Source organism: Alligator mississippiensis, chromosome 1, assembly GCF_030867095.1.
Source record: "Alligator mississippiensis isolate rAllMis1 chromosome 1, rAllMis1, whole genome shotgun sequence".
Classification (NCBI taxonomy): domain Eukaryota; kingdom Metazoa; phylum Chordata; order Crocodylia; family Alligatoridae; genus Alligator; species Alligator mississippiensis.
Window position 1 is genome coordinate 486,428,956 of NC_081824.1, and position 142,865 is coordinate 486,571,820.

The 142,865-nt window shown below is 50.9% G+C and overlaps 3 protein-coding genes and 1 long non-coding RNA gene across 9 annotated transcripts; 3 read left to right on the forward strand and 1 right to left on the reverse strand.

Moving 5' to 3' along the window:
- Window positions 1-13,108: 13,108 nt before the first annotated feature.
- LOC102566313 (zinc finger protein 189) lies at window positions 13,109-23,532 on the reverse strand. 2 transcript variants are annotated; one of them, XM_019478694.2, is made up of 7 exons: window positions 23,260-23,532; window positions 21,672-22,365; window positions 21,365-21,572; window positions 20,173-20,345; window positions 16,766-16,892; window positions 16,042-16,161; window positions 13,109-15,478 (listed from the first exon to the last, which is right to left on the reverse strand). In XM_019478694.2, the coding sequence occupies exons 2-7, from the start codon at window positions 22,032-22,034 to the stop codon at window positions 13,986-13,988; spliced, it is 2,484 nt and encodes an 827-aa protein (XP_019334239.1). In that variant the 5' UTR covers window positions 22,035-22,365; window positions 23,260-23,532; the 3' UTR covers window positions 13,109-13,985. The 2 variants fall into 2 exon arrangements, with proteins under 2 accessions (XP_019334239.1, XP_019334241.1); XM_019478696.2 differs by having other exon boundaries at window positions 16,042-16,158; window positions 23,260-23,530.
- On the forward strand, window positions 19,506-60,571 carry LOC106738779 (zinc finger protein 420). Of its 2 annotated transcripts, XM_059725452.1 has the most exons (9): window positions 19,506-19,905; window positions 35,146-35,253; window positions 36,461-36,628; window positions 38,565-45,476; window positions 46,133-46,286; window positions 46,774-46,900; window positions 50,692-50,808; window positions 51,598-51,618; window positions 57,050-60,571. In XM_059725452.1, exons 5-9 carry the CDS (start codon window positions 46,281-46,283, stop codon window positions 59,878-59,880), a joined length of 3,102 nt encoding a protein of 1,033 aa, XP_059581435.1. In that variant the 5' UTR covers window positions 19,506-19,905; window positions 35,146-35,253; window positions 36,461-36,628; window positions 38,565-45,476; window positions 46,133-46,280; the 3' UTR covers window positions 59,881-60,571. The 2 variants fall into 2 exon arrangements, with proteins under 2 accessions (XP_059581435.1, XP_059581436.1); XM_059725453.1 differs by lacking the exons at window positions 19,506-19,905; window positions 51,598-51,618 and having other exon boundaries at window positions 33,066-35,253.
- A 3,250-nt stretch (window positions 60,572-63,821) lies between these two features.
- On the forward strand, window positions 63,822-111,633 carry LOC132249807 (zinc finger protein 93-like). The gene is made up of 13 exons (XM_059725478.1): window positions 63,822-64,081; window positions 64,692-64,864; window positions 65,356-65,482; window positions 76,634-76,750; window positions 76,841-79,076; window positions 93,104-101,808; window positions 101,884-102,011; window positions 102,149-103,068; window positions 103,434-103,530; window positions 104,091-104,528; window positions 106,746-106,940; window positions 107,600-110,066; window positions 110,424-111,633. The coding sequence occupies exons 1-5, from the start codon at window positions 63,937-63,939 to the stop codon at window positions 78,811-78,813; spliced, it is 2,535 nt and encodes an 844-aa protein (XP_059581461.1). The 5' UTR covers window positions 63,822-63,936; the 3' UTR covers window positions 78,814-79,076; window positions 93,104-101,808; window positions 101,884-102,011; window positions 102,149-103,068; window positions 103,434-103,530; window positions 104,091-104,528; window positions 106,746-106,940; window positions 107,600-110,066; window positions 110,424-111,633.
- Window positions 111,634-125,348: 13,715 nt separating this feature from the next.
- Window positions 125,349-141,386, forward strand: LOC132249901 (uncharacterized). 4 transcript variants are annotated; one of them, XR_009461388.1, is made up of 5 exons: window positions 125,349-128,661; window positions 128,776-128,830; window positions 128,939-130,085; window positions 140,021-140,197; window positions 140,312-141,386. It is a non-coding gene; the product is annotated as an uncharacterized LOC132249901 (long non-coding RNA). The 4 variants fall into 4 exon arrangements; XR_009461386.1 differs by having other exon boundaries at window positions 125,349-128,830; XR_009461382.1 differs by having other exon boundaries at window positions 128,776-130,085.
- Window positions 141,387-142,865: the final 1,479 nt, after the last annotated feature.

Genomic DNA, 142,865 nt, shown 5'->3' on the forward strand with positions numbered 1-142,865 from the left:
GGAGTCTGCTGTTGATGGTCAGCTTCCTCCAGGGCAATGTCATCTCCAGAAGGGGGTCGCCTGCTCGTCCTTCTGTCTCGGTGGGTTGGGTGCTGGATGTGGGCGCCCCTAAGGGTCATGCTTCACTGCCTTTTATCCCTCTCTGGCAGACTTGTGCAATCCCCCAGCTTCGTCTTGGAAGCCCAACCTGGAGGTAGCTGTCCCACATGGGTCTTGAGTAGTGCATGACAGCAGTTAGTCACAGTCCACGGGAGTTTTGCCCAATGGTGCAGTTTTGGGAATCCACCGTTGACGTGATTGATTCAATGGCTGGAGGCTTCAGGCAGCTTGATTGGCTTAAAATGGCTTGTAGAGTAGAGTTTCATGATGGTAAGTTCCTCCGGTTAGGTTATTGTCAATTAACAGCCAGAGGCTCTTGCTTTCTCATGCAATTATCTATTGACTCCTACTCACATTCACTCAAGGGACCAGCCCAATATAGCAGCTTTTATCACTTTACAATTACAATTTCAATGCAGTTTTTAACAATGGTCCAGGGTACAACTTCACTACAGGGTGTACATTCCTTAAGGGTTTAAAAGCATAAAATCTAAAAGACAAAATGCCATGGCAAAGATGAAATATAAAAATGCACTGTGAGAAATATATAGAAGTGCAATGTGAGGTCATGAGGATCAAAGGCTGCTGGGGACAGCAAGTGAGTTAGGTTAGCACCAGGGTATATTTACAGTCTTTGAAGTGTATATTTTAGTTCTTTTCTTTTCTTTAGTGACATTTGCTCAATCCATATGTAGATGTAGTTTCTAGGTTTCTCCAAAAGAAAGCCACTTCAGCTTTCTGGCTTGCTCGCACACCCATGCAACGAGTGTGCTAGATCTCTGCCGATACTCAGAAGGAAAAAGAAATGCACAAAATGGGGGGTGCAGGCAAGAAGGGGCTTCTTGTTACATGCCCTCCTGTCCTAGTCCTGGATGCAGCTCCCAGCCTGTGCTTGGCCCCATCCCATGCACCCAGCCATTCGTCCTGCCCAGGAGGGACCCACTCCTGGTGGTGGGTGCACAGTTGACGGCCTGGGTCCAGCAGTCCAAAGGAACTGCTTTTGCTGCAGCTGCTGGGAAACAGAGTCAGGAGCCCCCTGAGTGCCTGGGACCAGCTGTACATGCTGCAGCCTGGGCTTCCCCTTGCTCCTTGGCTGAGCGGGGCCACCTGGCAGGTGGGTGTCTCTACACATGCTCCAGGGTGGGGTGGGAGTTTGAATTAGAGTAGCTCCTGGACAACTGCTCTAATTAAAACACTGCAGCATCATTTATTAAGTGTCTCGCATTTCAAAATGGCAGTGGGGGCACTTTATGCATGTGATTATTTTTTTTCTTTGAAAAAATATATTTCTCTCTCTCTCTCTCTCTCTCTATATATATATATAGTTATATATATATATATATATATATATATATATATATATATATATATATATACACACACATCCTTTATCAAAAACTTTCCATCGCACCCTCAAACCGCATTAACAAAACCCATGCTCCTGCTACAATAAATGCCTGCCATCACCTGTGCCCCCCCCACACACACACACCTACCCACTACCCTCCCCTACCCCAATCACAGTCCCTTAGTCCAAGCCCCGACTTGGGGTTCTCATTCTCAGTTCATTCATGGTCCTCGTTTTTGTCCTTGTCGCTGTCACTTCTGCTGCTTTGATGTTTTTGATGTTGTCGTCCTCGCTATCTCTGGGTCCAGTTGTGTTGCTGTCCCCTTCCTTCTCCCTGTCCACTTCCCCTCCCAGGGGGTCTTTGAACAGCTAGTGCCACATGTCCCTTCTCCAGGTGGAGTTGACTGCATCCTCTCCCACCACTTTCCTGGAGTTGGACTGGAGTTTGCTCAGAAACATTTTGACACAGTCTGTTTCCTCAAGCTCCATGTGTCTGAACACCAGCAGGCTCCTGCATTGCCACAGGGTGCTCCTGTCGCAAGACACAGACTGATCAAAGTGGGTTGTCTGGGATCCCTGAGGTTCATTCATAGGTTCATAGATGTCAGGGCCTGGAAAGGACCTCGGAAGACCATCGGGTCCAGCCCCCTGCACTAGGCAGGAAAGACAACTGGGGTCAGGTGAGCCCAGCAAGGTGACCGTCCTGTCTCCTCTTGACGATGTCCAGGGTACAAGACTGCACCACGTTTGCAGGGAGCTTATTCCACAGTCTGGGCACCCTGGTTGTGAAGAAGTTCTTCCTAATGGTGAACCCAAAACGGTTTTCCAGGCGTTTGTGGCCATTACTTCTGCTTTTTCCCTTGGGTGTCCTGGTGAGCGGTTGTTCACCGAGCTCTTGATGTATGTCTCTGATGTAGTGGTAAGTTGCTACCACGTCCTCTCAGCCTCTTCTTCTTTAGGCTGAAGAGTCCCAGGTCCCCCAGCCTCTCCTCAGATGGTCTCTCATCATACAGGTGGCCCTTCTCTGGACCCTCTCCAGGTTTTTCACATCTTTGTTGAAGAGCAGTGCCCAGAACTGGACACGGTACTCCAGCTGCTTCTCACCTACGGTGGAAGGATCACTTCCCTGGTTTGACATGAGATGCATCGGTCGATGCATGCCAGAGCGCGGTTTGCCCCGCTGGCTACAGCATCGATCGCACTGTAGTCAGGTGTGGCAGGCTCACCAGAAGCCGCCCAGCTTAGAATCACAGAACTGTAGAACCAGGAAGGACCTGGGAGATCATCCAGTCTGGTTCCCTGCCCAGGCCAGGAACTTATTGGGCTCGGACAAGCTCAACATGCCTCCTCCTGAACACCCCCAGGGATGGCGACAGCACCACATCTGCTGGGAGAGCATTCTCAATGCTGGCGACCCATACAGAGAAAAGTTTGTCCTTGTATCTAGGCTGAATTTGCCCTCTATAAGCTCATGTCCGCTGGTCCATTTCCTGCCTTGAGGTGCCTTCCTGAAGAGTTGCTCCCCAGATCTTTGTGTTCTTGCCTGACGTACTTGTCGGTGGCCATCCAGTCACCTCTCAGCCTTCTCTTACCTAAACTGAACAGGCCCAGCTCCCCAAGTCTCTCCTCATGGGGCCTGTCCTCCATGCCCTTGGCCATGAGGGTGGCCCTTCTTTGTGCGCTCTGGAGCTTATCCACATCTTTCTGGAAGGTGGTGCCAGAACTGGACGCGACACTCCAGCAGGCCGGCTCCGAGGGGCTTCAAGCGACTGGGGGGCATTCCCACAACCAGGCACTGGCAGGGGAGAGCATCTCATCCATACGTCCAAAGATGGCTGTTGGGCAGGGATCCTGGCTTTCTCTGATAACAAATCCAAATGAAGCACCATGATGAATATATTAGTGATGTTTCATTTTGATCCCAGAAAAATGTGGATTTTGGGTTACTTTTTTTAATCCCAAAATGGGGAATTTTCTTTTAGCAGAGAAAACCACTACAAGAGGATGTGCAGAAGTTGGGGGATGTCCATAGGAAGGAGTAAAATAATTGCACCTGAACCAACATGCGTGGCCTTGGACAACCCCCTCCTGCCCAGTGGCAATGGGGGGGGGGGGGGGCGTGGACCCTTGACTAGTTTCCAGATGACTCCCGTTAACTCATGGCAGGAATTATTGACATTGTGCTCACTCCAGACCCCAGGGGCGGGGATCCCACCCTGTCTGGGGAAGGCCTCTCTCTTTGTGGAAAGAATTGTGTACCCTTTCCTACCTCTGGGACTGAGCCCCTCAGGCAAAAAACATCCTTCAGCATCAGCCCCCTCTAAATCATTCATATAAGGCAGGAGGTAAATGGATTTTTTTCTCTCCAAAAATGGTAAAACAGCCTCTGCTCGAGCTTCTACGGCAATAATCACATCTGAGCAGAGACCAGGGACTGGAAACCAGGTCCCTGATGCTGCAGCTCAGACCCGGGACGCGGGTGTGCAGACCATGGTCCCTGCTGCCCTCTGCAGGCTGGAACATGCATGTGCACCGACACGCGTGTGTGCTAGGTCGTGCTGTCCCATGGCAGGGAATAAGCACCAGGGTGTTGCTAGTCCCCGTGGGGAACCCTGTGCTGCCAGGCTGCAAGGCCCCTACCTCATCCCCGCTGTCACAGGATGGGCTGCTGCACCCACACCTCCGTGCACCGCAAGGCTGAGTGCCCCATGGCATTCCCGTGCTCCACGACACAGCTGCCCGTCTCTCCACGGCCAAGTGTCACAACCACATCCGCATCCTGGACTTTGCCAGCGAGAGCCATTGCTTCGTGTGCAGCATGTACGCCTTCGACTCCCAGTGTAGCTTCATTGTGAGTGACCCGAGCCTCCCTCCAGTGGCCCCCACCCCACACCCGGGCTGGAAGGCACTGCAGGGCAGCAGCCGGGGAAGGCCCCTGGCTGGCAACCTGGCAACAGAAAGGAAAGAGCAGAGGAGAAAATCCCCTGGGTCCCGGTATTGAGCAGGCGAGGGCAGAGCTGAGTGCCACCCTGCTGCTGCTGGGGGAAGACGGGGACAGGAGACAGGGGGGGACCAGGGGCTGAGACTCCTCTGCCTTCCCCGCAGAACGCGGCCAGTTTCAGCGGTGTGGAGCAGCAGGACAGCAGCTGGGGCAAGTGCCCCTTCAAGCCCACGCAGTGCACGGCAGCCACCATAGCTGGTACTTCCTCAGTGCTGCGGCTGTCGGGGTGGGGGTCTGAGCCGGGGGCCTGGCCTGGTATGTAGGCGGGGAGCAGGTTGGGCAGCAGCGGGGAGCGAGCCATGCCAGGGCAGGGCTGGAGATGGGACATGTCACACCCTTGCCTTGCTGAGCAGCGAAGTCAGACTGACCAATTTATAATTGGCAGGGTCGTCCTTCTTTCATGGGGCTCTGAAGAAGCTTATTTGCACAGCCTCACAATCATGATTTTTTTTTTTCCTTTCTTCTAAACAAGGTAAACCCTGCAACTAAACGTGCTTGTTTCTGTTGCCTGCATACAAATTGTTGAAGCTGCTTATCCCACTTCCTAGCTGCATTTTAGTCTTCAATCAAGACATCCAGCTTCACAAAAAAAACCAAGCTCCACTGAAATGAATGAACACCACATTGTGCAGAGAACTGTGGACTAGATGGACTTGTAGTTTGCCACAGTGATTATTTTATTCATTGAACAGGAAATTCCCCCTCAGCAAGGAGCACAAAAGCAGCACAAATTTTGACTAAATTAATCCTAAACTAGGTTTGGTCTTGACATTAAGAAGCAGAAATGGGAAGCATATGCATGGCAATAGTAATATTTTTACTGCTGCTGCCTCCATCGTATTTGATATAGGTAAGAAACTGACACATTAAGAGAAAAATAAGATAGTTCATGCTATGATCTAAACACTTTTGCTTTGGACAGCTACAACTAAAAAGGAATCACGTCTCATCTCATTCTTAACTTAAGTTGTAGTTCTGACCATCTGCAGCAGAGCTGTCAGGAAAGAGGACAGTATTACAAGTCACTTCCTGCTCCCTCCTTTGTTTAGGCTAATTTTCATACTCACAGAGCACCTTTTATACAAATGACCTTTCCCACCCAGGAACACCATACCATCTTTCAATTCTCCTGTGCAATATGAAGTTACATTTCTACCTGGGAGAAATTTTACAATCTTTGAATTCTCCTTCGCCTGAAGAAGAGCGTTTGGGCCCAAAAGCTTGCAAATATATTTTCTTTGCAACTATCTAGTTGGCCTAATAAAAAATATTGCCTTTACCCCAAGAGTTTTGTCTGCCTATGCCTTTAGTAGAGGTGCACTGATACATCGGTCCAATATCAGATTGACACTGTTATTGCAGGGCCCTTGGCATGACTTTATGAGTGCTTGTGGTGCTCGGGCCAAGTGCCAGATGATTGGAAGATAGCCAATGTGGTCCCCATCTTTAAAAAAGGGAGGAGGGAGGACCCAGGCAACTATAGGGCCATCAGTCTTACCTCAATCCTGGGGAAACTCTTTGAGAAGATCATCAAGGAGCACATCTGTGATGGGCCAGCATCGGGGATGATGCTCAAGGGCAACCAGCATGGTTTCATTAAGTGCAGGCCATGTCAGACCAACCTGATTGCCTTTTACGATCAGGTCACAAAAGCATTGGATGCAGGTGTCGCCATGGATGTAGTCTTTCTGGACTTCAGCAAGGCCTTTGACACTGTTGACCACCCCATCCTCATTAAAAAACTAGGCGACTGTGACATTGATGCCTACACAGTCAGATGGATTGCAAATTGGCTGAAGGGTCGTACTCAGAGGGTGGTGGTGGATGGGTCATATTCGACCTGGGGGGAAGTGGGCAGCGCAATCCCCAGGGCTCGGTCCTTGGGCCCGCGCTGTTCAATTTCATTATCAGCTATTTGGACAATGGGGTGAAAAGCAACCTGTTCAAATTTGCTGATGATACCAAAATTTGGGGAGAGGTGGGCACATTAGCAGGGAGGGAGAGACTGCAGAGAGACCTGGATAGGTTCCAGGGGTGGGCTAACAAAAACAGGATGCATTTCAATACTGACAAGTGTAGGGTGCTGCACTTGTGCAGTAGTAACCAGCAGCACACTTATAAGATGGGAAACTCCCTTCTTGAGAGCATGGAGGCAGAAAGGGATCTTGGAGTCATCATTGACTCCAAGATGTACATGGGCCGACAATGCAAGGTCGTGGTCGACAGGGCCAACTGGACCTGATTGTGCAACCACAGGTGCATCTCAAGTAGGTCCAAGGAGGTGATCCTCCCCCTCTACGTGACACTGGTCAGGCCGCAGCTGGAGTACTGTGTCCAGTTCTGGGCACCCCACTTCAAGAGGGATGTGGACAACATTGAGAGGGTCCAGAGGAGGGCCACCCGCATGATCCGGGAACAGCAGGGCAGACCCTACAGTGAGAGGTTATGGGACCTGAACCTGTTCAGCCTTCACAAGAGAAGGCTGAGGGAGGACCTGGTGACCATCTATAAACTCACTTGGGGGGACCGGAAGGGTTTGGGGGAGACCTTGTTTCCCCTAGCGCCCCCCGGGATAACAAGGAATAACGGCCACAAGTTGTTGGATAGCAGGTTTAGATTAGACACGCATAGGAACTACTTCACTGTCAGGGCGGCTAGGATCTGGAACCAACTTCCAAGGGAAGTGGTGCTGGCTTCTACCCTGGGGGTCTTTAAGAAGTGATTCGATGCCTACCTGGCTGGGGTCATTTGAGCTCAGTTTTCTTCCTGCCCAGGCAGGGGGGTCGGACCTGAAGAACTACAAGGTCCCTTCCGACCCTACTTCTATGATTCTATGAAAAGCGCAGCACAGGTGGTGAGGAGCACAGCCCCGCAGCTTGGAGAGCTGCCTCTAGCTGGTAAGTCTAGTGTGGTGAAAGTGAAGGGGAGGAGGAAGGGGAGGGGCATGTGGGGGCAGAGCAAGGCCCCCGTGGTGAGGAAGGGTGCAGGGCTGGGGCAGGGACAGGGTCCGGGGCAAGCACTGCTCAGCCACCGTGAGCGTGGCACAGAGCCGTGGCTTGTCCGGGGGGTGCAGGCAGGGAGGCAATTCCCACCACTGTGCACTGCTCAGCCAGGAGCCGCAGGTTCACCACTCACCCGCTCAGCCAGCGGCTCCTGACACTCATCCAGGAGGGCATGGAGCTGGGGGTGTGCAGGGCGGCCTGGGGATCTGCCAAGTTTTTCCTGGCAGGGTGGGGCTGCTCTGGGAAGGGGCTATGGCAAATTTGTGGCTGCAGCCCCACCCCATAGTCCCTTCCCAGCGCAGCCCTGCCCTGCCGGGAAGAGCTTGGTGTAGCCTCAGCCCCAGCCTGCCTTGTGCAGATGCAGGGCACGCGCCCCTTCTGCCCTCCAAGACAAGCGAAGGGAGCTGCAGGATGAGCAAGCGAGCACCAGACGAGCAGTGTGCAGCGGCAGGAGCTGCTCCCCCTAGACGAGCCGCAGCTCCGTGCTTCACCTGCCCCACCCCTGCCAGGCAGCGCTTGCCCAAGCCCCTGCCCCAGCACCACACCCTCCCTCACCATGGGGGCCTTCACCTGCCCCCACAGCCCCTTCCCTTCCCACTCCCCTTCCACCACACCAGACTTACCAGCTGGAGGCAACTGTCCACGCTGCTGGACTGGGTATTGGAAACCGGATCGGTATCAGCCAATATGCCTCCTTAAAAACTGGCTATCGGTATCAGCCACAGAAATCTCTATCGGTGCACCCCTAGCGTTTAGATCAACATGGCTACAACCAATATCCTTAAAACTGCACACCGCATTCTGTTAAACTAAATATTTACACATATACTTACCACATGTAGTAGTAGCAATGTCAGCCACTTTCTGAAAGGCATCCAAGAACGCAGCAGCTGCTACTATTGTAGTCCTAAACGTACACAGATAAAACATTAGCAGTGTCTCATTGCTGCCTATTTAATTGTTGCCAAAAAACATTCAGATGTATTAAAAAAAAAAAAGCTAGTGTGAATTTGCAGAGATAAAAGTATAACAAAAAGACCCTCTGTTTTATGTTTGATTTTAGCCCACTCCTTCCATGAATTCTTAATCTCTTCCTTGCTCTGGGCTGGCACTATGGACCATGCTCCAACAATGCTAATGCTGTGCTGGAATTGCACAAAGCAGGTGCTACTTCAAAAGGATGCAGCCAGCCCCTTTCAGCTTATTTCATCTGATGAACTTTTTAAGCAGTCAAACATGAAAAAGAATCTAAACAAATTACACTACGCTAATTAAACTGCAAATTAAGAGAGACTGCTATTTCCAGGAGACACTTGAATGTTTTTAGGATAAATGCCCAGATTAAAGCACAATAATCTCTTTGCAATCCCAGCCCAATGCCCTCTGGAAACAGGTCATTTCTGAGTTCTCATTTGCAGAGCATCAGAGCATCTGCTTCTCCTGCAAAAGGAAGGGATTTCTTCCAAGATTTCTCTTCACGCCATCTGGCAGTCTGGGGACTAATGAGAAACGACTCTGACTTCCTCTGTGAATCCCTAGCCAGGGCCAACTGTTTTGTCTTTTTCCCCGCTTATAGGCAGGCCAGCACTGAATCAGATTTGGCAGTCTTGAGTATCAAGCTAACTGGATATATCCCCATCTTTATCCTCAAAGTGCAAGCTGTCTTAATAGCCACATGTGAGTATGCGTGCACACACATATATTCTGGTACAGCAACCAAGCAGCACCTACTGAAGAAAGCACAGGTGTCTGTATAGCTGGAAAAGGGACCCAGAAAGCCAATTACAAATAAAAATCTGCCTGGTACTGATGACAGTAACAGCACAAGTAAGTTCAACATATCTTCCCCAAGAGACAAGGTGATGAAGGTGTATGAGCCAATGGTAGCAAATCCTAGCAAAACTAACCAAATCTCCTCTCGTGTAAAAAGACCAGGATGAGGAGGGCTCACTAGCTGTTACCAGCCTCTGAGGATACCTGTGCCAAGAGGCAGTAGTGCAAGGACATTTCCACAGCACCCGTGAGATGGGAGCTTTGCTCCTTAGCTGCAGAGCTGCTCCCTTGTTTTGGCCAGGAAAAGAACTCAAGCGGGTTCTCTGCTGCACAGGACAAAGCATGCTTCAAAACCGAGGATTATCTCCATGTAGCTAGAAAACCTTACAGCCTATGGTCCCTGGACTCTTACCCTCAATGAAAAGATGTATGGATTCTGATTTCTAAGTTCAGTTGCTCTAAATAAGCAGTTCTTAAGACTTACACACCCTATGTTTGTGCCAAAGCTTTCCTCCTGATTTAGAGTCTGGGTATCCTGATTTAAATGAAACTAGGACAAGACTTGAGGGATAAAATAGGAACTGGGACACAGCAGTACTTCATCCTGGTGGATTATCCCTATATCTTATGTTGCTCCAGTGCACTACGGTCTCTAGGTGTTCTGGGGAGGCAGGAAATAAAAACAAGCCCCAAACAGCCAAAGGCCCGTAAAGAGGAAAAGCATCCATTGCATTTCCCCCCTCAATAGTCTCCTTGCTCATTCCAGCCTAAGGTTGAAAGTCCTCCTAACCCCGCAAAAGCAAAATGCATTAGCAGAGAGCTGCAGGGAACTCAGCCACAGTCCACAAGGCCCATAAGTGCTGAGAAAGGAGGAGCTTTCCAGAAGAAGATAAAAATGTGCAAGCAGGTCAGATTTTCCTGAAGGTCTAGTCCTGGCCTATCCTCAAATGATGCTGTACATAAAATAGTCATATACAGTGGGACTACAATGTTTTGGGCTCTCTCCTGGCTTCTCCACCTTCTCAAAGATGGTTTAAGAGAAGCGATGACCTCAAAGGGACTGGACGGGGACTCTGAGTCCTGCTACTTACAGGTCACGCCGAGACCGGCTGAGGAGAAGAACAAGAAAGGAACCAGAGTTTCCTTTAGCTAACGGCTAACACTCACCCATGGGGTCGGATCCTCTTTTCATATCCAGACTGTCCCAGTGATGTTGCATTGTCAGATTACTTCAAATTGATGGGTTCAATTTTTCATCTTCTCCAGCTTGTTCCTAAGGAGATGCCACCTCTCCTGACAGGAAAGAAAGTACCCGAGCCCCTTCCCTCACCTGAGATGATACACGCTCTCCGCTATCAAAGGTAGGGGCAGGAAATGAAATGAAGACATAAGACGAATGTTTCCCACAAGAAAACAGGAGATCCTTAGATGCTAAAGTGTCTGTGGACAGACGGCCAAGACACGCAGGCCAGAAGTTGTCTGTGAGGCATGGGTTTACACTTATGCTCCCTATTGCTCTAGGCAATGCCAACCTGACTGGGAGGGGGCTAGAGACCCTGCCAGTCTACCCAGCAACCAGTGATGCATTTCAAATTGATTGGCTGCCAGCCAACAGTTGCTGGTCTCCATTGGACCAGGTAAATGAGATCATACGGTCTATATAAGTTAAGAACTGCCCAGGAGGAGGAGCATGATGTCCCGTGATGAAAACTCAGGGACAGAAGAGCTGGACCGTCTGAAACTTACTCTCTCTCTTGAAACTCATGACCAAGGAACTGCCTGCCTCCAGAGGGAATCTCCACCTGCTTCTGGATGATACTTGTGGGTAAGCTACCTGAGATCTGACGAGATATATAGGCTGCAATAACTCAGATGCTTGATCAAAGGCTACCCAGCCATGCCAGTTTGCTCTATGGGATTTACCTGACATTGCTTTACCCTGGACCCTATACCAACCCTAGTCCTTGTAACCAATAAAGTTCTCCTTTGTACCTAGTGTGGGAGACTTATTGGGAGTGGGTTTAGATTATGCTGTGGGGTCCCCTTGGTTCGGCTAAGGGAGACCACTACTTGTGCTTCACACTGAGGAAAGCACCCCAGGTTCTTGAAGTGGGTTGAGTACCCTCAAGGGCTACTAGGCCTCTGTTTCCCAGGGGCACAAGGCCAGCATCAGTCCAGACCTGGGTGGTGGCAGCATTACCCCCAGGCTAGGGGATGTGCTACAGGAAGAGGGTTGGCCACACGTAAGGCACACCTCCAGGGAGGCACTTGGAGCCTGGAAGGTGGTTGGGCACAATGAGGTGGGTGGCTCAGCACAGGAGGACCCCATACTGCCCCCCCCACCTTCACACCACCCAGCTGAGCTCCCTGCTGCCGATGCCCCCCTGGGGTGCAGACTCTGCATTGCCACCAGTCCCAGCCCCATGCTCTGCAGTCCTGCTCAGCTGCAGCCCCTGCCACTTCCCTACCTGCTTCCCAAAGACAGCAGACCAGGAAGCAGAGCAGGTGCCTGGGGCCCCACCTGGAACCTGTTCCAGCAGGGCCAGGCCCTTCCAGCCCCAAGGGTGGGAGCGAGGCTCAATAGGAGATGTTTGGGCCGTGTCTACATGTGGGCACCTTGTTCTCGCCTTCATGGGTGGAAGGTCTGGGCAGGGCATGTGTACCACTGACAGGTTGTCTGCATACCACTGCTGGTATGCGTATCAAGGCACTGAAACCACTGCCATAGAGATGATGTCCCAGAGTACAGAAGGGATCATGAAGGACTTAAGCAGGGAGAGCACAGAGCAGAAAACCTCCAGAACGTACCTCCGAGAAGGGACTTGCAATCCATGGGGTGAAGGAGGGGAGGGCTTCCCTTAGTCACTGCACCACCCCTCTTGCCAACCAGTCTCCCTGTGACCTACAACCTATAGCACCCTTCTCTCTCCATCCAGGGGAGATGGTAAGGGCATTCATGGGCAGCGGCAGCAACACCAGGCCCTTGAGCAGCCTCCCCATGCCCCACCCCACCCCCTCTGCCAAACGCTTTGCTCCCCACTAGTGCCTTTGCTCGTGGCTAGGGCCAGCTCAGACATCTCGTGTCCTGCTCCTGTTCCAGGGGAACAGAGTCCTGCAGCTGCCTGTGGTGCAAAAGCTGTGCTATGTGGGCTCTTGTCTCTGACCTCTGCCTCCAGCATCTGGGGCTGGGGTTTCTGGCTCATGCCCACCTTGCTTGCTGCCTGACTTGGGGGCAGCCACTGGCACCTATCTCAGCAGGAGCCCCAGAGTGCAGCCCAGCTACCTCTGTTTGAATGTCCTCCCCTGGCTTCTGCACACAGGAACAGCTCAGGGACTCCCAGGGAGGGAGGTCTCCCTCCCTGCAATCCTCCCTCCCTGGGGGGAACAGGGGTCAGTCCCCTGGGGGTTGCAGGGGTCCCTCCAGTAGCTGTGCAGCAGTATACGTCCTGAGGATCATCATGCAGTCAAATGGCTGTGGCACTTTCAGGAAGGCCTCAGTATTCTGAGTGAGAGATTACAATGTGCTGCATTTCACCAGGGGAATATTTTTATACTTTCCCCACCCTTCCACAAGGGAGGTAGGACCTGCCACCAGCTGCACCTCCTTCACCCCTCCTACCCCACTGCACTCACGTAAGGGACTCTACTGCCTCCTGTCCATGGTTCACTCAAGAGGGCAGGGTCCTGGCTGCGCAGCAGGACAGGAGAGTGAAGCCCTGAGTGGGACCAACTCCTGCTCCTAAGGGTTATCAACAAGCTCTGCAAAACTGAATTCTCTGAAAGAGAAGGTCTGGGAAGTCATGGAGAGATCTGTCCTGAATGTGGTTGGGGGTTCCCACTGCACAGCTCTGGAGAGGACACAGACAGCAACCACAAGTTACCATGTTCTGTTCAGGGGCTTTACTAGCAGGGAATGCATGAGAGAATGCAACGAAGGGAGGGAGGGGAGGGAAGAGCAGGTGCCCAGTGCTGCACAGTTCCGCAGAGGCTGGAAAGCAAAACAAGCCAAAAAGGCTCCGGGGCTGGCAGCAGCAGCTCCTTGCAGACATCACTAGGCATCGGCAGGTCTAGGAGAGGGGTGATGTGGTGGTGAGGAAAGGCAACATCATGAAGGAGGGTAGGGAATACTTCCGTAGCTGTAAATGCATTCGTCCTTGTAATTCAGGGGCTCATATACCAGAAACCCCTGGACCAGGAGGAAGGAGAAAGCTGGGAGGCAGCCAAGGAAAGCCCCTGGGTGTCATCTGAAGCCAGCTGTCTTGGGGAGGGCACCCTACCATGAAGGCACTTCTTCCCCTAGGATTACCATCTGCTTTTAGAGAATGATGGGAAATGCAAAGGCTGATGCAAACATCATCTCCTCCTCATCTCCTTCCCCTGCATTGGGCAGACCTCTGCCTGAGGTGTTTCCTGTTAGCCCCTCCCCACAATCAAACCTTGTGGGCCAGCCTCTGGGCTCTGGAATCCCACTGTACCCTAGAAGGGACAAAGCCTGGGGGAACTCTTTCTCCAGGCCACCAGCATCAGGGTGCCTGTCTGAATGCAGCCACTGGTGGGTGCTGAGCAGGCAGACAGCTCCAAGGCCTTCCTGCACTGCTGGCAGAATTAGGAATGCTTCCGGGTGTGGACCTGCTGATTCCAGGATGGGTGGGAGAGATGGGTTAAGCTTTTCCAATACTCAGAGCACCCATGTTGCTTCTCCCCTGTGTAGATGCACTGGTGTTCAGCACAGGCTGCAGGAATAGGTGAAGTTCTTCCTACACTAAGAGCACTGATGTGGCTTCTCTCCTTTGTGGATGTGCTGATGCTGGGCCAGGCTGGAGGATTGCGTGAAGCTCTTCCCACACTCAGAGCACTGATGTGGCTTCTCTCCTGTGTGGATGAGGTGGTGCCGGGCCAGGTGGGAGGATTGAGTGAAGCTCTTCCCACACACAGAGCAGTGATGTGGCTTCTCCCCCGTGTGGATGCGCTGGTGTTCAGCCAGACGGGAAGAGTAGGCAAAACTCTTCCCACACTCAGAGCACTGATATGGCTTCTCCCCTGTGTGGACTCGCTGGTGTTGGGCCAGCCTGTAGGATTGAGGGAAGCTTTTCCCACATTCAGAGCACTGATGTGGCTTCTCCCCAGTGTGGATCATCTGATGCCGGGCCAGGCTGAAGGAACGGGTGAAGTTCTTCCCACACACAGAGCAGTGATGTAGCTTCTCCCCTGTGTGGATGCGCTGGTGCTCGGTCAGGTAGGAGGACTGGGTGAAGCTCTTCCCACACACAGAGCACTGATGTGGCTTCTCTCCTGTGTGGACATGCTGGTGCCGGACCAGGCTGGAGGAGCGGGTGAAGCTCTTCCCACACACAGAACAATGATGTGACTCCTCCCTTGTGTGCATACACCTGTGCTTGGCCAGGCTGGAGGGCTGCCTGAAGCTCTTCCCACACTTTGTGCAGCAGTGTGGCTGCTGCCTCCTCTGCACACACCGGTGCTGGGACAGGCCTTGCCAGCTGATGAAATTCTTCCTGCACTTGGTGCAGCGGTGCATCTTCCTCCCCAAGTGCATGCACTGGTGCTGAACCACAGAGAAGAAATGGGTGAAGGTCTTACCAGATGTGACACAGTGGTACTGACACTTCTTACTGTGCACATGTTGGGTTTTGAGCAGCTCCAAGCAGCGCACAAAGGTCTTCCCCCTTTTGGTGAAGCGGTGGGGGAGCTGTCCAGAATGGATCTGTTGGTGAGCAGCCAGGGTTGAGAGGCAGGTGAAGCTCTTCCCATACGTGACGCATACATGGGGCTTCTCCCCAGCATGCCTTATCTTGTGCAGAGCCAGGACTGAGGGACAGCTAAAACTTTTCCTGCACTGATGGCTGGGGTGGGCTCTCCCCCTGGGCTTGGCAGTGAGCTCCTGCTTCCCTCTGAGGCCCCCCACACTGCCTTGGTTTGCATGCAGTCTCTCTCTCCAGCGGACCTTTGCTTTCTGCCTCTTCAGGTGTCTCATCATGACATATTCGTCCCTGTACCTTGGGGATTTTCTGGTTTCTTTACCTTCTACACTCCAATGCCCAACTAGAGATGGGACCTCGTTCACTTCTACATTCTCCTGCTTTTGGGGCATCCCCTGACCCTTGTGCCGTTGGTCCTTCGCTGGGCTCAGGGAATCCACCTCACCCATACTCCCCGGGGAAGCCCATGGTGGCTTCAGCTTTCCAGGCCCTTCCTCAGGAGCCTGCTCCTCAGTTCTGCTCAGCAACCAGGCATGTCCTGCATGGGAGGAAGAAACACCAAATTAGTCCCTGCCTTGCTGCCAATGGGCAGGCACTGCTATTCCTTCTGCCGAGATCGACTTCAGAGCAGGACTGGACCTTGGCACTTGTGTTTCCTCAAGAAAACAAGGTCTTTCTGCCAAAATCCCAAGTGCCGGGGGCAAGGCAATGCCAGATCCCTGTGCCAGTTTCATCTTTGCAGCTCAGTGGAGTTGAGTCAGACTCTCAAGGTTTCTGGCCCAACTCTCAGCCCCATCACCTCAGGCCCTATTAAATTACTATCTAATTACTATTAAAGTTTACTTGATATTAAATCAGCAAGGGGCAGTTCAAACATTGGGGGGTATTTGGCAAAAACAATCCTATTGGTAACAGTTTCCACAGTTTGAATTTCAGGGGGTGGAACAACACCTGTCTGCACACATGACAGCATAAGCTATTTGTGGTCAGCACCCAGAAATGGCAGCACAGGGCAGGTCTGCAGTTTCCAGGCTCCCTTTCACCCTGGGCATGGAGCATTTCTGAGAGGGGAGTCGGGTGGAGGGGACAGCCACAACTCACCTGGCAGCAGATCCTCCGAGCTCAAGATTTTGCCACGGTCCTCATCATCACAGACCCAGAGCTCTACCTGTCCTCGCTGGATGCGGCAGATCAAGTCAGGTGTGGGACCTCGATATCCTGCTTGGGCAAAGGTTAAAGAGAGTTTATCCATTGGTACTGGATGCAAAATAAGCAACTGAAATTTGGGGAATGGAGCCAATGAACTCAAGGATTCTACTAAGGACTTGAAGGACAAGGGAGGATGGACATTTAGGCTGAAAGAGAAGGCATAGCAGGGAGAAGAGGATGGTCCATTTCATCCAGGTAGTGGATATATGGTCATAGGAAAGCAAACACCAGTGCAATTCCAGGCAAATGAGTGGAAATGAGCTGGGACAGGACACACTAGGCAAGAGAGGGAGGAAATCAGAATAACTGCACAAGCAACAGCTGGTAGTGCATTTTCAGGCACAATGATTTGAAAATGATACGATCATGGTCAGAAGGCAAAAGAAAATCATGTTATCAAGGGGGAAGACTCTAAGGAAGGTGGCTGGATCAAATGAAGGAGTAATATATACAAGTATGAAGTGTGAGAGGTCTGCTCATGGACAGAGTCATGGGGAGCAAAGGGATTTAAGGCACCAGCCAAAAGTTCACGAGAATGAGACTTAAAAGCAGGGAGAAGACAACACCACTTCAGAGCTCACATGGCTCCAGGGCAAAGCAAGAACCAGAGCTTTACCTAGGGAAATGAGGGCTTGGTAGTTCCTCAGCATCTGGTCCCGGTAAAGCCCCTTGTCCTCCTCTTCCAGCAGCTCCCACTCCTCCTGTGTGAAATACACTGCCACATCCTCAAACGCCTCCCGGAGCTGCAGGCACAAGCGTTACAGCATCAGTGTCTCCTGCCCCGCTGCCCCCAGCCCCCACGGCCCTGTCTGCACTCACTCTGCACTACAGCGCTTTGCACGCTTAGCCAGGACAGGCAGGGGTACGTTACTCAGCTGACACACGATATGCAGGATCCTGGTTTTCTCTGTTTAAAAACTGCTAATTCTCTCCAAAATAAAAATGCTCCCAACCCACAGCCCCCCTACCCCTGCTGGTGCCCCACACTCCTCCCCACAGCCTCCTGGCCCCACTGGTGACTCTCACTCCCCATGTACAGCCCTGCCGGCACTACTGGTACCCTCAGTCCTCACCCGCTGCACTCTGCCCAGCCCAGCCCAGCCCTGCCTGCTCAGCAGCACCCAGGCCCCAGCTGCCACCTGTGGGAGGTGCTGACTAGTGCAGCACAGCCCATGGGGTGGTAGAGGAGGGCTGCCAGCTGCAGGCTCAGGCTCCCCACCCTGCTGTCCACTTCCTGAGGCCTCCATGGCCCAGGGAGTGGGACCTCACATGGCAGGACAGAGCAAGGTGGGGAAGCTTGGTGGTGCTGCCACAAGCCAAGTGCCACCATGGCGAGGTGCCCTTGCCCACAGTGGGGGTTGTGGCGCAGACTTGTGCTTCCCACTGCTCCTGCATAGGCAGGGGGTGAATCACCATGGTGGTACTTGGATCGCAGCAGCAGCATGCCTGTCTCCACTGAGTCCTAGACAGGCAGGACACATCATTAATGACCTCCATCCCCTCCTGGCAATGGAGGGCCATTTCAGTGTAGCTATGGGGCACAAACATCTCCTGGATACCATGCAACCCTGCCACCTCAAACAGCCTCTCTTAGGCAACACGCTACCTAACTCCCATTCTCACCAAGGCACCAGGCCTTGCAACGGAACCTGATGCAAATGGTGCTCCCTCCTCAATACACATCACATCATCACTGAGCCAGAGAACATGGATCATGGCATCTGAGGGTCATTCACCTTGACCTCTACCATTCTTATAAGGGATCCCCTGCCCACAGTGTCCCACAGCTGTCTACACTGGCAGATGGTGCAACCACTCCAGGAAAGACTGACTCAAGCCTGCTCCAACATCTGGTCCAGGAAAAGACAAAGGCTTGTGGCAGGACACTTTCACCTCCCTGGACTTCCCAGTGCTGACCTCAGAGCAGCTGTCCTTAGACCAAACACTTCAAAACAATCTTGAACATGGAATTGTGCAACCAGAAATCATCTGCAGGCTGGGTTGTCTTAAGCACGGTCCAAACAGGGACTGTAGATTCTTCTCCAATAAACTAGATTAGCTTCTGTGTCCCCTTTGTGTGGAGGGGTCTTTACTTACATTCCCTCTCCCAGCACTGTCCCTCTTCCCACCACGCTGCTCCCCGGAGTTGGTATTCAAAAGACTCTCTCTATTTAATAGTCTGGTCTGTGCACACCCTTCAATTCCAACTTATGAAATGAGCGTGGCATCGAAAAAACCAGTGCTGTGCCTCTCTGATTCAGTTAGTTTGTAAACTGCAAATCCATCCTGGCTTCTGCCTCCCCTCACACTAACACAGATAATCAGCAGCCAGGTGTGCTGCTCATTCCTGCCAAACTGATGGGCTGGGAGGACCCTGCTGGCATCAGCTGCAGAGACCCTCTCTGCTCCCCAGTCCTAGCCAGGCAGGAGAGGACTTGATGGGCTCAGCTGTAGAGACTATTGCCCTGGGCTCCCTCATGCTGGCTGGCTGTCACAGAGTATGCAGAGGGGCTCTTCCCTGGTGCTTCACATCTTAAAATGTCCTATGTCAGTGGTTCTCAACCTTTTTGTGTCAGGATCCATTTGTAAACATCGATAGCCAGTTCCAACCCAGTGCCCCTCACTCCCAACCCGCTGCCCCCCACCCCCAGGTCCCAGCCCTCCAGTGCGTGCGGCAGGCAATGAGTGTGTGGGGCTGGGGTGGGTGTGTGGGGCATGGGAAGCCCCAAGCAGTCTTACAGGCTGGAACTCTGCCAGCCTGAAAAGGAAAAGCCGCTGTTTCCCATGATTTACTCTTTTAAAGAAGATTCCATTTTTAAAGATTAATCACAACCCTTTCAAATATTCTTAGGACCCACTTTTGGGTTGCGACCCATGGGTTGAAATATGCTGTTCTATTACATCAATCCCTAGAGGCAGTCAAGGGAGCACTTCTGCCAGCAAAGGGAGTCCCAGCTCCAGGGACTCTGACCAGGCCTTCCTGTGCCAGCACCCCTAGCTCTCTGCACCTGGGAGTGCACTGCTGCTAATTCAGCCTGCGGTGTTTGCAGTCTCCATCACCACAGGCTTCTCGCTCTTCAGGTCTCTCTGCCCCACAAGCTTTTTACAGTGTCACAACCCAATTAATCAGTGCCCATGTCACTTGCAAGAGATACCATCCTCATTTCACGCACAATAATCTGATCAACTAAGGGTTAAAAGAAATCCTTGCCAGAGACTTAAATTTATGCCCACCTCACAACCAAGAAACGAAACTTAAGCATGATTTATGATTGGTCAGAGTAAAAGGGGATAGCCCTGCCATAAATCCCTGCAATTGGTCAAGAAACAAGCTCAGACCCCTCTCACGTAACGGACAGGAAACCTGACCCACTACCTTGTAACCTGATAGCAACCTGAGAGCACAAAGAACTGCTGCTTGCCAGAAAATTAAAGATTCCACATAGCAGTTCATCATTGGACACCTCCATTAGTTACCTCTGTCTATAAATAGTTTAGCAACTTCCGCCTAAGGCGGAGACCTCTGGAAAAATCTCTGAGGAGAAACCTAAGCTCATCATCAGAATAACTTGGCCGTCTGGTCAGCTGTCAATAGCTCCCCGTCAGCGTAAATCTTGACATAGCAAAGCCCTGCAGGCACGATAGCACATTTTTCGGCACCACGTCCGTCATTGTCTGGCTGTAACCCGTACGTTTGACTGTAATCGATGCAACTACAAAGGCTCAGCCTGCGTCGCATGTCACTATCTGGGCAAGGTAAGTAAACAATCTCCTACAACCAAAACGTGTCTGTGCCTGGTTAATTTCACCCCATCCATTAATCACCCGCCTGCTGAGGTGAAAGTTTTACTGCTACTGCTCCGGTGTGTGTGTGTGTGTGTGTGTGTGGGGGGGGGGGGGGGGGGGGCGGTGGTCAGAAGCGGCTGCTGGCCAGCTGCTCTGATCTCCCGACATACAGTACCACTGGCTCCTCCTGGGCTCAGTCCTAGCTTCACCCCCACCCGGAGCCAGTGCCCTGCTCACCTTCATGCTCTCCCTCTGCTTTGCTGGCCTGCCCTGCCCCTTCTGAAGCTGGCCTGGCCCAGGTGTTGGGGAGCCACTCTGTCTCTGTCTCCCTGGGGAAGGTCTCTGCAGCTCCAGGTTTACATGCCCTTCCTTGGGAGACTGCTGATCTGCTCGGCTCAGGGTCCCAGCACCTGTGGGTGAGGAAGAGAGTGCACAGGTTAGCCCTGGGGTGGTGGCAGGGGAAAGCCCTGCTAGTCTCCTGGACTGGCCTGGGATGAAGGAAGCTGGACGTATCAGTGTGTGCAAAAGGGGGAACAAGGGAGACTCATCGTCCTATTGGCAAGAGGCTAGAGATGAGTCCCTAGAACTGCCCCAGCACCAGTGGTGATCACAGCACCATGACATTGCTCCCTGGGAAAGGATCTGGAGGGATGCTGGTGCTGTGCCACATCCACATGTTGGGGTAGGAAATGCAGGGATCAGTCTACTCCAGGATGTGTGAAATGCTTCCAGGGCCACTGGGAGAATAGGAGCCGCCGACCTGCTGGAGCACAAACCCATGAAACTGTTCTGGCAGAGAGATTTCTGCATGGGGGACGGGGCCTCCTGCCACTGGAAAGGGGAGACCCAAAGCACCTCACCTTGCCTGGGAAAGGGCTTGGTCCAGGCCACCTGCCTGGGGACCCTCCACATGCTGACAGCTCCCAGGTCTCCCCTGTCCCGGGGATCTGCAGCAGGATGGAGGCCTGGATTAACTGCACCTGGACCAGCCACAGGCCACCGGGGACTCTCATTTCCACATCACCTGTACCAGCCTCTTACTGATTGATATTATTACAACACTGATCATTAGAACAGCAATTAGATCACTGATTGTGACCATGGCGGCATGGCAAGAGCCAGTCACGTAAAGCATCTTTGTGTGAGGTGCTGCAAAGGCAGTGAAAAGAATCCTGGGCCTTGGACCACCCATAGAGACCAGAGCCCTGTCCCACCCCAGCCACAAACTTTGCAGCCCTGTCCCGGGCAGAGGCAGGCATTGGAGCCTCTCACCCCAACCGCAGGACAGCCACTCAGGCTCCTAAATGCACACCAGGACTTCATCCCACACCTCACCTGCCCCTGGCTTCTTGGACTCATTCAAGGTAACTGCTACTCTTTGGGTGTCGAGCCCATGTTAACCTTGTACATCAAAAAGGCTGGTAAGGACCTGGCTCCAGGTTGGGCGGGAGCTCCTCTTTTGGGACATGATGTGGCTCGTGCTCAGGCCCTCGGGTTTTTTTCTCTCCTGCCTCCACCAGAGGCCTGTCCTCATAAGCCTTTGGCTCCTCCACCCAGGAATCAGCACACTCTGGCAGGGCCCCAGTGGGCTGCATCTTGTCTGAGGACACCTCCTCGACCTTCACACGCACTGTGACCTGGGGACAAGATAAATGTGTCACTGGGGAGCCGGGTTCTGGGAGGGAACATCCCCCAGACATGTGGAGATGCAGATGTCACCAAACAAACGCTCTCACCTGGAGCTTTTCTTCCTCTGCCTTCCCCAGCTGAAACCCCTCAGCCAGGGCCACGGCCTCGGTGCAAGTCTCCATGCGGCACCTGCACACCAAGCTCTGCATCTCCTGAGGCAGGATGGCCAGGAACTGCTCCAGCACCACCAGCTCCAGGATCTGCTCCTTGCTGCGGCGCTGGGGCTCCAGCCAGTGCCGGCAGAGCTCCCGCAGGCGGCTGCAAATCTTCTGTGGGCCCTCGGCTTCCTGGTAGCGCAGGCCACGGAAGAGCTGGCGCCAGGGCTCTGGGGTGGGGAGCTCATCCCGCGGTGCCAGCTGTGGGGTCATGGAGGGCAGCTTGGCCATGGAAGGGGGCTGCATGGCCTGCATCACGTTCTGCCCCCAGAGCTCTTGGTGCTGGACTGGCTCCTGCTGCAGCTGCTGTTTTACTGGCTGTGGTGCCAACCACCTTGGGGACTCCTGCCCCCAGTCCCAGTCAGGACGACACGAGGGACTTCTGCACCTTCAGACCCTGCCTGCAGACCTCCTGCGTCCTGCTCCTCCAGCTCCTGCTGTGAATGGAAGGCCCACGGCTGCCACAGGCTCCAGCACAGCAGATACGTCTCCCCAGGAGGGATTTTACCCAGCCAGAGGCCTGGGCTCTCGCTCTCTGTACACTGGTGCACGGCACCTGTCAGCAGTGTCCCGTCTCCAGGAACACCTGTGGGAAAAGAGACAGCGGAAATCTGGCCATGGATCCAACACCTGGGACCGTAACCCTGCCCCAGCCCGAGCTCTGCCTGGCCCTGATGGCCCGGACCACCCCTACTCGGAGCAGTGTCAGAGCCGTCCTTGCTTCCCCTCCAGCCCCAGCGCAGGATGGGGGCACCAGGCTGGCTGAAGAAATGGTGCAGCCGCAGCTTTCCACCCTTCCCCAGCCCATCGGCTGCTCCCTCCTGCACCCACCCTGCAGTTAGGGTGACCCCTGCTCCCTGATTGGGTAGGACAGTGCCCAAATAGAAACCTCAAATCCTGGCCCCTGGCTGCATTACCCTGGGACAGCATTTGTCCCAAATTCAGTGTCTAGAGGGATGGGAACCCGTGGGTTTCCCTTTGCAGGTGGGCAGCGTTCAGGTGTGGAAGGGGCTGGTGGGAGCAGGACACAGGGGACACCAGGAAAGGCTGGAGAGCAGCTCCCCGCAGGTACCTGTATGGGGGGGAGCGGGAGAGTTGTTGGGGCGCGGAGTGGGGTGGATGGAGGCCCCAGGGGGAGGGGAGAAGTAGGGCGGGGGGCAGGAGCGAGGGAGCGCTGGGCAGGTCCTGCGGGGGGGGGCATGTACCAGCCCAGACCTCTGCGCAGTGCGGTGGGGGTGGGCGGGGCCCCTGGCGACCCGCACGGCAATGCCCCCCCGCCCCGCAGCACGGATCCGCATTGGTGGGGTGGACGTGTCCTGCCTTCCCACGCCGAGAAGGTGTGCGCGGGCCCTGCCTGCAGCGCCGGGGGCTCGGCCTGGGCGGCTCTTCAAGGCCCCAGCGTTTCCCACAGCTCCGCGCCACGCCAGCCTCCTTCCTCCGCCCGGGGCCCCCGCACTCCCCAGCCCCGCACCCACGTTACCCCTCAGCGCTGCCCCCGCGGGCCGGGCCGGGCCGGGCCGGGCGCAGCGGGATCCCGCACCCCGAGCTCGGCGGGGAGGAAGAGGGACAGGGCGGGAGGGACCCTCCTCCACACTGCAGCACGTCCTGCTCCCGCCCCCCACCCGCACACCAGCGCAGTCCCGGCGAGCAGGCGGGAGATGAGCTCTGCTCCATCCGCAACAGAGAGGTCCTGTGAGCTCGTTTCAGGCCGGGCTCCTCAGCGGCCGACCCTCCACCACTCTCCTGGAGCCTTGTTCCAGAGGCCAGGGGGGAGCGATTTGCCTTTTCCTTTTGCCTGCTGCACCGCTGTAGAGCTCCTACGGAGCAGAGTCGTGAGCAACCCCCACACACCCACCGAAGAGTGATGAAAGAGTCCAGAGCAGAACTGGGCCAGCGAGACAGCTTCATGCTTGTCTCTAAGCTGCTGTTAGGTCTGCCAGAGACTGAGAGCTCAGGATAGAGCACAACCAGCATTTATTCCCTTAATTCGTGCACCAACTGATGTGAACTGTGCTGCACCGTGTGCAGTTGTATAAACAGTGAGGTGCACATCAGCACACAGAACGTGCCAGCTGTGTTCGTGTAAACTAAAGCACTTCCCATGTGTTTTAGTTCAAACGCACCGCCGCTCTTTTCTCAGCACTGACAATCATTTACTTACTTGTACACCTGCAAACATCGCAGTACCGGGCGCTTTAAAAACCACCCAGTGCAGCAGTACACCCATATGTAAAAATGCCACAGGGGACTAGTGCATCCTCAGTGGTGCAGTCCTGAGTGTGAAGCACATCAGCAACCTCAGGTGAGTGAGGAAATGCTCACGCTGCCTTCCTCGAGCCCTGTCCTTGCTGTCCAACTCCCCCTTGCCCAGCAGGTGCCGGGGTGCTGAGCTGAGCCGAGGAACTGGGGCAGGGGGTTGGACTCGATGATCTTCCAAGGTCCCTCCCAGCCCTAATGTCTAGGAAATCTATGAAACAGCCTCCAGAGGAAGGGCCTGCAGCCCTGGAGATCAGGGAAGTGGGTTTTCCCCAGGCTGGAGCAGGGCCGATAGCAGAAGAGGCAGGGCAGGTGCCAGCAGCGGAGGGAGAATGTGGCCATGAGCAAGGGATCATGTTCAGTGCACGGTTAAACAGGAGCTAGGGCAGAGGCCTACCATTTTTGCACACTTGCATGGACCCAGAGGGTCCAGACTGTCATCCTCATTCCCTCTGTGCAAAAAAGAAGTTTATTTCCAGAGGATCTGAGGCTGGTACCCCCAAAGGTCGCTGATGTAACACCTGAAGGAACCGCTTGCCAGGTCTCATTGCAATAATACTTGTAATAAGCTTAGGGACTGCTATTAAAAGTTCACTTGATACCAAATCAGACGATGGCTGTGTCAAAGGCGTTCTTAAAGTCTAGAAAGACTACATCCATGACAACAGCATCATCCAAGGATTTAGCTACTTGGTCATAAAAGGCAATCAGGTTGGTCAAGCAGGACCTGCCTTTGATGAACCCATGCTGGTTGCTCCTGAGCATGATCTCCCCTGCTGGCCCCCCACAGATATGTTCCTTGATGATTCTCTCCAAGATCTTCCCGAGCACCAAGGGGAGGCTTACAGGCCTATAGGTACCTGGACCCTTCTTCCTCCCGTTGTTGAAAACTGGGGATGTGGGCAGTGGGGTTCCCCAGGGCTCAGTCCTTGGGCCCGCACTGTTCAACATCTTCATCAGCGACTTGGATGAGGGGGTGAAAAGCACCTTGTTCAAATTCGCAGATGACACTAAGATGTGGGGGGAAGTGGGCATGCTGGAAGGGAGGGACAGGCTGCAATTAGATCTGAACAGGTTACAGGGGTGGCCAGATGAGAACAGGATGGGTTTCAATACTGAGACGTGCAAGGTGTTGCACCTGGGGAGGAAGAACCAGCAGCATACCTACAGGTTGGGGAATTCCCTTCTCATCAGCACAGAGGCAGAAAAGGATCTTGAAGTCATTATAGACTCCAAGATGAACGTGGGCCGCCAATGTGAGGATGCAGTCAGGAAGGCTAACTGCACCTTGTCATGCACCTGCAGATACATCACGAGCTGGTCCAAGGAGGTGATCCTCCCCCTCTGTGCGACACAAGGAATCCTCTGGAGAGGAGGCCACTCCATGCACAGAACAGGCTGAAGGAGGCAAGTTAACCCAGAAGAAGAGATGCCGGGTGCTCATCATAGGCGACTCCATCCTGAGAGGAATGGAGGGTCCCATCTGTCACCAGTATCCCATGACACGTGAGGTCTCCTGTCTGCCCAGAGTGCAGATTCAGGATGTGACGGGCTCATCGGGGAGGGGAGGATGAGGATGGAGGGAGCCACAGAACACCGGGCGGGCGGATTTCAATGAGGTAAGGAGACTAGTCGGGGAGGCTCTGAGGTCCCGGAGGGGAGGGGAGTTGGGAGTCCAAAAAGAGCGGTTGTTCCTTAAGGAGATGGTCCTCCAAGCCCAAAGGGTGACAGACCCAATGCAGATCACCTGAGGCCTCTGCAGAACACGCTTGGCAATCTGGTGGTCTCACCAGACAACAAAGCTAACCTCTTTAACAAATTCTTTTACTCTGTTTTTCTGAGCAGGGACCGGGTCATCCCCCCCCACCAGGATCCCTGACGGCAAGTTCCTCCTGCTTGTTCCCCATACTATGCGCATTAGTGTAGAGGCATTCGAGGCCTCCTGAGGGTGTATGCACCACCCCCCTAATCCCAGGACTATCCAGACCCCTGTCTCTTACCTGGGTACTTCTTGTGCTCATCTTGGCTGGGCTGTTCTTGTGGGTGGCTCTTGGTTCGGTGTTCTGTGGCTCCCTCCATCCTCATCCTCCCCTTCCCTTGATGAGCCTAGTTTAAAACCCACTGGAGGAGATCAGCCAACCTGAAAGAGAACACATGCTTACCTTTGGGGGAGAGATGAAGCCCATCCCACCCGAGCATGTCTCTTTTCCTGAAGTATGGGTCGTGGTCCAAAAAGCCGAAGCCTGCCTCGAGACACCATTTCTGAAGCTGCAAGTTGATCTCCCTGATGCAGGTCTCATGGCATTGTCCACATTCGCTCACTGGAAAGGCAGACTACCTGTGCCCCCATCTCCTTCAGCTTGCACCCCAGGGCTTGGTAGTCCATCAGGTGATCTGAGCTGCTCCTGGTCACATCATTAGTGCCCACATGGATTAGGACCATGGGGTAGTAATCAGTGGGCCAGATAAGGGCCGGGATCATCTCTGTCACACCCTGAATCTGCACTCCGGGCAGACAGGAGACTTCATGAGTCATGGGATACTGGTGACAGATAGGACCCTCCATTCCTCTCAGGATGGAGTTGCCTATGATGAGCACCCGACTTCTCTTCTTCTGGGTCAGCTTGCCTCCTTCAGCCTGTTCTGTGCATGGAGTGGACTCGTCTCCAGAGGATTCCTCATCTCCTTCCTCTTCCTCCAATGTTGCCAGGGCATCATAGCTGTTCCCCAGCTGGACTGGAGGAGCTGATACTGCACCACCATGAGCAGCCCTGGTTCTGATCACAGATTCATAGATGTAGGGTCAGAAGGGACCTTGTAGATCTTCAAGTCTGACCCCCTGCCCTGGGCAGGAGAGAAAACTTGGCTCAAATGACCCCAGCTAGGTAATTAGTAAGTCTCCTCTTAAAGACCCCAAAGGTAGGACTTCCCTTGGAAGTTGGGTCCAGATCCTAGCTGCCCTGACTGTGAAGGTAGTGCCTTCTAATATCCAGCCTGAACCTACTCTCTAACAATTTATGGCTGTTATTCCTTGTTACTCCAGGAGGTGCTTGGGGGAACAGGGACTCTCCCATTGCCTGCTGGTCCCCCCTGGTAAGTTTATAAAGGGCTACCAGGTCCCCTCTCAGCCTTCTCTTGTGGACGCTGAACAGGTTCAGGTCCTGTAGCCTCTCCTCATTGGGCCTGCCCTGCTGTCCCTGGATCATGCGAGTAGCCCTCCTTTGGACCCTCTCAATGCTGTCCACATCCCTCCTGAAGTGCAATGCCCAGAACTGGACGCAGTACTCCAACTGCGGCCTGACCAGTGTCACATAGAGAGGGAGGATCACCTCCTTGGCCCTGCTTGTGATGCATCTATGGATGTATGACAAGGTGCGGCTAACCATACTGACCGTGTCCTCGCATTGGCGGCCCACGTTCATCTTGGAATCGATAATGACTCCAAGATCTCTTTCTGCCACTGTGCTTTCAAGAAGGGAGTTCCCCAGCCTATAGGTATGCTGCTGGTTCTCACTTGTCAGTATTGAATCCCATCCTGTTCTCATTCCCCCACCCCTGTACCCTGTCCAGGTCCAGCTGTATCCTGACCCTCCCTTCTAGCATGCCCACCTCACCCCAAATCTTGGTACTGTCCGTGAATTTAAACGGGGTGCTTTTCACCCCCTTGTCCAACTCACTAATAAAGAAATTGAACAGTGTGGGCCTGAGGACTGAGCCCTGGGGGACTCCACTGCCCATATCCCTCCAGATCGAATATGACCCATCCACCCCCACTGTGGAGGGAACCTTCTGCCATTAATTGCCTTCTGCCATTAGGAGTTAGCAAAGCAGGCAGACAGATGCATTGGGCGCTAGGTGACTAGTGCCTCGAGTCTGGGTGGGCACCAGATCACCAACTGGCAGGGAGGGTCCCCCAGTGGCCAATTGCTGATGGGGGGGCTCCCTTAGTGGCCGATCACCAACTGGGTGCTGGTAGAGGAGGAAGGCTAGTGGCAGATCACCAAGCCCAAAATCAATAGCGGTGAAAACAGAAATGCACTTCCACTGGCACTTCCAGTTTCATGGCTGGCATTTCCCGGGGGACACGGCCTATCTCTTAGAAAAGTTTATTAAAGAGGCCATCCTTAATGGACTGGCCGATGCCAACATCCTGAGGGATAGCCAGCATGGGTTTGTTGCGGGTAGGTCTTGCTTGACGAATCTCATTTCCTTTTACAACCAGGTGACCTATCACCTGGACAAAGGAGAAGAGACTGATGTCATATATCTTGACTTCAAAAAAGCCTTTGATCTGGTATCCCATGATCACCTCTTGGCAAAACTGGCCAACTGTGGCCTTGGGTCCACCACAATCCGCTGGCTGGGAAATTGGCTCCGTGGCCGGACCCAGAGGGTGATAATTGATGGAAGTCAATCGTCATGGAGCCCTGTGACCAGTGGGGTCCCCCATAGATTCATAGATTCATAGATGTTAGGGTCGGAAGGGACCTCAATAGATCATCAAGTCCGACGCCCTGCATAAGCAGGAAAGAGTGCTGGGTCTAGATGACCCCAGCTAGATGCCTATCTAACCTCCTCTTGAAGACCCCCAGGGGAGGGGAGAGCACCACCTCCCTTGGGAGCCCGTTCCAGACCTTGGCCACTCGAACTGTGAAGAAGTTCTTCCTAAGGTCCAATCTAAATCTGCTCTCTGCTAGCTTGTGGCCATTATTTCTTGTAACCCCCAGGGGCGCCTTGGTGAATAAATACTCACCAATTCCCTTCTGTGCCCCCGTGATGAACTTATAGGCAGCCACAAGGTCGCCTCTCAACCTTCTCTTGCGGAGGCTGAAAAGATCCAGTTTCTCTAGTCTCTCCTCGTAGGGCTTGGTCTGCAGGCCCTTGACCGTACGAGTTGCCCTTCTCTGGACCCTCTCCAGGCTATCCGCATCCTTCCTGAAGTGTGGCGCCCAGAACTGCACACAGTACTCCAACTGCAGTCTGACCAGTGCCCGATACAGGGTAAGTATCACCTCCTTGGACCTATTCGTCATGCATCTGCTGATGCACAATAAAGTGCCATTGGCTTTTCTGATCGCTTCGTCACACTGCCGGCTCATGTTCATCTTGGAGTCCACTAGGACTCCAAGATCCCTTTCCACCTCTGTGCCACCCAGCAGGTCCTTACCTAGGCTGTAGGTGTGCTGGACATTTTTCCTCCCTAGGTGCAGCACTTTGCATTTCTCCTTGTTGAACTGCATCCTGTTGTTTTCTGCCCACTTGTCCAACCTATCCAGGTCTGCCTGCAGCTGTTCCCTGCCCTCCGGCGTGTCCACTTCTCCCCATAGCTTTGTGTCATCTGCAAACTTGGACAGAGTACATTTCTCTCCCTCGTCCAAGTCACTGATGAAGACATGACAGAGTATCGGTCCAAGGACCGAGCCCTGCGGGACCCCACTGCCCACACCCTTCCAGGTTCAGACCGACCCATCTACCACAACTCTTTGGGTGCGACCCTCTAGCCAATTCGCCACCCACCGGACTGTGTAGTCATCCACATCACAGCCTCTTAGCTTATTCACCAGTATGGGGTGGGATACCATATCGAAGGCCTTCCTGAAGTCTAAGTATACGACATCCACCCCTCCTCCTGTGTCCAGGCGTTTCGTAACCTGGTCATAGAAAGAGACTAGATTGGTCAGGCATGATCTGCCCTCCACAAACCCGTTCTGGTTTCCCCTCAGCATAATTTGCCCTGCCGGGCTCTCACAAATGTGAGCCTTGATAATTTTTTCAAAGACTTTACCAAGGATGGAGGTGAGACTGACTGGCCTATAGTTGCCCGGGTCCTCCTTCCTCCCCTTTTTGAAAATGGGGACCACATTGGCCCTTTTCCAGTCCTCCGGGACCTGGCCCGTGCGCCATGAGCGTTCAAATATTCCCGCCAATGGCTCTGCAATGATGTCAGCCAGTGCCTTCAGCACCCTCGGATGGAGCCCATCCGGGCCTGCCGATTTAAAGGCATCCAGTTCATCCAAATGACTCTGCACCACCTCAGGATTTACGTATGGAAGTCTGGCGCCTTGCTGCTGCCTCTCTACAACCCCAGTGAGAGTCTTGTCGTGCCCCTCACTTAGGAACACTGAGGCAAGGAACTCGTTGAGGAGTTCAGCCTTGTCCCCCCTGTCTGTCACCAATTGTTTCTGCCCATTTAGCAGTGGTCCTATTCCTCCCTGGGCCTTCCTTTTACTCCTAATATATCTAAAAAACAATTTCTTGTTGTCTTTTACTTGGGTTGCCATCCTCAGCTCCATGGTAGCTTTGGCCCACCTAACTGCCTCCCTACAAGCACGAGCAGAGGAGGTATATTCATCTTTAGTCCAATGCTCTGTCCTTGGACCCATATTGTTCAATATCTTCATTAATGATGTGGACATTGGAGTCAGAAGCGGACTGGCAAAGTTCGCCAATGACACCAAACTTTGGGGCAAAGCATCCACACCTGAAGACAGGAGGGCGATGCAGGCTGACCTGGACAGGCTCAGCAAATGGGAGGGCAAGAACCTGATGGTGTTTAACATTGAAAAATGCAAGGTTGTCCACCTTGGAAGGAAAAACCTGCAGCATCCTTATAGGCTTGGCAGTGCTATGCTGGCTAGTACTATGGAATAAAGTGACTTGGGGGTCATCATTGACCACAAGATGAACATGAGCCTGCAATATGATGCTGTGGCTACTAAAGCGATCAAACACTGGCTTGCATCCATAGATGCTTCTCAAGCAAATCCCGGGACATCAGTCTCCCCTTGTACTCGGCCTTGGTGAGGCCGCAGCTGGAGTACTGCATCCAGTTTTGGGCCCCACAATTCAAAAAGGATGTGGAGAAGCTTGAGACAGTCCAGAGAAGAGCCACACGCATGATCAGAAGTCAGGAAAACAGACCTTATGATGACAGGCTGACAGCTATGGGGCTCTTTAGCCTGGAAAAGCGCAGGCTCAGGGGTGATCTGATGGCCACCTATAAGTTGATCTGGGGTGACCATTGGTATCTGGGGGAACGTTTGTTCACCAGAGCACCCCAAGGGATGACAAGGTCAAACGGTTATAAACTACTGCAAGACCGTTTCAGGCTGGACATAAGGAAGAAATTCTTTGCTGTCTGAGCCCCCAAGGTCTGGAATAGCCTGCTATCGGAGGTGGTTCAAGCACCTACATTGAACACCTTCAGGAGTAAATCGGATGCTTATCTTGCTGGGATCTTACGACCCCAGCTGACTTCCTGCCCTTTGGGCTTGGGGCTGGACTTGATGATCTTCCAAGGTCCCTTCCAGCCCTAATGTCTATGAAATCTATGAAATCTCAGGGGGTGCACATGCAGCCAGGAACCTGCCGCACATTAAAATAACACCAAGGCATGGCAGACGAGAGCAGGAGGGAGGCTCTTAAGTATGGGAACACTGATCCGTGCCAAACTGTCAACCCATAAAACTCAGCCTAGAGAAAGTTCAGGCTTTTGGGCCTGGTGATACGGGACGTATCTTAGGCAATGCATACAACTTGGTTCATTGGCCGGGAATGGTGACAGAGGTGCTGCTCAAGAAAAAGAGATGGAGGCCCAACCAACTATGATGATGCATCCAGATATGCAGGCAATTAGCTGGGTACTGGAGGTTCAACACCAGCAGGCAGCACAGCAGCAGGAATGGCTGCAGCATAAAGTATCGAGCTTTAGGATGCCTAAAATGACAAAAGACGATGGCCCAGAGTCATACCTAGAGTCATCTGAATGCACAGTGATGCAGGCCATGCTGGAATAAGTGCAGTGGGTGAGTCAGCTCAGTGTGCTGGTCATCTGAAAGGCCCAAGCAGCCTCTTGGGCCTTGCCGAGAGATGAGGTGGTAAACTACAAGGAAGGGAAGCTTCCCATAGTATACTGTGTAGAGATAACCCCGTAACACTATTGTTGGTTGTTCTGGGCAAAGAAAAGCAGAGACAACAGAAGACCTAGGGTGTTGTTACAGTTACTGAGGGACTTAAGGAACAAATGGCTTAAAGCTTTGGTGTATGATCAGGAAGGACACACAGGTGAGATTGTCTTAGAGCCATTCCTTAGTGATTTAGAGGAGAACACCCGGAAGTGGATGAGAAGACACTAACCACAAAACTGCGAAGAAGCTTGAACCCCCTGGGCCCCATGATGAAGGGGAGGAGAGAAGATGAGAACCCAATAGGTGGGGCCCTAAAGAAATCATCTGTTACAGATACAACCAAGGGGGACACACTGCCTGAGACTGTGGGCTTACTAGTAATGAAAGGTGGAAACAGAATAGCTCCCCCCAAGCCTCCAGGGAAAGGTCCAAGGAACCTGAAGAGATGGACACAATGAACAATAGCTATGGAGGAAGTAAAGAGCCTGTAGCTTGGCCACAACCCATAATATCTGCATGCCTGTGTGTGTGTGTCTGTGTGTGCACGTGTCTGTGTTCATGGAAGGTTGAGTGTATTTGTCTTTGTGTGTCCGTGTGCAGAGAATGAGTAGAGTGCACGCCCACCTGCATGCATGTATGTGTCTGTCCATGCATGTCTGTGTGTGTGTCTGTGCATGCGCATGTGTGTTTCTGCGTACACGTGTCTGTGTTCATGGCAGGAGGCAGAGTGCGTTTGTCTCTGTGTGTCCATGTGCAGTAAGTGAGTGAGTAGAGTGCATGCCCATCTGCATGAGCACGTGTGTCTATGTGCATGCATTTGTGTGTGCATGCATGTGTCTGTGTTCATGGCAGACAGAGTGTGCTTGTGCCTGCATGCATGTCTGCATGTGTCTATCTGTGCATGTCTGTGCATGTGTGCATCTGTGAGTGCATGTGTCTGTGTTCATGGCAGGGAGAGTATGTTTGTGTCTGTGTGTCCATGTGCAGAGAGTGAGTGAGAGTAGAGTGTGCGCCTGTCTCTGTGTATGCCTGTATGTGTGCGTGTGTTTGGCCATAGTGGGAGGGGGGGAGTAGGTAGCGGGGAGATGAGGGGGCCATGTGCCTCTGCACTCCCAGCCCAGCAGGGTCCCCCCAGCCTCCCCTGCCAGCACCAGGAAGGGAAGGGGCCCCTCCCACCCCTCCCCAGCAGCCCAGTTCCCGTGGGGGAGGGGGCCTCCAATTTTGTGTTTGCCCAGGGCCCCAGTACACATTAATCTGCCTCTGTGGGGAGCAGAGTGGGGCTGGACCCAGAGCAGTGGGGTTGGGGGTGGGTGTGGCCAGACGCAGGGCTCCATCCCCACCCACCTGGCCCCATCATTCCTAACGGGTACTTTGCCTGCATCTTAGTCATAATCGATTATACCACCTGTTACCCTGAGGCGACCCCTTTGCGGGCAGCGGCAGGGACACGCATTATGGAGGAGTTACTGAAGTGGATATCGAGGGTAGGACTTCCGAGGGATGTTGTAACCGATCAGAGCACTAACTTCATGGCTAAGGTATCACAGAACATCTATTGGGTCCTAGGAATCAGATGATTGCCAACATGAGTCTACCACCCCTGGACAAATGGTCTGGTGAAGAGGTTAAATGGAACACTAAAAGGGATGCTCCGTAGGTGCACTCAGGAGGACCCCTGAAAGTGGGACTTGTTGATCACCCAGTTATTGTTTACCCTGAGGGCCATACCATGGGCATCCACAAAGTAGTCTCCCTTTGAGCTGGTTTATGGACGCAGGTGCAGGGACCTATTAGCAGTTCTTAAGGAAGGGTGGGAACAACCCACATCGAGCCCAACAAGAGCTGGGGTTCATTGTGAAGCTCTGAGGGCCTGTTTGCTGCCCACGAGGCAGGTGGCTCTGTAAAATTTGAGGGAGGCCCAACAGAAACCAAAGAGGCATCATGACAGAGTGGCTGAGGAGAGAGCTCCAGGTTAACCACAGGGTATCAGTCCTATTACCCACCGTGGCCGGTAACCTGCTGGTGAAGTGGCAAGGCCCCTTGGAAATAAGAAGGTGCGCCGGGCTGGTGGATCACAAGGTATTCTAGCTGGGCATCAATGCGAGTGACAGATTTTCCATGTAAACTTGTTAAAAGCTGGAAGAAGGCCAAGGGGTGGTTAACTGAGGCTGAACTAGAAAGTGCAGAATTTGGCCCTGAAATAAGCAAGGACATTAGGGAAACACCCAGGGAGGAAAGAGTACAAATTGAAGAGCGTCTGACAGCTACTCAGAGAGGAGACTTGGTTCAGGTAACATGCGCCTTTCGCAATGTCTTTTGAGAGGAATGTGGGTGGGTCACGGGGTGAAGCACCGGCTCCACACCCTGCCTAAAAGAGTGGTGCGAGAGCGGTGCTGTCCTGTTCCCGACCATTTATATGGCCCCATACATCAGGAGCTCTGAAAGATGCTTGGACAAGGGATAACAGTCCCCTCACGGGGTCTGTGGCAAAGCCTGACGGGACCTTACATCTCAGTGTAGATTTCAGAGGGGTAAATGCTATAGCCACTTTCGATGCCTTCCCCATGCCTCAGCTTTTAGAAAGGATAGGACAGGCCCGCTACATAATGACACTTGACCTGTCTCAAGAGTACTGGCAAATACCCACGGCCACAAAAGACCACGCCAAAACTGTTTGTGGGACCCCATGGGACCTATATGAATTTTATAGAATGCCCTTCAGGCTGCACGGGGCAGCCGCCCCTTTCCAAAGACCGATGAACCAAGCTTTGGCCTTACATGCGAGGTACACATCAGCATACATAGACGATATTGTCATATGCACCAGAACTTGAGATCAGCATTTGAGAGCACTGACGGTTGTACTTAAAGAAGTGAGGGAGATTGGGGTGGCGGCCAATCCAAAAAAAAGTGCAGTAGGAAGATGGGAATCAAAGTACCTGGGATTCCTAGGGGGGCATGGGACCATCAAGCCTTTGGCAGACAAAATCCAGGCTATAGGAGACTTTACACCACCCAAAACCAAAGAGCAAATGAGATCCTTCCTGCATCTGGCTAATTATTATCAAGAGTTCATTTCCCACTGGGCAGAATCGTTGAATGCAAGCAGGGAGCATGTGAGAGGCTGTGACAAGGATCCTGTGAGGAGTGACGCCTTTGTGAACATCAAGAAGGCCTCATATCATCATGATGTCTTGGTACAGGGAGCAGTGACCCCCGGCATGGCACGCCATGGCAGATCTGGGCTCTGGAGCCTGGGCTGCTCCCAGCAGATGGCTGCACACCCACTGCAAGCAGCCGTGCCCCGTGTGGTAAGCATGTTTGTTATTACCCTAAAATAAAATAGTTTCCTAATAGCATACTGTTAAGTTAACAATAATTTAGATTATTAAAAAGTATTAGCTTTACAGCTGAATACAAGGCATAACCTGTGGCCTAGCAATATTGCTGACCACAAGGCAGAATGATAGCTAAGCCTTTGCTTATGTTAAGTAATCATTTTAACTGTGTTAATCATTTTCCGAGTAAAATGCAGCAAGTGAATCTGTCTCTGTGTGCTGTAAAATCAGCTACAGCAAGAAACAAGATAAGACAAAGAAGCCATTGTTCTAAGTACAGTGATCATGTCCTTAAAAAGTATCTACCACTGTGCAAGTTCTTGCTAACGTATCATAATGTTACTGTTACTTAACTTTTAACTTTTAAAAAGTGCTAGTTCAGCTTAATAAAAATATGCTATTATGAAGTTCTGTAAAGCACCGCCCAAGTATTGCTTTTATTAACCCTGTAGTCTTGCCTTGTTGTAAAAAGTATAAAAGAATGCCCCACCCTTTGGGGGGGGGCCATTTTGCCTTTTTGCTGGCTTAATGGTCATTGCTCAAGCAAATATACTGCAGTAAAACTTTACGCGTGTTGTCTAGTCCCTATGCAGCTAAACAACGAACTCCAGGGAGTTTTCTCCCACAACACCCGCAGCTGGCACCAGCTCCCTGAAGCCCAGCCGGCTGCATGGGGGGGTCCCAGGAAGTTCCCTGCCCATAAATCCCGCCTATAAACTTATTAGGGGAGGTCAATGGGGAATAAGGGAAGTGCTGTTTACTAAGGCACCCCAGGGAGTGACTAGGAATAAAGGGTGTAAACTAGTTGAGGGTGGATTTAGGTTAGATATTAGGAAGAAATTTTTCACAGTAAGGGTGGCCAGGATCTGGAATGGGCTACCAAGAGAGGTGGTACTATCACCTAGCTTGGAGGTCTTCAAGAGGAGGCTAGATAGTCACCTGGCTGGGGTCATCTGACCTCGGTCCTCTTTCCTGCCAGGGGCAGGGGGTTGGACACGATGATCCATTGTGGTCCCTTCCGACTCTACAATCTATGAATCTATAAGTGTCTAATCCTGGTCTCAGGCTGCATGAAGTGGCTCCATGGAGTTAGTGGGATTCAGAATTTTTCACGTTGTGACAGGAAGGGAATACCCCATCGTTTGCACCAGAATTTCCCTAATTCTGTTTCCACTCTTAGGCCCAGAATGTCACAAAGCCTGAGGCTCAGCCCAAAGTCCATGTGAAGGTTCATACCAAGGCCTTTTTCCCAGTGCAGATTCCTGTGATGTGGAGGCTTCCTGGGACCCATCAGCAGAGGAAATCTCCGTGGGCTCATTTCCTGCAGCAGACTTTGCCCTAAAAACAGGTAGGAAGCACTGTACTGCTCCTTCCAGAAGGGAGACCACAGCGCTGAATCCTCTGCTTCCAGAACATTTCTTGGAGGGATGTGGGATGAAACATGTTGGCTTTTCTTACCAAGCAGAAGCAGCACTTTTCTGTGCAGTGTAAGGCAGTGCTCCCTGCACACTCCTGATGGCTGACAAGCCCCAGAAATCAACCCTGAAGCTGTTCATCCTTGTACCCAGGTGCCGCTCTCAGGACTGCCAGAGATCAAGGGCAAGCACTGGAGAAGAGTCTCACCAAAGCACAGGGGCTTCTGGAGTGTGTCAGTCCAGTCACAGGGGGGTTTGGCATTAGTGATGCACCGATACATTGGTCCATATTGTATTGGCACTGATAAAAGGAAACATAATCAGCTTTTTTGTCCGATGTGGCTGATAATGTTGTTGATAAATGCCGTGTGCATGCACTCAGCCACAGCATGCACGTGGCCAGCCTGGCAGCTTGGAGAGGAGCATAAGGCTGGTAACTCTTTTGAGGAGGGTGAAGGAGCATGGAGAGGGCATATCGAAGCCCCTGTGGCCAGGGAGGGAGTGGAGCTGGGATAGGGGCAGGCGCTGCCCAGCCAGAATGAGGGGGGTGGGACAAGGGAGAGGGCCCTGAGTGGCTTGTGTAGGCAGGGTGGGGGTGGGGCTGTTGCTGCAGCATGCCACCCTGGGGGGGCATGGGAGCACATGCCCCCCGGACCTGTGCGGGGGCGAGAGTGGGTTCCCACTTCATGCTGGGGCGGTGCTGGGCTGTTCCCTGTGGGTGTTTGGTGCAGGGCTTCAGGGGGGCTGGGCAGGGGCTGCACTTGGTGCAGGTGGCAGAGCTGAAGCAGGGGCTGCAGCCACCCCAAAATTTGCTGTAGGCCCCCCTCCCAACACTTCTGCTGCCTGCCCTGAGTGCAGCCTTTGGCCAAAATACCCACTGGGAAAAGCACAGAGCTGACCCCAGCCTCAGTCCACCCTTGCCCCGCGCACAAATCTGGGTGGCATGTGCCCCCCATGCCTCTCCCAGGGGTGTGCACTATGGTGGGAGACACCCACCCCATGACCCCCGAACCAGCTGCTTGGGGCTCCAGCCCCATCTGGGCAGCATCTGCACCAGCCCCAGCCCCACTCCCTCCCTCAACATGGGGACCTCAATATGCCCCTCCCACCCCCTACCCCCCACAGACTTACCAGCCAGACGTTGCTCTCCAAGCTTCCAGGCTTGCATGTCGGCAGTCGGGTCCGTCTCAGCCTATATGGCTCATTAATAATGGACCATCCATACTGGCCCAAAAAATCTTTAGCAGTACACCTCTGCCCAGCATACTCTCCCCCTGGACTCACTACTGTGGTGGGAAAGAGAAGCGGTTCAAGAGCCTCAGTTTTCCTTTTAGTAGATCATTCTGGTTTCAACTTCAGCCTAGTACAAGATGAAGCCATTCAGATACTGTGCAAGTGTACATGGCCCATGTGTTTCTTTCAGCAGGGCCTGAAGTGATAGGGCTAAGAGCTGGGCCAGAAACCTTGAGAGTCTGGCTCAGAACCGCGCCGAGTAGGGAACCAACTTCCAAGGGAAGTGGTGTTGGCTCCTACCCTAGGGATCTTCAAAAGGAGGCTAGATAGACACCTTGCTGGGGTCGCTTGACCCCAGTACTCTTTCCTGCCATGGCAGGGGGTTGGACTTGATGATCTGCTCAGGTCCCTTCTGATTCTTCCAACTAGGAAACTATAAGATGAGCCTGGCACGGGGACCTGGCACTGCCACACCCCCAGCACTTGGGGTTTTGGCAGGAAGAACTTGTTTTCTTAAAGAAACCAAAGCGCCAAGGTCTAGTCCTGCTTGGAGGCCCATCCCAGCAGAAGGAATAGCAGTGTTTGCCCTTTTCCAGAATGACAGGGACTAATCTAGAGTTTATCTTCCCCATGCAGGAGGTGCCTGGCTGGTGAGCAGAGCTGAGGAGCAGGCTCCTAAGGAAGGGCTTGCAAATCTGGAGCCACCATGGGCTTCCCAAGGGGGTTTGGGTGAGATGGACTCCCTGAGCCCCGTGAAGCACCAATGGCACAAGGGTCAGGAGAAGCCCCAAAAGTGGAAGGAGAATGTAGCAGTGGACCAGGTCCCATCTCCAGTTGCTTGTGAGAATGAAGAAGGGAAAGAAGCCAGAAAAAGACCCGTGTTCAGGGAAGATTTTCTGATGCTGAGAGACCTGAAGAGGCATAAAGAAAAGGTCCTTTGCATGCAGTCTCTCTCTTTGGTGGAAGGCAGTGGGGATGGCCTTGGAGGGAATCTGGAGCTCACCACCAAGCCCAGGGGGAGAGCCCACCCCTGCCCTCAGTGCAGCAAAAGCTTTAACTACCCCTCACTCCTGGCTCTGCATGAGATAAGGCATGCTGGGGAGAAGCCCCACATATGTACCACGTGTGGGAAGAGCTTCACCTACCCCTCCTGCCTTGCCCGGCGCCAGCACATCCAATGGCTTGATTTGGCACCAGTGCATCCACTACACAGTGGAGAAGCCACATCAGTGCTCTGAATGTGGGAAAAGGTTCACCCAGTCCTCCAGGCTGGCTGAGCACAAGCCACGTAACTGCTTAGTGTGTGGGAAAAGCTTTAGCTATGCCTCCAGCCTGACCCAGCACCAAAGCATTTACCATGCAGAGGAGAAGCCCCATCACTGCACTGAGTGTGAGAAGAGCTTCAGCTGCTTTTCCATGTGGCCAAGCACCAGCTTATCCACACAGGGAAGAAGCCACATGGGTGCTCTGTGTATGGGAAGATTTCATAGATTTCATAGACATTAGGGCTGGAAGGGACCTCGGAAGATCATTGAGTCCAGCCCCCCGCCCAAAGGGCAGGACATCAGCTGGGGTCATAGGATCCCAGCAAGATAAGCATCCAGTTTCATCTTGAAGGTGTTCAATGAAGGCGCTTGAACAACCTCCGGCGGCAGGCTGTTCCAGACCTTGGGGGCTCGGACAGTAAAGAAATTCTTCCTTATGTCCAGCCTGAAACGATCTTGTAGTAGTTTGTGACCATTCGTCCTCGTCATCCCTTGGGGCGCTCTGGTGAACAAACGTTCCCCTAGATACTGGTGGTCACCCCTGATAAACTTGTAGGTGGCCATCAGATCACCCCTGAGCCTGCGCTTTTCCAGGCTAAAGAGCCCCAGGGCTCTCAGCCTGTCATCGTAGGGTCTGCTTCCCTGACCTCTGATCATGCGCGTGGCTCTTCTCTGGACTCTCTCAAGCTTCTCCACATCCTTTTTGAATTGTGGAGCCCAAAACTGGACGCAGTACTCCAGCTGCGGCCTCACTAAGCCCGAGTACAGGGGGAGAATGACGTCCCGGGATTTGCTTGAGAAGCATCTATGGATGCAAGCCAGCGTTTTGGTCGCTTTACTAGCCGCAGCATCGCATTGCAGGCTCATGTTCATCTTGTGGTCAATGATGACCCCCAAGTCTCTTTCTTCCATAGTGCTAACCAACATAGCACTGCCGAGCCTATAAGGATGCTGCGGGTTTTTCTTCCCAAGGTGGAGAACCTTGCATTTATCGGCGTTGAACACCATCAGATTCTCATCCGCCCACTTGCTGAGCCTGTCCAGGTCAGCCTGGATCATCTGCCTGTCTTCTGGTGTGGATGCTTTGCCCCAAAGTTTGGTGTCATCGGCGAACTTGGCCAGTCCGCTTCTGACTCCAGTGTCCACATCATTAATGAATATATTGAACAGTATGGGTCCAAGGACAGAGCCCTGGGGGACCCCACTGGTCACAGGACACCACAATGAGTGACTTCCATCAATTACTACCCTCTGGGTCTGACCCCGGAGCCAATTTTCCAGCCAGTGGATCGTGGGGGACCCAAGGCGACAATTGGCCAGTTTCTCCAAGAGACGATCATGGGACACCAGATCGAAGGCTTTTTTGAAGTCAAGATATATGACATCAATCTCATCTCCCTCTTCCTTAGGGAAGAGCTTCACCTACTCCTCCAACCTGACCCAGCACCAGCACATCCACACAAGGGAGAAGCCACCTCATTGTTCTGAGTGTGGAAGGAGCTTCACCCATTCCAGAAACCTGTCCCAGCATCAGCGCATCCACATCCAGAAGCATCCCTAATTCTGCCAGCAGTGCAGGAAGGGCTTGGTGCTGTCTCCCTGCTCAGCACCCACCAGTGGCTGCATTTTGGCAAGCATCTTCAGACTGCAGAAGGAGTTCCTCCAGGCTTTATCCCTTGTAGGGCACATCAGAAGCCCAGAGGCCTGGCCCCCAAGGTTCAATTGTGGGGAGGGGTTAAGAGGAAATACCTCAGACAAGGCCAGCCCAGGTGTTGGGGGAGGAGATAAGGAGGAAATGATTTTTTTGCATCAGCCTTGGATCCTGTGCATTCTCCATCAATCTCTAAAAGCAGTCAGTGCTCCCTGGGGAGGAAGTGCCTTCATGATAGGGTGTTCTGCCCAAGACAACTGTCTTCAAATGACTCCTAGGGATTGTCCTTTGCCTCCCAGCTTTCTCTTCACTCCTGGTCCCAATGTTGTTGTGTGAGGCTCTCGAGTAGCAGGAAGGAGGACATTCGTGGCTGGGAAAGTATTCACTACCATCCACCCTGACCTTACCTTTCCTCACCACAATATCATCCCTATCCCAGGTCTCCCCATGCCCAGTGGGGTCTGCAAGTAGTTGCTACTACCACCCCCTGAGCCTTTCTGGCTTGTTTTGCTTTTCAGCCCCTCCAGAACTCTGCAGCACTGGGTGCCTGCTGCTTCCTTCCCCTCATGTTATTCTCTCTAATACATTCACTGATACTACAGCACCAGAACTGAAGATGACACCCCTGTGGTTGGTCTCTGTCCTTTCCTGAGCTGTGCAATTGGAACAGACAAGGGCCCACAACACTTTCCAGGGCAGATGTCTCTGTGACTTCCCAGCCCTTCTCTTTCCAGACCATTGGAGCTTGTTCTAACCCTTGGGAATAGGAATTGTTCTGATTCGAGGCCTCACTCCCCTGTTCTACTGTGCAGCAAGGTCCCTGCCCTTCTGAAGGAACCGCTGGGCAGGAGGCAGTAGAGTCCCTTTTCTGTGTGCAATTAGGTACCAGGGGTGAAGGAGATGCAGCCAGTGGCAGGTCCTGCCTCTCCTGTGGAAGGGTGAGGAAAGTATGAAGATGTTCTGTGGGTGAAATGCAGCACAATGTAATCTATTGGGAATACTGAGGCCTTCCTGCTCGTACTGTAGCCATTTGGCTCAATGATGGTCCTGGGGAGACATACTGCTGTGGAGCTGACTGAGGGACCCTTGCAACCCCCAGGATACTGGTCCCAGGCAGGGCGAGTCCAGCCAGACCACTGCATCCCCTAGGAGGGAGGAGTGCAGGGTGGGAGACCTTCCCCTCCAGTGGGATCCCTGAGCTGTTCCAGTGTGTAGAAACAAGGGGAGCATGTTCAGACAGAGGCATGTGGGCTGCACCCTGATGCCTCTGAACATGCATCCTGCAGGTCTCCCTCTGAGAGGTGCTGTGAAGAAATCCCTTCCCTCTCTGCCCCTCACTTGAGTTAGCCCAGGTGACCCCTCTCTCTCTCAGATTTCTTCTTGGTTCAGGCTGGTCAATTAGGTGACCTGGCCAGTGTTTACAGGTGATAGCCTTTCAATTGAACTAAGCTCAGTGTACTGTTCACATTAAATTACAGCAGGGGGAAGCACATAACAATCGACCCTGCTGATGTTTTTGGTACTTGATTAGAGCCAGGGGCACTGTCAAACCAGTAATCCCTGAGCCAGCAGGGGCTAGCACTGTCTGCCTGCTGCAAGGGACCCTCCAGGTATGCTCTATGCCCACCCATGCCTGCAGCCGTTGCTCTAGCCCCAGTTTCTCCTCACACCCCTACTGCACCCTCAGACCATGCAGCCCCCCTCCATCCCACCACATGCCTCATTCTACGCCTGCACCGCACAGCTTCCCCCACCTGCCCATATAGGCACCCTGCACCTTGCAACCCCCCAACCGCCACCCGGTGCTCACAACTCTCATTGCCATGGGATCTCCAGGCAGCCCATGGTCGGCAGGGATCCCCATGCCAAGCCACATGTATCCCCTCCCACACCCTCAAACCACATGAACTCCCATATCATTCCACCTGGGAAAGAAAACATGCCACATTTTTATTTTAACTTTTTTTTTTAATGCCATGCCATTAGAGGTACAAGTAGCACGTCTCCCCATCTGGTGGAGGGACTGGAAGTGGAGATAGAAGTGATGGAAAATGCTCCTGCCCCCATGCTGGTGGGGTGGGATATTACAGAGCTTGAGCACATGAGAGCAGCACGGGTAAACATCGTAGAACCCCTCCATGTTAATTTAGTGACTCGCCAGCAGAACAAGAAGGTGAAGGCGGGAGGTGGGGAAACCTCCCAGAGCCAGGTAACCCAGTTGACTGTGGAGGCAAGAGGGGGATAAGGAAGAGACCCCACCTGACTGCAGCAACCAGCTGGCTGCTGAGGGAACCAATGACCCTGGGGTCAAGCTAAGTGACAGCCCCAGGGAGGAGCCCAGTCAGTCAGTGGCAGAGGAAGCCTAGGCTCTCAGGGAGGAGTTAGAGAGCATCCCTGTGGAGGAAGGTTCACCCCTTATGGAAGCACTGGGACTCCCTGCTGATAGCCTATCTGGACAGGGTTCAAACCCCAGCTTGGAGGAATTCTGATGGGTGGCCTAGGTGCAAGAAACGGAGTTCACCCCAGATAAGAAGGAACAGGTGGTCTGGGATAAAGGACTCCTTTATTGGCTATGGGTACCTAAGAACCATGCTAAGTCCTGGGAGCCCTATTGCCAGTTCGTGGTACCTTTGAAGTTCAGGCGGCAACCGCTCACCGTGCCTCATGACTTACCTTGACTAGAGTGCACGCCCATCTGTATGTGTGCCTGCGTGTGTCTGTGTGCATGTGTGTGCCTGCATGTGTGTGCATATGCATGTCTGCATCTGTGTTCATGGTAGGAGGGAGACTGTGTTTGTGTCTGTATCTGCATGTGTGCATGCGTGTGTCTGTGTGTGCATGCATGTGTTTGTGTTCATGGCAGGGAGACTGTATTTGTGTCTGTGTCCATGGGCAGAAAGTGAGTAGACTGTGTGCCTATCTGCATGTGTGCATGCATGTGTCTGTGTGTGTATGTATGTGCATGCGTGTGTCTGTGTTCATGGCAGGAGGGAGAGTGTGTTTGTGTCTGTGACCATGTGCAGGGAGTGACACAGACCCACACACACACAGACGCACACTTGCCCCTCAGAGGACCTTCCCCCTCCCCCACTCTCGATCACACAGAGGCAGCCTTCTGCCCTCCCTCCCCCTGCGCCCCCATCCCCTGCCGCAAGTTGCCCGTGGCTCAGACTTGCTCCCCACCCGGCCCGTTACACTGACCTGCAGGGAGCTGCTGCCAGGCTGTCCCATGCAGCCAGGCAGATGTGCCATGTCTCTGCAGGTGGGCAGCAGCACTGGGAGGGGTGGCTAGGATGAATTGGGGGGAGGGGGGGGGCTAGAGCCCCCAAGGCCCTCCCAGTACCACCACCTGCAAAGGTGGGAGTACAGGTGTTCATACAGGAGAACAAAGATTGATTCATGTTGGGCTGGGTGGACCACATCATCTGGTATACAACCAGATGCCACTTAGGCAGCTCTACAGTAATCATCTTGTGTAGATGCACCCTGTGGGGGGGGAATTGGGTCTTTTATGGCCCCCTCCCAGAGGGGCAGAGGGCTGTGGCTGGGTGGGAGCTGTAGTGGGCTCTGAGGGCAGCTCTCTCTATCCAGGGGTAGGGGCGATGCAGGGGAAATGTCTCCCACACCAGCTAGACAAAGCTGTGCCTGGGCAAGGAACATTTGTATGGCAGGACGGCCACTCTCCCAGGGCCAGGGCCTGACAGCCTGCACTCTCACTCTCGTGTTACTCCCCCATGGACACGGTTAGGAGGGCTGTTGGGCTCTGACTCCTGGCTTCCCGTCCTAGCCCGGGTGGGGTTGCTCTGCTCCGGTGCACGTTACCTGGCCCCCCGCGTGGTGGAAAGCTGGACCCCTCCACCGGTGTGGACTAATTGCCTGGGGGGGGCTTGTTTTTTTTGTCCCCATCACAGTGATGAATGTGAGCGTCTCAGGGCAGCACAGGGCTTGGACCCAGAGGCGCTGAGGAGCAGGCAGGTCACCCCGGGCTCCTGGGCAGCGTCCCCAGGCAAGAGGAGCCTGTTCCTCTGTGCCGTGGGCCCTGCAAGGGGCTTGGTGTGGGCGGGGGCTCCTCCCTCCCTCCCGGAGCGGTCAGCCGGCGATGGGCTCCGCGGGGGGGGCTGGGAGCCGTTTGCAGCCCGCACGTGTGCTCGGTCCGGGCTGTGGCCGCGTCCACACCGGGCTGTCACGTGTCTGCGCCCCGCGCCCAGGCAGCGCGTTGGGGGAGGGCTGCGCTGGGCAGGGGGCAACACCGCCCGCGAGCTCATTTACATGCGATTTGCATATGCAGATAAGGGCGGTGCTGAAGCTGGTCCCAAGTGGGGGTGGGGTTCAACGTGTTGCTGCCTTCTCCAATCGCGGCGGGCAGGGCTTGCAAAGCAGGCTGGGAAGGGCCAGGAGGCCTCGCCCCCTCCCCGGGAAGTAGCGTCTTCTGCGGGCAGGTAGCGCGGGCTTGTTCCGGCTCTTCCCGTCCCGAACAGGTCTCGGCGGTACGGGGGCAGGAGCAGGACGTGCTGCTGTGGGGAGGCGGGCTTCTCCCGTCCCGTCCCGTCCCGTCCCTCCTCCTGCCCCGCCGAGCCCGAGGAGCGGGATCCCGCTGCGCCCGGCCCGGCCCGCGGGGAGCAGCGCTAAGGGGTAAGGGGGCACACGGGGCCAGCGCACCTCGTTGTCTTAGGCCTGGGGCAGGGGCAAGGTCCACGGAAACGTCTCTATGATCCACATGCAATGACCCCAACACACCCCTGCCCCCACCCGGTCCTGCTGTAGAACCCTGGACATGGGAGACCTAGGACCTGTCAGCATGTGGAGGGGAGCCCAGGTGGGCGCCCCTGACTAAGCTCTTCCCTAGGGAGGTGAGGAGTGGTAGGTCTCCCCTTCCCTGTCCCCCAGTGTAGAAATCTCTTTGCCAGAACAGCTTGTGGGGCTGCTCTTGTTCCCCCAGTGCCCCTGGAAGCATTTCATACTTGCAGCAAACTGACCCTGTATTTCCCTCCCCGCCAACACGTGGATGGGACACAGCACCAAGGTCCCTCCAGCTTCTCCCCCAGGAGCGATGACCCTGCCGGCTCAGACGCGGTGCTGTGATCACCACCGGTGCTGGGCTCATCTCCACCTGGGTGCCTGTGGAGGTCTGTTAGGAAGAGCGGTGGGACGATGAGTCTCCCTTCTCCCCGCTCTTCCACACACTGCAGCCTCCAGCTCCCTTCATCCCAGGCCAGTCCAGGAGAGAGCAGGGCTTTCCCTGTGCCACCACCCCAAGGCTAACCCATGTGCTCTCTTCCCACCCACAGGTCCCATGACCCTGAGCAGAACAGATCAGCAGCCTCCCAAGGAAGGCCCTGTAAACCTGGAGCTGCAGAGACCCTCCCCAGGGAGACGGGGACAGAGCCGGGCCAGCTGCAGGAGGGGCAGGGCAGGCTGGTGAAGCAGGGGGAGAGCATGGAGGTGGGCAAGGCACCAGCTCGAGGTGGGGGTGGGAGTGCAGCTGGGGCAGAGCCCAGGAGAAGCCAGGGATTCTGTAAAGAGCTTGTGGAGCAGAGAGACCTGAAGAGCGAGAAGCCTCTGGTGATGGAGTTGCAAACACCCCAAGCTGCATTAGCAGCAGCATGCTCCCGGGTGCAGAGAGCCAGGGGTACTGGCATGGGAAGGCCTGGCTAGAGTCTCTGGAGCTGGGCTCCCTGCCTCTAAATGTGCTGCCTGGGCTGCCTCCAAGGCCGGAGGAAATGGAGCATGTTGAGCTGGGCTGAGTCCAACACACAAGCTCCTATATCCACAGCTGCATCCACATCACGTGTCAGGTGACTGGTGGGGAACTGTGCCCCTGCCTGTCATGGCTAAGTGTGCAAAGCGCTGTAGTGCAGAGTGAGTGCAGACAGGGCTGTGGGGGCAGCTGGGGCAGGAGACACTGATGCTGTAACGCTTGTGCCTGCAGCTCCAGGAGGTGTTTGAGGACGTGGCAATGTATTTCACACGGGAGGAGTGGGAGCTGCTGGAAGAGGAAGACAAAGGGCTTTACCAGGACCAGATGCTGAGGAACTACCAAGCCCTCCTTTCCCTGGGTAAAGCTCTGGTTCTTGCCTCTCCCTGGAGCCATGTGAGCTCTGAACTATCTTTTCTCTGTTTTCCAGTAGTCTTACGCTCATGAACTTTTGTCTGGTGGCTTAAATCCTCTTCTTCCCCACTGCTCTGTCAGTAATCTGTGCTTTCTGGCATTTCATGCTGAAATCTCCTTCTCCTGATCAAGCACCTTCACTGGAGTCTTCCCCATTCCGGTAGATCCTGTTGCTTCTGTGTTCAGCAGTGTCTTGGCACATGATTTCCCCTTTGCCTTCTCAGTGTGCTCGTATCATTTCCAATTCACTGTGCCTACAAATTCACTAACAGCTGTTCCTTGGGGAATTATTCAGATTTCCTCCCTCTCTTGCCTAGTGTGCCCTGTTTAATCGCATTTAACAATCTGAGTGTGCTCAGTTCAGTGCTGTCCAAATCCCCTTTTCTTCTAGCTAGGTCCCCCTGAAGTTAATGGAAGTCGTATCAGTCTCTGTTGCTAGAACACATGGATTATGCATTTCCTCAGCTTCTTCCTAGTGACCTACGTACATGTGTTGGGATGCTGGTATGTCTAGCAAGGGATCACTGGATGGTTCTTTCCCCATCCTTCCTGTCATCCTCATCTCCAGAGATTAGAGACTCTGGCTCTGCTCTATTTACTTAGAGACCTGTGCTCTCAAGCTTTCCAGGGCACCTATGCTCTCTGTCATTCTCACAAGTGTACTTTTCCTCCCCCTAAATTCCTCCTACATGTCAGACACCCATCACTGTTATAAAAAAATTGGGCTTGGTGCAGGGCCTAGTGAAAAACAGTTTTCCTTTCCAGAACATCTGTAACATGGACTTAGTTCTGTCTTGTGTGCAGGGTTCAGGTACTTACCTTTTCCTGGGTGAATTTGCTTTTCTGATGCTTTCTTTTTCCCTCCATTTCCCCCAAAAGACTTCCTTAGGGAAGTGCGCAAATGCTTTTTCTAGCTTAGCACAGGCCATCTAGAGCAGTTGCTCAACTCTTTTCATGTCAGGACCCATTAGCAAAGATCGATGGCTGGGCCCCCACACCCCTGTGTTTGCTGGTGCCTGACACAATCCCCTCCCCCCAGGGCTTTCCTTGTGCTCCTCACTCACACCCTGCAAGTTCCCTACCTCCCCAGCCCTGGCACAGGGGGCCCCAAGGTGCCCCTCTCCCGCTCAGGCTGGCGTGTTGTGGCTGTGGGAGCTCTGGCTCGTGGGCAGCAGTGGAGAGAATATGGCCCCAGCATGGACTTGAGGGAGGAGGAGGGGAGCCCTGTGGCACCCTGCTCCAGGGCTGGGGCTCTGATGCCATTCCAGCCACTTTGGTTGTGGGCCTTCCTGCCCCCTTTGCAGCGTCTTCTGGCTGCCTTGCCCCTTTGAGTACAAGAACCAGCCCCAGTACCACCAGCTGAGCCATGCAGCGCCCCACCCCATTCCGCCACAGAGGGGCTGGTACTTCCAACCAGCCCCCTGCCCCCCTACCCTGCTGCAGCCTGGGTGCCCGACCACCTCCCTCAAGTTCTGGCAGGCACAGGCCCTTGTATGTGCACCTGCTGCCTCTAGTCACCCCAAGCAGCCTCTTGCAGGCTGTATGCTGCCCGCCTGCAAGGGGAAACCTGTGCTTTCGCATGTTTTTCTGGGACTTGCTCACCACCCTTTGAAATATGTTTGCCAACCGCCTTTTCGGTCATGATCCATGGGTTGAAAAACACTGATCTAGAGCTTTTTGTTCTTTACTGTAATTATCTTGAAAACATCAGAGGATTTTTGCCCTCTTCTAAAAACCTACTGGTTGGTGGTCCTCCTGATTCTGGCTGCAATAAACTTTTCCTTACCTTTTTCAAGGACTGGCTAAGTCACTGTTCTCCAGTCATTAGACCATTGGTGTTTGCTACCTGTCTGTCTCAAGAAGAGATGTGGTATTATATTAGTTACCTTTCAGCCCCAGTCTCTTATGCTGTTCATTTTCTAGATGAAATACAGTAATTCCCATCCTGTTATTCACTGTTTTTATGCAAGTAATTCAGTTCTCCTTCTCTGACTGCTCCACTTTATGCAGTTCTTGTCCTTTCTGAATAAAACATGATTCAAATCCAGCTCTGTCACTTCTGGAGGACTTCTCTTTCCTTCAATACCTCATGAAACCTAAGCTATTCTGATAGAAATTTTTGGAGCCGATACTGATAGCCGATTTTTAAGGAGGCTGATACCAATCCAATTTCCGATATGCATCTCTTCAGCTTGAAGGACTGCATCCAGCTGGCAAAAGCCAGTCACATCAGGAAAACCAGGTGGCCAACCTTATGGTTAGAGGTGCACCGATACAGCCGTCTGATATCAGATCAGCACTGATATAAAGAAAGTTGTCGGTATCAGAAATCGGCCCAATGTAGCCAATAATTTGTCCAAGAAATGGCCACGCATTTGCACAGCTGCAGCATTGCACCTAAGCAGCGAGAAGCACGGCCAGCAGTGTCGAGATCTGCCTGCAGCTGATAAGACTGGTGTGAGAAACAGCCCCATTTTCACTCCCTCCCTCCCTCACTCACTGCAGGGGCCTTGACCTGCCCCTCCACATCCCTTTCCTTCCCCCATCCCCTTCCACCACACCAAACCTACTAGCTGCAGACAGCTCTCCACATTGCCAGCTGTGTTCCTTGGTGCTTACCTGCTGTGCTGTAGCTGCGCTTGTGTAAGCATTTATCGGACAAATTATCAGCCACATCGGGCTGATTACCCACACAGACAATTTTTTTTATATCAGTGCTGATCTGATATCGGACCACTGTATCAGTGCTCCTCTCTCCATAAGGTTGGTTTTCCTGGTGTGACTGCATTTCACCTAGTACTACTTTAGCACTTAAAAGTGCAAACTCCTTCCCTGCATCACTATGTGCATCTGCATCAAGCTTTTTATTATTATAAGATGACCGTTGGTTGACTTTTTTACAGCAGCTCAGGGATTCTCTTGTAATTTCTAGCATTTCATGTTTCCCCAAGTTCTCTTTCTCTCAAAGCTTTCAGAGTAGCCCAATGTGCTTACATAGTATGCTGTTTTGGACCACTAGGCTCTCACAAAATATCGCTCTGTCAGTGTGGTTCTCTCTCTATTTCCAGTAACTGTGCAGTTTATTTGCTTTGAATGCAGTACCTGCCAACCTGTGCACTCATTTCTGCCCTGGGATCATCCACCCATTTAATGGGATGGTTGCTTTAGTTGCAACTGCAGTTATTATAAAATCATCCTTTCCTCTGTCTTGGTGATGAAGATTTACCGTCTCTTGCAGAAGAATGTCCATTGCCAACCATGGATTCTTTGCACTGCCAGGAGTCCTTACTTCAAACCTTCACTGAGGAGAAACTCATTTCCATTCCTTTGCTTGGAATTACACTGATAAGATGCACGTTATCCAACCCTACGTGTGTCCAATGTTTCCTAATTTTGGTACCTTGAAAATAATAAACGCTCTATCCTTCTGCTTCTTAGTACATCATAGATCAATGTATCTCCACCCCTTTCCCTGGGGACCCTTAGTGTCTTACGCTGTGTATACCTCAGAGTGGTTGGTCCTTTGTTTCCTATGACCATACATCCACTACCAGCATGACAAGGACCCTCGTTTACTGAAGGCTCCCTGCTTTGCCTTCTCTTTCATCCTAAATGTCAACATTCCCTTGTTTATCTGGTCCCTAGTAAAACCCTTGAGTTCATTGGATCCATTCCTCAATTCCCGGTTGGTTATTCTGCATCCAGTCACAAACACTTTTTAATCACTGCCCCAAACAGGATATCGAGGTCCCACACCTGACTTAATTGGCCGCATCCAGCGAGGACAGGTGGAGCTCTGGGTCTGTGATGATGAGGACCGTGGGAAAATCTCAAAATTGGAGGACCTGCTGCCAGGTAAGTTGTGACTGTGCCCTTCACCCAACTCCCCTCTGACAAATGCTCCATGCCCAGAGTGAAAGGGGGTCTGGAAACTGGACACCTGCCCCATGCTGCCATCCTAGGGTGCTGACCTCAAATAACTTATGTTGTCATGTGTCCAGACAGGTGTTGTTCCACTCCCTGAAATTCAACGCTGTGGAGACAAGCACCTGTCCCCTTCGTCTCCTCCTAACTACAGCTGTTAGGGGACAATCAAGCTTGTTGTCTTCAATTCTAGGTTCAGATCTGGTTTCCCTGGGAGACCATGATCTTAAATTTCCATCTTCACTTCCCATTGTTAGAGTTGATTCCCCAGCCCAAGTAGCCATACCTTCTCCCATGGCATGATTGGATTTATAGTGCCCCATGGAAATCTGCATGGTATGCAGAAGAAGCTCTGTGTAGCCATGGCTCATGGATGAGAGAGAGAGGCTGGGTCTGTCCCTGGTGTCTCCTGTTCGGGTTGACCTGGAACACAGGACGTGTCTAATCCTGGTCTCAGGCTGCATGAAGTGGCTTCATGCGGTGGGTGGGATTCAGAAGATTTCATGTCGTGGGCGAAAATGAATACTGCATCATTTGCACCAGAATCTCCCCCATTCTGTTTCCTCTCTGGGGCCCCAAGTGTCACAAAGCCTGAGACTCAGCCCAGAGTCCATGTGGAGGTTCATGCCAAGACCTTTTGTCCCAGTGCAGATTCCTGTGCTGTGGAGGCCCCCTGGGACTCATCAGCAGAGGAAATCTCTGTGGTCTCATTCCCTGCAGCTGATACTGCCCTGGAAACGGGTAAGAAGCACCACACTGCTCCTTCTAGAAGGGAGATTGCAGCTCTCAAGAACATTTCTTGGAGAGAGAGAGGATAAAACATGTTGGCTTTTTCTACCAAGCAGAAGCAGCACTTGTGTGTGCCAGAGAAGCAAGGTAGATTTGATTTAAATCAAGTTGATTTAAATTATTATTTAAATCACTGGTCAGGAGGCCTCGATTTAATCATTGTTTTCTGCAAAAAGTGCATTCTTGTTTGATATAACTTTAATACATCTTATTCCAAACTCAGAGGTATATGTAGGTCTCATTTTAGAAGGTACACAGTATATATTTTAAAGCAGTGATTTTTTAAAAAAAATATTTTTTAGATTAATTTTACAGCTACATCAGAAAACTGAATTCTGATTCGGTTATTTTATTTACCAAAGTTAATTGAAGCAGATACTTGTAAAGTTATTGGGTGGTAAACTATCTCCAACTAGATTAATCATGGCTGTTTAGGGGATATTTTTGCCATGCTGTATTAGGATGACAAGAATAACTTTCACCAAAGACAACAGACATGTAAATTGGTTTATTTAACTTAAACAGCAAGCTTATGTATTTTTTATATTTTTCTTCAACAACAAACATGTCATTATTTTAACAAAAGAAGTATATGTATTTTTTATTTTTTAAGTATTTTACCTATAAATGTGAAATGTGCTTTTAACAAAAAGTAAATGGATTATTTCAGCCAGGTCAAAATGAGAAATTTAGAATACTGGGTTGTGCAGCAAATTCAGTCTTCACCTTCGTCTTCCTGTTTATTCATAGCTTAGAAAAGAAAGACAAACTTCCCTGCTTTTTCAGTTGCCAAGAGATTTCTCAGTGTACAACAAATTAGTCCAAAGGAAGAAAATATTATTTCTATGCCTGCGGAAGCTACTGTTGTTTAAAGCAGGATTATCACTTCAGTAGTCTCTGGTGGATCCTTAAGTGACTTCCCCCAGTTCACTGGTGTAGCTTTCTTTAAAACCACATCAGCAAACATATATTTCTTGAATGGTTCACCCTTGGCCCTGAAATTTATTACAGTTGGTATTATGGAGGGATGATTGCTGGATGCCCATGTCATAGCTAACTCCTCTTCTTCAGCAGTTAAGGATTGAATGTAGTACTGAGAATATTGGCAAGAAAATGAGCTGGAGATCATGCTTGATCCATTCTTTTTTTTTTAATGGCTGTAATTTAACTCTGTCAGTGCATCATGGGTGACTGGTGCCACTTGAGTTAGGGGGGGCACGTGCCCCCACAGTGATCAGTCAGCCATCAGAGGGTCCCTTCGCGGCCAATTGCGCTGGCCGGGAAGCGGCTGTGGCACTTCATTTGGTGCCCTCACTCCCAGGCCAGCACTCGCAGGGGATGCACTGCGCACCTGCCTGCCCACCCCCTGCCCATCGCCTAAGTGGGGAGTGCGGCCTGTCTGGGGGTTCACCAGCACTCTCAGGGGTGCACCCCCCATGCGTCGCCAGTGCATTGCATATTTCTTTTCAAGTTCTCACTCGTTTCCTTCCAAATTTCAACAGTATCAGCAATAAAAGAGTGATTTCCCTGTACTTTGTTCAAGGCTACAGAAATAGGCTTCAGCATAGTAAACATATGTTCTACCTTTCTCTTTAGTTCAATGTTGAGAACTTTGGATATGACACTTCCATCTATTTTGTGACAATTTTGTTCACAAATTGTCATCAGATTAGGCCAGTTCTCAATATATCACTCACAACAGTCCACTACTGACAGTCCATCGCACGTCTTGTGGGAGAGTTAGTTTGGTTTCTTCAGAGCAGCTGCTGCAAGTGGTTGTTATGGAAGTATTTTGCAATATCAACATTACCCTTTATTTCTGGAGCACTGAAGTCTTTGGCAAAGAGGTGCATCAAATGAGTCCTGCAACTATATGTTATTAGCTTGGGGCTTTCTTCACTTTCTTCTAGGTTTTGTCTCATCTTTGATACGTTTGCAGCATTGTCTGTGACAAAGCTGTGTACTAGACGCTTGAATTGTCTTCCACAGTTTGTTATAGCTTGTACTGTTACTTGTAAGTATTCTACTGTGTGCTCATTTCTTGATGAATCAAGTGTTTCTGTAAGGTAGACAGTGCCTTCTTCTGTTGTCACACAAGCACATCTTACTGGATCCTTGTGGACATTGCTCCACCCATCAAGACTCAGGTTAACAATTTTTCCCTCTAGACTTTTTGCACATTGTTCAGTTTTTTTGTCATACACTTTATCCACTAACTTGCCTACTATCTCTCGTCTCTTAAATGGACTGTATCCTGGTAGTAATGACAACCATGTCAATGAAATGCGTGTTCTCAACCATAACGGAAGGAGAGTTTGTTGCAGAAACAAAGTGAACATTTTGTTTCATCACTTACCTCTCACTGTAATCTGCTGGTCCTTATTCCCAATTTACCTATGGTTGTTTCTGGACAATGGAGCCTTTTTTTTTTCTTTTTGCTACAGGTGATATAATATGTGCCATACATTTGACTGGAACACTGGTATCATTAGCCAGATAACTCTGAAACTGTAGACAGTGATGATGATGTTGAAGATGGGTATTCAGAGTCCTGTATGTTGAAGATGGATCCTCCTGAACAAAAGAAGTCAATGCAGTCACTACAGTACTGCTCATTTAGTATTACTCAGTACTACTTCAGAAGTGAATCTGTAAAAGGAAGATCTGCCTATTTCAGCCATTATTTTATATCACAAGTGATATGATAGTTCCATAAAGTAACAACTATATTTTTTCTCAAACATTTTTATGAGAATTCAAGTATTCCTGACATCCTTCCAAAATATATGGAGAGGGAAGGCAGGCAGTCCTTAAGAAAGAAGCAGGAAACAAGAAGTTTACTAACCTGGAGATCCTGCATATTCAGACATGTTCCATTCATCGTCTTCAGAGCAGCTTCCTCCTGAGAAGGAGCACATCTCACAATGTTGTTTCATTTGGTCAACCAGGCCTTGCATTTCTTTGTTTCACTGTTTGCATTTTGCACGCATGCCTGTCTTACCCATGGGTAGATGAATTTAATTAAAATATTTGAGAACAGAATATTTCTCTTACAGCCTGGCAAACTGTAACTCTAATGGGTCACTAATTGGCTGGAGGGCCACACCCAGAGAGTGGTGGTGGATGGGTCTTATTCCACCTGGAGGGAAGTGGGCAGTGGGGTTCCAGAGGACTCAGTCCTCAGGGCCACACTGTTCAACATCTTCATCAGTGACTTGGGCAGGGGTGTAAAAAGCACCCTGGTCAAATTCGCAGGTGACACTAAGATGTGGGGGGATGTGGGCATGCAAGAAGGGAGGAATAGGCTGCAATCAGACCTAGATAGGTTATTGGGGTGAGCAGATGAGAACAGGATGGGTTTCAACACGGACAAGTGCAAGGTGCTGCACCTGGGGAGGAAGAACCAGCAGCAGACCTACAGGCTGAGGAACTCCCTTCTCGTCAGTGCAGAGGCAGAAAAGGATCTTGGAGTCATTATTGATGCCAAGATGAACATGGGCCAACAGTGTGGGGACGCAGTCGGGAAGGCCAACCGTACCTTGTCATGCATTCACAGATGCATCTCAAGCAGGTCCAAGGAGGTGATCCTCCCCCTCTGTGCGACTCTGGTCAGGCCACAGTTGGAGTACTGTGTCCAGTTCTGGGCACCGTGCTTCAGGAGGGATGTGGACAGAATGGAGAGGGTTCAGAGGAGGCCACCCACATGATTGGGGTCAGCAGAGCAGGCCCTACGAGGAGAGGCTAAGGGACCTGAACCTGTTCAGCCTCCGCAAGAGAAGACTGAGGGGGGAATCTAGTGGCCATTTACAAACTAGTCGGTGGGGGGGACCAGGAGGCTTTGGGAGAGTCCCTGTTCCCCAGAGCACTACCAGGAGTGACAAGAAATAACGGTCACAAGCTGGCAGAGGGTAGATTCAGACTAGATATCAGGAGGCGCTACTTCGCTGCCAGGGCGGCTAAAATCTGGAACCAACTTCCAAGAGAAGTGGTGCTGGCTCCTACCCTGGGAGTCTGTAAAAGGAGGCTGGATGAACACCTTGCCGGGGTCATTTGACTCCAGTACTCTTTCCTGCCATGGCAGGGGGTCAGACTTGATGATCTGCTCAGGTCCCTTCCAACCCTACCAACTATGAAACTCTGCATGTTGTGAAGTGCACTTTGATCTTTTTTTAAACTTTGCACTTTTAGAGAAAGGTAAGGGCTTGAATCTGTATATGCAAACTTGCAGTGATACAATAGGGCTGATGGGTGGGTAATCAGGCTGGTTGTTTCTCAACTGCATATACTGCTGTTAACAAGGATGTTTTCTCTGGAGACAAAAATCCAGTTTGAGAACTGAAACGAAGCATCACAGAGAAGCTTAATGGGATCTTCTGGACTTAGCACTGAGTCCCATTGGGCAGAATGGTTTTCTTTAATCTTTACTAATCTATAGAGGAGCCTCTGGGAACCCTATCAGATTGGGCTCCTAATATATAGTCCATGCCCTGTTGTGACCTTTTGATAAAACTTCTTTAAAAAGGATACATGAATATATTGTCTGAAGTAGTATATAATTATAAGTCATTCTTATTCCATGATGATATCTTTGAGCTTTAATATAACTTAAAATAAAACTTCATATAAGTATTTTTTTATATAATGCCATCTTAACAAAAAAAAGTATACAACTAAATAAAAATATCTGATTTAAATAAGAACATCAGATTTTTTTTTATTTAAGCAAAATATTGTTGATTTTTATTCACAGAAGCACCTGGTCCCATATAAGGCAAAGCTCACCACATAATCCTGGCTGCTGACAAGCCCCAGAAATCCACCCTGAGGCTGTTCACCCTTGGACCCAGATGCTGCTCTCATGACTGCCAGAAATCAAGGGCAAGCAGTGAAGAACAGTCTCACCAAAGCCCTTGGGCTTCTGGAGCATGTCAGCCTAGTCAGGTGGAGGGCTCAGCACCATCTCCCCCTGGACCCACCAGTGCTGTGGGAGGGAGCAGCATCAGGAGTCTCATTGTTCTTTCAGCAGATCCTTTTGGTCTCATCTGCAGCCCATTAGAACATGAAGCCATTTAGATACTATCCAAATGTGCCTGTCCCACATGTTTCTCCCAGCATGGCGTTAGGTGATAGGGCTGAGAGCTAGGCCAGAAACCTTGAGTCTGGCTCAGAACCACACCGAGTAGGGAAGACGAGACTGGCACAGGGACCTGGCCATGCCTCACCCTTGGCACTTGGAGTTTTGGCAAGAAGACCTTATTTTCTTGAGAAAACACAAGTGCTGAGATCCAGTTCCGCTGGGAGGCCAATCCAGCAGAAGTAAAAGCAGTGTTTACCCTTTTCCAGCATGATGGGGACTAATCTGGAGTTTCTCTTCCCCATGCAGGAGGTGCCTGGCCACTGAGCAGAGCTGAGGAGCAGGCTCCTGAGGAAGGGCCTGCAATCCTGGAGCCACCATGGGCTTCCCCAAAGAGTTTAGGTGAGATGGACTCCTTGCACCCTGTGACAGACAAATGGCACAAGGGTCAGGGGAGTCCCCAAAGGCAGAAGGAGAATGTAGCAGTGAACAAGACCTCGCTTCCAATTGGGCAAGAGAATGAAGAAGGGAAAGAAGCCAGAAAGAGCCCAGGGCACAGGGAAGATTTTGTGGTGCTCAGGAAAATGAAGAGGCACAAGGCAAAAGTCTGCCGGAGAGAGAGACTGCATGCAAACCAAGGCAGTGAAGATGGCCTCAGAGGGAAGCAGAAGATCACTGCCGAGCACAGGGAGAGAGCCCACCCCTTCCCTGAATGCAGGAAAAGCTTAAGCTGCCCCTTAATCCTGGCTCTGCACAAGATAAGGCACGTTGGAAAGAAGCCCCACATGTGCAGCAAGTGTGGGAAGAGCTTCACCTGCCTCTCAACCCTGGCTGCTCACCGCCAGATCCATTCTAGACATCTTCCCCACCACTTCACCAAATGGGGAAAGAGCTTTGTGGGCTGCTTGGAGCTGGTCAAGAACCAGTACGTGCACAGGAAGAAACATCAATACCTCTGTGTCACATGTGCTAAGACCTTCACCTCTTTCTTCTCCTTGGTTCAGCACCGTCGCATGCACTTGGGGAGGAAGAGAAATCACTGCACCAAGTGCAAAAAGAACTTCATCAGCTGGCAAGGCCTGTCCCAGCACCAATGTGTGCCAAGGGGGCAGCAGCCACTCCACGGCAGCAAGAGAGTGAAGAGCTTCAGGAAGCCCACCAACCTGGCCAGGCACAAATCCATGCACACAAGGGAGAAGCCACATAAGTCCTCGGAGTGTGGAAAGAGCTTAACCCACTACCCTTCCTTACCCAAAGGTCACCTCATCCACACAAGGGAGAAGCTACGTGACTGCTCTGTGTGTGGGAAGAGCTTCACTGACTCCTCCAACCTAGCCCGACACCAGCTTGTACACACAGGGGAGAAGCCACATCACTGCTTTGTCTGTGGGAAGAGCTTCACCCAGTCGTACAGCCTGACCCAGCACCAACTTATCCACACAGGGGAGAAACCACACCAGTGCTCTGAGTGTGGGAAGAGCTTCACCCAATCCTCCAACCTGGCTCAGCACCAGCACATCCACAGAGGAGAGAAGCCACATCAGTGCTCTGTGTGTGGGAAGAGCTTCAGCCAGTCCTCCAACCTGGCCCAGCACCGGCTTATCCACACAGGGGAGAAGCCACATCAGTGCTCTGTGTGTGGGAAGAGCTTCAGCCAGTCCTCCAATCTGGCCCAGCACCAGCTTATCCACACAGGAGAGAAGCCACATCATTGTTCTGTGTGTGGGAAGAGCTTCACCCAGTCCTTCCACCTAGCTGAGCACCAGCGCATCCACACAGGGGAGAAGCCACATCAGTGCTCTGTGTGTGGCAAGAGTTTCAGCAAATCCTACGGCTTGGCCCAGCACCAGCGCATCCACTACACAGGGGAGAAGCCACATCAGTGCTCTGAGTGTGGAAAGAGCTTCACCCGATTCTCCCGCCTGGCTGAGCACCAGCACATCCACTATGCAGGTGAGAAGCCACATAGGTGCTCTGAGTGTGGGAAGAGCTTCACCTACACGTCTAGCCTGGCTCAGCACAAACTCATCCACCACACAGGGGAGAAGCCCCATCAGTGCTCTGTGTGCGGGAAGAGCTTCACCTACTCTTCCAAGCTGGCCCAGCACCAGCGTATGCACACACGGGAGAAGCCACATCAGTGCTCTGTGTGCAGGAAGAGCTTCACCTATTCCTACAGCCTGGCCAAGCACCAGCTTCTTCACACAGGGGAGAAGCCACATCAGTGCTCTGTGTGTGGGAAGAGCTTCACCTACCCCTCCCGTCTGGCCCAGCACCAGCGTATTCACACACGGGAGAAGCCATATGAGTGCTCTGTGTGTGGGAAAAACTTCACCCATGCCTCCAACCTAGCCCAACACCAGCGTATTCACACAGGGGAGAAGCCACATCAGTGCTCTGTGTGTGGGAAGAGGTTCACCCAATCCTCCCACTTGGCCGAGCACCAGCACATCCACACAGGGGAGCGGCCATATCAGTGCCCTGTTTGTGGGAAGAGCTTCACCCACGCGTCCAACCTGGCCAAGCACCAGTGCATCCACAAGGCAGAGAAGCCCCATCATTGCTCTGAGTGTGGGAAGAGCTTCACCTACCCCTACAACCTGGCTCGGCACCAGCGCATCCACACAGGAGAAAAACCACATGAGTGCTCTGAGTGTGGGAAGAGCTTCACACACTTCTCCTACCTGGCCCGGCACCAGCTCATCCACACAGGGGAGAAGCCACACCAGTGCTCTGAATGTGGGAAGTGCTTCACCCAGTCCTCCCACTTGGCCGAGCACCAGCATACCCACGTGGGGGAGAAGCCACATCAATGCTCTGTGTGTGGAAAGAGGTTCATGTATCCCTCCCAGCTGGCCCAGCACCAGCGCATCCACATGGGGGAAAAGCCACTCAAGTGCCCAGTGTGTGGCAAGAACTTCAGTAAATCCTGTGGCTTGGCGCAGCACCAGCGCTTCCACTACACAAGGGAGAAGCCATATCAGTGCTCTGAGTGTGGGAAGAGCTTTACCCAGTTGTCCCACCTGGCCAAGCATCAGTGCATCCACATGGAGGGAAAAAGAATATTGGCACTCAGTGTGAGAAGAACTTCATCTGCTCCTCCACCATGCCTGAGTACCAGTGCATCCATACAGGGGTGAAGCCACATCAGTGCTCTGAGTGTGGGAAGAGCTTCACCTAGTCCTCCAGCCAGACTGAGCATCAGTGCATCCACGTGGTGGAGAAGCTACATCGATGCTTAGAGTGTGGGAAGAGCTTCACCCATTTCTCTCATGTGTCCCGGCATGAGCACATCCACACCTGGAAGCATCCATACTTCTGCCCGCAATGCAAGAGGAGCATGGGGATGTCTACCTGCTCAGCACCCACCAGCAGGTGCATTTAGGCAAGCACCCTCATGCTGGTGGACTGCAGAAAGAGTTCCCCCAGGCTTCATCCTTTGTAGGGCACTGCAGAAGCCCAGGGCCCAAAGGTTGGCCCTCAAGGTGTGATTGCAGGGAGGGGCTAAGAGGAAACATCACAGGCAAAGATCAGCCCTGATGCTGGGGGAAGATGAGTAAGAGAGGACTTTTGCACCTGCCTTGGAACCTGTTCATTCCCTGCTGTCCATCCTGACCTCACCTTTCCTCACCACCACATCACCCATTTCCCAAACCTGCCCATGCCCAGTGGGGTCTGCAAGGAGCTGCTCCTGCCATCCCTGAACCTTTTTCACCTGTTTTCCTTTTCAGCCTCCCCAGGACTGCACCCCTGGGTGCCTGCTGTCTCCCTCCCTTTGTTGTGTTCTCTAATGCATTCCCTGTTGTTAAAGCCCCAGAACTGAACATGCTACCCCTGTCGTTGTTCTCTGTGTCCTCTCCAGAGCTGGGCAATGGAGCATACCAGGGCCCACAACCCTTTCTAGGGCAGATCCCTCTGTGACTTCCCACCTCTTTTCTTTCCAGAGGATTCACTGCAATGTGGGGCGTGTTTCTAACCCTCAGGAGCAGGAGTTGGTCTGACTCAAGGCTTGAGTCCCCTGTCCTGTGCAGCAAGGACCCTTCCCTTGTGAAGGACCCTCTGGGCAGGAGGCAGTAGAGTCCCTTTTCTGAGTGCAGTGGGGTAGCAAGGGTGAGGGAGATGCAGCTGGTCACAGGTCCTGTCTCTCCTGTGAAAGGGCGGGGAAAGTATGAAGATATCCTGTGGGGGAAATGTAGCACGTTGTAATCTCCCATTGGGAATACTCAGGCCGTCCTGCTAGTGCCACGGGTATTTGGCTCAATGATGGTCCTGGGGACACATGTTCTGTTCTGCAGCTGCCTAAGGGACCCCCTGCAACCCCAAGGCACTGGTTTCTGGCAAGCAGGGGGGTTTGAGCCAGAGACCCCAGCCCCAGGTCCTGGTGATGCAGAGATCAGAGACAAGAGCCTACAGAGCAGAGTCTTTGCACCAGAGATAGCTGCAGGACTCTGTTTCCCTGGGTCAGGAGCAGGACAGAAGACCTCTGAGCAGGCCCTGGCCATGAGCAGAGGCAGCAGTGGGGAGCAAGGTCTTTGGCAGAGGGGCTGGAACGGAATGGGGGACCTGCTCAGGGGCCTGGTGTTGCTGCCACTGCCCATGGGGAAATAAATGCCCCATATGTTGCTACCACTGGCACCACGGCTGGGTCCTTTCTGCATTTTGTCAGATCCCCTGGATGGAGGGAGCAGGTTGGTGCTGGGGAGCTGCACGGCTCAGGGAGACTGTTGGGCACTGGAGTGCTGCACTGACCAAGGGAAACCCTCCCCTCCTTCACCCCATGAATGGGACTTGTCTCTTCTTGGAGGTACATCCCTGCTGCTTTCTGGTCTGTGCTCTCCCTCCAGCAGCCCTTCATGCCCCCCGCTGTCCTCTGGGACATCGTCTGTATGGGCTTCCTTTCTTCTGCCTTGGCCAGTGTGAGTGGTGTGCAGTTGTGTTCAATTCATTACAGTCTCAGTCAAAATTTCAAATGTGTCTGTGCCCAGAGGGGAATCCCAGGAGTACTCCGTCCCCAAGCTCAGAGGTCAAGACTCCTCAGGGATGGGAACAGCTGGGGGTGTTAACATTGAACTGTTCTGCCCCAAACTTCAGACTGCTGCTGGGCAAAAAATTCCATCGACCCATATCCAGTGTGCAGAGTTTTGCAAATGCCTTTTAAATAACTTCTGACAGAAATGTGAAAAAGCAAAACTCATGGTAGTAAAAATAGTTTTGAATCCACCCCGCCCTCAAAAAACAGGGTCTTTAGGTTCAAACCAAAGATTCTAACACCAGCAATACACAATGTTTCTGTGAAAAATTAAATTGCATAGTATACCATGCAAGTGAATATATTCCACTAGATCTCTTATTTTGGTTCCATATTCTGGAAAATTCCACAGATTTTGGTTTAAACTCAAAGCTTGTTTTTTTCCCCTCATATGCCACCTGCTTTTCTGGGATAGAAAGTGGCAGCCATGAGCTGTAAATAGTCCCTCCTGATAGGGTAGGTGTTTAGGAAAGAGAGCTAGGCTGGGGTGTTCCTCAAGGGGAAGAGTCTGTTTTCATCCTGATTTGTAATTTTCTTTTTGAACTTGTTTTGCTCTCCTGGTCTCTTTTCCAGGTTATTTTGTTAGCTGATAATTTGCTGCTCTGAGCCATTGTAGGAAAAGTGGCATACAGATGGAATGAAAGGGGTGGGGGGGGGGGGGGCGGGACAGGGAGCCACACAGGGAGTCACAGGTGGGCTGCAGTGAGCGTTTGCTGACTTAAAAATTTCCTTTTAAGACTTCTTTAATCCCAGCTGCTTCTGTGCCATGGCCCACACAGGCCAATCTGGCTTTTGGGTTTGCATGTAGGATGCCTGCCATGGATGTGGGAGTATGGGAGGCCCCAGGCTGAAGAGTCTGGGAGGGAGGGATGCTTGTACACATGACAAAAATTGCCCTTTTGTGTGGTTTAATGGTGTCACGCTTCATACGTATGCAAGTTTTTGGTGAATTAAATGAGTTTCATTGTCACAAACTAATCCACATCCCAATGTAATTTAGTTTGAGACAATGCAATTTGGGATGGTGAGTCATGTGTACATGGTAATTCATTGAATGACCTTGTATTGAGACCCTTTGTTCACTGAGTGTTGCTACAACTTTTGTGCTGTGAGCCCCCTTGTCCATGAAGCATCACTATAATTTGCAGGTATTTGTATGTAATGAATGTTTTAGGACATTGGGTGTAGCTGCAGAGCCCAGCATGAATCAATCTTCTGCTGACCTCTAATTATTATTTAATGAAATAAAGAATTCAAAGAAATCTGTGGATGTCATCTTCTAGTTCACTTGATGCGGTGAGCGTCCAAAGGGCCCTAGGGTGTGTGTGTGTGGGGGGGGGGTAGGGTTGCAAATCGGGGTGAATTTGGGCTGTTTTGGAGATTGATCCGTGTGTGTTTTATGTGCTCTCTTCCCCGTTATTGGGGATAATGTGGTGGTGGTGCATGCTGACCCCCTCAGCGCTGTGAGAGACATACTGCCCGGTGCAGTGCTGTTGAATGCTGGTCACCAGCTCGGGGTTAGGGCTGTGAGTTGTTGCGAGACCACGCGATGGGATAACAATGAACCCTGCCGGCTAGAGGTGCCTCCTGTTCCCCTAGCTCAGGGTTCATGCCGGAGTTAATAACCTAAGCCTTGCACTGTGTGAGCTGCCGAGCATGGCTGTACTCTGGTGAAAGCAGTCTGGAGGCAACGTGACACTTGTTTTTCCCCCTGCCCCCGTGGCCAACCTGCAGTCCCAGTGTGGGGGCGGACACGGGTCCTGGTTTGCCCGGACACAGACTGGAAGTAGGAGCCAGGCGCGAGGCCGGTGGCCGTGGGGGCAGGCGGGCTCCCCGCAGGGCCGGTCGGTCGCGCAGGCACCCCGGGAGCGGTGTCTTGACACGCGAGTCGCTTGCTGCTCTGCCGAGCGTGCACGGGACTTCTCGGGCCGCAGGGCAGGGCTCCGGCCACGGCTGCTGTGCCAGGCCCCAGGGCGGGTGCGGGCCGGCCGAAACGGGCGTTTCGCACCGGATAGAGACGTGCGATGGTCCGCGCGGCAGCGCGACGTGGCCCCCCCCACGACCCCCTCCCCGCTCGCGGAGATCCCGCATCGCCCGCAATGTGCGGGGCGGAGGCCCCGGGGCGCGCTGCTCCCCGGCAAATACCGCTCCCTCTGCCCTCATTTACATGTCATTTGCATATGCACCGCAGGGGGGGGCCGCCGCGCCTCCGAGCTCCCGCTGCGCAAAGCACCCTGGGAAGGGCCAGGAAGCCCCGCCCCCTCGGAAGCGGATACGCACGGCGGAGCGGCACCCGACGGACTGGGTGGTCGGTACGTGGAGTGCGGGCACCGGGAGTGCGCACGCGCTTCTCTCCAGCCTGGGACCGGTCCAGTGCAGTGAAGCAGATCCCGGGACAGGGGAGACCTGGGAGTGTCAGCACGTGGAGGGTCCCCAGGCGGGTGCCCCGGACCAGGCCCTTGCCCAGGCCAGGTGAGGAGCCGTGGAACTCCCCTTCCCCTAGCGCGGAAATCTCTCTGCAAGAACAGCTGGGTGGAGCCGTGCTGTAGCTGGTCGCTGGCTCTTGTTCCCCCCTGCCCCGGCAGCATGTCACATGATTGTACTGTGCGTTTCCCCTCTTCCCCCCCAAAATGTGGATATGACACAGCACCAGCATCACTGTGGCTTCTCCCCTGGGAGCGATGTCCCTGCCAGCTCTGACGTGGTGCTGTGATCACCACCCGCGCTGGGCTCATCTCCAGCTGGGTGCCTGTGGAGAGGTCTGTTAGGAAGAGCGGTGGGAGGATGAGTCTCCCTTCTCCCCGCTCTTCCACACACTGCAGCCTCCAGCTCCCTTCACCCTCAGGCCAGTCCAGGAGATGAGCAGCGCTTTCCCCTGCCCCCACCCCAGGGCTCACCTGTGCACTCTCTTCCCACCCGCAGGTGCCGGGACCCTGTGCAGAGCAGATCAGCAGCCTCCAGAGGAAGGCTCTGTAAAGCTGGAGCTGCAGAGACCCTCCCCAGGGAGACAGGGACAGAGCGGCTGCCTGACACCTGGGCTGCGCCAGCTGCAGGCGGGGCAGGGCAGGCCGGCGAAGCAGGGAGAGAGCATGGAGGTGAGCAGGGCACTGGCTCCGGGTGGGGGTGGGAGTGCAGCTGGGGCAGAGCCCAGGAGGAGCCAGGGGTGCTGTCAAGAGTTTGGGGAGCAGAGAGACCTGAAGAGCTAGAAGCCTCTGGTGATGGAGTTGCAAACCCCAAGCTGCATTAGCAGCAGCGCGCTCTGGGGTGCAGAGAGCCAGGGGTTCTGGCATGGGAAGGCCTGGCTAGAGTCTCTGGAGCTGGGCTCTCTGCCTCTAAATGTGCTGCCTGGGCTGCCTCCAAGGGAGGAGGAAATGGAGCATGTTGAGCTGGGCTAAGGCTGGCACACGAGCTGCTATATCCAGAGCTGCATCCACATCACATGTCAGGTGACTGGTGGGGAATTGTTCCCCTGCCTGTCATGGCTGAGCTGCAAAGCACTGTAGTGCAGAGTGAGTGCAGACAGGGCCGTGGGGGCTGGGGGCAGCGGGGACAGGAGACACTGATGCTGTAACGCTTGTGCCTGCAGCTCCGGGAGGTGTTTGAGGACGTGGCAGTGTATTTCATACGGGAGGAGTGGGAGCTGCTGGAAGAGGAAGACAAGGGGCTTTACCGGGACCAGATGCTGAGGAACTACCAAGCCCTCCTTTCCCTGGGTAAAGCTCTAGTTCTTGCCTCTCCCTGGAGCCATGTGAGCTCTGAAGTGTTTTTGTCTTGTCCCTGTTTTTCAAGTGTCTCATCCTCATAAACTTTGGCAGGTGATTTAAATCCTCTTTCTTCTCACTGCTCTGTCAGTAATCTGAGCTCTTGGCATTTCATGCTGAAATCTCCTCCTTCCCCATATCCAGCTGCTTTCACTGGAGTCTTCCCCATTTCTCTAGCTCCTGGTGCTTCCATATTCAGCGGTTGCTTAGCAATTGATCTCCCTTTGCCTTCTCAGCCTGTTCATATCACCTTGAAGTCCCTGTGCCTACAAATTCACTAACAGCTGTTCCTTGGGGAATTATTTAGATTTCCTTCCTCTCTTGCCTAGTGTGTGTTGTTCAATTGCATTTAACAGTCGAACCATGCTCAGTTCAGTGCTCTCTAAGTCTCCTTTCTCCTCCTTTGATTATAACCCTTTAGAAGTTAATGGAAGTCTAATCAGTCTCTGCTGCTACAAATGCATTATGCTTTTCCTCAGCTCCTTCCTAGTGACCCACGTACATGTGATGGGACCCTGGTACCTCTAGCAACAAGTCGCTGGACGCTTCTTTCCCCATCCTTTGTGTCATCTTCCTCACCATAGATTAGACAAGGTTCCTTGGGTGAATTTGATATCTTTTATTAGACCAACCCAAATGGTCAGAGAATAGTTATTAAGCAAGCTTTCGGGTTCAAAAACCCTTCGTCAGGCTAAGGAAGTTTCAGCAGTTGGTGTGTGCTCTTCCTGGATGGAATGAAAAGTAAACAAGCCAGGGGCTGGGCTGGCCTGGCCTGGCCTGGCCTGGCCTGGCCTGGCCTGGCCTGGCCTGGCCTGGCCTGGGGAGTCCATTGCCAGGCAGATTATAATGTATCAAAAATCCAATGTCTATGTTTAGAGCAGACAAGGTTCCTTGGGTGAATTTGATATCTTTTATTAGACCAACCTATGTTTAGACCATGATCTCTAGTATCCAGCAGGTTGATGAAATGGAGCTCATAGGCTCCTCTCTGGGAAGTGTTGTGTAAGTTTCCCTTGGGGATCAGGACTGAGAGATTGGAGAGAGAGTGGCCCTCCTGTAAGAAATATGCCCCCACCGGTAATTGAGTATTTCTGTCTTTGATAGATTTCTGGTGTGTGTTCATTCTGGTGCGCAGTTGTTGTTTGGTGTCTCCTACATATTTCCCATGAGGGCATTTGGTGCATTGGATGAGGTATATAACATTTCTGGAGGTGCAGCTGGTAGACACTCTGATTTTGCTGTATTTATTTTGAGACTTGTGCTCTCAGGCTCACTCTGCCATTGTCAAAAGTTTTCCTATCCTCTTCTTAAAATCCTTCTGCATGTCAGATGCCCATTATTGTGATAAAAAGATTATCAGGCTTGGTGCAGGGCCTAGTGAAAACCAGTTTTCTTTTCAAGAAGATCTGTAACATGGACTTGTTCTGTCTCGTGTGCAGGGTTGAGGTACTTGCCTTCTCCTGGGTCAGTTTGCTTTACTGGTGCTCTCTACCCTCCTTTTTCCCCCAGACGATTTCCTTAGGCATGTGCTCAAATGCTTTTTCTAGCTCAGCACAGATCATCTAGACCTTTATAGTCTTTTCTGTAATTATCTTTAAAAAGTCAGAGGATTTTTGCCAGCTTCAAAAAAAACTACTATCACTCATGTTGGTGGTCCTCTTGACTCTGGCTACTATAACCGTTCCCTTGCCTTTTCAAGGAGTGCCTAAACCACTGTTCTCCAGTCATTGAAACATTGGTGTTTACTACCTGTCTCTTTCTCAACAAGAGATGCGATATTATATTGGTCACCTTTAGCCCCTTCTCTGATCCTGTTCATTTTCTAGATAAAATACAGTCATTCTCATTTCATTTCATTTTGGCATCTTCCATGGCCTAGGTTTACAACTCTCCTTTTTACTAATTTTTTTTTTTCCAGTTAACTACTACTCCTCTAATTTTCTTTGCATTGTCCCCTGTGAATCCAACTTGAGTTTACAGTGTCAATGGATGCAAGCGTTCTTTGGGTCATTGTCCTTTCAGTCACTTCTCAAAATATGCCTTTCAGGCATGAGATACCGGTTGCAGACCATGCGTTAATCCTCTTTTCTAGCACTAACTTGCAATGGCTTCAGAATCTGAAACATTTGTTTTTGCATGGTGGGTTTTAGCCAGCTCAGCAATTGTTTGCTCATTCACTCTGTGGTTCATTTTTGCATGCAAGCAATTCAGTGCTACTCCTCTGAATGTTCCCCTTGTTACAAGTCTTGTCCTTTGCATAAAACTTGGTCCAAACACAGCTGTGCTGCTTGAGGACTTCAGTACCTCATGAAACCTAGATATTCCTCCATAAGGTTAGCCACCTGGTTTTCCTGATGTGACTCAGTTTCTCCTAGTAGTACTTAAGCAGCTAGAAGTGCAAACTCCTTCCTGCATCCCTAAGTATATCTGTATCTGTTGAGCCCCAGCTCAAGTCTGGGATCGTGCCCGGTATGCAAAGACCAATAAAGATACTAGGGGTGAAAGTAGAAAGAAGGTTTATTGCTAGCAATAAAAGGTGCGAGTGGAATAATTTCACGTAACAAGCACCCCGATCACTATATCTAAGCATCTTTTATACAGGAGTTTTCAAGTTTTCACCAGCGTGCTTGTTTGCTGATTGGTTGTAAGGAGTGATGCAAGTTCTTTACTGAGCATGTCTCTATACTTGTGTTTTAGCCATGTATCTCATTTACATACATTTGTGTTTCATTAGCATACTTCTTCCCTACCTAGGGACGTGGTTTATTAGTATTTTAATGAGCGCTTTAACCCAATACTCTGCTTCTGCTTTTGTTTTCAAGCCCCCTTTATCTAGGACTGTCTGCTCCTTATCATTGCAGATGGCCTTTTTTCACATAGCATTCTCTTCTGCTTCGTCTTTGAGTAGAGGCTTCTAGGTTACTCCTTACATTTCCCCCCTTTGGAGCATTTTTAATTATTATTATGACTGCTCCATGCAATTTGGCTTAACACAAATCTAGTATCATCAGCTTTCTTTGTTTGTAAAATCATTTGATTTATCTTAGGCCTGAAGATAGATATAAAAACAGGAAAACATTGGATACAGCAACAAACCATAATCCCCATAACACAAAACAAGACAACTATACTAAATAACTGTCAACCATCTAAAATTGGGAAGCCAGGTATTTAACCAGGAAAAGTCTAAGCCCGATGATTCTTTTAACATCTGTGCCAATTGTTGTAAGGCACCAATTTTGTCTTCAATTAGCACAGAATTATCAGTGAGGTTGAAACAAGACATTCCTTTTAAAGTTTCACACCCAAGATTGTGTTGTAATAAGAGATAATCAATAGCGGCTCTATTCTCTAAGACAGCGTCCCTTAATTGTTTTTGTTCTGCATTCAGGGCTGAAAGAGCTCGAGATGTAGCATTTTTTCCTTTTGCTAGAACACAGGCCACTGCATTAAGATTTCCGCTATTACTTATAGCGAGGCCCGGAACCCCCACCACAGATGCAGCTAATGCCACGTATTCAGCCTTAGATAATACTCCAGGGGAATCATTCTCATCGCAATCAGCGGTGAGAATAGTGTATGCCCGCTTATACCTTCCACCGAGAGGGGCTTGTTCAGCGTGCATTAGGTCAGATTTCCTTGGAAGGGTTGCAGTTACCCGGGTAATGGTGCATAGTCCTCCAGTAGCGTTTGCTGGGAGGTATGAATATATTATTCTCCCGCAAGCTAGAAACCATGCTTGAGGAAGGATGGTACGTGCGTATGCATAGGATATTTGACTGGTCTCATTACAGAGGATATTTTTTCCTTGGTTCAATTTAAGGCAATTACCAGTACAATTAACCATTAGGAAACATTCGGAAGCATTAGCTGTTGCGTGAACCCGTACGGAAAACGTGTTTCTGCTTTTGTCTTTTACAATAGTCCCCCAATTATATATATTCTGATATGTACTTTCCTTATCTATACCTTTCAGCATAGTATAATTTTGTAAAATTTTCAAAGGGGTCGGTACTGCGATTAAGCATGAGGTAAAAACCAGGGTGAGCATTGATCCCTCCTGCTAAGCAGAAGTCTGTTCTATTTAAAATTTCCCAGGCCAGATAAATCCAGACATTTTCCTGAGGGTCAAATTTTTGTTGTAAAAGGTTTTCCCCTCTTATGAGAAGGAGTGGAGAGATCAGGGCGCCCCACAATAAAACCTGGACCAATTTCATGATAAGGCCTGTAAAACTTGATCAAAGATTGACAAATTATTTAAAGTTCCTTTCTTTTGAATAGGAATTTTAAGTCTCTTATTGGCTCCACCTTCCACTGTTCTCTGTCTCCAGTCCCGGAGTCTGCAGGGGTTCCTTCTTGTTCTGGTCCAGCCACCGGCTTTAGGCGACTGGAATGTATCCAAGTCTCGATTCCCTCGAGCTTTGCTGCCGTCGGGGTTGTCAAAAACACCCTATATGGGGCCCTTCCATCTGGCTCGAAGTCGTTCCTTGTTCCAGTCTTTCACAAGGGCGTAACTCCCAGGTAATAGTCGGTTTTCCGGGGCAGGAGACTGATCCTGTGACTGCAGCACGTCCTGTACCTGCTGATGGATGGAAGACAAAACAGAAACCAAGGACTATACATATTCTCTAATCATTCCCTCTCCTAAAACATGTAACTGTTGTTCAGTACCCATGGGCAGACTCGGAGGGTAAGGCTTACCATACGTTATCTCAAACAGGCTTAATCCCAATTTAGAATGTGGTGCGACCCTTACTCGTAACAGGGCCAAGGGTAGGGCCTCTGGCCATTTGAGTCGAGCTTCTTGGCAAATCTTTGCAAGGTGTCTTTTTAAGGTCTGATTCATACGTTCCACCTTTCCACTGGATTGGGGTCGCCAAGGGGTGTGTAAATGCCAGCTGATTCCCAGGAACTCAGAAACCTTCTGAGTAATTTGTGCAATGAAACGTGGGCCATTGTCTGACCCTATTCCTTTTGGAAGTCCGAAGCGAGGTATGATTTCTCGTAGGAGCTCCTTGACCACGTCTCGGGCTTGAGCAGTCAGACATGGGAAGCACTCAACCCAATTAGAGAAAGTGTCCACAAAGAGAAGGAGATATCTCATCCCTTGTTGCCAGGGCAACTCGGTAAAATCCACCTGCCATTCTTCTCCTGGCCCATTGCCTATTATGTCCTGGAGTTTCTTTTTTCCCTCCTTTTGGGTTATTTCTCTGGCAGACCTCACATGTTTCTGATACGTTCTTGGCAGCCTCTTTTAATCCCACTCCAGTTACATAGTGACTAATCCATTTTACCAGGGCCCTGGGCCCGTAGTGGGTGCCATGATGAGTGCTCTTTACTACTGCATGAACCTAGGCAGCTGGGATGATAATGCGGCCATCTTTTGCTAGTAACCACCCGTGCTCCCCCTTCTTTGCTTGAAACTCTTTTATTAATTGTTTGTCTTTTTCCCCATACTGTGGTGTCACAGGCTGGTATAGGTCTGGGAGGAGAGGTAACAGATTATTTACTTCGGGCAGCAAGTCTGTCTGAGGTCTTTTAGCTGCTTTCTTTGCCGTAGCATCAGCAAATCGATTACCTTTTGTGGAGGGGTTGTTCCCTTTCTGATGTGCCTTACAATGCATTACCGCTACCTCCTTTGGTTCCCAGACTGATTTGAGGAGAGCTTTTATTTGCTTGCTATGCTTAATGCTTGCTCTTTTAGCATCAAGTAGACCCCACTCTTTCCACAGCGCTCCGTGAGCATGTAAAACAAGGAAAACATATTTAGAATCAGTATAAATATTGAGTTTTGTTGGCCGCCAATTGCAAAGCCCGAGTCATAGCAATGAGTTCAGCCTTTTGAGCTGAAACAGATGGGTTTAAAGGTCCTGCTTCTATTACATTCTATGTAGTCACGATAGGGTATCCGGATTTTCGAATTCCATTCTCAATACTCAAGTTGCCATCGGTGTAGAATTCCAGTTCAGCATTGTCAAGGGGTCGGTCTCTCAGGTTTGGTCTTGAGGAGTAAACAGGTTCAATGTTTGCAGGCAATCATGTACAAGATCTGGTGTGTCAGGCATAGGTGGCAACAGTGTTGCTGGATTTACAGTGCGAGAAATGGCCAATTTTATTTCAGGCTTATCTAGGAGGATGGCCTGATATCGAGCCATTCATCCCGGGGTTAACCAGTTCCCTCCTTTCTGCTCCAGGACTGTAAGCACTGCGTGAGGCACATATACAGTCATTTCATGGCCTAGGGTTAACTTGTCAGCTTCTTGTATTAGCAGACAGGTGGCAGGAACGGCCTGGAGACGAGCAGGCCATCCGGATGACACAAGGTCTAATTGCTTAGAAACATATGCCACTGGTCATTGCTAGCTACCCAGTTTTTGTGTTAATACCCCCACGGCCACCCCCCTGTGGTCATGCACAAAAAGGGAAAAAGGCTTACTCGTGTCCGGTAGTCCTAAGGCGGGTGCTCCAATAAGAGCCTGCTTTAACTGGCAGAACGCTTGCTCACACTCTTCAGTCCATTCGATCACCTTTTCATCACCTTGTGTAGCTCCATACAGAGGTTTTGCAATAACCCCGAAATTTGGAATCCAAATCCTGCAAAAACCTACTGTACCTAAGAAGCCCCGTAGTTGCTTCTTTGTTTTTGGGGGTGCTAGCCGGCATATAGCTTGTTTTCTTTCAGGCAACAGGGCTCTCTGACCAGGGTGTAGTTCAAATCCCAAATATGTTGCCTTCTGGGACATCGGTTGCATCTTTCTTCTGGATACTTGGTATCCTTCTTGTCCCAGAAAATTAAGGAGGCAGATTGTTCCTTCCAGGCAACTTGCTTCAGTGGTGGCTGTTAAAAGCAAGTCATCCACACATTGCAGAAGGGCACAGAACAGTGGCAGTTTTAGCCTACGTAAATCCTTGCTTAACGCAGTGCCGAATAGGGTTGGGCTGTTTTTAAACCCTTGGGGTAAGACAGTCCAGCAGAACTGAGTCTTAATGCTAGTATCTGGGTCTTCCCATTCAAATGCAAATATTTCCTGAGATTGCCTCTCTACCGGTATACAGAAGAAAGCATCTTTTAAAGCAATAACCATGAATCAGTTATGAGCCGGGTTCAAGGCAGACAGCAGGGTGTATGGGTTGGGGACAACTGGGTGTATACTCACGACCACTTTATTTACAGCTCTCAGGTGTCGAACAAAACGATATTTGTCACTCTTAGGCTTCTTCACGGGCAAGATGGGTGTGTTAAAAGCTGATGTGCATTCACGGAGAAGGCCATACTCCAGGAACGGTTCAGCTAACGGCTTCAGTCCTTTCCTGGCTTCCATCCGCATTGGATATTGTTTCACGCGTGGAGGCTGGGCCCCTGGCAAAAGTTGAATCTTTACAGGGTCAGCATTTTTAGCCTTCCCAGGTTGGCGACCTGCCCATACCCATGGAACAACAGCATTGAGCAGGGTTTGAGGAATATCCGGTGTACTTTCCTCTCGGAGAAGGCCGAGAAGGCAAGCGTGCAAATGCCACCCCTTTTCAGGAAGCACCGTCAGGAACATTTGCGCATCCTGAAATGACAACGTAGCTTGCAGTTTAGAGAGGAGGTCTCTCCCTAAAAGGGGAATGGGGCAGTCTGGCATATACAAGAATTGATGGGTGACTTCGGCCTGACCAAGATTACAGGTCATTGGTTGTAGGAAGGGTCGTGTTACTGCCTTCCCTGTGACCCCTACCACCGGCACAGTCTTTTCACTTAAAGGTTTCAGTTTTTGAGTTAAGACGGAATGGGTAGCACCTGTATCGACGAGAAAGTCTACCAATTCATCTCTGTCCCCTAGTTGCATTTTAACCAGAGGCTCGTCAGGGGACACCGGGATCTGGGTTATCTTTCCCTCCGGGGCCTCCGGTCCCCTTCAATCTGAATCCCTTCCAAAAGCAAACAGTTCACTGCTCTCCTCTCTTTTCTTTTCACCTTCACCTACTTTCCGATTGGGGCATTCCCGCTTCCAGTGTCCCTTTTGTTTGCAATAGGCACACTGATCTTTCTCTAATGGACCCCGCCTCTGAGGCTGTCTCCGGGGTCCCTCATTTCTGGGTTTTCCCGTGATTGCAGCTGCCACTAGAGCTGCCTGCATTTTCATCTTTCTCTCCTCTTTCTTGTCCTGTTTCTTTTCCTGAACACTTTCTCAGTTAGTAAATACTTGGTAAGCAATGTCTACTAGCTGGGAAATAGGCATACCTGTTGCTCTGTCTGTCTTCTGCAATTTCTTCATAGTGTCCGGTGCGCTCTGACCTCTGAAGATCATATTTACCATGCGAGCGTTCGATGCATCCTCCAGGTCCTCGCGGGTGTATTGTCTGAAAGTAGTGTAGATTCTTTCCAAGAAGGCACTCGGGGTCTCATTCGTCTCCTGTCAAACCTCATACACCTTACTGAGATTCTGAGGTTTTTTCACAGCACCTCTCAATCCTCGAAGGATATAGTCTCGATAGGCGCGGATAGAGGTCATATCTTGGTCTGGGCTCCAGTCTGGCTCCTGGGTGGGGACGTGATTGTCCTTATTTGCTTGAAGGCACCCTGCGGTAATTTCCTTTTCCACGTACTCACGGGCTTTGTTTACTACCATCCTGCTCTCCTCTGGTGTCAACAGGACATGTAAAAGAGACTGAACATCTGCCCAGGTTGGGTTATGGGTTTTGAAAATCGTTTCAAACAGGTTTCGTACCTTTTCAGGATCCTCTCTCAAGCTGGGGGTATTGTTCCGCCAGTTATACAAATCTGAGGTAGTGAAAGCAATGTGCACAAAGGTTCAACGGTAGGTTGGCTCACCATCATCTTCGAGGGGCCCAGGTACCACTTGTTCTCTTAGGGGAAATACCCCATTTCCCTTCCCACGGCCAGGATCAGATTCCCTGTGATGCTTTTCCTTAACCCCGGAGTCTGCTCCTAACTGTACTCTCCACGTACCTCCTGGGTGTAGTGCGCAAGTTTGTTATTACCCTAAAATAGAATTACAATAATTTGGATTATTAAGAAGTATTAGCTTTACAGCTGAATACAAGGCATGACCCTGAGGCCTAGCAATGTAGCTGACCACAAGGCAGAATGATAGCTAGGCCTTTGCTTGTGTCAAGTAATCATTTTAACTGCAACAAGCATTTTCTGAGTTAAAAAGTGAATCTGTGTCTGTGTGCTAAAAAAAATCAGCTACAGCAAGAAGTAAGATAAGACAGAAAAACCATTGTTTTGAGCTTACTGGTTGCGTCCTTAAAAAATACCTTCTACTGTGTAAGGTTTTGCTAACATAATGTTACTGTTACTTAACTTTTAGCTTTTAAAAAGTGCTAGTTCAGCTTAATAAAAATATCCTGTTACAAAGATTTATAGAGCACCGCCCCAAATATTGCTTTTTGTTAACCATATAGTCTTGCTTTGTTATAAAAAATATAAAAAATCGCCTCACCCTTGAGGGGGGGCATTTTGTCTTTTCCTGGCTTTATAGTCTTTGCTCGAGCAAATAAACAGCTGTCTTTCTTTACCCGCGTTGTCTGTCAATCAAATTACAGATAGACAACGGACCTTAGGGAGATTTCTCCCATCACACGGGGTTATATCAGGAGAAGTCGGGGGTTCTGGAGATTGCCAACCACCCGATGGCCATGGTCGGTGCTGTTCCAGATCCCTGGGTTGGGGAGTGTTTTCAACTTCCGCCTCGGGGGGGGGGGGGGAAGAAGAGCGGATGCCAACGAGGAATCAGGCGAATGAGGAGGAGGAGGGGGAAGAGGAGGAGGGTAAGGTAGAGGTGGCAAAGGGAGACATTCCAGGACAGGATTTGCAGTTGGTCGAGCCACTGCCATCTCACAGATCCCAAGCCCCTCCCCCAATCCACATTTATCCAAAACTTTTCTATCCCTACAGAGAGACATAAATGCTTGCGCATACATCAATTCCTCCCATTTAGCATTCTGCCAGCAGAACAAAATCAATTGTAAGATGGTGTTATAATTAACACTTCCCTCTGGAGGGCAGTGCTCTTGATCATCTAGTTTATAGCGTGGCCACGCAGTTTCACAGAAGAATTTAGCTTTCTTCTTAGTCATAGGATCCCCACCGAACTCTGCCCAATGTCCCAATACACAAGAGAGGGGGGTACATTTCTTAACCTTACTGTTAATAGTACCCATCTCAGGGCTGCCTTCCCGGTTCTGACCGTCCGATTTACCTGGGATCTGGGGATCTGTTCTTAGTCCTCGTCGTCGTCCTTTTTCTACAGCAGTTAAGTAGCTAATTTTATGTCTCCCTCAGTCTCTCTCTGTCTCTCAGATCTTTCAGAGTAGCCCAAAGTCCTCAAGCGGTATGCTATTTTGGATCACTAGGCTCTCACAAGATATCACACTGTCACTGTGGTTATCTCTCTATTTCCAGTCACTGCAGTTTATTGGTTTTGAATGCAGTACCTGCCAACCTATGCACTCATCTCTGCCCTGGGATCGTCCTCCCATTGGATGGGATGGTTGCTTCATCTGCAACTACAGTTATCATAAAGTCATCCTTTCCTGTGCTTTGGTGATGAGGAATTATCGTCTCTCCCAGAAAAAAGGGTCATTGCCAGCCATCTGCCACGGATTCTTTTCACTGCCAGAAGTCCTCACTTTAAACCCTCACTGAAGAGAAACTCATTTCCCCTCCTTTGCCTGGAAATACACTAATAAGATGCATGATATTCATCCCTACATGTGTCCCATGTGTGTTAATTTTGGTACCTTGAAAATAGTAAAAACGTTATCATTCTTCTTTCTAGTACATTATGGATCAATGCATTTCCATGCCTGTCCTTGGGGACTCTTAGTTTTATACCCTCTTTATACCACAGCATGGTTGGTGCTTCATTTCCTATGACTATGCATCCACTACCTGGATGACAAGGACTATCATCTGTTGAAGGCTTCTCCCTGCTATGCCTTTTTCTCTTTCATCCCAAAAGGCCCCCCACCCTTGGCCATCAAGTTCCTAGTAGAATCCTGGAGTTCATTGGATCCCTTCCCCAAATCCCACTTGGTTATTGTGCATCCAGTACCCAGTCACAAACGCTTTTTAACTACTGCCCCAAACAGGATATCGAGGTCCCACACCTGACTTAATTTGCCGCATCCAGCGAGGACAGGTGAAGCTCTGGGTCTGTGATGATGAGGTCTGTGGGGAAATCTCAAGGTCGGAGGAGCAGCTGCCTGGTGAGTAGTGGCTGTCCCATCCACGCCAGAAATGCTTCTGGGCTTAAAGCGTTTCTGGGCATTACAGTGGAGTTTCTCTTCCCCACGCAGGAGGTGCCTGGTTGCTGAGCGGAGTTGAAGAGCAGGTTCCTAAGGAAGGTCCTGCAAACCTGGATCCACCATGGGTTTCTGCCAGGATTTGGGGTGAGATCGATTCCGTGAAAACTGTAAAGGATCAATGGCACAAGGATCAGGGAAAGCTTCAAAGGCAGAAGAAGAATGTAGCAGTGAACCAGGTCCCATCTGCAGTTGGGCATGGGAGTGAAGAAAGGAAAGAAGGCAGAAAGAGCCCAGGGTGTAGGGAAGATTTTCTGGTGCTGAGACATCTGAAGAGGGACAAGAGAAAAGTCCACTGGAGAGAGAGATTGCATACAAACCAAGCCGGTGATGAGGGCTTCAGAGGGAAGCAGAGGCTCACTGCCAAGCGCAGGGGGAGAGTGCACCCTTGCCCCGAAAGCAGGAAAAGCTTTAGCTGCCCCTCGCTCCTGGCTGTGCACAAGATAAGGTGTACTGGAAGGAAGCCCCATGTATGCGCCAAGTGTGGGAAGAGCTTCACCTACCCCTCAACCCGAGCTGCTCACTATCACATCCGTTCTGGACAGCTCCGCCACCACTTCACGAAATGGAGGAAGAGCTGTACGTGCAGCTCAGAGCTGTTTAAGAAGCAACAAGTGCACAGGGAGACCCGTCGTTATTGCTGTGTCATGTGTGCTAAGACCTTTACTGATTTCTTCTCCCTGGTTCAGCACCGTCGCATGCACTTGGGGAGGAAGACGCACCGCTGCACCAAGTGCAGGAAGAACTTTATGAGCTGGGAAGGCCTGTCCCAGCACCAATGTTTGCAGAGGGGACAGCAGCCACACTGCTGCAGCAAGTGTGGGAAGAGCTTCAGACAGCCCTGCAGCCGGGCTAAGCACAGGTGCATGCACACAAGGAAGAACGTCACCCACTCCTCCACCCTGGTCAAAGGTCAGCTCATCGACACAGCCAGGAAGCCACATCAGTGCTTGGCATGTGGGAAGAGCTTCATGCAGTCATCCAGCCTAGCTCAGCACCAACACATCCACCACACAGGGGAGAAGCCACATCATTGTGCTGTGTGTGGGAAGAGCTTTGCCCGCTCCTGCCACCTGGCCCGACACCAGCTTTCCCACAAAGGAGAGAAGCCGCATCACTGCTCTGTGTGTGGGAAGAGCTTCGCCTACTCCCACAACCTGGCCAAGCACCAACGCATCCACACAGGGGAGAAGCCACATCATTGCTCTGAATGTGGAAAGAGCTTCTCCTACTCCTGCAACCTGGCCCGGCACCAGCTCGTCCACACAGGGCAGAAAGCACATCAGTGCTCTGTGTGTGGGAAGAGCTTCCCCTACTCCTCTGATCTTGCCCGGCACCAGCTCACTCACACAAGGGAGAAGACACATAATTGCTCCAAGTGTGGGAAGAGCTTCACCTACTCCTACAACCTGGCCCGGCACCAGCTTATTCACACAGGGGACAAAACACATCAGTGCTCTGCGTGTGGGAAGAGCTTCCCCTACTCGTCTGACCTGGCTCGGCACCAGCTTACTCACACAGGGGAGAAGCCACATCAGTGCTCTGAATGTGGGAAGAGCTTTACCTGCCCCTCCAGCCTGGCCCGGCACCAGCTTATCCACACAGGGGAGAAGCCACATCAGTGCTCTGTGTGTGGAAAGAGCTTCACCCAGTCTTCCAACCTGGTCCTGCATGAGCGCATGCACAAGGGAGAGAAGCCACATCAGTGCTCAGAGTGTGGGAAGAGCTTCATCTCCTCCTCCAACCTGGCCCAGCACCAGCTTATCCACACAGGGGAGAAGCCACATCAGTGCTTTGTGTGTGGGAAGAGCTTCACCCAATCCTCCAATCTGGCCCGGCACCAGCGCATCCACACAGGGGAGAAGCCACATCAGTGCTCTGTGTGTGGGAAGAATTTCCCCCGCTCCTCTCAGCTGAACAAGCACCAATGCATCCACAAGGGAGAGGAGCCACGTCATTGCTCTTAGTGTGGGAAGAGCATCACCTACTCCAGCCTGACTGAGGACCAGAGCATCCGCACAGGAGAGAAGCTACATTGATGCTCTGAGTGTAGAAAGAACTTCACCCATTCCTCCCACCTGTCGCAATATTGGCACATTAATACTTCTCTGCCAGCAGTGCAGGAAGGGCTTGGGGATATCTACCTGCTCAGCACCCACCAGTGGCTGCATTTAGACAAGCATCCTCATGCTGGTGGACTGCAGAAAGAGTCTGGGAGGGAGGAGACAAGGTTTGGCTGATCTGGCTTGAGACCAGGACGTTTCAAAGCTTAATAATAAAAGTGCCCTTCCCCCATTTCTCAGCTTTGGGTCAGGATCAGTATTGGTGAGCGTTTCCCCAGCCCTTCCTCCTCCAAAGGCATGTGGAGCTGCTGGAGAGATCAACTAACATCTGTGTGGTGTGTCTAGACATGCAATTAATGCACACAAATAAACTTGGGCTTCTTGCTCCAGAGTCTTTTGCTCCTGGGCATGCCATTTGAACGTGCACCCTGGAACAACAACTTCAATGAATATTGCTCTGGACTTTCTACGTGCACAGCACATCCAGCTGCTCTGACAGGGTTGCAGCGGGGTGGCTGGGGCACAGGCTAGCTGGCAGCTGGCTGCAGCAGTGTGCTGTTACACATAAAAAAACTGGAGCGGACTGGCACTTGGCTGCTCCAGAGTTGATTCGTTTTGTGTGCCCTAATAGGAGCATGTGTAGGTGCAGAGACGTTTCCTGCAGAAGTAGTCGAGCAGCTGTGCAGTAAACATTTTATGCAGATTTCGGTCTGTGGGGAGAAAACTGGGACCTTTATGGCCCCCTCCCAGAGGGGCAGAGGGCTGTGGCAGAGTGGGGGTTGTAGTGGGCTCTGAGGGCAGGTCTGGTGCCGAAGGGGCAGGAGGTTTTTCCCCCTCATTTCCACCTCCACCTGGGGCTCTGGGTGAAAGGACAAACAGATCCACCAAACCCTTGTCCCCAACCAGGGCTGCAGATGACGGGCTCCTTTCCAGCCTGGAAGGTTCAAGGCATCTGCGGACATGGATGATTTTCCAAATGTCCCCTAGGGCCTAAGGGAAAACTGTCTAAGAGCCTGGGGGGCAGTTAGCTGTTGCCCTTCCCCTTGAGCAAGGTGGGACACAAAACACAGTTGGGCATGCAGGGGTAGCAGTGACGCAGGGGAAATGTCTCCCATGCCAGCTAGACGTGGCTGTGTCTGGGTAGCGAATATTTATCGTATGATCGTTGCCCTCCCAGGGCCTGACAGCCTGCACTCTTACTCCTGTGTTACTCCTCCATGGATGCGGTTAGGAGGGTTGTTGGGCTCTGACTCCTGGCTTCCTGTCTTATCCCATCTTAATATGCTGTGGTGCACATTACCTGGCCCCCGAGTGGTGGAAAGCTCGACTCCTCCACCGGTGTAAACTAAATGCCTGGGGTTTTCTGTCCCCATCACAGTGATGCATGTGCGTGGTCTCAGGACAGCACAGGGCTTGGACCTAGAGGTGGGCAAGGAGCATGTAGGTCACCCCCAGGCAAGAGGAGCCTGTTCCTATGTGCCGTGGGTCCTGCAAGGGGGTTGGTGTGGGCACAGGGGCTCCTCCCTCCCTCCCGGAGCAGTCAGGTGATGATGGGCTCCGTGGGGGTGGCTGGGAGCCCTTTTTAGGGTTAGGGGTTAGGGTTAGGTTGGGTTAGGGGTTGGGTTAGGTTAGGGTTAGGGTTGCTACCAAATTTGCCCATTACTTTGGGGTGTGCTCATTTATTAGGGATAGTTTCTAGGGTTTTAGTGATTCTGTCAATGTGCTGCTTGGGTCAATGTGCTTCCCGCCTTTTCCCAACTACCGCTAGTGCTACAGCACCACAAGCAAAACAACACAAACATCACCACAACCCACAGCCACTCTGCAGCACCCTCAACACCCACACCACCTCAATCATACCCCAAACATTACACCAATCACCACAGCACCACCATCTCAAACAACTCCAAATACCCCACACCCATACACCTACACTCCACCCACAGCCACTCAGCAGACACTACAACCATATACAACAGTCACACCCCAGTGCCCTACCACACCACCACCAAAGCACCCACCCACCCTCATACCTATTCCACCCATACCCCCCACCTATCACTAGTCTCCACCTCCCAACACTCCAAACCCCACCCACACCCTCCACAACCATCACAGTCACCCTTGCACTACAATCCACACAACTTACCGGCTCACCCACTCCAATGCACAACCAACAAACTGCCAGCCACATCTGCCACTCTTCCCCTGCGCCCCAACAACCAGCATGCAGCAACTCATCCCCACCCCCTAAAAAACAACACAGCTCAGAAAACACCCACACCACACCCTCCAACCAGACCCACACCTAATCACAGCCATCACACAAACAACAACTTGAACCCGTTAGGGTTCGGGTTAAGGGTTAGGGTTCGGGTAATTGTAATGGTTTAAGATTAAACACAAAAATAAAACATTTAGTGTTCTTTACACTAAACTACTTGACACTGTAGCAGTTTAAGTTTAGGTTTAAAATGTTGTGGTGTGATAGTTGTGTCTACTGTTTGATTTGCTGGTGGTCCCTTTTAGGTTAGGCCTACTGGTCCTAGTTAACCTACTCCCTAACCCTTCCCTCTTCCCTAACCCGGACCCCTGTGCACTTGTGGACCTGTTCCCTAACCCTAAAGTCCACTACAGAAGCACAGCATAGAGGTGAGTGGAACTTTTCCTCTTGCTGCCTCTGTGAGTAGTGGACCATTTCCCACAAAAATACAAAAACACACTTCAAATGGAAAATAATTTGGGATGCTTTAAGTCCCAGAATAACCAAAGAGAAACCAAAACACAAAAGTTGTCTTTCACAACAGCATTACCTTTATTTAAATAAACACACAAAAGTACACAGCATTTCATCTGACATTTTGTTTGTTTTTGTTTTTTTTTTTACATACAATTGGGGGAGTAAAAACACCCCTAAAAATGTACAAAGCCATACAACACCAGAGTTCACACACATTTTACACAACAAAATGAAATACATAATATTTTTGCTCTTGTTTGGGGTTGACAGGTGACTTGTTACAGCACAATTACAAACATGATTTTATTATTACACAGGGTTAAAAAAAGTACATATGTAATAACCTGAGGAGAAAAAAATTCAATTAACAAAATAGCCCCACACCAAAAGTGAAACGTTAACAAGGTGCAGTACAATAACAAACAAGACACCAACACACAAAAATCTCACCACAACAACAGCACCACCACCACACACAACCAAAGCACACCACAGCCCACCAAACACAACCACACAAAAAAAACTGCTGCAAACCCATACACACCAAAAAGCACTATATTGCCAGCCACTTTTCTACAAAACAGCCCCTGCATCAACCTCCAAAGGCCAGCTGCACTGCACTACACCTCTAAATCCACAAAGTTCATACCTTGGCGCAACTCAACGCACAAGACCGCCACTAAACACAAGCCAACAGCAAAACAGAAACTACAAGAGGCCAAGGCCGCCACAACTAAAGGTGCATAATAACCAACCAGCAACAGAACACCACCACTGCAACCAAGCACACACCTGACTAACATCATCACCAACCAACACCACACACCCAAACAACACACAAAGCATCTACACACAACACACAAAGGACAACAACAACAACACAACACAACCACCAGACCCGCACCAAAACACCCACATGCAGCTCCCCTGCACCCCATGCACAAAAACAAACACAAATTCCCTCCAAAAAGTTTATTTTTTCTTGCACAGCAAAATGTCGCAGCAAAACATCTCCCCGTCTTCCAGCAGCAACCTGCGAAACATCAAAGCCAACAGTCAGCAACCCAACACGTATTCTCTCCAACAGAACCCACCTCCCTCTTCACGCACCCCCACAGCAACCGCCACCACACCCCCCTCCAGCCCCACGGGCAAAAAAAGTTGCCTCCAAAACTGGCCCTGAACTGCGCCTGCTCAGCAGGCGGCGTGGCTTTCCTGTCCTCCACATCCCCCTAGGGGGGCAAAAAATATACGCCCCCCTAGAGGGGGAGGGCAGGAAAGCCACGCCTTTTCCCAACTACCGCTAGTGCTACAGCACCACAAGCAAAACAACACAAACATCACCACAACCCACAGCCACTCCGCAGCACCCTCAACACCCACACCACCTCAATCATACCCCAAACATTACACCAAACACATCAATCACCACAGCACCACCATCTCAAACAACTCCAAATAGCCCACACCCATACACCTACACGCCACCCACAGCCACTCAGCAGACACTACAACCATATACAACAGTCACACCCCAGTGCCCTACCACACCACCACCAAAGGACCTACCCACCCTCCCCACCTATCACCACTCTCCACCTCCCAACACTCCAAACCCCACCCACGTCCACCACAACCATCACACTCACCCTTGCACTACAATCCACACAACTCACCGGCTCACCCACTCCAATGCACAACCAACAAACTACCACCCACCTCTGCCACTCTTCCCCTGCACCCCAACAACCAACATGCAGCAACTCATCCCCACCCCCTAAAAAACAAGACAGCTCATAAAACACCCACACCACACCCTCCAAACATACCCACACCTAATCACAGCCATCACACAAACAACAACTTGAACCGTCACTCAAGCACCTGCACCTCACACCTCACCCACTAAGCTAACCTCCCTTTCTTGTGGCCCCCTTGCAAAAAGCATTACAAGCAAGCCCCCCTCCAACACCCCATTTCAACAACAGCACCACACCACACATTTCACTAACTATCACAACAAGCCACACAAATTAAAACATTCCCACCAATGCACACTCCAGTCAAAATACAGGTACCTCATACAACCACTCTCTAACATCCAACTCCATCCACACCACTCACAGCCAGCACACCACACCCACCAACACAGCAGCATCCACACCCACCAGGCAACCCAAAAAGCACAACTTACCTATGCAACAAACTCAGAGCATAGCTCCAAGCACACACAGCACCCATTGACTCCTCACCAAACTGGCACAGGCTGCAAGACAAAACACACATTACAAGCCCCCCACCCCCCCAACCACAAATAAACAAAATGATCACACTAAGAAACATCCACACATCCCAAGTCCACCCACACCCCACCCAACTACATCCACCCCACCCCCTTAACAGCAAAGCTCCATCCTCACAACAACCAACGCAAGCACACACAGCATACTGCACCCCAAACCACCCTTTTACATCACACTGTCCAAAGAGGAAATTAACCACGCCGCATAAAAGGCTTGGTTTCAATTCTGGGAAGCAGCACAGAGGCACTGCTGCACCCGCAGCAAGAGCCTACAAGACACACCACACCACCAACACCCGTGTCCCCTCCACCACCCAAAACAAAGACAAAAGACAAGCAGAAGACAAAAAACACACACCTCCCAGAACCAAAAACAAACCTCAGCAGCAACAGGAACAAGCCAAATCGGCAAACCTGTAAACTGTCTCCCATAGACTCAAGACACAACAAACTTACCAAACGTGCGTACACACACAGACACACACACACACACCCCCCCCAAACAATCCAATACGTCAAACGTTCAAAGCTATACCCACTGCACTCCAAACACATGCAAGCACAAAGAACCAGCCAAAACAATCCCATAACCTCAACATCACACCTACCATCCAACAACCCCCCACCCCCAACAACCCCCACCTCTCAAAACCATACCTTACTTGCACACCACCACACAGCATGTCCTTCTCTACCCCTAGGACACCAAGCGGTCAACCTCCAAGCCACATCTCCCACACCTCTTCCGCTGCACCCCAACAACCAGCACGCAGCAACTCGCCTCCACCTGCTACAAAGAAAAACACTTTTAGCAAACCCCCACCCCTGCAATCCACACCCCACACCCACCACAACTCCCCACCTCCCAACACTGCAAACCCCACCCACTCCCACCACAAAAAACACTCACCATTCCAAGGCAATCCCACAAAAACATCCCCATAACACAATCCACACTCCATTCAAAATACAAATTACCACATCTAACCAATCTCTCGCATCCAACTCCATACACCCCACCCCCAGCACACCACACTCACCAACACACCACCATCCACACAAGTCACCCGTTACCTATTCAACAACCTCGAACCATACCTCCAAACACACATTGCACCCATCTCCTCCCAACCAAACTGACACATGCTGCAACACAACAAACACATTATATTCCCCCCCCCACCACCCAACCACAAACAAACAAAACCATCACCCCAATAAGCATCCACACCTCCCAAGGCCACCCACACCCCACCAAACTACACCCACCCCCATCCCCTTAACAGCAAACCTCCCTCCCCACAACAGCCAACACAAGCACACACAAACTACCACAACCCCATCAACCCTTTTACACTACACTGTCCAAAAAGAAAAATTATTCATTTTGCATAAGAGGCTTGCTTTCAGTTCTGAGAGGCACCACACAGGCACTGCTGCACCCGCAGCAAATGCCCACAACACACACCAAACCGCCAACACCCGTGTCCCCTCCACCGCCAAAGACAAACAAGAAAAGCAAGCAGAACACAAAAGACACACCTCCCAGAACCAAAAACAAACCTCAGCAGCACCAACAAGCCAAATGGACAAAAATATTAACCACCTCCCCTACACGCAAAACACAACAATCAGACCAAAGCCTCACACCCCACTATACCCCCCCCCACACACACACACACAGCACCCCAAAACAATCCAATACATCAAACCTTGAAAACTATACCCACTGCACTCCAAATACAACAAAGCACACAAAACCACCCAAAACAAGGCCATAACCTCAACATCACAACCACCATCCACCGACCACCCATCCCCAACAACCCCCACCTCTCAAAGCCACACCTTGCTCGCACACCAGCACACATCACTTCCTTCTCTGCCCCAAGACATCAAGTGCTCAACCTCCACGCCACATCTGCCACTCCTCTTCCTCTGCACCCCGACAACCACCACACAGCAACTCACCAATACCTCCTACAAAACAAAACACTTCATCAAGCCCCAACCCCTGCAATCCACACCCCTCCACCCACCACCACTCTCCACCTCCCAACACTCCAAACCCCAGCCATGCCCTCCACAAAAGTCACGCTCACCATCCACTGCAATCTATTCGACAACCTCACAGCGTAGCTCCAAGCACACATCGCACCCATCTCCTCCCTACCAAACTGGCACAGCCTGCGAACCAAGAAACATTACAACCCCCCCACCCCTGACAACCACAGCTAAACAAAGCCAACACACCAACAAACAGGCACACCCCCAACCCACCCACACAGCACCCCCCCCTGCACACACCACAAACCTACCTCCCCACACCACCCCACGCAACCTAACACAAACAGATGCAACCCCAGGGACCCTTTCACACCACACTCCCCAGAAGCCAAATTAATACCCCTGCACACAAAGCTTCTTTTTAGTTCCGGGATAAAAGACACAGGCACAGTGACGCACACAAGCAACAGGCAGGACACAGACCACACCACCAACACCCGTGTTCCCTTCACCACCCAAAACAAAGAGGAAACACATGCACAACACAAAAGACACACCTCCCAGAACTAAAAACAAACCTCAGCAGCAGCAGCAGCAAGCCAAATTACCAAAACTGTAAACCACCTCCCCTAAACTCAACACACAACACACTACCCCAACCCCCACACCCCACCACACCACACACACATCTACATCCCCGCCCAACAAACCAATATATCAAACCTTGAAACCTACACCCACTGCTCTCCAAATACACGGAAGCACAAAACACCAGCCAAAACAAAACCCTAACCTCAACAGCACAACCACCAGCCACAAACCACCCAACCACAACAACCACAACCTCTCAAAACCATACTGTGCTCACACACCAGCACACAGCACTTTCTTCTCTGCCCCTAGGACATCAAGCAGTCAACCTGCAACCCACATCTCCCACTCCTCTTCCTGTGCACCCCAACAACCAGCACACGGCAACTCGCCAACACCAGCTACAAAACAAAACACATCATAAAACCCGAACCTCTCCAATACATACCCCACCAATCTCCACCTCCCAACACTCCAAATGCCACCCACGGCCCCCACCAAAATCACACTCACCATTCCACTACAAGCCACACAACTCACCTACTCCAATGCACAACCAACAACCTATAAGCCACATCTCCCAGTCCTCTTCCTCGGCGCCCAACACTCACCATGCAGCATCTCACCTCTACCTGCTACAAAACAAAATACTTCACAAAACGCCCACCCCTACACACCACCACACCACACCCTCCAACCAGGCCTACACCTGATCACACCACTCACACAAACACAAACCTGAACCCTCACTCAAACACCTGCACCTAACACCTCACCCACTAACCGAACCTCCCTTTCGGTATGCCCCCCTTACAAGAAGCACGGCAAGCAACCCCCCCTCCAACACCCCATTGCAACAACAACCCCACAATACACATGACAACAACCGTCACAACAACCCACACAAACAAAAACATCCCCAATCCACAACCCACACTCCTTTCAAAATACACCTACCAGATCTAACCACTCTCTAACATCCAACTCCACACACACCACTCACACCCACCACACCACACTCACCAACACACCACCACGCAACATAAAAAGCACAGCTTACCTATTCCACCCACTCACACCATACCTCCAAGCGCAGATGGCACCCATCTCCTCCTCACCAAACTGGCACAGGCTGCAAGGCAAAACACATTACAATCCCCCCACCCCCCAACCACAAATAAGACAAAACAATCACACCAATAAACATCCGCACCTCCCAACTCCACCCACACCCCACCAAACTACACCCACCCCCACCCCTTAACACCACAATTCCATCCTCACAACACCCAACGCAAGCACACACAACGTACTGCACCCCAAACCACCCTTTTCCACCACACTCTCCAACAACAAAATTAATCACTCTGCAAAAAAGGCTCGGTTTCAATTCTGGGAAGCAGGACAAAGGCACTGCTGCACCTGCAGCAAAAGCCTACAACACACACCACACCACCAACACCCGTGTCCCCTGCACCACACAAAACAAAGAGCAAAGGCAAACGGAAGACAAAACACACACCTCCCAGAACCAAAAACAAACCTCAGCAGCAGCAACAAGCCAAAAGGGAAAAAACTCTACCCCACCTCCCCTACGCTCAAAACGCAGCAATCTGACCACAGCCCCACATCCCACGACACCACACACACACATACCTACAGCCCCCCCCAACAATCCAATACATCAAACCTTGAAAACTATGCCCATTGCACTCCAAATACAAGCAAGCACAAAAAAGCACCCAAAACACAGCCACAAGCTCAACATCACACCCACCCACCACCCAAACCCAGCAGCCCCCACCTCTCAAAACCATACCTCGCTTGCACACCAGCACACACCACATCCTTCTCGGCCCCTAGGACATCACACGCTCAACCTCCAAGCCACGTCTACCTCTCCTCTTCCGCTGGGCCCCAACAACCAGCATGCAGCAACTCACCTCCACCTGCTACAAAACAAGCCACTTTTAGCAAACCCCCACCCATGCAATGCACGCCCCCCACCCGCCACCACTCTCCACCGCCCAACACTCCAAACCCCACCCACAGCCACCACAGAAATAACTCTCACCATTCCAGTACAATCCACACAACTCACCAGCTCAGCTACTCCAACGCACAACCACCAACCTGCAAGCCACATCTCCCACTCCTCTTCCTCTGCGCCCCAACCACCAGCACGAAGCAACCCACCTCCACCACCTACAAAACAAGACACTGCAAAAAAGCCCCACCCCTGCACACCACCACACCACACCCTCCAAGCACACCCACACCCCACCCACTAACTGAACCTCCCTTTCACCAGGCCCCCCTTGCAAAACGCATGGCAACAAACCCCCCTCCAACACCCCATCGAAACAACAACCCCGCAGCACCACACCACACATTACACCCACTGTCACACACAAAAACACACACACACACAAACCAAAACATCCCCAGAACACAGTCCACACTCCATTCAAAACACAACTACCACATCTAACCACTCTCTCACATTCAACTCCATACACCCCACCCCCAGCACACCACACTCACCAACACACTGCCATCCACACAACATAAAAACCACCCTTCACCTACTTCACCACCTCACAGCACACCTCCAAAAACACACGTCATCCATCTCCTCCTCACCAAACTGGCACGCACTCCAGCACAACAAACACATTACATCCCCCACACCCCCCCAACCACAAACAAACAAAACCGTCACCCCAATAAACACCAGGACCTCCCAAGTCCACCCACACCCCGCCAAACTACACCCACCGCCATCCCCCTAACACCAAACCTCCCTCCCCACAACATCCAACACAAGCACACACAAACTACTCCAACCCCACAAACCCTTTTACACTACACTGTCCAAAAACAAAGTTAATCAGTCTGCACAAAAGGCTTGGTTTCACTTCTGGGAGGCAAGACACAGCCACCAATGCACCTACACCACAGGCCTACAACACACACCAAACCACCAACACCCGTGTCCCCTTCAGCACCCGAAACAAACAGGAAAGGCAAGCAGAACACAAAACACACCCCTCCCAGAAGCAAAAACAAGCCTCAGCAGCAGCAACAATCCAAGCGGGCAAAACTATAACTCACCTCCCCTACACTCAACACACAACAAACTATCCAAAGCCCCACACCCCACTACACCACCTGCACATCTGCACAGCCCCCCAACAATCCGATACGTGAAACCTTCAAACCTCTACCCACTGCTCTCCAAATACACAGAACCACAAACAACCAGCCAAAGCAAGGCCAAAATCTCAACATCACAACCACCATCCACAAACCAGCCAGCCCCAAAAACCCCCACCTCTCAAAACCACACCTTGCTCGCACACCAGCACGCAACGTTTCCTCCCCTGCCCCTACACATCAATTGACCAACCTGCAAGCCACGTCGGCCTCTCCTCTTCTTCCAGGCCCCAGCAACCAGCTGCTGACCTCCACCTGCTGCAAAAGCAAACAGATCAAAAAAAACCCCTCTCCTGCAATACATCCCTCCACCCACCACCACTCTCCACCTCCCAACACTTCAAACCCCACCCATGCCCACCCCACAAATCATACTCACCCTTCCAATGCCATCCACCCACCTCAACAAATCAGCTGCACCAATGCACAGCCAACAAACTGTAAACCACATCGGCCCCTCCTCTTCCTCTGCACCCCAACAACGAGCACCTCACCTCCACCTCCCACAAAACAAGACACCTCTCAAAACCCCTACCCCTGCAATCCACACCCCCCACCCGCCACCACTCTTCACCTCCCAACACTCCAAACCCCACCCATGCCCACCACAAAAATCACACTCGCCATCCACAAAACTCACCAGCTCGCAAACTCCAACGCACACCCAACAAACTGCAAGCCACGTCTCCCACTCCTCTTACCGTGGCCCCCACAACCAGCACACCTCCACCTCCTACAAAACAAAACACTTTAGAAAACCCCTACACTCCACACCTGCCACCCACCACCATCCTCCACCTCCCAACACTCCAAACCCCACCCACACCCACCGCTACAATCATCATCACCATGCCACTGCCATCCGCAGAACTCAGCCCCTCACCGACACCAATGCACAGCCAACAAACTGCAAACCCCATCTACCCCTCCTCTTCCTCTGCCCCAACACACAGCACATAGCAACTCATTGCCACCTCCTACAGAACAAGACACCTGCAAAACCCCCCACCCCTCCACACCACACCCTCCGCCTACACCTCACCACACCCATCACACAAACACTAACTTGACCCCTCACTCAACCACATACACCCCACCCACTAGCCTAACCTCCCTCTCTCTAGCCCCCCTCACAAACAGCATAGCAAGCAACCCCCCCCCCACACTGCCTTCCAAGCACAACACCACAAGACACCGACCATCACAACAACGCACACAGACAAAAACATCCCCACCCCACAATCCACACTCCAATCAAAACACACATACCACCTCTAACCACTCTCCAACCTCCAACTCCACACACCCCTCCCCCCCCCCCCCACAATCACCACACCACACTCACCAACACACTACCATGCATACCCACCAGGAAACACAAAACCCACCCCTCACCTACTCAACAACCTCAAAGCAGAGGTCCAACCACACATGGCACCCATGCCTACCTCAAAAAACTGGAACACCCTGCAACACAACACCAACATCTCCACCCCCCCCCCCCCACCACAAATAAACAAAACCATTGCCCCAATACACATCCACACCCCACCAAACTATACCCACCCCCATCCCCTTAAAACCAAACCTCCTTCCCCACAACAGCCCACACAACCAGACACAAACTATTCCTACCCCACGGACCCTCCTACACTACACTGTCCAAAAAGAAAGATACTCACTCTACATAAAAGACTTGGTTTCAGCTCTGGGAGGCAGCACACAGGCACTGCCGCACCTGCAGCAAACACCAAGAAAACACACCAAACCACCAACACCCGTGTCCCCTCCACCACCCCAGACAAAAATAGAACCCAACCAAACACAAAACACACACCTCCCAGAGCCAAAAACAAACCTCAGCAGCATCACCAAGCCAAAAGGCCAAACTCTAAACCAACTCCCCTACACTCTAGACACAACACACTGACCAAAACCCCACACCCCAGTACACCACCCCCACAAATCCCATAGCTCAAACCCTGGACGCTATGCCCATTGCACTCCAAATACATGGAGCCACAACGAGCCAGCCAAAACAAGGCCATAACCTCAACCTCACAACCACCATCCACAAACCACCCAGCCCCACCAAGCCCCACCTCTCAAAACCATACCTCGCTTGCACACCAACAAACACCACTTCCTTCTCTGCCCCTACAACATCCAGAGGCTGCAGCAGAATGACCCAAGCACACCCAATCCCAAACAAACACCTCTGAGCTCCAAGGAGCACAGAGGCCAAGTGCCTACCTACCACAGCTGGACACCTTTTAAACTCCACCAACTGGGCGGGGCCATCACACAATCAGGACCTCAATCATCACGCCAATCAGGCACACCTGCCCACACAGCCACTCCAGCACAGAATCACAAGACAGCACCCAAAGCCTAACAGTATCACCTCCCACAGCAATGGGCCACACCAAGCAACCCCAACTTCTGCCTCAACAACTCAACAAAGCACCCCACCAGTAATCACAGCAGCCCACATTCCTACAAACACCCACCACCACCATCTTTCACACAGCTCCAAATCCACAACACCAAACACACTGAGATGCTACTTGCTTTTCTTCATCGTTGACTTTTTTTCCAACACATCCCAGACAAAACGTCATTGGCCCACTATAATCTCCAATCTGCCCACAACACTCACCTCCACGACAACTGTAACCTACATCCTAAGCCTAGCCCTAACCTACCCTTACAAATCTTCCTCAAGACACCCCACAAGACAAACCTACTCCTTACCTACAAGTATTCCAATAATTACATCTCTTACCATAACGACAACCCTAAACCCTACTTTTTCCCACAATCTAAACACGTACCCTCACAAGAACCCGGCAGCACTCCCCCTCACCCACACTTGACCCGCTAACCCGATTCCTCACCCGCACTCTCAACCTCACCACACCACTCGCCCCAACCCTAACTCAAACGAAAAATAGCCAACACGCCGCGCGACACTTCAATTTCTGTATATCGATTCCACGTAAACACTAAAATTGATACACCATCAGAAAGCGCATAATATCTTCTATATCCTCTCATCCCTATACCACCAATGGCCCTCTGCACAGGTCACCTCACAAACGCACTTACTATTGGCCTTACGCCACAATTTCTATCAAACACCAGCGTCCTGCACCATTGCTATGCTACTCACTGGCCCTCACCCTGGTAAAAACCTGGCAATGTCCAATCACACTTCAAATCCAAACGCACCGCAAGTCTATACGTGCGCCTGCCACTTTAAGACCCTACACCTACCAGCAGTCAGGTGCTTGATGAGGGCAGCCATTTTGAATCTCTCACTTCCTATATAAACACAGCAACTGCCTGGGAGAAGACCAGGGGGAGAAGCTATCTGGAGGAAACTCTTGCCGCTCTCATCTGCAGGTAAGACCACAAAACACAACGGGGGAGGCATGCTACACAATCCTCATCCTGCACAGCACCTAAAACTGCACCCTCATAGTAGGCGGGCTCACAGGCTGCTCCCACCACCACCACCCAACTCCCCAGGCCACAAAATGCCACGCTACAAACCACACTGACAATACGGTACACCCCCACAAAATAAAACTAATCCCACAGACTTCCACCTCTCCACCACCTGTACCTAACCCACGCACAACACAGCGCCCAAACGCTCTCAAAGCAGGGCCACCCACACAGAAAACACCCACGACTCCCTCACCGCAACACTCGCCCAACCCGAGCACCTCACTCTGCCCTCCACCCATTCTCTCTACCTAGCCACCTCCCGCACCCACAGCCACGGCTAACCCTACTCCCTAACCCTCACAGTAACCCCAACCTAAAGTCAAGTGAGCACACATTGCCACACCCTCATCCTAACCCGCACCCACTAGCACATTTTACACCGGATACCACACCCATTCCATCACCTACACACACACTCATTTCTCCATCCACTCCCTAGCCCTACGACTCACCCACACCCTAGCCAGCACCACAGCACATCTCTCTACCCACCCCCTAACCCACACACCAATTCATTGGCCCCACCACTCCCGAACCTAAACACTCACCCTAACCCCAACCACCACCACAATCCATACGGGCACATATTCCCCCAACCAAACCCTCTCACAAACCCAAACCCATCCAAACAATCACTCCTGAACCCACTCCCTAACACTAACAAACCACCCAACCCTAACCTGCACACACATTCATTCCAGCCATCATTCCCAACCCTCAACGCTCACCATAACTCAAACCCGGACCATCACACATTTTCCACCCACTCCGTCACCACGACCCATACGCAAACGGTAACACACACGCAACCACACCTCTACACCCATTCTCAAACCCTAACCTACGCCCACAATCATCTTTGCAACCACTCTGTAACCTTACCCATAACCCACGCTCACACTCACTTCTACACCTCCCCCCTCACCCTAACCCACCACCACATTCACTTTGACACGACTTCCATCACCCAAACCCAATCCCTACAGCGAAATTCAAACACGGCTCAACCCTCCACCCATTCCCTAACCCTAGCCCCTAGACAAACCCCAACCCACAGCCCAAACCATTTGCACACCCATTCCCTAACCCGTTCCCTAACTCCAGCATCAACCGCAACGCATCTCTGCACGCGCTCCCTCGCTCCTAGCCTAACCCTAACCAGCACCGCAATCCATTTCGACACCCGTCACCTCACCCTAACCCACACGCCAACCTACCCACAGGCCTACTCCATAACCCTTTCCAACGCCGTAACCCACACCTCAAACCACTCGTACACACATTCCCAAACTATATCTCTAACCCAAACCCAAACCCCCACACTTTTCTCAACCTCGTCCCTCTCCCTTTGCCTAACCCAAACACACACCCCAATCCACCGCTACACCCACTCCCTAACCCTTCCCCTCAGCCTAACCCACACCCCAAACCACGGATCAACCCATTCCATAACCCAAACATGAACCCCAAACCATTTCCACACCCACTCCTTAACCCCGTACCTAACCCCAACCTGAACCCCACTCCACTTCTACACCCACTCCCTACCCCTCGCCTAACGCTAACCCAACCCACAATATACTTCTCAAACCATTCACTAACCCTCTGCCTGACACAAACCTCAACCCCAAAGCATTAGTACACCCATTCCCTAACCCTCTCCCTAACGCCAGACTAAACCCCAAACCATGTCTACACCCACTCCCTAACCTTACCCACACTTCACTCTATCCACGGCCCTGTTCCCCAACCCTTTCCATCACCCTAACCCACACCCGAAACCACTTGTACACACATCCCCCAACTCTTTCCCTAACCCAAACCAAAAACCCCAAATTTTTCTCACCCTACTCCCTATCCCTTTGCCTATCCCAAACACACACCCCAATCCACACCCACACCCATTCCATAACCCTACCATAAACCCCAACCCACTTGCACATGCACTCCCAAACCCTTTCCCTAAGCCCAACCTGAACCCCACTCCATTACTGCACCCATTCCCTACCCTGTGCCTAACCCCAACCAAAACCACAATGTACTTCTCAAACCATTCCCTAACCCTCACCCTAACACTAATCCAAACGCCAATCCATTACTACACCCACTCCCTGACCCTTTCCCTAACCCCACACTACACGCCAAACCATACCTACACCCATTCCCTAACCCTTCACCCAACCACATAACACACCCCGATCCACCTCTGCACCTCTTCCCAAACCCCAAACCTTTGCCCAACCCTCACCTGCACCACAACCACCTTGCACACATCTTCCCAAACCCTAACCCACGCCCCAACGCACTTCTAAAACCGTTGCCCAACCATAACCCTTTGCCTAGCCCTAACCAACACCCACTCGTCAACGCGCTTCCTAACCTAAACACTCAGCCTAACCCAACCCGCACCGCAATCCGCTCGCGCACCTATTCCCTAACCTGAAAACCCCTCGCGAACCCTAACACACACTCCGGGGCACTCGTGCACCTCTACCCTAATCCTAACCCCCTCAATCACCCTAACCTGCACCCTGTCCACTTTTGGACCTGTTCCCTAACGCTAACTCCCTCCCTAAACCTAACAAGCACTCCCATGCACTTTTCTATCTATTACCTAACCCTAACCCCCTGCCTAACCCTAACCCGGACTCCTGCGCACGTGTGAACTCATTCCCTAACCCCCTGCCAACCCCTAACCTGGAACTCTCTGCACTCGCGCACCTGTTCCCTCACCTTAACCCCCTGCATAACTGGAGCCTGCACCCCTCTACATTCAAGCACCTACTATGTAAACTTAGCTGCCTACCTAAAACTAACCCACACCCCTCTGCACTTGTGCACCCGTTCCCTCACCCTAACCCCCTACCTAACCCTAACCAGTAGACCTGTACAATTGTACACCTGTTACCAAACCCTAACCTCCTGCCCAGCCCTAACCTGCACCCATTCCCTAACCCTCTTCCTAACCACAACCCACAACCCCATTCACCTGTACACCTATTCTCTAACCCAAACCCCCTGCCTAACCCTAACCAGCACCCCTCTGCACTTGCCCACCTGTTCATTGACCCAAACACATGCCTAACCCTACCTTGCAGCCCCCTATCCACTCGAGCACTCGTTCCCTAACCCAAACCCCCTACCTAACCATAACCCAGGCTCCTGTGCACTCGTGAACCCATTGCCAAACCCAAACCCCCCGCCTAACCCTAACCCGGACTCCTGCGCACTTCTGGACCTGTTCCCTAACCGTAAGCCCCTGCCTAACCCTAACCTCGACTCTGCCGCAATTGCGCACTCGTTCCCTAACCCTAACGCCCGGCCAAACCCTAACCCGGGCTCCAGTGCACTCGTGGACCCGTTCTCTAACCCCAACCCCCCGCCTAACCATAACCCGGACTCCTGTGCACTTGTGGACCCGTTCCATAACCCTAACCCCTGGACTAACCCTAACATGCACTCCTGCTCACTTGTGCACTCGTTCCTTAACCCGAACCCCCTGCCAAACCCTAACCGGGACTCCTGTGCACTTGTGGACCCGTTCCCTAACCCTATCCCCCTGCCTAACCCTAACCCGGACTCCAGCGCACTTGCGGACCTCTTCCCTAACCCTAACCCCCGGCCTAACCCTAAGCTGAACCGCCGTCCAGTTTTGGACCCGTTCCCTAACCCTAACCCCTGCCTAACCCTACCCTAGACTCCTCTGCACCTGTGGACCCGTTCCCTAACCCTAACCCCCGGCCTAACCCTAACCTGGACTCCTGCTCATTTCTGCACCCGTTCCCTAACCCTAACCCCAAGCCTAACCCTAACCCGGACTCCTGTGCACTTGTGGACCCCGTTCCCTAACCCTAACCCCCTGCCTGACCCTAACCCGGACTCCTGTGCACTTGTGGACCTGTTCCCTAACCCTAACCCTGGACTAACCCTAACCTGAACTCCTGTGCACTTGTGGACCCGTTCCCTAACCCTAACCCCTGCCTAACCCTAACCTGGACTCCTGTGCACCTGTGGACCCGTTCCCTAACCCTACCCCCTGCCTAACCCTAACCCGGACTCCTGCACATTTGTGGAATCGTTACCTAACCCTAACCCCCAGCCTAACCCTAACCCGGACTCCTGTGCACTTGTGGACCCGTTCCCTAACCCTAACCCCCTGCCTGACCCTAACCCGGACTCCTGTGCACTTGCGGACCCGTTCCCTAACCCTAACCCCCGGAATAAACCTAACCTGGACTCCTGTGCACTTGTGGACCCGTTCCCTAACCCTAACCCCTGCTCACTTGAGCACTCGTTCCTTAACCCTAACCCCTGCCTAACCCTAACCCGGACTCCTGTGCACTTGTGGACCCGTTCCATAACCCTAACCCCTGGACTAACCCTAACATGGACTCCTGCTCACTTGTGGACTCGTTCCTTAACCCTACCCCCCTGCCTAACCCTACCCCGGACTCCTCTCCACTTGTGGACCCGTTCCCTAACCCTATCCCCCTGCCTAACCCTAACCCGGACTCCAGTGCACTTGTGGACCTGTTCCCTAACCCTAACCCCCGGCCTAACCCTAAGCTGAACCCCCGTCCAGTTTTGGACCAGTTCCCTAACCCTAACCCCTGCATAACCCTAACCGAGACTCCTGTGCACTTGTGGACCCGATCCCTAACCCTAACCCCCTGCCTAACCCTAACCTGGACTCCTGCTCATTTGTGGACCCGTTCCCTAACCCTAACCCCCAGCCTAACCCTAACCCGGACTCCTGTGCACTTGTGGACCCCGTTCCCTAACCCTAACCCCCTGCCTGACCCTAACCCGGACTCCTGTGCACTTGTGGACCCGTTCCCTAACCCTAACCCCCTGCCTAACCCTAACCTGGACTCCTGCTCATTTGTGGACCCGTTACCTAACCCTAACCCCCAGCCTAACCCTAACCCGGACTCCTGTGCACTTGTGGACCCCGTTCCCTAACCCTAACCCCCTGCCTGACCCTAACCCGGACTCCTGTGCACTTGTGCACCCGTTCCCTAACCCTAACCCTGGACTAACCGTAACCTGGACTCCTGTGCACTTGCGGACCCGTTCCCTAACCCTAACCCCTCCCTAACCCTAACCTGGACTCCTGTGCGCTTGTGGACCCTAACCCTCACCCCTGCCTAGCCCTAACCCGGACTCTTGTGCACTTGTGGACCCGTTCCCTAACCCTAACCCTCGGACTAACCCTAACATGGACTCCTGCTCACTTGAGCACTCGTTCCTTAACCCTAACCCTAACCCTAACCGGGACTCCTGTGCACTTGTGGACCCGTTCCATAACCCTAACCCCTGGACTAACCCTAACATGGAATCCTGCTCACTTGTGGACTCGTTCCTTAACCCTACCCCCCTGCCTAACCCTAACCCGGACTCCAGTGCACTTGTGGACCCGTTCCCTAACCCTATCCCCCTGCCTAACCCTAACCCGGACTCCAGTGCACTTGCGGACCTGTTCCCTAACCCTAACCCCCGGCCTAACCCTAAGCTGAACCCCTGTCCAGTTTTGGACCAGTTCCCTCACCCTAACCCCTGCCTAACCCTAACCGAGAGTCCTGTGCACTTGTGGACCCGTTCCCTAACCCTAACCCCCTGCCTAACCCTAACCTGGACTCCTGCTCATTTGTGGACCCGTTCCCTAACCCTAACCCCCAGCCTAACCCTAACCCGGACTCCTGTGCACTTGTGGACCCCGTTCCCTAACCCTAACCCCCTGCCTGACCCTAACCCGGACTCCTGTGCACTTGTGGACCCGTTCCCTAACCCTAACCCTGGACTAACCCTAACCTGGACTCCTGTGCACTTGTGGACCCGTTCCCTAACCCTAACACCTCCCTAACCCTAACCTGGACTCCTGTGCGCTTGTGGACCCTAACCCTAACCCCTGCCTAGCCCTAACTCGGACTCTTCTGCACTTGTGGACCCGTTCCCTAACCCTAACCCCCGGACTAACCCTAACATGGACTCCAGCTCACTTGTGCACTCGTTCCTTAACCCTACCCCGCTGCCTAACGCTAACCCGGACTCCTGTGCACTTGTGGACCCGTTCCCTAACCCTATCCCCCTGCCTAACCCTAACCCGGACTCCAGTGCACTTGCGGAACTGTTCCTTAACCCTAACCCCCGGCCTAACCCTAAGCTGAACCCCCGTCCAGTTTTGGACCCGTTCCCTAACCCTAACCCCTGCCTAACCCTAACCCGGACTCCTGTGCACTTGTGGACCCGTTCCCTAACCCTAACCCCCTGCCTAACCCTAACCTGGACTCCTGCTCATTTGTGGACCCGTTCCCTAAAACTAACCCCCAGCCTAACCCTAACCCGGACTCCTGTGCACTTGTGGACCCCGTTCCCTAACCCTAACCCCCTGCCTGACCCTAACCCGGACTCCTGTGCACTTGTGGACCCGTTCCCTAACCCTAACCCTGGACTAACCCTAACCTGGACTCCTGTGCACTTGTGGACCCGTTCCCTAACCCTAACCCCTCCCTAACTCTAGCCTGGACTCCTGTGCGCTTGTGGACCCTAACCCTAACCCCTGCCTAGCCCTAACCCGGACACTTCTGCACTTGTGGACTCGTTCCCTAACCCTAACCCCCGGACTAACCCTAACATGGACTCCAGCTCACTTGTGCACTCGTTCCTTAACCCTACCCCCCTGCCTAACGCTAACCCGGACTCCTGTGCACTTGTGGACCCGTTCCCTAACCCTATCCCCCTGCCTAACCCTAACCCGGACTCCAGTGCACTTACGGACCTGTTCCCTAACCCTAACCCCCGGCCTAACCCTAAGCTGAACCCCCGTCCAGTTTTGGACCCGTTCCCTAACCCCTGCCTAACCCTAACCCGGACTCCTGTGCACTTGTGGACCCGTTCCCTAACCCTACCCCCCTGCCTGACCCTAACCCGGACTCCTGTGCACTTGTGGAATCGTTCCCTAACCCTACCCCCCTGCCTAACCCTAACCCGGACTCCTGTGCACTTGTGGACCTGTTCCCTAACCCTAACCCCGGATTAACCCTAACCTGGACTCCTGTGCACTTATGGACCCGTTCCCTAACCCTAACCCCTGCCTAACCCTAACCCGGACTCCTGTGCACTTGTGGACCCGTTCCCTAACCCCCAGACTAACCCTAACATGGACTCCTGCTCACTTGAGCACTCGTTCCTTAAGCCTACCCCCCTGCCTAACCCTAACCCGGACTCCTGTGCACTTGTGGACCCGTTCCCTAACCCTACCCCCTGCCTAACCCTAACCCAGACTCCAGTGCACTTGTGGACCCGTTCCCTAACCCTAACCCCCGGCCTAACCCTAAGCTGAACCCCCGTCCAGTTTTGGACCTCTTCCCTAACCCTAACCCCTGCCTAACCCTAACCTGGACTCCTGTGCACTTGTGGACCCGTTCCCTAACCCTAACCCCCTGCCTAACCCTAACCTGGACTCCTGTGCACTTGTGGACCCGTTCCCTAACCCTAACCCCCTGCCTCAACCTAATTCGGACTCCTGTGCACCTGTGGACCTGTTCCCGACCCCAACCCCCCGGCCTAACCCTAACCTGGACTCCGGCCCACTTGTGGACCTGTTCCCTAACCCCCTGCCTAACCCTGAGCTGAACCCCCATCCAGTTTTTGACCCGTTCCCTAACCCTAAGCCCCTGCCTAACCCTAACCTGGACTCCGGCCCACTTGTGGACCCGTTCCCTAACCCTAACCCCCTGCCTAACCTTAAGCTGAGTCCCCGTTCTGTTTTGGACCTGTTCCCTAACCCTGACCTCCTGCCTAACCCTAACCCGGACCCCTGTGCACTTGTGGACCTGTTTCCCAAACCTAACCTGGACCTCTGTCCACTTGTGGACCTGTTCCCTAACCCAGATCCAGATTCACCTCTGAACCCGTTTCCTAACCCTAACCTTTTCCTAACGCTAACTTTCACCCCAATGTACTTGTGGACCAGTTCCCTAACTGTTTGCCTGACCCTGTCTACGGTTTGGTAGCGCAGAACGTGGTGTGTGTCTCTGCCTAGCTGCTTGTCTTCCCACGCGCTCTCCCACTGGTGCTGCGGATGCCTCATCCAGGGTCTGTATGTGTTTCTGTTTGTCTCGTCCTCCAAGTTGCTGTAGCCTTTTCCCAGGAAAAACAGAGCTTGCAGGAGACCTGTCTTTGCACATCTAATTTGCTTCCCTTCCTCGCAAGGAGAGAGCTGTGCCTGCAACCTTGCAGCTATGGGTGGCGGGCTAAGAAATAAAAAGTTGCCCGTGACGTCCCGGCAGGCAGGGTCTGCTGCTCTCAGTGCCGTGAGGCCTCTCAGCTGTTAACAGTGGCAAGTGTCTTGCTGTGTTTTGTCTATGTCTGTGTGCAGAGGAGTCACCTTGCCAAGGCTTCAAGCACCGGAGGTGAGATGAAGAGCCGCACCGATGGCGGAGGAGGAAATGGGCAGCTGTCTCGTGAGGTCCCAGTTTGTGTGGTGTGAGGCCTCTGCCCCTGTGATGTCACCTGTGTGGAGCCTGTGGTGGGTGTGAGCTTCCTTGGCGAGGTGTGAGGTCTTTGTCTTTCTGTCTGACCACTTGTTCTATTGTGTTTCCAGGAGCTGTTGTGTGTGTATTGTTGCAGGTCATACTCTGTGGACGGTGGCTACTGTGATGCTTCATGTTTTGAGTGCCTGTGACTATCCAGCTCCGCAAGGCCTCAGACAAGCCTTTGAGAGCTTGCGTAGTGAGTAGGGGAACTGGATGTGGGTGGTGGAGGCTGAGAGAAGAGCTTTCCCTGTCTCTGCCTTTGTGCTTGTGCATCCCCTCTTTGGGCTGACAAGCTTTCAGTGCCTTTCTCAGAAGACTGCGTGTATTTTGCAGCGGAGGATGGGTGCAGGGAGTTTGGTGCCACGCTGATGGAAGATGAAGGAAAACAATACTTAATGGTGCGTGTGGTTAGACTGGGGAAGTGGGGTGGTGAGCATTGGTTGCCCTAGGCTTTTTTGGGTGAGGGGGGAAACCCCTAATGTCTGATACGCAGTGTCTCGAGCTTCTCATTTCCACCAGGGTGTTGCCCTCCTGGCTTGCCACACAGACTGGCTGGTCTAAGCCTGGGTTGGGTTTAGGCTGCCTGCGAGTCCTTGTTCTTTTGTAAAGGCTGAAAATAGCCTTTAAGTATACAGCTGGTTTCAGGGTTTGCCCCTGGCACGTGGGTGCCGATCTTGCCCTGGAGTTAGCTCAGTCAGCGCAGCAGGTGCTGGTGTCCCCTGCCTGTGCTGCCACTGGCCTCCTTTCAGACCTGGGAACTGCACTTTCTTCTCTCTCTCTCTGGATTTGTCACTGGTGTTTCTTCCTAGTGTGATACCTAAAATCACTGCAACACTTTGTATTCTTCCTTTGCTTTTCCCAGACCTGGAAAGAGGACCATGTTGGCACCTAAATTGATGCCCCGCTGGGCGGACGAGCTTGACTGTGCCCTGCCTACCGTGTCTGGGGGGGTTGGCTGTGTGCTGCTTCTGCAGCCCCGGGCAGGGGTGGGGGTGGGGGGAAGGGAGGTGTCTTCACGTTACCACTATGAGAGAGGACTGCTCTTCCATGTAAAAATTGCTTGTTGTTTTGGGGTGATACCAATGTTGGGACCGTGAGCGGAGGTGACCCGAGGTACAGGTACAGAGCCCTAGAGCCACAACGTCTTGGGAGGTGGAGGACACCGGTGACTGGCCACCGATGGTGACTTCTGGGTCACCTGGAAGGAGGCCTCTGCCCCTATGCTGGACTTGTGTGCATCAGCAGCCTGTGCAGTGAGTAACATGTTACTCGGGGCAGTGCGGGATTGTGTTTCAGTGCGGCAGTTGTTTGCCCGTTGCCCTTCTGTTTGGGAGTGAAGTTAGCTCTGCGCCCTCAGGAGGTGCCCGTGTAGCCTGTGCAGAGAGAAAGGCAATTGGGGATGAGGCTGGGATGGAGAAGGAGCAGAATTATGCCAGGTTGGGGGACTGTTGTCTCTAAGGGGTGAGGCTTCTCGCATGTCTAGAGGGGTGTGTCTTGGCCAGGCCCTGCTTGGGGAGGAGCGGTTACCTGGGTGGGTGGGCTGGGACTTGTACTCGGTGGTCCCTTCTTCTGTTAACTTGTGCCCTTTGCGGTGCATGGCCTGTTCTGTCCCTCGCAGGATCCTGGCCCGGGCGCACGGAAATGAATGCCGGTTCAAGGACTGGAGCCGAGCAGTGCCCATGCAGGCGGAAGCAGGAGGATTTGAACGCTGTGAGGTGTGTGGGCGGCCGGTCCCTAACCCGACCCCAAGCCCGGATTTATTTGCGCACCCTTTCCCTAACCTGCACCAGTACTCATTGGCAAACCTGTTCCCTAAGCCTTTGCCTCACCGTAGCCTAGACCCGGATTCATTTGCGGACCCATTCCGTACCCCGAACCGACACCAGACTCATCGGTGAACCCGTTCCTTAACAGTAACCTGGCCCCATATTCATTTTAGAACCCGTTCTGTAATGCTAACTGGTTCCCTAACCATAATCCAGAATGAGACTCATGTCTGGAGCTGTTCTCTCACTGTAACCCTTTCCCTGACTCAAATGCAGACCTGAGCTTTTTTCTACACCCATTCTCTAACCCTAGCCCATGCCCTGACTCAGTTGAGGACCCATTCTGTAACGAACATGCACCCCAACCCTACCCTGCACTAAGACACATACGTGGACCTGAAGGAGACAACCAACATGGGTCCAGTCTGCTATTTTGGTTGTGAGCGAGTCATGTAGCCAGCTCATGACCTTGCTGTTACAGACTGGTTTAAACTAGTTTTTTCCTGCAGGAACAAGTTGAAGACACGTGCAGACTTGCCCGCGTCGCAGAGAATGTTGATCGGTTTCTACTGTTGCTATGCTTATGACGTCACATTTTCTCTATTACCCCCTCGCTGCCTATGTTCAGAGTCAAACCTCATGGCAAAATTCTGAAATCGTGTACGATGCTGACCAGGAATACTTCTTCTATGACACTAAGTCTTGACACTTGAATTGGCCTGTTTGTTTGAGCCTCTGCCCAAGGAACCTGGGGATGAAGTTTTCCCCCGCAGTTTTCTGCTGTCCGAAGTGGGATGCAGCGGAGCACTGAGTTGGCACCTTGAAGAGTCTGGAGACACAACCGACAGCCACGGCACCAACATTTGGAGGTATGAGGTCCTCCTTAAAGAATCTCGCTTAACGAGTCTCAGCGTGGCCTAGCCTGGACGAGTAACGTCTTTGTTGCGGTAAGCGTTACGTTACGTTTATAACTATAAGAGTTTATTTTATCTGACTGACTGCAAGACACTTTATTTCAAATGGACTGACGTGGCATCCCTGACAGGCACGCTGTTCGGATTTTGTTGGGGGACGCCGAGACTTTTCTCTGTCGATCCCTTTTGCTCACTAGCCTCGAACAGTCTGTCCTGATTGCTCTGATTGACATTTGAGAGATGGTCTTGTGTCCTTCCCTTGTGTCTGGTTCACGGGCAGCCGCCCCAAGTTGGCCGCTTGCGAGCCAATCTTGAAAGCAAGGGCTCGTGTTCCAGTTTGTGCATTCCTTTTGTGTCTCTGGCACCGGGCATCGCTCTGACGAACCCGTTTCCCCTTTCTCTTGTGTGTCTGCTAAATCTCTCCTAGTTTTGCTACATTATCCTGGCAGTGGGTCAAGGATCCTCTTGGCCAGCCCCAACAACACCTTTGGGGTAGATGTGTAAGGAATACGGAACTTGGGTCCAAGGAAGCAAAAGCGCTTAGTTAAATTGGCCCACGCTCGCAATGGTTACGCCTGTGAAAACCGTGGCTTACAGTTTCCGGACACAGGAACCTTTGCTTCCGATAAATTAAATCGCCCGAGGGGATTCTTAGAAGTCCCGAAGCCAACACACATGACATATTGGCACCTCTGGTATACTGAAGCTTTGGGAAGAAAACAAAAATATCTTGCGACTAGTCTCAGAGACTCTAATGATACCTTACGGCAATTGGCTACATTAAAGGAGCAAAAATTGGCTCCGCCTCCTATGAAAGAGAGAACCCCGAGTGCTCCACCCGCTCCCAATTGGCCTCCAACATATACAAACCTTTACCCTAGTATTCCGGTGCCCAACGTTACCTGCAGCCAACAAGATACAGAAAACCTACTGGATTCCTGGGTACCTAGTCCGGTTCCTCCGCCTCCTGGCCAAATAGTCTACCCTGCTCCTCCTGCTGCTGCAGCTCGCTGTTCACCCAGAGAGCCACCAGCAAGCCTGCTTTCTCCCCCAGCTCCAAGTAATTGAGACTCCAATGATGATTACCTACCTAGTATGTGAGAAGTTAATAAAAATTTAAAGTCTGATTTAAGGCCCTTACACGAGGTGAAGAGGTTCAAATGGCCAGACTGTAACAAGGCTATATGCCAAAGAGGGAGGAAGATTGATTGTGACCACCTTCAGAGACCCGCGGTACGTTAAATCAACCGCTGTCTGCCCATTGCGACAACAGTTGCCTCAAATACCAGGAGGCCAACGGACTGTAGTTCATGTCCCTCGGACTGCTAGCGATCTCCCCAGCTTTTGTAATACCTTTCCAAAACTCAGAGAAAGCCCTGCTGATGTTAGAGATAAGTTGCACCCAGTCTTTAGTATGTACCATCCCACGGTGTCTCTGGTAAACTGGCTCTTAAATAGTCTGTTAAATGCAGAACAGAAATTACTCCTAATGGAAAAAACTAGGAATATCCCGGATGGCACCCCTTCGCCACCAGAATGCTCGCAATAAGGCAGAAAATCTAGGACGGCAAAATTTGGAAAATGCTAGAGCTACTTTGCTCAATGCCATGACCAGAGTAGCTCAGACTCATGTCGATTGGACAAAAGTAGAACTTTGCACACAGAATCCTGACAAGCCTCCCACCGACTTTCAAAATTAACTTTGTGCAGCCATCCAAAGACATGCCGGCATTGATCCTGCTGCAGACAACATGCACGGGTTGATAGTTACCGCCTATTTACAGAATTTACGGCCAAAGTGACAAGCAAAATTACAGCAGTTGGTTGGAGGCTGGAAATAAAAAACACACGACTGAAATTGTTCAGGCATCTATCAATTGCTGGGAACAACAGCAGGCGGAAAACAAAAAAAGAACAGAACTGACGACTACCCTAATGGCTGTAAATATTCAAATTTTAGACCAAATATGGCAAACTGATCCTGGCCCACACGCCCAACCTCGCGCTGACTTTTATCGCGCGGCCCCAATGTCCGATCAGAGCTCTCACCCAACTTTTAGCTGCAGACCAAGTGCACCTCCTTTTCAGCAGACAAGGTTCCTTGGGTGAATTTGATATCTTTTATGAGACCAACCCAAATGGTTGGAGCATAGTTATTACGCCAGCTTTCGGGTTTGAAAACCCTTCGTCAGGCCTATTTAAATCTGCCCTCTGATCACACCCAAAATTTTCTGCTCTTGTTCTCTACAGACCCTGACAATAACCAAAGTGATAGAGACTCCTCCAACTCTCCATCTCTTGCGGATGTTCCCGAGTCCTTGCGGACTTCCCACCTCAATGAAACGGGGAAACTGTCGAACATGGACCCAGTTCATTTAACATATAACGCACGCAAACCTTGTCCTGCCATCGATCAGTATCCTTTGTGCCGTGAAGCTGACGAAGGTATTGCCCTGGGGGTTGATGCTCTTTTGCAGCAGGCTGTTTTAATCCCAACTCGCTCTCCCTGTGACACTCCTATCCTATCTGTCACAAAGGCAGGGAAAACAGATGAGCATGGGAAACCTGTGTATTGTGTTGACCGAGATTTGAGAAATCTAAATTTCCAGTTTGGGGACCCTTCTCATCCTGTTGTGCCTAATCCCTCTTCCATCCTGAGCATGACTCCTGCCTCCGCTACTGTTTTTGTTTTCTGTTGATTTATGTTCTGCCTTTTTCTCCATCCCAGTACACCCTGACTCCCGACTTTCTTTTTGCGTGTAGCGACTAAGGAAGGCAGTATACGTGGACACATTTTCTTCAAGGGTTTACTGAAAGCCGTTGTATATTTTCTCAAGTGTTAAACAAGGCTTTACATACTATATTTTCGCCTTGTAACTCGGGACTTAGCCAGTATATTGATGATCTTATGGGTGCGTCAGAGGCTGAAATTGCCAGTGGTACAGATACCATTCAGCTGCTGAAAAGTTTTGCCCAACAAGGTCACAAAGCTTCTCAAGCTAAGTAGCAGTTTGGTCACAATGTATATATCTAGCCCATTAAGTCTCCAAAGGACATAGACATCGAACTGCATATCGCATTTCTGCTGTTCTGTCTCCCCCCAGACCCACTACCAAGAAGCAGCTCAGAGAATTTTTCGGCTCTGCATCTTGTTGTTGGCGGTGGATACCTACCTTTTCTGTACCAGCTAAACCGGGAAACCAGCTTACTAAGGATGATTCTCCTAAGAACCCTGTGCTACAGAGCGAGCACCACGAACAACCCTGCGTTACCCTACAAACTGCACGAGTCTCTGCAACAGCAGTGGGACACCCTGACTCTGGTAAACCCTTTGCAGGATACTGTCGTGAAAGAGAAGGTGTTGCTACCGCAGTCCCAACCCAACCTTTGCGTTCTTCTTATACACCACGTGCTTACTTTTCTTCCTTGCTTGACCCTGTTGCTCGAGGATGTCCACCTTTGTTTGCGTCCTGTCCCTGCTGCTGCATTGCTTTTAGAAAAATCAGCAGCTACGCTTTTAGGATCTCCTGTTACCCTTGCTATTCCCCATGCTGTCTCTGCCTTGTTAAATCGTGGGAAAACTCAACAATTGTCCTCTCTGAGGTTATCTTCTGACGAACGCGCTATTATTGCTGCCGATTAATGTTACTGCTGTTCGTGATAATGTTTTAAACCCTGCTTCTCGTTTACCTGCACCGCACGATGGAGATACTCGCTTGTTAAATCAGGACTGCATTACTCAGACAGATCAGGTATTTACCGTGTCCAGATCTCACAGATACACCTCTAGTTAACCCTGATTGCATTTCTTTTGCAGATGGCTCATGCAAAAGAGACGCGACTGGGCAACTTTGCGCTGGTTTGGCCGTACGTTCACCCCATACAGTCATTGAAGCTCACAGTCTTCCTGGTATCCGGCGCGCACAACCCACTGAACTAATAGCTTTAACCCGTGCTTGTATTGTAGCTGACAATAACTCTGTTACTATTTATGCGGATTCCCATTATGCCTTTAAAGCGTGCCATTCCACAGGTCAGATTTGGAAGCATCGTGGATTCCTTACCTCGTCTGGGTCTCCTATTCCTCACGCTCCTTCAACTAATGCCTTGCTGGATGCTATTTTCCTCCTGAAACCATTTTGTGTTCCGCACTGTAAAGGTCATACAGGAGGTTTGCATGATGTGAGCAAAGGAAATCCTTGTGCAGAGAAACATGCGCAGCATGCAGCGCTCGATGGTACCTCACTTGCCATTCCCTTTTGTCTAGTCCTTGATCTCGTAACCTCTAACGTGTCTCTTCTCCAGGATGCAGCTCCAGAATCCGAAAAACACGTGTGGCTGTCTGCCGGGGGTATCTTACATTCAGAGACCTTGTGGAAGTCTCGTGACGGGTGCATCATTCCCCCTAAAACCCTTGTCCCTCATCTTGCAGGCACGTCCCATGAAATGGGATGTGCGTGCAAAAGCGGGGTAGGAAAAAACATTTTAACATACTAGTATGCACCCCCTATACATGCACAAGCGAAAAGGATCTCACAAACTTGTGCGATATGCTTGCAACATGGAATTAGGCAACCCACATATGTCCAGGCTACTGCCACTCCCTGGTCTTATGGACCATTTCAAAACTTACAAGTAGATTTCGCTGATTTACTGCCTAGCAAATGGTTCAAGCATGTCCTTGTCATTGTGTGTTGCTTCAGTGGGTGGACAGAAGCTTCCCACACAAGAAGAGCAGATGCAGGCTCTGCAGCAAACACAGTAATGACTGAATTGATTCCACGATTTGGCCTACCGCTTACAATACATTCAGATCAGGGACCGCATTGTACTTCTCAAATCCAAAAGATTTTTAGCAAAGCTTTAGGAGTTTCAGGCCAATTTCAGACACCCTATCATCCAGCAAACTCAGGGAAGGTACGACGCGTTAACCGAGATATTTAAATTACCCAAACTTAGGAAGCCGACGTAACTTTATGGCCCTGACATTCTTCCGATTGTGCTACTGCGCCTCAGGAACATGCCTAGTATAAAACATGGCCCTACGCCATGTGACATTTTATTTGGTAGACCTATGAACGTGGGTTTAACCCCTGTCCAAGAGATTAAAGCAGTAGATCTGTTAGAAGGTCATGACAGTGTGTTCAGTTATAGCAAAGGACTCATGAAGACTGTCAAAACTTTGTTTCCACAGGTCATTGCAGCTTTACACATTCCAACTGCTGTTCCCTGCCATGGTTGGACACCTGGCGATTGGGTCCGAGCAAAGGAATGTTCCCAGAAGGACTGCCTGCAACCTGGACGGACTGGACCCCATCAAGTCTTGCTGGCCACTAATACTGCCGTAAAGGTGGATGGAAATTCCGCCTGGATACATGCATCTCATTGCAGAAGGACATTAATGCCAAACAAAGAAGAAGAAATCAAGCCAAAACCAGCCCTGTCGCAATTAGATCACACTCAAACGGAAACTGAGGAATAAGGTCTCCAAGAAACGAATGAGGATACCCCTCACCTTGCTGAGCCCCCGCACAACTATAACCTTTGTCCTAGAAGACAAGCCAAGGAAAGGTAACTGATCACTGTTATTTATGTCAAGGTGACCTCATAGACAATGAAAGCCCGAAGTATCGTCTGCAGAGGCAAGCCAAGCAATGCTTGCCACCATGACGGCTAAGTTCATTATGGCTGCAGTTCTACTTAATTTAGCCGTATTAGGTGCCCCTAACGTATACCTAGGTCTGCCGCAGAAGGTATCAGTAGCCCGACACGTCGCAGATTGCTGGGTGTGTGGTCTTAGTCCTAGGGCTTGTAGCAAAGGATTCCTTATGATACCTCGCCCCTTGAGTGTAGAAAACTGTGCAGCGGGCAGACCCAAACGATGCCACTTGGACTGATGCAAAGTACCTTTTGGTGATTCTTTTACAGGGAGAATTGTGTTGGGCACGCAACTATTCCGAGCCAAATTTTGATTCCGTGGGAAACAGTAGCTGTTAACATTTTGATACGGGACGAGGAGTGCGGATGAACGGTCATACTACAGAGAGAACGTGGTGCCAAAGTTTTCATGGATGGTATGGGCCAAATAACTGCACTAGCAGAACTGGTGCAGTATCCTGCACACCAGTGAAGTGGTCACATGTCGCCATATTGGAATGTTTAAATTTAGGAGGGCATTGCTATAGACATGGCACCATAAAGTCAGCATCTCCTGACAGTTTGGAAAGGCCGTCTCCTATTGGAGCTCAGTTTACCCGAGACTGTTATGAAGGCTCTTTCAGTAATAACCAGGCCCTGCCAGGAACCTACCGGGTGTGCGGGACTAAAGTCTACCATCAGGTACTGCCACAGTGGTCCGGATACTGTTATGTCGCCTGACTAACCCCTCCGGCCTGAGCTAGAAACGTTCTGCCTCCAGGGCATCCCCGAAATGAAATAGAAAGCCCCGAGCAAGCAGATTGAGAACAGCATGCGCTAGCTACCCTTGAAACTTATACAAATCCTGTCACCTTGGGACAATTACTAGGCTGTTCTGTAGCAGGAATAAGTCCACCAATTACCGAGCCGGCGATCTCCTGTTTGGGGAGACATACCGTACGACTACAAGCGGCAGTCGAAATATGGGCGCTAGAAACTGAAACTGCCACAGCCAGTCTGGGAAACGCTATGAAGAGCATAGGCCGACATCAAGATACTTTACGACTACTGCTTATGCAGAACCGATTAGCCCTAGACTATGTTTTAGCATCGGAAGGGGATGCCCGTGCTGCAATAGGCCAATAAGTGTTGCCCTTATGTAAATAGTACCTTTGAATTAGTAGAAAATCAAGTTAATAATGGGATGCTTCATGCTGCAAAAGCTGCTGAAGCAGCCTTTGTTCCCAAAGATTATTCAGTACACTGGTTGGAGTGGTTAGATCCTAGGGGATTATTCCAAGGTCTGCTTGGGAAAATAATATCTGCTTTGTGTATGGTTTATATTTTAGGATTAAGTTTGTATGTGATTGTGCAACTAGTTTTCTACTGCACAAAGTTGTGTGTTAGAAAGGCTGAACACACTATCTCATCTGGGGCCAAAGATACGATTGGAAACATGATGTTAGAACTGAGCAATAATTAAATAGAGCAAGAGAAACTATGGACAGACCTGTGCCAAATATAAATATAGTGATGCTCCTTTGGAAGGAGCAAAGGGGGGAAATGAACGGGAAAACAATATGGTTCCAGTCTGCTATTTTGCTAGTCAGCGAGTCATGTAGCCCGGTCATGACTTTGCTGTTACACGCTGGTTTAAAGTGGCGTGTGTCTCCAGGAACAAGTTGACGACATGCGCAGACCTGTCTGTGTCGTGGCTCAGGTCGATCGGTTATTACTGTTGCTATGCTTATGACGTCACGATTTCTATAGAACCCACGTACTGCCTGTGTTCAGAATCGGGCCTCATGGCAAAATTCTGGTTTTGTGTATGCCGCTGATCAGGAAGGCTTTCTTTACTAAGCTATGATTTTACACTTCAGTGGCCTTGTTCATTAGAGCCTCTGGCCAATGACAAAGTTTTCCCCCACAGACTTGTTGTCTGACCCTGATGCACACCGGCACACTGATTTTATTTGTTCACCCATTCTGTCCCCCTAGTAGTTGGTGTCACCATAACTAGCCCTGGATTCCTTTCCGAATCGGTTGCGTAACCCTAGCACTCAGCGTATCCCTAACCGGACCCAGATTCCGTTGTGAATACGTTCTCCAATCCTAGCATTTGGTGTAAGCCTTACAGGACACGGATTCATTTGTGGACCTGTTTCCTAATTGTAGCACGCAGCGTAACGCTCAGTTGACCTGGATTCATTTGTTGACCCGTGCTGTACCCATAGGTCTCGGCACTGTAGGAGAAGAAAACCCCCGGCCTTAAGCTGTTTGTAAGGAGTGCTTGGTTGAATTCTCAAGAACTACGGAGCAGACTTACGATGTCAATAGGTCAACCCAGAATGTCCCCAGGCTTGCACTTTGCCGTGTTGGCAGGTTCCGGGTTCCACCTAGTTGTCTATTCAACTCGTTATGTCTTCTCTCATGTGACCTGCCCTTGAAACCAACATATAAAAGGTTTGCTTTGATTGCATGCCATGGACAGGCCCAGTGCCTCCCTCCTGCAGCTGCTTGTTCACGAAGGGGTGTGACAACGTTGTGATGAAATAACAGAGCGACGCTTGTTTCTTCCACAGCGTTACCCCTTGCTGGCCTTGGATTAATTTCTGACTCTGTTCCCTCACCCTATCACTTGGCGTCAGTCTAAATGGCTCCGGATTAGTTTGTGCACCTGTGCCCTCACCCTAGCACTCGGTGCAACCCATACTGGGCCTGGATTCATTTCTGAGTCAGAGCCCTGATCCTAGCACTTAGCCTAATCCTAACTGGATCGGCAGTTGTTTCGAGATACGTTCCCTAACCCTAACTGTTCCCCTAACCCTCCCTGGACTGTGATTCATTTCAGGACCCGTTCTGTCCCAGTCGCACTTGGCCTCACTGTAGCTGTTCCTGGAGTCACTTCAGAATCTGGTCCCTAACCCAAGCACTTGGCCTGACCCTAACTGGCCTCGGATTTGTTTCTGAATGCGTCCCGTAACCGTACCGCTCGTCGTAACCCTAACTCGACGTGGATTTGTTTTTGAATATGTTCCCTACCCGTACCGCTCGTCGTAACCGTAACTGGCTCTGGATTTGTTTGTGACTAAGTTCCCTAACCGTAGCACTTGCAGTACCCCTCACTGGACCGGGACTCATCTCTGAAGATGTTCCCTAACCCTAGCCCTCCGCCTCACAGTAACTGGACACAGATTCACTCGTGGACCCGTGCTGTCCCCCTAGCACTTGGCCTAACCCTAACTGGCCCTGGATGCATTTGTGGATCTGTTCCCTAACCCTAGCCCTTGGCGCAAGCCTAACAAACCCTGGAATTGTTTATGAGTCTGTTCCCTAACCCTAGCACTCAGCGTCACCCTAAGTAGCCCCTGACTCATTTCTGCATCTGTGCTGTAACCGTAGCATTTGCTGTAACCGTCATTGTACTTGGAGTCATTTCTAAATCTGTTCCCTAACGCTAGCCTTTGGCCTTGACTTGGATTCGTTTGCGGGCCTATTCTGTCCCGCTAGCCCTTGGCCTAACCCTAACTGGCGCTGGACTTATATGTGGACCCGTTCTGTGCCCCTAGCACTTGGCCTAACCCTAACTGCCCCGAATTCATGTCTGAATCTGTGTCCTAATCCCAGCACTTGACGTCATGCTTCCTAGGCCTGACTTCATTTCTGAATCTGTCCCTGGACCCTAGCACTCAGCCTGACCCTACCTGGCCCCGGAGTCATTTGCGGACCTGGTCCCTAACCGTAGCGCTTTCCCTACCCCTAACGGGGCACGGATTCATCTCGGAACACGTTCCCTACCCCTAGCAACTGGTGTAACCGCAATTGGCTCCAAAGTCCTTTCTGAATCTGTTGCCTAACCCTAGCATTTGGTGGAGCCCTAGCTCGATCTGGATTCGTTTCTGAATACGTTCCCAAACTGTAACGCTCGGTGTAACCATAGCTGGGCCAGGATTTGTTTTGGAATGCGTTCCCAAAGCGGGGCACTTGTTGTAATGGTACCTGGACTTGGGTTTGTTTCTGACTCTGTCCTCCACCCCTAGCACTTGGCCGAAGCCTCAGTGGCCCGAAAATCCTTTTTGAATCTGTCCCCTTCACCCTAGCAAGTGGCCTAACCCTAAGTGGCTGTGAATTCGTTTTGGAATCCGTTCCCTAACCCTACCACTTGGCCTCACTCTAATGGGGTGCAGATTAACTTTTGAATCCATTGCCTAACACTTGGTGTATCTCTAAGTCGGTCTTGATTTGTTTCTGAAATTGTTCACTAACCCTAGCACTCGGCGTAACCGTGACCTGGGCCGGAGCCATTTATAACTCTGATCCCTAACCTTAGCCATCGGCGTAACCCTAACGGGCTCTGGATTCTTTTGCGAAGATGTTGCCGAACCCTAGCACTTGGTCTACCACTAAATGGACTCGGAGTGGCTTCGGGACCCGTTCTGTCCTCCTAGCACTCGGCCTTAGCCTAAGTGGCCCCGGATGTATTGGTGGCTGTGTTCTGTCTCCCTAGCAGTAGGCCTAGCTGTAACTGGCTTTGGATTAATTTCGGAATCTGTTGTCTGGCTGTAGCACTTGGCCTAACCCTAAGTAGCCCCGGAATCATTGTTGGATCTGTTCCCTAACCCTCGGACTTGGCGCAACCCTAACAAGCCCTGGATTCATTTATGCGTTTGTTCCCTAACTCTAGTTCTCGGTGTAACTGTCACTGGCTCTGGAGGTGTGTCTGCGTCTGTTCCCTAACCCTCACATTTGGTGTAACCGAGTGGACTTAAAGGTAACTGTAGCTCTGTAACAAGGCCCGGATTCATTTCTGAATCCGTTCTCTGATTGTCGTAGCTGGGCCAACCCGAACCGTCTCTGGATTTGTTTCTGCATCCGTTTCCTAACCCTAGCACTCGGGGTAATGCTAAGTGGACCCGGATTTGTGGTTGAATCTGTTCCCGAACCCTAGGAGTTGGCCTACTGTTATCTGGCACTGAATTTGTTTGTGGACCTGTTTCCTAACCCTAGTACTGTGAGCAACTGTAAGTGCACCCGGCTTCATTCGTTGACATGTATTGTCCCTGCTAGCACCTGGCGTAACTCTACACGGCCCCGGGTTCATTTCTGAATCCGTTCCCTAACCCCCGCACTCGGCGTAAGCGTAACTGGACTTGGATTCGGTTGTGAATCCGTTCCCTAACTCTAGCCCTCGGCGTAACCCTAACCGGCCCTGCATTCATTTCTGAATATGTTCCCTAACGGTAGTCGTCTGCGTAACCGTAACTGGGCCCGGATTTGTTTGCGGACCCGTTCTGTCCCCACTAGCGCTCGGCGCAACCCCAACTGGGGCTGGATTAATTTTTTAATCTGTTCTGCAACCCTACCACTTGGCGTAACCCTTACCGGCACCCGATTTTGTTTCTGAATCCATTCCCCAACCCTAGCACTTGGCGTAAGCCTAACTGGACACGGAACCATTTGCGGACCTGTTCCGTAACCGTAGCACACAGCGTAACCCTAAGTGGACCTGGATTCATGGGTGGACTTGCGCTGTCCCCCTAGGACTTGGTGCTGTTGGAGAAGACAACTCCAGGCCTTAATATGTTTGCCAGGAGTGTTTTGTGGAATGTTCCTTAGCCACTGAGCAGACCTATGTTGTCAACAGGTCTACGCGTAATTTTCCTATGTGGGCAGTTTGCCGCATTTGCGGTTTCTCGGTTCCAACTAGTTCTGTGTTCACCTTGCTATATCTTCTGTCATGTGACTTGCAATTGACACATTTAAAAGGTTTGCTTTGATGGTATGTGGGGGACAGGCTCAGTGCTTCCCTCCTGCAGCTGCTTGTAAACAAAGGTCTCTGAGGACTTTGTGACTAAAGAGCAGTGACGTTTGTTTTCTCCTGTATTCTTGGTGCTGTGAGGCGTGGATGGCCACGCCTGGCTGTGAGTACTGTGATCCTTGTGGACCCTTCCCCTCTGATTCCCCAGGCACCAAATCAAGGTAAGAGCCCTTTTGAAATCTCTAAAGGGGTTATTGGTGGAGGACTGTCTGTGTGGGTCGGGAAACCAGCTCAAGCTTACGTGTTCTGCACTTGTGAAACAATCTTCACACTGCAGCCTTTGTTTGTATGTAGGAACGTAGCTTAACATTAAAAGGGTACTGAAAAAGTCTAGAGTTAGGAATAGAGAAAGCTGGGGAATAGTGTGGATGTTTTCCCTGGTATTGTTGACCAAGACTGGGACTACATATATATTGTTGAGTGCTGTGCCTTAGTGCCAAAGTTCCTTTGAATGAATGAAGATGAGTCGCTGACCAGCTCTTAGACTACGGTTGGGTCTAGCCATCCCAAGGCTGTCTGGAAAGGCAGAGTTGGAAGCAAGGGGGCCCAACTGGAACCTGGTGACCCAGTGGACAGCTTTATCCTTTCCCCATCCATGGAAATTTTCCAGGTAAGTGGTGGTTCAGTGGTGAGCATGTAAGAGAGATCCTGAAGGACCTGTGCCTTGACCTAAAAAATTACTGGCTTGTATAAGACACTGTTTTTAGTAGACCTTTAGTCACCCCGACCCCTGTCCTTCTCCTGAATTTGTTAGCTCCCCTTCAATGGCCAAAACCTTCTGTACCACCGTCATAATCAGATAATGATTATAAACCCGTGGCCAGACCCCCTATCCCACCTGATCCGTTCATTCCTGTGCCGGCAGGGAACTCGGGAAATCATGAGAAGGCATCAGCCCGACTGCCTTCCGGGGAGCACCCAAGTCATGAGCCTGTAGATAAATCAAGGCATCCCCCTCCAGGATCACCTTCCCTGAACAGTGATCCAACTCCCATAGTTATTTGTACCCAACAACGAGTACCTGCCTCTAGCCTTCTGCTTCCCCTAAAACCCCCAGGCTCGCAGATGATCCTGAAGTAGTCCTAAGGCGCTTCAAACCATTTGCATGACTTATCGCCCCTCCTGGACAGGTGTCACGCAGCTTCTCAAAAGCCTACGAACCTCAGATGAGAAGATCCAAGTACTACGCCACACTGACCAATTTCTAGCCAATCAGCAGCATCCAAACCACTCCATGCCTAATGGCGTACCTAGGCAAGATCCAAACTATAATGAGAACCAGGAAGAGGGACCGAATGCCATACGTATACCAAAAAGGACTTAAAAAAAAGAAAAGGGGAGGCAGGAGACACAACTGCAGACTGGTCCAAAGTGACAGCTACTGTTCAGGGGCCAGAAGAACACCCTTCAGACTACTTTAAAAGGCTCTGTAAAGTTAGATGTCAGTATGGAAACATGGACCCCGAGACACCTGCCACTTTGCCCGTGTTAAGACTTGTATTCCTAAGTCAGGCTAGCAAAGATATTAGGAAGAAGTTCCAACATGACACTGAGGGTGTTGAGACTAAATCCATGGCAGAAATCTTAGCCATTGCTACTGAAACTGTTAATGGAAGGGAAGTGCTTTGTGGAATTTTCCCTAATGACTGACCAGACCTCTGAGGTTAGTAGGGCAACCCATAAGTGTCCTGTGTTTGCAGGTTTGAGGTTCCAACTAGTTCTCTGCTCATCCTTCTTACATCGTTTGTCAACTGACATGACATCGAAACATCTAAAAGGTGTGCTTTGATTTTCTGCGGCGATGTCGACTACCTCTGCTGCAGTGGCTTGTGAACAAGGGTGTCTGACAACTTTGGGACTAAATAACAGAGTGATGCTTGTTTTTTTCCACAGCGTTACCCCTACCTGGACCTGGATGGAGTTCTTAATTTGTTCTGTAATCCTAGCACTCGGCCTAACCCTACGTGGGCCTGGATTCATTTCGGACTCTGTGGTGTCACCGTTGGGATACCTCCGTAGTGGACCCAGATTCATTTGTGGACTTGTGCTGTCCCCCTAGAACTTGGTGTAACCCGAAGCGTCTGTGGATTCAGTAGTGGCCCCATTGTGTCACCCCTAGCACTAGGCCTAACTCTAACTGGCCTGGGATTAATTTCGGCACCTGTGGTGGAACCCAGGAGTGGGTGTTAACCTGAACGGGCCTCAGATTTATTTCAGAATCTGTGCCCTAACCCTAGCACGTGGTGTAACCCTAACTGGGCCCGGAGTCATTTGTGTCCCCGGTCTGACCCTCTAGCACTTGGCATAAACCCAACTGCACCCGGATTCGTTTGTGGACCCGTTCCCTAACGCGAGCACTTGGTGTAACCCTCACTGGCCCGGCATTCATTTGTGGGCCTGTTCTGTCTGTGTAGCACTTGGCCTACCCCTAACGGAGCCTGGAATCATTTCTGAATCTGTTCCCCGAAGATAGCAGTTGGTGTAATGCTAAGTGGGTTGCATTCATTTGTGATCCTGTGTCCGAAGGCAAGCACTTTGTGTAACCGTCCGTGAGGCTGGATTCATTTGTGGACCCTTGCTGTCCACCTAGCACTTAGTGCAACCCTAAGTGGCTCTGGATTGGTATCTGAATCTGTTCTCTAACCGTAGACCTCGCCCTCACTGTAACTGGCCCCAGATTCATTGGTGCACCTGGTCTGTCTGCTTAGCATGTGGTGCAACCCTAAGTGGCCTTGGATGCATTTCTGAACCTGTTCCCTAACCCTAGCACTTGGTGTAACCCTAACTGGAGTTGGATACAGTTTTGGACCGGGTCTGTCCCCCTAGCACTCGGCCTAAACCTAAATTGGGCCCAGATTTGTTTGTGGACCCGTTTCCTAACCGTAGCACTCGGTGTAACCCTAAGTGGCCCTGGATTCATTTGTGGACCTGTTCTGTCTCCCTAGCACTCGGTGCAACGGTAAGTGAGCCTGTACTCATTCTGGAATGTGTTCTAACACCGTAGCAGTTGATGTAACGCTCACTGTGCCTGGATTTGTTTCCGAATCTGTTTTCTAACCCAAGCAGTCAGTGTAACCGTGCGTGGACCCCGATTCATATGTGGACCCCTGCTGTCTACCTAGCGTTTGGTGCAACCCTAACTGGCCCTGGATTTATTTGTGCATCTGGTCCCTCACCCTAGCAGTTGGCGTAACTGTAAGTGGCTCTGGAAGGACTGGTGCACCTGTGCTGTCTGCCTAGCACTTTGTGGAACTGTAGGTGGCCCTGGATGCATTTGTGACTGTGTCCCCTATGCTTTGCACTTGGTGTAACTGTAACTGGGCTTGCAAACCTTTGTGGACCCATTCGGTCCCCCTAGCACTTGGCACAATCCTAACTGGGCCTGCATTTCTTTCTGAATCTGTTCCCTAACCCTGGGTAAGCTTCTGAATATGTTCCTTAACCCTAGAATTTGGTGGAACCCTACCTGTATCCAGATTCATTAATGAATCTGGTCCCTAACCCTAGCACTTGGCCTAACGGTAACTGGGCCTGGATTCATTTCTGAATATGTTCCCTAATGCGAGCAGTTGGCGTCATCCTAAATGGGCCGGGATTTGTTTATGGACCTGTTCCCTAACCCTAGCACTCGCCATAAGCCTAACTGGCCCTGGATTCATTTTGGGATCTGTTCCCTAGCCCTAGCATGTGGTGAAACCCTAACTGGACTCGGATACATGTGTGGACCCGGTCGGTGCCCCTAGCACCGGCCATAACTCTAACTGGGCCCAGAATAATTTCGGAATCTGGTCCCTAACCCTAGATTTTGGTGCAACTCTAACCGTATGTCAGTTCATTCCCGCCAAATGTGTTCCCTGACTGTAGCACTCGGCGTTACCCTAACTGGACCCGGATTTGTTTGTGGACCTGTTCTCTAACCGTAGCACTCGGTGTAACTGTAAGCAGACCTGGATTCATTTGTGGACCTGTTCTGTGTGCCTAACACTTGTCCTAACCCTAACTGAGCCTGGATTCATTTCTGAATCTGTTCCCCCACCCTAGCAGTTGGTGTAAAGCTAAGTGGGTCTGGATTCATTTCTAATTCTGCTTTGCAACCCTAGCACTTGGTGTAACCCGAACTGCACCTGGATTTGTTTGTGGACCCGTTCTGTAACCCTAGCACTTGGTGTTATCCTACCTGGCCCTGGATTCATTTGTGGACCTGTTCTGTGTGCCTAGCACTTGGCCTAACCCTAAGTGAGGCAGGAGTAAGTGTTGGGTCTCTTCCCCCACCCTAGCAGTTGGTGTAATGCTACCTTGGCATGGATTCATTTGTGATTTTGTGTCCTAACCAAACCACTTGGTGTAACTGTATGTGGAGCTTGATTTATTTGTGGACCCTTGCTGTCCACCTAGCAGTTGGTGTAACTGTATTTGGCCCAGGATGCATTTGTGGATTTGGTCGGTCAACCTAGCACTTAGCGCAACCCTAAGTGGCCCTGGATTCGTGTCTGAATCTGTTCCCTAACCTTAGCACTTGGCCTAAGTGTAAGTGGCCGCGGATTCACGGGCGCACCTCTGATGTCTGACTAGCACGTGGAGTAAACTTAAGCGGCCCGGCATGCATTTCTGCGTCTGTTCCCCACCCCTAGCACTCGGTGTAACCGCAAGCGGAGCTGGATACATTTGTGGACCCGTTCTGTCTCCGTAGCACTTGGCTTAACCGTAACTGGGCCCGGACGCATTTCTGAAAACGTTCCCTAATCCTAGCAGACAGTGTAACCGTAACTATATGTGGATTCATTTTGTAATCTGTTCCCTAACCCCGGCACTCTAACTGGGCCCGGATTCGTCTGTGGACCTGTTCCCTAACGCTAGCATTCGTAGTCACCTTAACTGGCCTTGGAATCATTTGTGGACCTCTTGTGTCTGCCTAGCACTTGGCCTAACCCTAACTATGCCTGCATTCATTTCTGATTTTTTTGGTAAGCAAAGCACTTGGTGTAAGCCCAAGTGGCCCCGGATTCATTTGTGAATCAGGTGCCTCACGATAGCACTTAGCCCAATCCTAAGTGGCCTTGGGTTCATGGGTGCACCTGTTCTGTCTGCTTAGCATTCGGTGTCACCCAAAGTGGCCCTGGAGGCATTTCTGAATGTGTTCCATAACCTTAGCGCTCGGTGTAACTATAACTGGACTTGGATACATTAGCGGACCAGTTCTGTTCCCCTAGCATGTGGGCCAAGTCTAACGGCCTGGATTCGTTTCTGAATCTGTTTCCTAACCCTAGCACTTGACCTAACCCTAACTGGGCCCCGATGACTTTCTGAATAATTTCTGTAACCCTAGAATTGGTTGTAATCATACCTGTATTTGGATTCATGTATGAATCTGTTCCTGAACCTTCGCACTCGGCCTAACCCTAATTGGCCCTGGATTTGTTTTGGTAGCCTTTCCGTCAATCTAGCACTCGGTGCAACCCTCACTGGCCCTGGACTCATTTCTGAATGTGTTTTGTAACCCTACCAGTGGGTGTAGCCATAACTGGACTTGGATACATTTGTGGACCTGTTCTGTCCCCCTAGCACTTGCCCTACGCCTAACTGGGCCTTGATTTGTTTGTGGACCCATTATGTAACGGTTCCACTTGGCATAACCCTCTGTGGGCCTGGATTCGGTTGTGGACCCACTCCCTAACCCTAGTACTTGGTCTAAGACAGACTGGGCCTGGATTGGCTTGTGGACCCATTTCATAACCCTAGCACTTGGTCTAACCCTAACTGGGCCTGGACTGATTTTGTACTACATCCCCTAACCCTAAAATTTGGCGCAACTGTAACTGTATTTGGATGTGTTTCTGAACCCGTTGCCCTAACTTCAGCACTTGCCCTAACCCGAACTGGACCCAGATGTGTCTGTTGACAGGTTCGGTAACCCTAGCAACTGGTGTCACCGTAAATGGCCCAGGATTCATTTGTGGGCCTGTTGTGTCTGCGTAGCATTCGGCCTAAATCTAACTGAGCCTGGATTAATTTATGAATCTCTTTCCCCACTGTAGCAGTAGGTGTCAACGTACCTGGGTGTGGAATCATTTTTGAATGCGTTTCCTAACCCAAGCACTTGGTGTAAGCCTGTGTGGTGCTGGAATTGATTTGTGGACCCTTGCTGTTCACCTAGCCCTTGGCCTTACGATAAGTGGCCTTGGATTCATTGGTCTACCTGTTCCGGCCGCCTAGCACTCGGTCTAACCCTACATGGGGCCAGATTCATTTATGAGTCTGTTCCGCAACCCTAGCACTCGGGCTAAGCTTACCTGGGTTTGGATTCTTTTACGGCCTTGTTGTCTCTGCGTAGCACTGGGCGCAGCCCTACCTGGGCCTGGATTCATTTCTTAATATGTTCCCTAACTGTAGCAGTTGGTGTAACCCTAATTGGATGTGGATGCCAGTCTGAATCTGTTCCTTAAGTCTTGTACTTGGCCTAACCCTAAGTGGTCTTGGAGTCCTTTGTGGAGCTGTTTGCTAGCTGTAGCATTTGGTCTAACTGTAAGTGGGTCTGGATCCTTTATCGAATCCATTCCATCAGGGCATCGCTTGGTGTAATAGTAACTGGGTCTGGCTTCATTTGTAGAATTGTGGTGTCGGCCTAGCTGTCGGTGTCACTCTAAGTAGGCCTGGATTCAGGTCTGAATTTGTTCCCTAATCTTGGTACTTGTTGTTCCTCCTTACTGGACCCGGGTGTATTTGAGGCCCTGTTTTGTTCCCCCAGCACTCGGCATAATTGTAACTGGCCCTGGAATCATTTCTAAATCAGTTCCCTAACCGTGGCACTTGGTGGAAGTGTAAGTGGTTGTGGAGTTGGTTGTGGACCTGTTCTGTTCCATAGCACTTGGTGTCACCCTTAAGTGGACCTGGAGTCATTTCTGAGTCACATGTAGCAAGACCTATGGTTTGTTAAAAGTAATATTTCTGGAAAGCAAATATGCGTTCCCTCCCCTTCTGCAACCATGTCTGACCTAGACAGAGATAGATATACTTTTAGCTATAGGGCATACAGAGGTACCACTTTTTGCTAGCAACTTGGATATTGAACGAGAGACAGTTATAGGTTGTCCATTAGTGGTGTATTAATGGACAAGCTTATACAGCAATAGAGATTAGTAAGCATAAAGGAGAAATGTTTTCTGACGTGTAATAATTTTACCATACAAATATGAAACATTTTTCCCTGGGTTTGACCTGTGTTGGTAACTGAAGTGAACCCCTGTTTTGCTTGCACTGTATATTTTTGGGAGATGTGATGGGGAGAGAGACAATGCTAGAATGAGGCTTGACATATGAGTCTGTGTACCTGTGCCAGGTAACTTGGGTCCCTGATGAATCAGAACGGTTGATTTAACATTCAATGGTAGCAGGTGTGTGCAGAATGGCCTGTCATGACTGGGTCCTGACCTTGCATGGATTCACCCAGGAACCACTGATGTCACCCAGCAGGAGAGAGAAGACCTGCATTTGAAAAATTAAAGTCTGTGCAGGAGGAGAAACGGTACACTTGTATGCTGTCAGTACAGAAACGCGAGCAACAGCCGGTTCCTTCACCAGCGGCCTTGCCGGGTTTTCCAGCGGCTCCGCAGCCGGTTCCCTCCCCCGCTCTCCTACCGGCTCGCGTCGGCTCCGGGTCCGCAGCTGGTGTTCTCGTGGCGGCGGCTGTCGCCGCTCCCGGCGCTGCTGCAGCTTTGTCTGGCCGAGGTGGAGAAACCCCGTGCGTGCCCGCCGGTGACCTCGGGCTTCCCCGCGGGCTCCGTCTTCTCCTGCAGCCTCCCGGCGCTGCTTCCGGGGCCGCACTTTATTCCCGCGGGGAGGCGTTTCTCGCGGCCGTCACCCGCTCTCAGCTGGATGTGAGCGTGGCTGACAAAAGGCACGGGGGATTTCCCGGCGTGCGCGTTTCTGCGGTCCGTGGCTCCTGCAAGGGGTAAGTAAGTGCTTCCTTTTTCGTTGCTTTTGCGCTGGGGGTTTCCTATAGCCCCGATGTCCCTGGGACCGACAGGGAGTGAGGAGACGAGCTTCATGTCATGTATCCGGTTGAGAGGCTGTGGTTACAACCGTGTTTGGACAGCAGCGAAGTGAAGGAGACATATAGTGGGAAATGAGTATCAAGTTACAGCCTGGGACAGTTAGGAAGACAGTTTACCTGCAGAGGGATTGTCTGTTAGAGGAGCTCAGGGCTTGCATCAAGGTGGCTCTAATGCTCTGTGCCATTGTGTACGTGTTTGCCTTGCAGTAGTTTGGCAGTGTTGTACTATCTCCTGTGTTTAATACCACCACTGTGATTTGCCAACCCTGAGTGGGGTCAGGTTTGATGGTATTACAAACGTTCCCTGTAATAATTTGAAGCATCATTCTGTCTCTCTGTGTAGTGCAGCTGGCACCCGTGTTAAGTAGGGTTGTAATATCGTATGGCTTTGTACTGCCTTTGTCTTGTCATTATTTGCTGCTTTGCTCAGTTTGGCCTTTGCTGCTGTTCCCTTTCGTTGCCTTTGGGTGCTGTCCCGTGACTTTGTGGGGTGCATTTGTATGTTTCGAGCGTCTCTCTGCTGCCTGTTTGCAGCTGCTGTGGTTAGGGTTGTGGTGGTGGGAATGTTTCCAATTTGGAGCACCTAATGTTGCCAAGTGAAACTTTGGTAGCTGCTGCAGAGCCATGCTGTGTCTTCTCCGAACCCAGAGGGCCTGGGTAAGAGACAGATTTTCCCTTAGTCCCAGTGTCCATGTCAAGCAGGTTCCTTTCGAGTTGTGCTGCAGCTCTGGTCGGAGTTGTGTTCTCTGTGCTGGGGTGCGTTTTGGTTCTGTAGGCTTTGGACATTGGCTTTCAAGTAATTGAGGTCACTTTAAGCTGTCATTACTGTTTAGCCCTGTGGTGGGAGAAACCTCCCTAAGGTCCGTTGTCTAGCTGTAATGTGATTGACAGACAACGCGGGTAAAGAAAGACAGCTGTTTATTTGCTCGAGCAAAGACCATAAAGCCAGCAAAAGGCAAATTGGCCCCCCCTCAAGGGTGAGGTGATCTTTTATACTTCTTACAACAAAGCAAGACTATATGGTTAACAAAAAGCAATACTTGGGGCGGTGCTCTACAAAGCTTTGTAACAGCATATTTCTATTAAGCTGAACTAGCACTTTTTAAAAGTTAAAAGTTAAGTAACAGTAACATTATGTTAGCAAAACCTTACACAGTAGAAGACACTTCTCAAGGACACAACCAGTAAGCTCAAACAATGGTTTCTCTGTCTTATCTTACTTCTAGCTGTAGGTGGTTTTTTTTTTTAGCACACAGACACAGATTCACTTTTTAACTCAGAAAATGCTTGTTGCAGTTAAAATGATTACTTGACACAAGCAAAGGCCTAGCTATCATTCTGCCTTGTGGTCAGCTGCATTACTAGGCCACAGGTCATGCCTTGTATTCAGCTGTAAAGCTAATACTTCTTAAAAATCCAAATTATTGTAAACCTAACAGTATGCTTTCAGAAAACTAATCTATTTCAGGGCAATGACAAACCTGCGGACTACAGCCCCAGTTGTTTAGACTAGGGATGTCTACTGTAGCAGTTCTATTCTGCCTGATAGTGAGTGTAAGGTGTTGCACTTGTACTGTGTTAACTTTGGCTTTTCAAGGTCTCCCATGTACAGGAGGCACATACCTGTCATCATACTGACCTGACATATATACCACTGATGTACAGATAGGAAGAGACATACATGGAGATCAGTGGCTTTAGAGTCCAGGGCCCAGACACACTTAATCGGCATTGTAACACAAGTGCGTAGGTGTCGGGCGAATGCGAAGGAGTAACCTGCGTGTCAGCTGTTAATAGTTGTTTGTAGTGGGAGTTGAACTGGTAATGTTAAATGTGTGGTGGATCCTAACCCTGTGGGGAGAGAACTTCCTGGGGTTCATTGTCTAGCTGCATAGCAACTAGACAACACAGGTAAAGTTTGCTGCAGTTCATTTGCTCGAGCAATGACCACTAAGGCTGGCAAGTTGCAAAATGGCCACCCTGAAAGGGTGGGGCGGTCTGTTAGACTGTTTACAACAAGGCAATGCTACAGGGTTAACAGAAGCCATACTTGGGCAGTGCTTCACAGATCTTCATAACAGTATATTTCTATTAAGTTGAACTAGCACTTTTTAAAAGCGAACAGTTCAGTAAGAGTACCATTACAATAGCCTAGCAAGACCTTGCAGCGGTAGATACTTCTTAAGGACACGATCACTGTACTTAGAACAATGGCTTTTTTAGTCTTATCCTGTTCCTTGTTGTAGCTTATGTTACAGCACACAGTTGCTGCATTTAATTCAGAAACTGGGTAACATAGTTAAAAGGATTACTTGACCCAAGTGAAGGCTTAGCTATCATTCTGCCTTGTGGTCAGTGGCATTGCTAGGCCGCAGGTCATGCCTTGCATTGAGCTGCAAAGCTCATACTTCTTAATAATCGAAATCATTGTTAACCTAACAGTATGCTATCAGAAAACTATTCTGTTTCAGTCCAATAACAAACATGCTCACTACAAACCCTAGCATTTGGTGTAAGCCTGACTGGGTATGGATTCATGTGTGGACTTGTTCCCTCATTGTAGCACCAGTGTAATGCTAAGTTGACCTGGATTAATTTGTGGGCCTGTGCTGTACCCATAGGTCTTTGTATAGGAGGAGAAGAAAACCCCTGGCCTTAATATGTTTGTAAGGAGTGCTTCGTTGAATTTCCCATACCTACTGAGCTCACCTACGATGTTAGTAGGTCAACCCATAAATTTCCCAGGTGTGCACTTTGCGGTGTGTGCAGGTGCTAGGTAGCAACTAGTTGTCTATTGTACTTGTTATCTCTTTTGTCATGTGACCGGCAATTGAAACCAACATATAAAAGGTTTGCTTTGATTGCGTGCCGTGGACAGGCCCAGTGCCTCCCTCCTCCAGCTGGTTGTACAGAAAGGTGCCTGACCACGTCGTGATGAAATCACAGAGCGATGCTTCTTTCTTCCGCGGCATTACCACTTGTTGGACTTGGATTCATTTCCGATTCTGTTCCCTCACCCTACCACTTGGCAGCAGTCTAAGTGGTCCCGGATTAGTTTGTGCACCTGTTCCCTCACCCTAGCACTCGGCGTAACCGATGCTGGGCCCGGATTCATTTCTGACTCCGATCCCTAATCCTAGCACTTGGACTCACCCTAACTAAGTGGGTTGGCATTTGTTTCAAAATCTGTTTCCTAACCCTAACCGTTGCCCTAGCCATCACGGGACTTTGATTCATTTGTGGACCCGTTCTGTCCCAGTAGCACTCGGCCTAACCGTCCCTGGCCCTGGATTCCTTCCTGAATCTATTCCCTAACCCTACCAGTCGGACTAACCCTAACTGTCCCCGGATTCTTTTTTGAATCCGTTCTCCAATCCTAGCACTTGGCGTAACCCTAAGTGGAGTTTGATTCCTTTTTGAATATGTTTCCTAATCCTAGCAACTGCTGTACCCCTAACGGGACCCAGATTTGTTTGTGGACCCGTTTTGTCCCCACTACCACTCGGCGTAACCCTCACTGGGGCTGGATTCATTTCTGAATGTGTTCCATAACTGTAGCGCTTGGCGTAACCTTAACGGGGCCTGGATTCAGCTTGGAGTGCATTCCCTAAGCTTGGCACTCCAAATAACAATAAGTGGACTCAGATTCGTTTTGGAATCCGTTCCCTAACCCTAGCACTTTGCCTAACCCTAACCGACCCCGGATTTGTTGTTGAATCTGTTCGCTAACCGTACCAGTTGTCGTAACTCTAACTCGATCTGGATGTGTTTCTGAATACCTTCCCTAACCGTACCACTTGCTGTAACTATAATTGGGCCTGGATTTGTTGGCGGTTATGTTCCCTAACCCTAGCACTTGGTGTAACCGTCGCTGGGGCGGGATTCTTTTCTGAATCTGTTCCCTAACCCTAGTCCTTGGCCTAACAGTTAATGGACTCAGCTTCACTTGTGGACCCGTTCTGTCTCTGTAGCATTTGGCCTAACCTTAACTGGTGCTGGATTCATTTGTGGACCTGTTCCCTAACTGTAGCACTTGGTGCAAGCCTAACAAACCCTGTATTTGTTTATTAGTCCGTTCCCTAACCCTAGCAGTCAGCGTAAGCGTAACTAGCCCCTGATTCTTTTCTGCATCTGTGTTGTACCCGTCGGATTTAGTGTAACCTTAAGCGTACTTGGATTCATTTATCAATCTGTTCCCTAACCCTGGCCCTTGGCCTTTCCTTGGATTCTGAAATCTCTAAAGGGGTTATTGGTGGAGGATTGTCTGTGCAGCTCAGGAAAGCAGCTCAAGCTCACGTCTCCCGAGCTTCTGAAATAATCCGTAGGCTGCTTGCCTTGTTTGTACGTATGAAAATGGTTTAAGATGACAGGGGTAACAAGACAGTCTACAGTAAAGCATATAGAAAGCTGGGGAATAGTGTGGGTGTTTTGTGTGGTATTGCTGACCAAGGGTGGGACGAAATATTTTTGAGCGCTGTGTTTTAGTGCCAAAGTTCCTGTGTGTGAAAGAATATGAGTCGCTGACCCGCTCTGAGATGAAGGTTGGGTCTAGGCGCCCCACGGCTGTCTAGAAAGGCAGAGTTGGAAGCAAGGGGGCCCAGCTGGAACCTTGTGACGCAGTGGACAGTTTTATCCTCTCCGCATCCACGGTAATTGTCCAGGTAAGTGGCGGTGTGGGTTCCCAACCTACTGGGATTAACAGCCATTTAGCTTATGATCTTGTGTCACAGTATTGTCAAGCATTACTAAAGTGTGTCAGGTCCGTTCATTTTCAGGTCCAAGAAGATTTACGTTAACCACCGGATGTTTCCTGTCAGAATCTCATACCAGGTGATTGGATTTATGTAAAGGTCCATCATTGGAAAAATGTGCTTCAACTGACACGGAATGGACTGTTCCAGGTGGTTTGGCCCACTAACACTGCTGTTTGTTGCCCAGGTCTCTCGACGTGGACTTGCACTGTAAAAAGGTATCACCTCTATTGGACCCTAGAGCAGTTGAATTGCAACCTGGGCTAAGACCTTTCCCTGAGGCGAAGGACAAACAGCGGCAAGATCTTAGTCTGGAAAATGAGGAGTATCAGGGTGCAAGTGCTAGTAACCTCTCCCCTGAACCCAGCACTGCAGCCTGGCCAGATTCACCAGTTGGCGATGGAAGATATTATCTCTGAGCCCAATGAATAATGTCCAGACTTTATACGTGTCTATCCCGGATGGTTCTAGTGCTATTGAGCATGTGGCCCAAAGTATAGAGAAAGAAGTGGCTACAGTTTATGAAACTGATGAATGGAGTGTGTGCAGCTGTTTTGTCACATTTGGGGCCAAAAGATTTTGTAGTGCAATCATGGTCCTGCAGTTTATTCTCTTTCTCCAACTGTTCTTCTTATTGCTATGCAATTGGTACCTTAGTTGATCCCAACAAAGGTGCAAAAATTCTGTCTAATGTGATACTGGGTCAATTGCAAGTAGTCTGTCAATTGTTCTCAAGGGAGCGTTGACAGATACTGTAGCTAAGACGAAGCGTGACTGTGCCTCGCAGGATGCATAAATCATAGTGTTTTGATATTGGTGCATTTTGCAGTTGGTCAGCCAACAGAAGGTTACACATTGTATCAGCTGTAGTATAAGTACAGAAACGGGGCAATGTAGAAGAAAAGCCCAGCCCTTAATATGGATCTAAGAAGTGCTGTGTGGAATTTTCCAGAGCAACGGAGCAGATCTATGGCGTTAGTAGGTAACCCCATAATTTTCCTGTGTTGCCCGGTTCTAGGTGCCAGCTAGTTATCTGGTCACCTTGACTGTGTCGTCTGTCAAGTGACATGACATTTAAACATCTAAAAGGTTTGCATTGATTTTCTGTGCTGGGATTGTTCACTGCCTCCCTGCTGCAGCAGCTTGTGAACAAAGGTGTCTGGCAAATCTGTGACTAACTAACAGAGTGATGCTTGTGTCTTTCACAGTGTTACCCCTCCCTGGACACGGATTCATTGCTGAATTTGTTCGGTAATCCTAGCACTCGGCCTAATCCTAAGGGGGTCTGGATTCATTTCTGACTCGGTGGTGTCACCCTGCAGTTGGGATACCTCGTAAGTGGACCCGGATTCATTTGTGGACTTGTGCTGCCCCCCTAGAACTTGGTGTAACCCGAAGTGTCTGTGGATTCAGAAGCGTCCCCATTGTGTCCCCCTAGCACTCGGCCTAACCCTAGCTGGGCCGGGATTCATTTCTGCACCTGTGGTGTAACCCAGGAGTTGGTGTTAACCTGAATGGGCCTCAGTTTCATGTCAGAATCTGTGCCCTAGCCCTAGCACGTGGTGCAACTCTAACTGGCCCCGGAATCTTTTGTGGACCTGTTCTGATGCTCTAGCACTTGGCATAGACCTAAGTGGAGCCGGGTTCGTTTGTCGACCCGCTGTCTAACGCGAGCACTTGGTGTAACCCTCACTGGCCCGGCATTCATTTGTGGGCCTGTTCTGTCTGTGTAGCACTTGGCGTACCCCTAACGGAGCCTGGAAGCATTTCTGATTCTGTTCTCCCACCGTAGCTGTTGGTGTAATGCTAAGTGGCGTGGATTCATTTGTGAAGCTGTGTCCTAAGCCAAGCACTTGGTGTCTCCATATCTGGAGGTGGATTCATTTGTGGACCCTTGCTTTCCACCTAGCACTTGGTGTAACCCTAAGTGGCCCTGGATTGCTTTGTGAATCGGGTCCCTCCCCCTGGCAGTTTGTGGAACCCTAAGTGGCTGTGGATTTGTTTCTGAATCTGTTCTCTAACCCTAGCACTTGGCGTAACTGTAACTGGTCCCGGATTCATTGGTGCACCTGTTCTGTTTGGTTAGCATGTGGTGCCACCGTAAGTGGCCCTGGATGTATTTTTGAATCTGTTTCCTAACCCTAGCACTCGGTGTAACCCTAACTGGAGTTGGATACATTGTTGGACCTGTTGTGTCCCCCTTGGACTCAGCCTAAGCCTAACTGGGCCCGGATTCGTCTGTGGACCTGTTTTCTAACCGTAGCACTCGGTGTAACCCTAACTGGCCCTGGATTTATTAGTGGAGCTGTTCTGTCTCCCTAGCACTTGGTGTTACGGTAAGTGAGCCTGGAGTCATTGCCAAATCTGCTCTACTACCCTAGCAGTTGATGAAATGCTAATTGCGCCTGGATTTATTTCTGAATCTGTGTCCTAAACCAAGCACTTGGTGTAAGTGTATCTGGAGATGGATTCATTTGTGAACCCTTGCTGTCCGCCTAGCACTTGGTGTAACCGTACCTGGCACTGGATTCATTTGTGCATCCAGTCCTTACCATAGCAGTTGGTGTAACGATAAGTGGCCCTGGATGCTTTTCTGAATGTGTTCCCTAACTTTAGCACTTGGTGTTACTGTAAGTGGCCTTGGACATATTTGTGGACTCGTTCTGTTTCCCTAGCACTTGGAGTAACTGTAATTGGGCCTGTATTTATGTTTTAATCCGTTCTGTAAACGTAGGACTTGGTCTAAATCTAACTGGGCATGGATTTATTTGTGGAGCTGGTCACTAACCCTAGCACTTGGCCTAACCCTAACTGGGCTCGGATATGTTTCTGTATATGTTCCCTAACCCTAGATTTTGGTGTAACCCTACCTGTATCTGGATTCATTTATGAATCTTTTCCCTAACCGTAGCACTTGGCCGAAAGGGAAGTGGGCCTGGATTCATTTTTGAATATGTTCCCTAACTGTAGGTTTGGGTGTAACCCTAGCAGTACCCAGATTAATTTATGAATCGGATCCCTAACCCTGTCAGTCGGCATAACCCTAATTGTGCGGGAATTTTTTCTGCACCCGTTTCCTAATCCTAGCACTCAGTGTAACCCTAACTGGACTTGTATACATTTGTGGACCCGTTCTGTCCCCCTAGCAGTTGGCATAACGGTATCTGGTTTTGGATTAATTTCTGATTTGGTTCCCTAACCCTACAATTTGGTGTAATGCTAAGTGTACTGCGATTCACTTTTGATTCCATTCTCTAACTTTAGCACTCGGTGTAAAGCTAACTGGACACGGATTGGTTTGTGGGCCCGTTCTCTAACCCTAGCACTTGCTGTAACCCTAACTGGCCCTGGATTGCTTTGTGGACCTGTTTTGTGTGCCTAGCACTTCTTGTAACCCTCACTGAGCCTGGATTCATTTCTGAATCTGTTCCCCCACCCTAGCAGTTGGTGTAAAGCTAAGTGGGTCTGGATTCATTTCTAATTCTGCTTTGCAACCCTAGCACTTGGTGTAACCCGAACTGCACCTGGATTTGTTTGTGGACCCGTTCTGTGACCCTAGCACTTGGTGTTATCCTACCTGGCCCTGGATTCATTTGTGGACGTGTTCCGTGTGCCTAGCACTTGGCCTAACCCTAAGTGAGGTAGGAGTAAGTGTTGGGTCTCTTCCCCCACCCTAGCAGTTGGTGTAATGCTACCTTGGCATGGATTCATTTGTGATTGTGTCCTAACCAAACCACTTGGTGTAACTGTATGTGGAGCTTGATTTATTAGTGGACCCTTGCTGTCCACCTAGGAGTTGGTGTAACTGTATTTGGCCCAGGATTCATTTGTGGATTTGGTCGGTCAACCTAGCACTTAGCGCAACCCTAAGTGGCCCTGGATTTGTGTCTGAATCTGTTCCCTAACCTTAGCACTTGGCCTAACTGTAAGTGGCCGCGGATTTACGAGTGCACCTCTGATGTCTGACTAGCATGTGGAGTAAACTTAAGCGGCCCGGCATGCATTTCTGCGTCTGTTCCCCACCCCTAGCAGTCGGTGTAACCGCAAGCGGAGCTGGATACATTTGTGGACCCGTTCTGTCTCCGTAGCACTTGGCTTAACCGTAACTGGGCCCGGACGCATTTCTGAAAATGTTCCCTAACCCTAGTAGACAGTGTAACCGTAACTATATGTGGATTCATTTTGTAATCTGTTCCCTAACCCCGGCACTTTTACTGGGCCCGGATTCGTCTGTGGACCTGTTCCGTAACGCTAGCATTCGTAGTCACCTTACCTGGCCTTGGAATCATTTGTGGACCTCTTGTGTCTGCCTAGCACTTGGCCTAACCCTAACTATGCCTGCATTCATTTCTGATTTTTTTGGTAAGCAAAGCACTTGGTGTAAGCCCAAGTGGCCCCGGATTCATTTGTGAATCAGGTGCCTCACGATAGCACTTAGCCCAATCCTAAGTGGCCTTGGGTTCATGGGTGCACCTGTTCTGTCTGCTTAGCATTCCGTGTCACCCAAAGTGGCCCTGGAGGCATTTCTGAATGTGTTCCATAACCTTAGCGCTCGGTGTAACTATAACTGGACTTGGATACATTAGCGGACCAGTTCTGTTCCCCTAGCATGTGGGCCAAGTCTAACGGCCTGGATTCGTTTCTGAATCTGTTTCCTAACCCTAGCACTTGACCTAACCCTAACTGGGCCCCGATGACTTTCTGAATAATTTCTGTAACCCTAGAATTGGTTGTAATCATACCTGTATTTGGATTCATTTATGAATCTGTTCCTGAACCTTTGCACTCGGCCTAACCCTAATTGGCCCTGGATTTGTTTTGGTAGGCTTTCCGTCAATCTAGCACTCGGTGCAGCCCTCACTGGCCCTGGACTGATGTCTGAATGTGTTTTGTAACCCTACCAGTGGGTGTAGCCATAACTGGACTTGGATACATTTGTGGACCTGTTCTGTCCCCCTAGCACTTGCCCTAAGCCTAACTGGGCCTTGATTTGTTTGTGGACCCATTATGTAACGGTTCCACTTGGCATAACCCTCTGTGGGCCTGGATTCGGTTGTGGACCCACTCCCTAACCCTAGTACTTGGTGTAAGCCAGACTGGGCCTGGATTGGCTTGTGGACCCATTTCATAACCCTAGCACTTGGTCTAACCCTAACTGGGCCTGGACTGATTTTTTTTTTTTTTAATACGTCCCCTAACCCTAAAAGTTGGCGCAACTGTAACTGTATTAGGATTTGTTTCTGAACCCCTTGCCCTAACTTCAGCACTTGGCCTAACCCGAACTGGACCCAGATGTGTCTGTTGACAGGTTCGGTAACCCTAGCAACTGGTGTCACCGTAAATGGCCCAGGATTCATTGGTGGGCCTGTTGTGTCTGCGTAGCATTTGGCCTAAATCTAACTGCGCCTGGATTAATTTATGAATCTTTTTCCCCACTGTAGCAGTCGGTGTCAACGTAACTGGGTGTGGAATCATTTTTGAATGCGTTTCCTAACCCAAGCACTTGGTGTAAGCCTGTGTGGTGCTGGAATTGATTTGTGGACCCTTGCTGTTCACCTAGCACTTGGCCTTACGATAAGTGGCCTTGGATTCATTGGTCTACCTGTTCCGGCCGCCTAGCACTCGGTCTAACTCTACATGGGGCCAGATTCATTTATGAGTCTGTTCCGCAACCCTAGCACTCGGGCTAAGCTTACCTGGGTTTGGATTCTTTTACGGCCTTGTTGTCTCTGCGTAGCACTGGGCGCAGCCCTACCTGGGCCTGGATTCATTTCTTAATATGTTCCCTAACTGTAGCAGTTGGTGTAACCCTAATTGGATGTGGATGCCAGTCTGAATCTGTTCCTTAAGTCTTGTACTTGGCCTAACCCTAAGTGGTCTTGGAGTCCTTTGTGGAGCTGTTTGCTAGCTGTAGCATTTGGTCTAACTGTAAGTGGGTCTGGATCCTTTATCGAATCCACTCCATAAGGGTATCGCTTGGTGTAATAATAGTAACTGGGTCTGGCTTCATTTGTAGAATTGTGGCGTCGGCCTAGCGCTCGGTGTCACTCTAAGTAGGCTTGGATTCAGGTCTGAATTTGTTCCCTAGTCTTGGTACTTGTTGTTCCTCCTTACTGGACCCGGGTGTATTTGAGGCCCTGTTTTGTTCCCCCAGCACTCGGCATAATTGTAACTGGCCCTGGAATCATTTCTAAATCAGTTCCCTAACCGTGGCACTTGGTGGAAGTGTAAGTGGTTGTGGAGTTGGTTGTGGACCTGTTCTGTTCCATAGCACTTGGTGTCACCCTTAAGTGGACCTGGAGTCATTTCTGAGTCACATGTAGCAAGACCTATGGTTTGTTAAAAGTAATATTTCTGGAAAGCAAATATGCGTTCCCTCCCCTTCTGCAACCATGTCTGACCTAGACAGAGATAGATATACTTTTAGCTATAGGGCATACAGAGGTACCACTTTTTGCTAGCAACTTGGATATTGAACGAGAGACAGTTATAGGTTGTCCATTAGTGGTGTATTAATGGACAAGCTTATACAGCAATAGAAATTAGTAAGCATAAAGGAGAAATGTGTTTGGAAATATAAGAATTTTTCAATCCCGATATGAAACATTTTTTTCTGGGTTTGGCCTGTGTTGCTTGTACTGTATATCATTGGGAGATGTGATGGGGAGAGAGACAATGCTAGAATGAGTCTTGACATATGAGTCTGTGTACCTGTGCCAGGTAACTTGGGTCCCTGATGAATCAGAACGGTTGATTTAACATTCAATGGTAGCAGGTGTGTGCAGAATGGCCTGTCATGACTGGGTCCTGACCTTGCATGGATTCACCCAGGAACCACTGATGTCACCCAGCAGGAGAGAGAAGACCTGCATTTGAAAAATTAAAGTCTGTGCAGGAGGAGAAACGGTACACTTGTATGCTGTCAGTACAGAAACGCGAGCCGCAGCCGGGTCCTTCACCAGCGGCGCTGCCGGGTTTTCCAGCGGCTCCGCAGCCGGTTCCCTCCCCCGCTCTCCTACCGGCTCGCGTCGGCTCCGGCTCCGCAGCTGGTGTTCTCGTGGCGGCGGCTGTCGCCGCTCCCGGCGCTGCTGCAGCTTTGTCTGGCCGAGGTGGAGAAACCCCGTGCGTGCCCGCCGGTGACCTCGGGCTTCCCCGCGGGCTCCGTCTTCTCCTGCAGCCTCCCGGCGCTGCTTCCGGGGCCGCACTTTATTCCCGCGGGGAGGCGTTTCTCGCGGCCGTCACCCGCTCTCAGCTGGATGTGAGCGTGGCTGACAAAGGCACGGGGGATTTCCCGGCGTGCGCGTTTCTGCGGTCCGTGGCTCCTGGAAGGGGTAAGTAAGTGCTTCCTTTTTCGTTGCTTTTGCGCTGGGGGTTTCCTATAGCCCCGATGTCCCTGGGACCGACAGGGACTGAGGAGACGAGCTTCATGTCATGTATCCGGTTGAGAGGCTGTGGTTATAACCCTGTTTGGACAGCAGCGAGGTGAAGGAGAGATATAGTGGGAAATGAGTATCAAGTTACAGCCTGGGACAGTTAGGAAGGCAGTTTGCCTGCAGAGGGATTGTCTGTTAGAGGAGCTCAGGGCTTGCATCAAGGTGGCTCTAATGCTCTGTGCCATTGTGTACGTGTTTGCCTTGCAGTAGTTTGGCAGTGTTGTACTATCTCCTGTGTTTAATACCACCACTGTGATTTGCCAACCCTGGGTGGGGTCAGGTTTGATGGTATTACAAACGTTCCCTGTAATAATTTGAAGCATCATTCTGTCTCTCTGTGTAGCGCAGCTGGCACCCGTGTTAAGTAGGGTTGTAATATCGTATGGCTTTGTACTGCCTTTGTCTTGTCATTATTTGCTGCTTTGCTCAGTTTGGCCTTTGCTGCTGTTCCCTTTCGTTCCCTTTGGGTGCTGTCCCGTGACTTTGTGGGGTGCATTTGTATGTTTCGAGCTTCTCCCTGCTGCCTGTTTGCAGCTGCTGTGGTTAGGGTTGTGGTGGTGGGAATGTTTCCAATTTGGAGCACCTAATGTTGCCAAGTGTAACTTTGGTAGCTGCTGCAGAGCCATGCTGCGTCTTCTCCGAACCCAGAGGGCCTGGGTAAGAGACAGATTTTCCCTTAGTCCCAGTGTCCATGTCAAGCAGGTTCCTTTCGAGTTGTGCTGCAGCTCTGGTCGGAGTTGTGTGTTCTGTGCTGGGGTGCGTTTCGGTTCTGTAGGCTTTGGACATTGGCTTTCAAATACTTGAGGTCACTTTAAGCTGTCATTACTGCTTAGCCCCAGTTGTTTAGACTAGGGATGTCTATTGTAGCAGTTCTATTCTGCATGATAGTGAGTGTAAGGTGTTGCACTTGTACTGTGTTAACTTTGGCTTTTCAAGGTGTCCCATGTATAGGAGGCACATACCTGTCATGATACTGACCTGAGATATATACCACTGATGTACAGATAGGAAGAGACATACATGGAGATCATTTGCTTTAGAGTCCAGGGCCCAGACACACTTAATCGGCATTGTAACACAAGTGCGTAGGTGTCGGGCGAATGCGAAGGAGTAACCTGTGTGTCAGCAGTTAATAGTTGTTCGTAGTGGGAGTTGAACTTGTAATGTTAAATGTGTTGTGGGTCCTAACCCTGTGGGGAGAGAACTCCCTGGGGTTCATTGTCTCGCTGCATAGGAACTAGACAACACACGTAAAGTTTGCTGCAGTTGATTTGCTCGAGCAATGACCAGTAAGCCTGGCAAGTTGCAAAATGTCCACCCTGAAAGGGTGGGGCGGTCTTTTCGACTGTTTACAACAAGGCAACGCTACAGGGTTAACAGAAGCCATACTTGGGCAGTGCTTCACACATCCTCATAAGAGCATAGTTCTATTAAGCTGAACTAGGACTTTTAAAAAGCTAACAGCTCAGCAAGAGTAACATTACAATAGCCTAGCAAGACCTTGCAGCGGTAGATACTTCTTAAGGACACGATCACTGTACTTAGAACAATGGCTTTGTTTGTCTTATCCTGTTCCTTGTTGTAGCTTATGTTACAGCACACAGACACAGATCCACTTGCTGCATTTAACTCAGAAACTGGGTAACATAGTTAAAAGGATTACTTGACGCAAGTGAAGGCTTAGCTATCTTTCTGCCTTGTGGTCAGTGGCATTGCTAGGCCGCAGGTCATGCCTTTCATTGAGCTGCAAAGCTCATACTTCTTAATACTCGAAATCATTGTTAACCTAACAGTATGCTATCAGAAAACTATTCTGTTTCAGTCCAATAACAAACATGCTCATTACAAACCCTAGCATTTGGTGTAAGCCTAAGTGGGTATGGATTCATTTGTGGACTTGTTCCCTCATTGTAGCACCAGCGTAATGCTAAGTTGACCTGGACTCATTTGTGGGCCTGTGCTGTACCCATAGGTCTTTGTATAGGAGGAGAAGAAAACCCCTGGCCTTAATATGTTTGTAAGGAGTGCTTCGTTGAATTTCCAATACCTACTGAGCTCACCTACGATGTTAGTAGGTCAACCCGTAAATTTCCCAGGTGTGCACTTTGCGGTGTGTGCAGGTGCTAGGTAGCAACTAGTTGTCTATTGTACTTGTTATCTCTTTTGTCATGTGACCGGCCATTGAAACCAACATATAAAAGGTTTGCTTTGATTGCGTGCCGTGGACAGGCCCAGTGCCTCCCTCCTGCAGCTGGTTGTACACAAAGGTGCCTGACCACGTCGTGATGAAATCACAGAGCGATGCTTCTTTCTTCCGCGGCATTACCACTTGTTGGACTTGGATTCATTTCCGATTCTGTTCCCTCACCCTACCACTTGGCAGCAGTCTAAGTGGTCCCGGATTAGTTTGTGCACCTGTTCCCTCACCCTAGCACTCGGCGTAACCGATGCTGGGCCCGGATTCATTTCTGACTCCGATCCCTAATCCTAGCACTTGGACTCACCCTAACTAAGTGGGTTGGCATTTGTTTCAAAATCTGTTTCCTAACCCTAACCGTTGCCCTAGCCATCACGGGACTTTGATTCATTTGTGGACCCGTTCTGTCGCAGTAGCACTCGGCCTAACCGTCCCTGGCCCTGTATTCCTTCCTGAATCTATTCCCTAACCCTACCAGTCGGACTAACCCTAACTGTCCCCGGATTCTTTTTTGAATCCGTTCTCCAATCCTAGCACTTGGTGTAACCCTAAGTGGAGTTTGATTCCTTTTTGAATGTTTCCTAATCCTAGCAACTGCTGTACCCCTAACGGGACCCAGATTTGTTTGTGGACCCGTTTTGTCCCCACTACCACTCGGCGTAACCCTCACTGGGGCTGGATTCATTTCTGAATGTGTTCCATAACTGTAGCGCTTGGCGTAACCTTAACGGGGCCTGGATTCAGCTTGGAGTGCATTCCCTAAGCTTGGCACTCCAAATCACAATAAGTGGACTCAGATTCGCTTTGGAATCCGTTCCCTAACGCTAGCACTTTGCCTAATCCTCACCGACCCTGGATTTGTTGTTCAATCTGTTCGCTAACTGTACCAGTTGTCGTAACCCTAACTCGATCTGGATGTGTTTGTGAATACCTTCCCTACCTGTACCACTTGCTGTAACTATAACTGGGCCTGGATTTGTTGGCGGTTATGTTCCCTAACCCTAGCACTTGGTGTAACCGTCGCTGGGGCGGGATTCTTTTCTGAATCTGTTCCCTAACCCTAGTCCTTGGCCTAACAGTTAATGGACTCAGCTTCACTTGTGGACCCGTTCTGTCTCTGTAGCATTTGGCCTAACCTTAACTGGTGCTGGATTCATTTGTGGACCTGTTCCCTAACTGTAGCACTTGGTGCAAGCCTAACAAACCCTGTATTTGTTTATGAGTCCGTTCCCTAACCCTAGCAGTCAGCGTAAGCGTAACTAGCCGCTGATTCTTTTCTGCATCTGTGTTGTACCCGTCGGATTTAGTGTAACCTTAAGCGTACTTGGATTCATTTATCAATCTGTTCCCTAACCCTGGCCCTTGGCCTTTCCTTGGATTCCGAAATCTCTCCAGCGGTTATTGGTGGAGGATTGTCTGTGTGCGGCTCAGGAAACCAGCTCAAGCTCACGTGTCCCGAACGTCTGAAATAATTCGTAGGCTGCTTGCCTTGTTTGTATGTATGAAAATGGTTTAAAATTACAGGGGTAACAAGACAGTCTACAGTAAAGCATATAGAAAGCTGGGGAATAGTGTGGGTGTTTTGTCTGGTATTGCTGACCAAGGCTGGGACTGAATATTTTTGAGCGTTGTGTTTTAGTGCCAACGTTCCTGTTTGTGAAAGAATAATGAGTCGCTGACCTGGTCTGAGATGAAGGTTGGATCTAGCCGCGCCACGGCTGTCTAGAAAGGCAGAGTTGGAAGGAAGGGGGCCCAGGTGGAACCTTGTGACCCAGTGGACAGCTTGATCCTCTCCGCATCCATGGTAATTGTGCAGGTAAGTGGCGGTGTGGGTTCCAAACCTACTGGGATTAACAGCCATTTAGCTGATGATCTTGTGTCACAGTATTGTCAAGCATTACTAAAATGTGTCAGGTGTGTTCATTTTCAGGTGCGAGAAGATTTACGTTCACCACCAGATGTTTCCTGTCAATGTCATACCAGGTGATTGGATTTATGTAAAGGTCCATCATTGGAAAAATGTGCTTCAACTGACATGGAATGGACTGTTGCAGGTGCTCTGGACCAGTAACACTGCCGTTTGTTGCCAAGGTCTCTAGACATGGACCTGCACTGGAAAAAGGTATCACCTCTATTGGACCCTGAAACAGTTGCATTGCTACCTGGGCTAAGACCTTTCCCTGAGGCCAAGGACACAGAGCATCAAGATCTTAGTCTGGAAAATGAGGAGTATCAGGGTGCAAGTGCTAGTAACCTCTCCCCTGAACCCAGCACTGCAGCCTGGCCAGATTTACCAGTTGGCGATCGAAGATATTATCTCTTAGCCCAACGAATAATATCCAGACTTTATACGTGTATATCCCAGATGGTTGTAGCGCTATTGAGCATGTGGCTGAAAGTATAGAGAAAGAAGTTGCTAAAGTTTATGAAACTGATGAATGGAGTGTGTGCAGCTGTTTTGTCACATTTGGGGCCAAAGGATTTTGTAGTGCAATCATGGTCCTCGAGTTTATTCTCTCTCTACAACTGTTCCTCTTTATTGCTATGGAATTGGTACCTTAGTAGATCCCAACAAAGGTGCAAAAATTCTGTCTAATGTGATACTGGGTCAACTGCAAGTAGTCTGTCAATTGTTGTCAAGGGAGCATTGACAGATACTGTAGCTAAGAACAAGTGTGACTGTGCCTCGCAGGATGCATAAATCATAATGTTCTGATATGGGTGCATTTTGCAGTTTGTCAGCCGAGAAAAGGTTACAAATTGTATCAGTTGTATTATAAGTACAGAAACGGGGCAATGTAGAAGAAAAGCCCAGCCCTTAATATGGTTCAAAGAAGTGCTGTGTGGAATTTTCCATAGCAACGGAGCAGATCTATGGCGTTAGTAGGTAACCCCATAATTTTCCTGTGTTTCCCGGTTCTAGGTGCCAGCTAGTTATCTGGTCACCTTGACTGTGTCGTCTGTCAAGTGACATGACATTTAAACATCTAAAAGGTTTGCATTGATTTTCTGTGGTGGGACTGTTCATTGCCTCCCTGCTGCAGCTGCTTGTGAACAAAGGTGTCTGGCAAATCTGTGACTAAATAACAGAGTGATGCTTGTGTCTTTCAGAGTGTTACCCCTCCCTGGACACGGATTCATTGCTGAATTTGTTCGGTAATCCTAGCAGTGGGCCTAATCCTAAGGGGGTCTCGTAAGTGGACCCGGATTCATTTGTGGACTTGTGCTGCCCCCCCTAGAACTTGGTGTAACCCGAAGTGTCTGTGGATTCAGAAGCGTCCCCATTGTGTCCCCCTAGCACTCGGCCTAACCCTAGCTGGGCCGGGATTCATTTCTGCACCTGTGGTGTAACCCAGGAGTTGGTGTTAACCTGAATGGGCCTCAGTTTTATGTCAGAATCTGTGCCCTAGCCCTAGCACGTGGTGCAACTCTAACTGGCCCCGGAATCTTTTGTGGACCTGTTCTGATTCTCGAGTACTTGGCATAAACCTAAGTGGACCCGGGTTCGTTTGTGAACCCGCTCTCTAACGCGAGCACTTGGTGTAACCCTCGGTGGCCGGCATTCATTTGTGGGCCTGTTCTGTCTGTGTAGCACTTGGTGTACTCCTAATGGAGCCTGGAATCATTTCTGATTCTGTTCTCCCACCGTAGCTGTTGGTGTAATGCTAAGTGGCGTGGATTCATTTGTGAAGCTGTGTCCTAAGCCAAGCACTTGGTGTCTCCATATCTGGAGGTGGATTCATTTGTGGACCCTTGCTTTCCACCTAGCACTTGGTGTAACCCTAAGTGGCCCTGGATTGCTTTGTGAATCGGGTCCCTCCCCCTGGCAGTTTGTGGAACCCTAAGTGGCTGTGGATTTGTTTCTGAATCTGTTCTCTAACCTTAGCACTTGGTGTAACTGTAACTGGTCCCGGATTCGTTGGTGCACCTGTTCTGTCTGGTTAGCATGTGGTGCCACCGTAAGTGGCCCTGGATGTATTTTTGAATCTGTTTCCTAACCCTAGCACTCGGTGTAACCCTAACTGGAGTTGGATACATTGTTGGACCTGTTGTGTCCCCCTTGGACTCAGCCTAAGCCTAACTGGGGCCGGATTCGTCTGTGGACTGGTTTCCTAACCGTAGCACTCGGTGTAACCCTAACTGGCCCTGGATTTATTAGTGGAGCTGTTCTGTCTCCCTAGCATTTGGTGTTACGGTAAGTGAGCCTGGAGTCATTGCGAAATCTGCTATACCACCCTAGCAGTTGATGAAATGCTAATTGCGCCTGGATTTATTTCTGAATCTGTGTCCTAAACCAAGTACTTGGTGTAAGTGTATCTGGAGCTGGATTCGTGTGTGAACCCTTGCTGTCCACCTAGCAGTTGGTGTAACACTACCCGGCGCTGGATTCATTTGTGCATCCAGTCCTTACCATAGCAGTTGGTGTGATGATAAGTGGCCCTGGATGCTTTTCTGAATGTGTTCCCTAACTTTAGCACTTGGTG

Bases quoted from the DNA above. Each gene is read 5' to 3' on its own strand.
- LOC102566313 (XM_019478694.2), bottom strand. From the start codon at position 22,034: ATGCAGGCCATGCAGCCCCCTTCCATGGCCAAGCTGCCCTCCATGACC. The intron at 21,573-21,671 runs GTGAGAGCGTTT...TCTTGTCCCCAG, and splicing joins CAGAGGAAGAAAAGCTCCAG to GTCACAGTGCGTGTGAAGGT. The intron at 15,479-16,041 runs GTGAGTTGTGGC...CCTCCCATGCAG, and splicing joins CTCGGAGGATCTGCTGCCAG to GACATGCCTGGTTGCTGAGC.
- LOC106738779 (XM_059725452.1), top strand. The intron at 46,901-50,691 runs GTAAAGCTCTGG...TGCCCCAAACAG, and splicing joins CCAAGCCCTCCTTTCCCTGG to GATATCGAGGTCCCACACCT. The intron at 51,619-57,049 runs GTAAGAAGCACC...TTCCCCATGCAG, and splicing joins TGATACTGCCCTGGAAACGG to GAGGTGCCTGGCCACTGAGC.
- LOC132249807 (XM_059725478.1), top strand. From the start codon at position 63,937: ATGTCATTTGCATATGCACCGCAGGGGGGGGCCGCCGCGCCTCCGAGC. The intron at 64,082-64,691 runs GTACGTGGAGTG...TCCCACCCGCAG, and splicing joins CCCGACGGACTGGGTGGTCG to GTGCCGGGACCCTGTGCAGA. The intron at 76,751-76,840 runs GTGAGTAGTGGC...TTCCCCACGCAG, and splicing joins GTCGGAGGAGCAGCTGCCTG to GAGGTGCCTGGTTGCTGAGC.